Genomic DNA, 123,256 nt, shown 5'->3' with positions numbered 1-123,256 from the left:
ATTCTTCCTCCATATGTGCCCGTCATGGCCTAATCCAATGCAAAGTCCTTCACAAAGTCCACTACACAAATGCAAGATTATCTAGAATTTACCCCGCTGTTAGGGACACCTGCAACAGATGTAATCAATCTCCTGCCAACCATAGCCATATGTTTTGGTCTTGCCCTAAGCTAGCAGCCTTTTGGAGGAGTGCTTTCGACTTGATAAACAGAGCCTACAGCCAGACTGTTCCTCCAAACCCACTGTCAGCCATTTTCGGTACCCCTCCCAACACCAACCTCTGTTGCGGTGAAACGGGTTCTAGCTTTTACAACCTTATTAGCCTGAAGACTGATCTTGCTTAACAGGAGGCTCACCTGTACCCCGACACACACCCGCTGGATTAAGGAGGTGCTTTACAATTTAAAGCTTGAAAAACTTAGGTTCTCTCTCAAAGGCTGTACCAAGACATTCCTAGATACATGGAACCCTTTCTTGGAACTTGTTAACTCTCTCAACTTATCCCTGGACTCGGAAGAGGACTGAGTGCTCTCCACCATTGTTCTGCTCTACTGCAGCTGCTCTCCCCTTAATCCCCCCCGCCCTCCACACTTATTTCTTTAATTACTTACTTATTTACTGTTATTAGTGACCCCCTTTTTTAAAATTCTTTTTCTTTAGTACTTTTTGTTTCGTTTATCTTACCATATTTGTGTGGATGTGTATGTATGTGAGTGTTGTTTGTCCCCGTTTGGTTCCGACCTGATTCGGGTGGGTTGAAGGGGGTAAGGGTAAGGGCTTTGAGGGTCGCTTACATACTGTTGCACAATTATGCCTTGACTGTCACTGTCTGTTATCATTGTATGTATGCAAATTGCTGTGAAATTCAAATAAAAAGATTTAAATCAAAGAGGAGATTAATGCAATAGCAAGGAGAGACATTAGCTTGGATGCTATGGGTAGAACTGCAAAATAGCCAACGGCAGAAAACGCTTGTTGGAGTTGTATGCAGACCACCAAACAGCAGTAGGGAGGTTGGGGATAACATCAAGCAGGAAATAAGGGATGCAAGTAGCAAAGGTACAGGTAAATTGAAGTGTAGGCAAGACCTGCCATTGCTGGTTTAAATCGAAGGTGGACACAAAATGCTGGAGTAACTGAGTGGGGCATAGAAAAATAGAAATTAGGTGCAGAAGTAGGCTATTCGGCCCTTCGAGCCTGCACCGCCATTCAATATGATCATGGCTGATATCCAACTCAGATAAGGACAGGCAGCACCTCCATCGCAGGTGATAGACTTCTGACCAACATCCACTGTAAACCCACTGACTCCCATGGCTATCTAGACTACTCTTCTTCCCACCCTGCTTCCTGTAAGGGTCCATCCCCTACTCCCAATTCCTCTGTCTACACTGCATCTGCTCCCAGGATGAGGTGTTCCACACCAGGGCATCGAAAATGTTCTCATTCTTCAGGGAACAGGGGTTCCCTCCCTTACTATAGATGAGGCTCGCACCAGGGTCTCTTCCATAACCTGTAACACTGCTCTCTCCCCATCCCCCCCACTCGTAACAAGGGCAGTGTCCTCCTAGTCCTCACCTTTCACCCCACTAGCCGTCACATACAACAAATAGTCCTCCGTCATTTTCGCCACCTCCAACGTGACCCCACCACCCGCCACATCTTCCCATCTCCCCCCGTCTGCTTTCCGCAAAGACCACTCCCTCTGTAATTTCCTTGTCAATTCTTCCCTTCCCTCCCGCACCACCCCCTCCCCGGGCACTTTCCCTTGCAACCGCAAGAGATGCTACACTTGTGGCTTTACCTCCCCCCTAGACTCCATTCAACGATCCAAGCAGTCATTCCATGTGCGACAGAGGTTCACCTGCATCTCCTCCAACCTCATCTATTGCATCTGCTGCTCTAGATGTCAGCTGATCTACATCGATGAGGACAAGGGTAGGCTTGGCAATCGTTTCGTCGAACACCTCCGCTCTGTCCGCATTAGCCAACCTGACCTCCCAGTGGTGCAGCACTTCAACTCCCCCTCCCATTCCGAATCAGACCTCTCTGTCCTGGGCCTCCTCCATGGCCAGAGTGAGCATCACCGGAAATTGTAGGAGCAGCACCTCATATTCCGCTTGGGCGGTCTGCACCCTAGCGGCATAAACATTGAATTCTCCAATTTCCGGTAGCCCTTGCTGTCTCCTCCCCCTCTCAGCTATCCCTCAGCCCTCGTGCTCCTCCTCTTCCTTTTTTCCTTTCTTGTCCCCGCCCCCCACACCACCCTCCATCAGTCTGAAGAATGGTTTCGGCTCGAAACGTTGCCTATTTCCTTCGCTCCATAAATGCTGCTGCACCCGCTGAGTTTCTCCAGCACTTTTGTCTACCTTTGATTTTCCAGCATCTGCAGTTCCTTCTTAAACGGCATCTCTGTCTGAAGAAGGGTCTCGACCCGAAACGTCACCCATTCCTTCGCTCCAGAGATGCTGCCAGACCTGATGGGTAACTCTAATCTACATATAGATTGTGCCAACCAGATACATCATTGTCTATTTCTCTCATTTCCCTTTCCCATGACTTTCAGTCGGAAGGATCTTGACCTCAAATAAGCTCTGAACTAGACTATTATTATTTTGCACTATTATTGTTTGTTTTGTGTGTATTTATATATTATATGATTTATATATATATGTGTGTATTTATGAGTATACACACACATAATATACACACATACACATATATATATATATATACACATAATAATAATAATATATTTTATTGTCATTGCACATCAGTGCAACGAGATTTAGTATGCAGCTTCCAACCGATGTAAAAGAAAAGTAAAATAAATAAATAAGCTGTGTGACGTGACCATCCGAGGGAGACAGTCCAGGAGGGATGGGGGGCACTCAGCAGTGTTACATACACACACACACTTAACTTTTTAAAATCTCGTTATTATATTGTTTACAGTGTACTATGTTTACATATTCTGTTGTGCTGTTGCAAGTAAGAATTTCATTGTTCTAACTGGGACATTTGACAATAAAATACTTTTGACCAAAATGTTACCTATTCCTTCTCTCCAGAGATGCTGCCTGTCCTGCTGAGTCACTCCAGCTCTTTATGTCGATGTTCAGTTCATACCAACATCTGCAGTTCCTTCCTACACAGTTAAAATACTATTCCCCTCACAACCACTTTTCTCACAGTGACATGGTGACTATATCCCAATTTCTGTCCTTGGCATTCTGTGAGCAACATTCAAATTCAAGTCTGTTTATTCGTATTCTTAGCTATGGCACAAACAACATTCTGGTTACATATTACAGGTGCACAACCTTTTATCCGAAAGCCTTGGGACCAGACACTTTTCGTAATTCAGAATTTTTCGGCTTTCGGAATGGAAGATTTTTTGCGTAGATTTTAACGGCTGGCTCAGTGGTAGAGTGCTCGGCTCGTATCCGCAAGGTCGCGAGTTTGCGCCTCGATCCCGGCAGTTACTCGATCACGAGTTTGAGTCTTCAATGTAGTTTTTTCTTGCAGAATAGGAGAGAATAGGGAGGGTTAGGCTGGGATCATTCTCTGCGAGATGATCTTAGTGCGGGAGACAAGTGTAGGAGAGGTGTACTGACTGTGTGGGCAGAACTTTGGAAGTGATTGCCCACCATTCTCAAAAGCCGCTGTGTCTCCCTGTCCCTCCAACTCCAGAGAAATCCGCTCCCCGATGGGCCGCTACGGCGACAAGTGGCAGTTCGCCCACAGCCCAAGCTGCGCCCCCTCATCCGCAACCCGGGTTCCTCTGGAGTTGGAGCGGGGCTGGGCTAGAGTTGCTGCTGGCTGTGAGTCTATGGGATCTCCGTGCTTGCAGTCGGTGTCCCGTTGGTCCTGACGTCTCCGGTCACCCCCCTGGAATGGAGCTGAGACTGGGAACTGTACCGCCCTTACCCCCTCCCTCTGCAACTGCAAACAACCCCACAGTTCCCAGTCTCAGCTCCTGTACAGGGGGGTGGCCGGAGAGGCCACAGCCCGAGCCATCAGCTTCTGTCCCTACGGGGACAGCGGAGAGCGTGTTCCTCTGGAATTGGAACGGGGCTGGGCTGCTGCTGGCTGTGGGTCTCTGGGTTCTCCGTGCTTGCAGTGGGCCTGGGGGTCGGTGTCCCGTTGGTCCTGATGTCTCCGGTGACTGGCACTGGCTCCAACGTGAAGACAGTGCAAAGCCCCCGCGCCGGTGCAATGCGCGGGGAGCTGGAGAGGGGAGGGAAGGGGTCACACACATGGCCGGGAAGCAGAGGGGTGTAGGTGGGGTGAAACTGAAGGGAGCGACAATTTGCTGCTACCTGCCCGCTGAGTTAAAAAGTTCCCATGCAAGACTCACGATACACTGTGTATCGTGAGTCTACCGTGGGAACTTTTTAACTCAGCGGGCAGGCAGCAGCAGATTGTCAATTATTAACCCTCCCGCGCAATATACCCTCACCTTCTCTTTTATGAATGGGGATTTAGTTCCCCTTTCTTCGAGGACCGACCGGAGGTTCCGCTGTCACCTCTGCGGGCCGCCCTCGGTGAACGTTTTCAAGGACTGAAAAAATGTCCGCTATTCGGAGGTTTTCGTTATTTGGATCTTCGGATAAAAGGTTGTGCACCTGTACTATTAAGTAATTCAAAAATTGAAGAAATTTGATGACTCAGGCAGTGCAGTTCTGCTGTTTATTCAGTGTTGCAGTATAGACAGACCTCTGATAATGGAGCAGAGACATTCAAAACTTAAAATTACATGAACAAATTACAAAATAATTCATCTAAAATGATATAAAATGTTACATCCTTTGAAACTTAATTTTAGCCCATAATTTTAATAAGAACATTAAAGTTGATTGCAAGTTACACAAATTACACCTTGCTTGTTCCATACAACAGAACAACAGCATGCCCTCCCTCCACCCTTGTTCTCCTAAAAATAAAATCTATGGGCACAACAATATGCAGGAGTCCAACCCCACTGATTATCTGCAGCAATAACATTGGAGAATGTTCGGATCAGAATATGCAACAATCTAAATGACTTGAGGGTCAGTTATCACCAATGCCATCAGAGAACCTGTTAGGGTCAAAGGAAGAGAGTTGTGGTGCTGCATCATAATCTGATTCGGATTGGGAAGTGGAAACAGAGGCAGGAGTTTGTTGCTGATTTGGCCAAGAGATCCAGTTGTCAGCTGGCTGGAGATTAGAGTTGCAGGGACAAGGCTGGGAGATGGGGGTGTGGGGAGTGGAAGAGTTTGGAGATCTAGCTGATTGAAGGACGTTGGGAGAGGTAGTGAGAATCAGATGTAGATGCCAAAGAATGCAGGGAGTCAGGAGATTTGGGAAATCAATGGGGTGGTAGCATAGTGCGATGGGGTCCTGAAGAATGGGGCTATGTATTGGAAATGAATGTCATGGAGTCCCAGTCCAGCAAAGCTTTGTCCTAAGAATTTGCAATGACTCTCCTGGAAAAATTGACCAATTTTTCCCGCAATGTTCCAAAAAGATCACTGCATGAGAAATCGCAGCATTTACAATTCAAAAAATACGTCAGACACCCAAAGGCAAGTTGTGCCAGGAAGTGCCCTATTGAATTTTCAGTCATACAGGACAACTGAGCAATTGTTGTTATCATGACCACCTTGGGAAAACTCAAGTTACAGTTATGCAGCATTGATCAAATTTCCAAATTTATAGTTTTTTTTACACAGCCCATTCACAAAAAAGCACTGCATCAGTGTTAGTAAAAAACAGCTAAATGAAGAAGTGACCTGGTCACCAATGATCATCTCATAAACATGAGTAACTCTCAGGATGTGCAGCGATGGAGCAAGAAGATTGTTCCTGAAAAGGATAGCAAAACAGGTTGAATGATCCTGCAGCCATGAAGTATGCGATAGGATACATCACATCTGCACTACCGTGCTGTGCGAGTATGACATCGACAGAATACAGACACCAGAAGTAGCTAAATGGCTGTCAAAAGTCTATGTTGTATGGAGGTTTGCAAATCTATATATTTTGTGCAACTATATTACAAGCACCTCCAAAATGATATTGTATATACTACCTGGGAGATTTTTTTCCTCAAAGAGCAATTAAAGCGAGTTCTAAGACAGTTTCCTCCACTTCAGGATAACAAATGCTGGAGGTATTTATTGGTGGGTCAGTACATGGAAAATAAAGAAGTACATTATTTCACAGACAGAATAAAATCAAACCACATGTACCCCGATAATCTAATGTGCTTTTGGGTTCAGTATAAATGTTTACATACACTGCCTCAAAATGATCAGCCTGTCTAGAACTATACCCTAACATTACAACATATAGACATGCTTCATATTTAATCTATTGCCAATGAATGTGCAATTCATTATGCCATTTGTTTAACTGGTACTATCATCTCCTAAGATCAATTATCCAACATATCATAAGAAAACAGGAGTGAACCATTCAATTTGAAGAGCTGGTCCCCTCGGCATTGCATTAAGAATTCCTATTACAGATCCGACAGTGAAGAAAGCATTTCAATTCAATTATTCGTCATCTTTATTACTTATCAAAATCACTGATCTTTGAAACCATTATTGTTTCAGCATTGATTGGAACACAAACACAGCAGACGCTGACAAGACCTGAATCTCCAATAATGCCAGTTACATGTACTCCTCCGATAAGTAATCAGTCCTATTCCAAGCACAGTTCAAAGCACAATCACTCCAAGTTATTACATTCCCAAATGCACAAATCACTCCTGGTATAACCATCCCCAGTTACACAATCACACCAATACATAATGACTCAATTTACATGTAGGGCCTGGATACACAAACATTGCTGCTGTAGTCTCATCCCAGTGTGCAATCACTTCCAGATTCTACTACATGCAACCAAATATTCACTCTAGATACTGTCATTCACTGACATATAGTTGCTGGAGATACTGACACTATTCAGTTATGTAATAGGAAAGATTTTGGCAGTGTCAGGATACTTAATCAAAAGCAGAATCCAAGCACTGGTTATGGGACAACTAACTATATGGTTTATTAACAGCAAGCAACATAACCTGCTGGTATAGAGTTTGCCAAATATTTGAGTCAGATTATGTTGATCTTAAACATTTTGATGTTTGCTTTATGCATAAAATCTAATATATTAGGTAGATTTCAATTGCCAATTGGCAGATTAAGTTATTATAATACAGCTTTTCATTTACTGTGCTATTCTGTTCACGTAATCCTAGGAAAAATAAATTGAAGCAGCAACAAACATTGATCTTCATGGTACATAATGAAGCTTTTACCACATATAATTGCAGATAGCATGAGTTTAGTAACTGCATTGGAGGGGGGGAGGGATAGTACTGAAACAAAAAGGACCACTTGATGAACTTCTAGGCACAATCATTAGTTTAAAATCTTCAAAGCTCGCAGGAATGTTGCTGCATAATCTGCACCCGAGCTTTGATCTGAAAACAGTTTAGGGATTCACTGGCAATTATGCTTTGCATGACCTACACCCAGTAACATGTTCATTGCCAGTTTAAAAAGTACTGCATTTTTCTGTCCTCAAAGCATTAAAAACCCACAATAAATGTTCTCGAACAGAACCTACAGTGCCAATGTTTGGGACAAAGACCCATCATTTATTTATTTGCCTCAGTACGCCACAATTTGAGATATATAATAGAAAAAAAAAAATCACATGTGGGTAAAGTGCACATTGTCAGATTTTATTAAAGGGTATTTTTATACATTTTGGTTTCACCATGTAAAAATTACAGCTGTGTTTATAGAATGTTAAAGATGGCTGCAATACAGGCCTGGCAGAGCATCACCAGAGAAGACACCCAGCAACTGGTGATGTCCACAAAACTTCAAGCAGTCATTTCATTCAAAGGATATGCACTAAAATACTAAACACGACTACTCTCATTTACATGACATTGCTGTGTCATAAACTTTATAGTGCCCTGACAAGAGGGGACTATGTATAAACAGTGCTGTAATTTCTACACGGTGAAACCAAAATGTATAAAAATGGCCTTTATTAAAATTTGACAATGTGCATTTTAAACACATGTGATTTTTTTTCTATTACAAATCTTAGATTGTGAAGTACAGAGGCAAATAAGTGAATGATGGGTATTTGTCCCAAACATTATGGAGGGCTCTGTAAAAACCTCCTGACAGCTCGTGATGGTGTTCAGCAAAAACTGGTGCGAGATATTTAAGACTCTGCATTAAAGTTGTAAAATTCTTCACATGATGGCAGGCAGAGTCCCTTGGCTTCATTCCTTTGTCTCTCACGATCTCCAAAATTGTCCCAAGGATTCGCAAAGCTCCAAGCTCTTTGTCTTCGAGGGGACCGCTCTCTATGACTGTGCCTGGAATTTAGCTTTCCCAGAAGTGCTCTAGTTTGTGGTGAGCTGTAGGTGCTGATACTGAGTTACAGTGATGTGGATGGCAGTTTTTTAAGTTCTCTTCGTTGAGCTAAGGTTGATGCCTTCACAGATTCCAGTTTTGGTGCTGGCGGAGAGCTGCTCAAGGCTGAGAATGTGGCAGCCATGGCACCCTGGGCAGAAGAAAACATTATTTCAAAACCCAACCAGGAAACAATTTGCAGCACGGAACACATGATGTACCTTACCTCCATTTATAATCATTGATTCTGGGTTTATGAACATAATTTAGTTGAATATTATGCCATTTTTGTTCCCCCAAAACTGTCAAACCAGGAATTGAAAAGGATTCACACCAGACTTGCATTGTTGAAAAATCACTGCATCTGCTTGGTATACCTAACAGAACAGTTCACATGTTTTAATTTGCTTGAGAAATACACATGAGCCTGGTATTGTGCAGGATCATGCCCAAAGAAGAGGATTCTGGTACACATGCTCAAGACTATGCCACAACTGGAGATGTATGGAATTCCGCTCCAGATCACACTGACGGCATCCGGATGGAAGGGGATTCAAAAAGATAATAGAGGGATAGTAGAGTTTGGAAGCTGAGAGTTACCTGTACTTGCAACGTGAACGATTTGGATGTGGATGTTGGAGATTTGCAGGTCCACAGATGACACAAAGATTGATGGAGTTGATGCCAGCGTGGAAGATAGCCACATACTACAGGGTGATATCAATATGTGAGTGAAGTGGGCTAAGAAATGGAAGGGGGAGTTTAATTGTTGAAGGGGGCGCAGAGGAAATTCACTAACTGGATGTTACCTGGTGTGGAGTGTTTCAGTAATGAGGAGAGACTGGAAAAGCCAGTTGTTTTCAATTGAGAAGAGGAATTTAAGAGGGAATATAAACCTATAAGGGCTATAAATAGGATAGACTGCAGGAAGCTTCTCCCCTCATCAGAGGTCAATAAGATTAGAAGACAGGTTTAGAGTCAGAGGTAAGTAATCTAAAAGGAATCCGAGAAGGACCTTCTTCATGCCGATTCTGGTACCTGGAATGAAATGCCAGGGAGAATAGTGGAGCATATCTCGTGCCTAGGCACAGAAGGATATGGGCAAAGATAGGATTAATATAGATGGGTGCAGACTGGTTGGTGTTGATGTGGTGGGCCGAATAGCCCATTTCCATGCTGTATCTTCTATATTACTAAAAGTCTGATCTTGACCGCTATTGGCGCACTGTGCTGCGATTTCCGAGAGAACGCCGCCACCTACGGCCGTCATTTTTGGCCACCTTGCTCAGAGCCCCTCTCCGCCTTCCTGGACCGGAGGATTTTTCCCATCGATGACAAATCAGAGATATATTAATGTTTTAAAAAAATTCACCATGCTCTCTGCTGCCCCTGCTGGAGGGAGAGGGACTATGAAACCAGGAAGTGGTGTGCCTCACTCAGTCTCTGCAAATGAAGCCAAAGGGTCGCGTCTCTCTGAGCTCTGAATAACACTGAACAAATGTCTACTCAACTGTGAGTCCCCTTAATGTGGTTTGAAAATGTAAATATGGTTTGTTTGAAGTAAAAAGGCACTGCCTGCAAATGGTTGTTTGGGTGCTTTGGCTTGAAGTTAAAAGGCACTACTTACTGCAAATGGTGGCTTGAAGTTGAAAGGCACTACTTATGCAAATGGTGGCGTGGGTGCTTTGGCTTGAAGTTGAAAGGCGCTACTTACTGCAAATGGTGGCTTGGGTGCTTTGGCTTGAAGTTGAAAGGCACTACTTACTGCAAATGGTGGCTTGGGTGCTTTGGCTTGAAGTTGAAAGGCACTACTTGAAATGCACTTACTTCCTGTTTGCATTGTATATTGATTTTAGATAAAACGCTACCACTTACGGCTGTGATTTTTGGCCATCTTACTCAGTCCCCCTCCACTGAGCAGGTGCAGAGAATTCTTCCCATCAATGAAAAATAAAAGTGTTATTAGTGTTTAAAAAATGTTGAGAATCTCTCTCCTGTCAATCACGCCATGAAGGCCACACCTTTTCTGGTGGGAGGGGGAGGGGTTATAAAACCTGGAAGTGTGGGTGTGGCTCAGTCTCTGCATTATGGGGGATGGAGAGGTCACGACTCTGTCTGAGCTCTGAATCAACTGAACACACTGAATGTCTACTGAACTGTGAGTTTGGTGTTTTGTGTGGTTTTATGGTGGTTTCACCCTGCATGAAATGGTATGACGCTGCATTTGAATTTGGTGGCCTTGCACCCGGCTTGAAATGGAATGAAATTGCACTTGAATTTGGTGGCCTTGCACCGTGCTTGAAGTGGAATGAAACTGCACTTGAATTCGGTGGCCTTGCACCCTGCTTGAAGTGGTTGGAAACTGCACTTGAATTTGGTGGCCTTGCACCCTGCTTGAAATAGAATTTCAAGGAATAGTCATGAGTCAACTGCCAGCCCACCAGCCGTGAGTGAGCTGCCAGCAGATCAGGCTTGAGGGACTGAGCTGCCACCCCAAGAACCTATACCAGCGCTCCAGAAAGCCCCCCCACTGGCCGCCAATATTGGAATTGGTGGAGAGGTGGAATATTGCGTCGGGGGACCAACCGTCCCGTGTGAACATGGGTCCCACTTAGTCTAGTATATAACTATAAATCTAACTAATTAGGTCATGGGCCAAACACAGGCAGGTGGGGTCAGTGGCATCTAGCTTGGCATAGGCAAGTTGAGCCAAAGGGCTTGTGTCCGTGCTGTATGACTACTTGTCTGCTGCAATGACAACCTACTTTAACAAGCTTAACATCGTGTCGGGCTAGCTGGCTCTGTGGTAGCTGATCTCGGTTCACAATCCATGGGTGCTTCAGGACCTGTTTTGCTGTCAGGCGTCGGTGTGGATCAACATGCAACATCTTGGATACAAGGTCCTGTCAATAAGGAATATTGCAATTTAGGCATGTGTTTCATCAGCATTCATTAACCAAAAGACACAATAACATTGTTCAATACTAAATAAATTGAATTTGATGCTTAATGCAGAAACTTACATTCATATGGTACTGATTAATTGTTACATATCCACATATCAGAGGAGGTGCTGGTGGTCTGAAGGCATATTTTGATGGATAAATCCTTGGACCTGTAAGGGCCGCGGGACAATCGCCATCGCCAGCCGGGGGCTTTGACTTTGACATCGGGGGGGGGGGGGGGGGAAAGAGTGCAGTGGGAGATAAGTTTATTTGGCCTTCCATCACAGCAATGTGATGGATGTTTATGTAAATTATGTTGTGTCTTGGGTCTATTTGTTTGTAATGTATGGCTGCAGAAACGGCATTTCGTTTGGACCTCAAGGGGTCCAAATGACAATTAAGTGTATCTTGTATCCAAGGCAATGTGCAAAGCTAGGAAAGAAAATGCAGGCCCCCTGGTAGAAATATTTGCACCATCTTTTGCCACAGGTACTGGAAGACTGGAGTGTGATTAATGTCAAGAAGGGCAGCAAGGGCAAGCCAGGGAACTACAAGCCAATAAGCCTCACATTAGGGTAGATACAAAATGCTCGAGTAACTCATCGGGACAGACAGGCATTTAGACAGATGCATGAAGAGGCAGAGAATAGAGGCATACAGACCACATTCAGGCAGATGAGACGAGTTAGATTTTCGTGGGCCAAGGGGCATGATTTTATGTGTACTATTCTCTGCTATTGGTACCATGAGCGTAGATGTGACGTGCGAACAGTGATTGGGGAAACTAGAATACTGGCAGTTGAAAGTTTGGAATACATTTTCTCTCTCTCACCTTCAAGTGTTGTGAAGTCAGCTTCAATGTAGTAAACTCATTTAAAAAAAACCTTCTTATTAATAGCTTTCATTTAAAACAAATGAATCTGACCTTTGCAGCAGAAGAAGCTTTGTCCCAGTTTCCACCCTGCAAACTGTAGTGGCCACCTCCAATCCTAGCCAGGATCTCATTTGGTGTGTCATCTGGGCCATTAGCAAATGGGGTAAACCTGGTTTAAAATAGCCATACGTGGGACATCAGTTATGAGAGCAGTATTCTGTACCAACAAGATTTGAACTGACTTTAACAGCCTATATTACACTATACAAAATAATATGGTGACTAAAATAGCGGATGACGGTAGTTTCAGCCATGGCTGACATGTGATAGCATTTCACAGAGCAACTGCTCAGTTATCACCTTGTGTAAGCAACATTGGATACACAATCAGCATTTCACCCAGAGGGAGAATGGGGTTGAGAGGGAAAGATATATCAGCCATGCAGACAGGCAGAGTAGGCTTGATGGGCCGAATGGCCTAATTCTACTCGCATCACTTATGAAGGTGATTCAATCTTTTACGTTCTCTCTCTTGGGACACTTGCACAAAAGTACTGAAAAAAGGTCAAAAGAAACTGGGAAAAACTTGCCTTGTTGAATATGGAGCCCATCTTTTGTTCAATGTTAATTTTGGTTGAACACCCCACAACCAAACTACTGCCTTACAGATAATAATGGCAGTATGCGAAGTGAAGTCAATGCTATGCTTAGGTTGAAAGATATGCTTTATCGCCCATTTCTCTAATTTACATTTTTCTTTCAGAATGCAAAAACCTCAACTCATTCCTACACAGTAATCAACCATGAATACAAATTTGCAGGCAGTAGTGTAATGTTTCTTTATGATGACCCCATCTTTGGGATGTAACAGTTTGCCAGCTGCCTTTGTCACATAGAGATGGAAAGTTTTGCCCTTTAAACATCAGAACCAAACACAGATTAAAATAGAAATGTTTTGTGAATCTTCAAATGCACTTTGTGTTGCAGAGCTATTAAATATCAGCAAGAGAAAAGTAATATATTCAGTCCTATAGTCAGGGTTGTTTTCAAAAAGCAAATGAATAAAAACGTTGATATTTTGATCATTTCTAAATAACTAAAACAAATTACTCACGAGAAAGTAATGTAGGAAGTTAGTCCACTGCAAAATTGCAGGGCAAAGTGATTAGTGATTCAATGATCTATTCTGTCATGTATTTCATAACAGAATATTGGTCAGACAGTTGCCTTGGTTTTTCACTAATGTTATAGCTCCTCAATTGCTCAAATTCAGATTGGTTTCAATTTCACATCTCACTCAAACAATGAAACCTACAACTCGGACCTCAACTGAACTGTCACATTGGATGTAGTGCTCAGGAATAAATGATATTTAGAACAAATAAAACATCTGCCTGAAAGGGCAAAGTATTATTAACTGAATCAGGCTGACACATGGTAGAGGATGAAATAAAGCTGTAGTCCGCTCAATAACTAGTACAAAGTATGCCAGGGTATTTTTATTCAGATTTACATACCTGCAATTTGCCAGAAAATAACTGGAATGATCTTGCTAATGCTTGCAGTGAAAGTGTATTTGTACAGTATACATAACCAGATACATTCTTGATATAACACTGGCCAAAAATAAAGGAAAATAGTCACTCACCCAGCCAACATGGTGTAAAGTAAAATGCCCAGACTCCAAATATCACAACCTTCGTCGTATCCTTGGCGTTTGAGAACCTGGACACAGATCCGCTGTATAAATTTCTATTCATAATGTGATGACATGTATCACCTCAAAACAATGCTCTTTAAATTGTCAACAGGGAATATTAAGTGCAATAACAAGATAAAATATAATCCCTATGTTCCATTTACAAATATCACAGGAATTCTGTTTGCCACATTTTGCAATAAATCCCACATTATTGTAGAAATAATTTACAAAGCACAAAAATGGCCCCTTCCAAGCTCAGTTCAGTAATTCTAAACAAACTCGTTACAAGCTTAAATCTTTCTACCCAGTCAAAGGATTATAAACCATATATTGTTATATTTCTATTTTGATGACTTTATTCTTGCTTCTTATAGATGAGGATCAATTGATAGCATACATTTGTCAGAAGAATGTACTCTTAATCCAGAAGTTTCACAAAATTTGGCCTCAGATGGATCATTCACAACAGTTATCAGCCTTTCAAGATTCTAAGTTCAGACTGAAACACCAAGGGCAGCCAGCTGGGGGCAGTCACTCTAAGAGCAGTTGAGGGAGGCATAGACAGGACAAAAAGAATATTTCTAATCAGGCAAGATCAGAGCTGCCATGTTGATCAGCTATTGATAAAGTTAGATAGACAAAATGCTGGAGTAACTCAGCGGGTCAGACAGCATCTCTTGAAATAATGGATAGGTGACGATTCAGGTCAGGACCCTTCTACAGACATTGATATTGATTAAGTAAGTAAGTTTATTGGCCAAGTATTCACATACAAGGAATTTGCCTTGGTGCTCCGCCCACAAGTAGCAACATGACATACAGTTACGAGTGACTCAGAAAACAGTAAACATTAATAATGATAAAACATTAATGATAAAACACCATTGATCAAGCATGTGAACCAACAAAATACCAGGTCAAAGGGAGGCTACAGATTTTTGGCTGTTGAGTAGAGCAACCACTCGAGGGTAAAAACTGTTTTTATGTCTGGCTGTGGCGGCTTTGATAGTCCGGAGTCGCCTTCCAGAGGGAAGTGATTCAAAGAGTTTGTGGCCAGGGTGGGAGGGGTCAGAGATGATCTTGCCCGCTCGCTTCCTGGCCTGGTTACCTGGTTAACGAGGGCAGTTAGAGACAAAAAACACAAACAAAAGAATGTAAAAGTTGTGGACTGCAGATCTGTTGGAAATTAATCCATATTTCCCATATGATCATTAAAATTGTTTAAGTAGTTCTTACCTCTGGGGCCACAAAGTTGGCCGTGTAGCATGGAGTCATGAGTAGACCATTGTCAGCCCTCAGCTGCTTAGCAAAACCAAAATCACAGATTCGAATAGATTCAGGATTACCTGAATCATCTACATACAGGATATTACTTGGCTTCAGGTCTCTGTGAACCACCTGGGAGAGAGAATAAGTCATCAATAACAATATGAAGATCTCAGTACATTACAACAGACCTCATATGTATTATGACAAATACCTATGAAGAATACATTTCTCAGAAGTGAAAACTAAAAGGCGACAACATTCAGAATTGGAACAACTTCAGTCATCCGACATCTATCTAACATGAATTTAGAGTCTGATTTAAATGCTGTTTAAAATTCCTTCCTTACCTGCCATATTGAACAGCAATCCCCACCTATGGTGCTAAAGATTTGTGCTTCTTAACAAGCCATGCCTCAAAACAACTTGTTTAAGTTCAGACCTTTACTTGTCACTGGGGAAAATTTCACTATTAAGTCCTATTCACAGAAAGCAAATTAAATCCTATATGGCAGGTTATTGAAAACCTGTTTGTGGATCACTCAGTCCAAGGAATGACCACAAGCTTCCAGTGCACTCCACTATTTCATCATCTCACTCTGATCTTTCTGCCCGTGGCCTCCACAGTACAAGCTCATGGAACAACATCACATCTTCCTTCTGTGCAAGATGCAGCCTTTCGGATTTGATATCAAACTTTAGATAAAATGCTCTTTCTTGTTGTCCACATGTGAACAATTTCTGTTACCATTTCTATTTCTCCTCTCTGTGCATCATCTGACCCGCTGAATACATCCAAGAACCAGAAACGCATCAGCCACAAATGACACAGACATAGCAGCTTCACCTTATTCCACTCGCTCAGAGTCTTTCTTGAGGAGTGCAGGGTGTTCACTTCTACCAGGTAGAGAGGCATTGTCTTGTACCTAATTGCCCCACCCCACATCCCCTAGTCATGACAAACCTCAGCTGAGTTGAGCCATGCCGACGCAGTGAGGCTGCTGGTGAGTGCTCAGTGAGATTCTGTCAGTCCTGACTCATTCTCCTGTCACAGCTCTGATCCTCTTACTTATGAACAGTTCTCAGGAATGGAACACTGTTGTAACCTAAGATCTGCCCATAACTTCTGCTGATAAAAGCAACCGTTTTTAAAATTCCACATTTATTTTTAATAATCAGCCAAATTTAAATTTCCACCTAGCTCAATGGATTATGAACTCATACCTTGAGATCATTCGTCCTGGCCTCTGGATTATTACCATTGTGATTCAACTATTTTTGCTACCATTCTGTACGATGAGATTCAGGGCGCAAATCTATTTATTTATTTAATTTGCGTTATTTATTTAATTTATTTAATTTACATTAACCTGGGCTGGATCCAAACTAGTTTGAGAGAATATTTGTCATATTGATCAACACTGAAAAGTCAATTTCGTTCAGTTCAGAGATACAGCATGGAAATGGCCCTTTGGCCCACTGGGTCCATGCTCACCATCAATCACATGTTCATGCTTTTTATATGATATCTGACTTTTGCAAACACTCCTCACCAGGAGCAATTTACAGAGGCCAATTAACCTGCAAACCCAGTCTTTGGGATGTGTGAGGAAACCGGTGGACGGTGTGCACATTCCGCACCGACACAACACCCGAGGTCAGGATTGAACCCGGGTCCCTGGCACTGACTTAGCAGCTGTGCTATTGTGCTGCTCCACAACTATTTAAAACAAAGAACAATTAAAACGTAGTTTCTTTGAAATTTCTTATTCTTGTTCTCAATTTGAACTACATGCATTTCTGGACCAACACTTCCTGCAAGTCTGGGAGGGCTGCATCCTCCCAGCAGAGAGTTGCAAATCACTTCACTTCCTGATCTGCGTTAGGAAAAGTCTTTGAGATTTCTCTCACTGGAGAAGAGGCCGAGGAGAGAACATTTGATAAATACTTAATTTCATTGTACAGGATTTCAAACCAGGGCACAATTTAAGCAGTTGTTGGACGAGAAGATTTTCCATACTATCGCATGTCATTTTTATTAATATTCTAACAACTTCAAATTCACAATTTTATAAGATGTTACACAGTGACATTCCAGTGAACCTGCTCGGTTTAAAGGAAATGTGGGAACCGGTGTCCCAGTAAGCATAATGCAAGCACAGTAAACACCATCAAAGAGCCAGATGCAGAATCATTGGGATTTCCAAATGCTCGGACAGTGGATTATCCAAGTTTTACCGAACCAAATATATAGCTGGATGATTATTAAAAACATCATTGGTCACTAATGAGAAGAGAAGGTAATTCATCACCTTTACTCTGTCTGGTCTACATACATCTCCAGTCATGTGTTGATACCTCATTACCCTCTAAATTGGCCAGAACGTTCAGGAGCATTAGGAGTGGACAATAAATGCAGCGATACACAAATACCAGTAATGAATAGTCAGAAAAGCAAATCAGCTTTTTAAAAAAGCGTCAGTGTAGCAATATATAACTGGGAACAATAATCACTTACCCCCTGGGAATGCAGGTATTCCACCGTCTTGGCAATAGTGTGAAGAAGAGCATTCGCCTCCCTCTCAGAAAAGCCTTTCTCCTGCATTATTTTATCCAACAGTTCCCCTCCTCTCATCAACTCCGTCACGAGGTAGATGTACTTATTGTCATTGTAGACCTAGACGAGCATAACCAAGTCAGAACAAATGATTGTCAGAGAAGCCCATTCGCATTAATGTTCTCGAACTTGTTTCCATTTAACTCTTTAGTTGTTGGTTCTGATTTGATAATTTTCTCCCTTTTCCAATCACATAATTCTTTGCCAAAGAAACTTAATGGAACTCGATTAATCAGATTTATGACTGGATATTCCTGTAAGCCCCAGACAACTGATAGATGGGCCATGCCTAGTTTATTACCTAGTGCACAGGTAATGGGTCAACACAAGCCCCCTACCACCTCACCTGTGTCAACCTATTACCTGCCATGTTTTGACCCGCTTCTCCTCAGGGATGTAATGCTGAGGCTCTATAAGGCGCTGGTCAGGCAACAATTGGAACATTGTGATCAATTTTGGGCACCAAATCCGAGGAAGGATGTGCTGGCTCTGGAGTGGGTCCAGAGGTTTACAAGAATTATCCCAGGAATGAGTAGGTTAACATATGATGAGCGTTTGGTGGCACTGAGCCTATATTCGCTGAAATTTAGAAGAATGAGGCGGGGGGGGGCTGCTCATTGAAACATACAGAATAGTGAAAGGCTTGGATAGAGTGGATGTGGAGAGGATGTTTCCACTAGTGGGAGAGTCTAGGACTGGAGGTCATGGCCTCAGAATTAAAGGATGCTCTTTTAGGAAGGAGATGCAGAGAAATGTCTTTATTCAGAGGGTGGTGAATCTGTGGAATTCTTTGTCACAGAAAGATGTAGAGGCAAAGTAACTGGATATATTTGTGGCAGAAATAGATATAGATTCTTGATAAGTACGGGTGTCAGAGGTTACGTGGATAAAGCAGGAGAATGGGGTTAGGAGGGAGAGATAGATCAGCCATGATTGAATGGCAGAGTGGTTGATGGGCCAAATGGCCTAATTCTACTCCTCTCTTATAATCCCCTCTTCCAGCTTTCTTCTCCCCCCCTACAATCAGTCTGACCAATTATCCCAACCAGAAATGTCGCCTATCATGTCAATAAAAAGGACTGAATTAATAATCCAATAAAATGAAAGTTAAAAAGTCATCTGGACACTTTTGAAAAATTGCAAATAAAAGACTGGTTTCAGTTAAAGTGGCTATGAAGGATTCCATAAATATCTTTGTGTCTTCTAGCAGAAATGACCCTGGCAACTTTCCTCATCTGGTTTATTTGCAACTCCAATCGTTCATTAAAAAAGTTGACTCTTAGCGAACTGGATCAAAAACCATACAAACTATTCACAAAACTTGGGATGGTCAAAATGTGTCACTCTTCCCATAATAGGCACACTGCAAGAATGAATTTAAATATATTAAGAGGATGAAATAGAAAATCCGGAAATTAAGCCCAACATTATCTTGGTGTAAACATGTTAACTCCCTTTATATTCATAAGTGTTGCTGTATAGATTCCATAGTGCAGTTTCTTTTCTTGCCCTGTTCAAGAATTCATTTGCTGCACTTGCTGACTTTTAAAACCTGGAACAATATTGTACAGCACATCATCTTTACAGTTTAATTGCTATGTGAAGCCATCCGTGTTTTCTTTCATTTATGAAAAAAAGATTAATTTGAAGCATTAACACAATTGCAAACATTTAGTGAAATGCTTTGAGAAATTGACAGGTTCAATATTTACACAGGTTATGACTCATGCATTCCTTCCTGTTGTTAATGCCTCAGACCCAGTCACACAGTACATGTATCTTGAAACTCACATCTTTCAGTGTAATGATGTTTGGGTGTTGTCCATACCGCAGCAGAATTTCAACTTCCTCTGAAGGATCTCTCTTGCTCTTCTCAATAATCTAAAATGAACAAATGCTTCATTTTAATTGTTAAAAGATAAGAGTCAAATTAAAGTAAACCATGGGTGAATTGTCATGTACTGTAGGGATGAAGTGTGGGGACAATTAAATTAAGCTCTATTTTTGTTGTAAGGTCTTGCCACTGTTACTGAGCCCTGACTGCACTTATCAGACAATCTGCCAAAGGAAATGTGGAGTTATATTACCCAACCTATCATAACGAAAACAATTTTTAAGAGTCTTAAAGTCATGCATAGAACATAGAAAATGATTGGGCGCTTCAGCCCACTATGTTTGTGCTGAACATGATATCTAGTTAAACTGATCTCATCTGCCTGTACACGATCCATATCCTTCTATTCCTTGTCCCTATTTAAAAGCCTCTTAAATGCCATTATCGTATCTACCTCCACCACCACCACCACCACAATGCGTTCCAGGCCCCCACTACTCTACGTAATTTTTTTTTTTTTTGTATTTTTTTTTTTTTTTTTTATAACTTGCCCCACACTTTCTGGTAAACCTCCTCTGCACCCTCTCCAAAGCCTCCACATCTTTCCTGCATTTGGGCGGCCAGAACTGCATGCAAATCTCCAAATGCATTTGGTTTAGCATTTGGTTTAGCTGCATTATGATTTCCTGAATTTCATATAGCAGAGACAGGCCATTCAGCCCAATTAGTCCACGCAAACTAAAATGCTCCATCTGCCTGCATGTGGCAAATTTAAAACACAAAATACAAATAATGTGCTGCAGTACTAGCTGGGTGTTGAAGTGTTGCAACGTGATTGCACTGGAGGCAAAATTTACCTTTAATTAACACTAGCTGACTTATTGGTGAAATTTATGGCAATGTAAATTTTAAACTGTGCATAAAAGAGAAATTTCCACCACTCACAAGCAAATTTACAGTACAGTTTCAAAATGTTAATATTTCCTTATGACATAGGAGGCAATTCAGCCCATCAAGGCTTCATTGCTCACACCATAATGCTACTACTCCGCTAATTTATTCCTGTAAACTATTGACCCTACATTCTCATTAAATAGCCTCAGATTTTAGCACTCACCTACGTATTAAGGGTAATTTACAGCAGCTAATTAACCTTACAGCCCACATATCTTTATAAAGTGGCTGGGAAAAAGAATCACCCAGGGGAAAATCTGTGGTCAGAGGGAAAATGTGCAAACTCCTCCACGGTCAAGAATGAATCTGAATTAGTGACGCAGTGAAGCAGCAACTCTACTAGTTACGGAACTGTGCCATTACTGTCAGAAGACTCCACCAGGAAATAGAATTTCCCCATTTAGACCCAGGCGACAAAGATCTCAGGCACTGCTTTTGGCTGCTTAATTAACGTCCCAGGTGTCTCATAATTGATAAAGCAAAGGGAAGTTCATCAAGATGCTGCATTGATAAGCAGTTTCATATCAGCAACACAGCTGCATACACTTAACCAACCATAACTACATTATACATTGTCATGTGGATTTTGGTGCAAGGGAAGTGTATGTGTAATTGATAAACAGAAATTTGCCATGTGTAAATTTCTCTCATTTTGGCCTGGAGTCTAAGTAGCGATTTTTGAATACCAGGGAGATAGCAAACCAAAGGGGTTCAGAGCCTCATTTGTAGAGGAGAACAGACTATGCCTGGCCTTCCCATCGTTCTCTCCAAAAAAAAACTTTTTAGTGTAGAAATCCTTTTAATTCAAACTTTAATATATTTTAAAGTTATGGGGTAGGACCACACAGGGTGTGCTTGCCTCATCAGTTCTCAGAGTGCAACTCAACAGTAAGAACAAATAGGCACGTTCTTTTGAATGAATCTTACCTTGACAGCATACTCCATATTTGTGGTCTTGTGAATGCAACGTTTACAGACAGAGTATGAACCTGCACCAATATCCTCCTTCAGCTCGTAACCATCAGTAAAATTCATGTTGTTTCCATGTAGTTGCTGCAAAAACATAACACTACTTCAAAAAGGAGTCCCTCCACGTCATTACATTGCACCCCAATTAAATTAACAATCTACATTTATCAAGCGATTTTCATAGACAAATTCTCCAAATTACGATAAAGCCGCCGAAGAATAGACTAGATGTAGTGACCCAGAGGTGGATTTTTAAAGAGGATGCTAAAGGAGGAGGGTGAGGTACCAAGGCTGAAGAGATGATGCTTTCAAAGTTGGGTAACCAGAGGCCAAAATAGTTTGCAGGAAGAGGTGGTTTTCAAGGCCTGAGCCAAAGAAGAAAAGAGGAAAAGTAGAGAACTGAAGAAAAGTGCCGGAGAAATAAGGGTGGATAATGAAATGGCAGGATTAGATGTGATTTTTTGTGCAGAATGGGAACGTTAAATTAGAAGCAGCATGGAATTGAGAGCGAAAGCAAAAAGATGCGTGCATGGTTCCATGAAAGTAGCGAGTCAGGTAGACAGCGTGGTGAAGGCGGCATTTGGTACACGCCTTCAATGGGAAGGGTTTTGAATGCATCATGTTACTGATGTACAAGTCGTTGTTGGAGACATTTTTTGGATAAACTAGGATATTTTTCCTTAGAGCAGAGACGACCTAGGTTAGATAGCTTATTGAGGTGCATAAGATCATGAGGACCATGGTCTTTTTTTTGAAGATAAACACAAAATGCTGGAGTAACTCAACGGAACAGAGTTGGGATTGGTGACGTTTCGGGTCGAGACACTTCTTCAGACCCTTAGTTTTTTCCCCTGGCCAGAAGATTCTAAAACTAGGGGGCATAGGGGAGAGATTTGAGAAGGACTTCACAGGAAAATCTTTCACTCAGAGGGTATCAGAACCCATCTGAAATGAGCTGCCAGATCAAACAATAGATGGCGTATACAATTACGACTTTCAAAATACATTTACACAGATATTGGATAGGAAGGGTTTAGAGGGATATGGGGCAAATGCGACTAGCCCAGAATGCCAACTTGGTTGGAACAGATAACATGGGCTGACTGTCACATTTCTGTGCAGTTTAGGTCTGATTCTAGTCATTAGAAGTACATGCCAAGCTTTGTACTGGTTTTCTTTCCATATCACAGTAACAGCTTCGCAGCGAGGAAAATAAATATTTATTCCTTTGCTCAAGCCACCCCAACTTTCCCCACACAGGGTTACTCTGTTTGAAGCGGTTATGGTAGTCTTACCTGCAACACCGGGTGAATGACCACATTTGAATTGACACTCTTTACTTCTTCCTCTTCCACTCCCGTTGCCACAAAACTAAAGCCTCGGAATAACTTGTGGGCACTGGCACTTGGAGGAACACCAGGAGAATCTGGGATCCAGTAAAAGGAATTTGAGATTTATTTGGTTTTTTCCCCCAGAGTTACAGCATGGAAACAGGCCCTTCGGCCCATCAAGTCCACGTCAACCATCAATCACCCATTCACACTATTTTTATGTTATCTCATTTATTTTATCCTCTTCCTACGCATTAGCAGAAATTTTACAGAGGCCGATTAACCTACAAACATGCACATCTTTGGGACTTCGGAGCAAACCAGAGTACCCAGAGAAAGCCCACATGGTCACAGGGAGAATGTGCAAACTCCACACAGACAGCTCCCAAAGTCAAATTCAAACCCAGCTCTCCAGCGCAGTGAGGGTGCAGCTTTTTGATCAGGAACAAATGTTGCTTATGTGGAGAAGTGTACAACAAGGTAATTACAATGGATCTTAAAGCTTTGTAAACTTAGGTAAACTAACAATGCCATTCTTCCTAAAGGGGTAGCAGGTATATGTTGTACTAGTAAGAAATGTAAAATATAATGACTGAAGATTTTAGGGTAATTTCCTAGAATGTGCAGTGTCATGACATCACATTTGGCTTTGCTCTAGTTTTTCCAAGAGGTTTAAGGAACAGAAGTAAAATTGAGCAAAAAACAAAGAATTGGAGGAACTCCAGGAGTCTCGTGTCTCCATGGAAGTATGCAACATAATTGTTCTTGAGAAGTCCTAGTAGATATTTGTTAAATAGAATTGGATCCAATCATAATGTCACCTACAGCTAACCTGCCTGGGAAGCTCACATTAGGCATACTAAACTTAAGTTGGAGGGTTCTTGTTACACACAGAACATTAACCATAGAGTGGGGAGATAACCTGGCTATAAACAAAATAATGTCATGTGCATTATGATCTCAAAACGCTGCATTGCGTGGGAGGATTGTAAGAATATTTGTGCAACATAGACAAGAACAGTCAAAACTTAACACAGCTAATTAAGAAGCCGGGAATGGAAGGAAATCTCAACAAATTCGAACTCCATGTTTGAAAAAGACAAAAACAAGAAACACGAGAAAGCTAGTACCTTGCACAAGATCAAGAATAATACACCATGACATAGAAGATTAAGCATTAATATGTATTCCAGGCAAAATGATACTCATCATAATTAATTAATTAGTTTTCTACTCAAGCACAGGAAATACTGTAGAAGAAAATGCAATATATAGTATTGTATATATTGTATTGTATATTGTTTATATATAGTATAGCAATATACAGTAGAAAGAGCCTAATAAGGAGAATAAAGCATCATGACATTAAGGATCCATGTTATTTTAGATCTAATCTCAATCTTACAGGGTGCATAATATGGGATACCTCTTTGGACAGGCATAGAGCAAAAGTCATTGTTTTCTCCGGGAAAGACCCCTCAACTCACATTGCATCTGGGGGAGGAGGTGAAACAGCAACATAAACTTTAAAAAACAATTGTTTCTGAAATTACTTAGCTCAAATTAGAATGCTGGTGTTGCCACTCGTTGGAAGTTACCACCCTGTCTAAGCCTCAAAGATCTTGATGTGGCCACTTAAATACTATAATTAATTAAGTCAGTTAAACATCACACATGAACACACTCAGTACAAACCTTTGGGCGTTCGTTCCGTAAACTCAGGATCAAAATAAAAGGTATCATCTGGCCTGGCCACAGCAGGTCTGAATGGCGGCTTCAGTTCCCTTCGGTAAAGTTTCTAAATGCATTAAAAATAAACAAGAAACTTACAGAAACTCTTTCCGCTCCACTATTTTATTTCTATTAAATATTTAACGCCATTTATACTCATCTATACCAAATGTGTAATGAATTTACTTCCGCTTTTGCCAACGTCTCATGACAGTGTCAAGCAAGTGGAGGATAGGAGGAATGGTCACCTTCCCTGGGCTATAGAATGAAGGTTGGTGAGTTTGGGCATGTCCCAGAACTCTCCAGATTAAATTCTAAAACAGTGATTGTAACACTGGGCTTCTGGAGTAAACGCTAACAGTTTCATTCTCAACATGGGAAGCAAGTTATGTCAATGAGTAAATTACAATTGTTGAGGATATCAATGTCAAATTCAATGCCCTCTCAAAAGTTCAAATTGTGAACTTCACTCGGTTCTTTTAATTCCCGTTAATTTATGTTGAGTAAATCGCATTCTATATTCCTGCATGAAGCATTCCCACAAAATGCTTACTTATGGCATCAGAGGAAATCATTCTACCTTGTTCATGTTGACCATGACGGCTAATCAGACTTAGTTTTTTATCTATAGCCGTGAGCATTATAGCAAAGATGATTTTTAATAGTAAATTTGTACCTATTTGATTGTAGCGAGTGTAGTTACAACACCCAGGGTAATATTTCAAAACGTTTATGTCTCCACAAACTTTTCAAGAAGCAAGTTTCAACCCTTCACTACTATTTGAGTGACTTTTTAATCCTCAAATAGATTTGATTTTTATGTCCATCTAAATGTTGTCCATTCCCAGTGCTCCCCAGGTTTCATTCCCTAGAACCGTTCGTAACACAAACGGTTTGCAAGTCAGAAAAGCAGCTGCAAACCCCGTTCTTATCTGATAGAAAATACCTGTAGCCTTCCCAGCTGCCAGCAAGTCCCTCTGGTCTCCCAAACACTTATTCATATGCAAGGCTTTACATAAGTCAGGTGTTCATAAACTAGCTTTCTTTGTTAAATGACCTCTGCCAGGGGAAAATTAAAGGGTCCCGACCCGAAGCATCATCGCTCCATTTTCCTCCACAGATGTTGCCTGACCTGCTGAGTCTCTCCAGCAGTTTCTTTTTGCTCAATATTCCAACATCTGTAATCTCTTGTGTGCCCATATAAAATATTGATGCTTGTTATAACTGGATGACAGTCAGTCTTGAGGGCACATGTGTGATAGATGGAGTGATAATTTCTACCTTCCCTGGCTTAAAAACCACAAGGCAACAGGATTGGAAGCTTGTCCACCTGTGTAGAAGCTTAATCCTAATAATTCCTTCATTCAGTTACACTGAAATAGCTACAGGTGCACAACCTTTTATCCGAAAGCCTTGGGACCAGACACTTGTCGGATTTCGGACATTTTCGGATTTCAGAATGGAAGATTTTTAGCGTAGATTAGGTAGGTAGCGCGGGCGGCTTGAAAAGTCTGGAGCAGCTGCCTCCTCCCCGGAGACCGGGAGAATCATTGCATAAATGTTAGTCAGTTAGTTTGGAGGGATTTTATGTGGTGGTGGTGGTGTAGGGGTGAAGGGGGAAACTTTAATTCTTAGTCCCCTACCTACCTGGTCGGCGACTCCCAACCTCGCGGAGCTGGGGGCTCCGTCCGGCCGCGGGCGGCGCTGGTTGTAGCTCCGACCCCGGCAACTCTACCCCTGGCTGCGAGGCGCTCCAAATCCAGCGCGGCCCGCGGCCGGACGTCCCAGCTCCGAGAATGTCGGGAGTCGGCGGCGTCGCAGCGCTGGGATACCAGCGGGGAGCGAGCAATGCCTTACCGGGTCGCCGTGCGGTAAGCTCCGGACCGCTGTGGCCGCCTTCTTCCAACATTCGCGGAGCGTCGCTGGATTTGGAGCCGCGGAGCTGGGGGCTCCGTCCGGCCGCGGGCGGCGCCGGTTGGAGCTCCGACCCCGGCAACTCTACCCCTGGCTGCGCGGCTCCAAATCCAGCGACGCTCCGCGATGTTGTGTGTCGGCGGCCACAGCGCTCCAGAGCTTGCCGCACGGCGACCCGGTAAGGCATTGCCCGCACCCCGCTGGTGTCCCAGCGCTGCGACGCCGCCGACTCCCGACATTCGCGGAGCTGGGGCGTCCGGCCGCGGGCCGCGCTGGATTTGGAGCGCCTCGCAGCCAGGGGTAGAGTTGCCGGGGTCGGAGCTACAACCGGCGACGCCCGCGGCCCCACCGGCCACAGCACTGCGGAGCTTACTGCACAGCGACCCGGTAAGGCATTGACCGCTCCCCGCCTCTCCGACCAGGTAGGGGACTAAGAATTAAAGTTTACCCCTTCACCCCCCTTCACGTAAAAGCCCTCCAAACTAACTGACTAACATTTAAGCAATGATTTACAGATGTTTAAGCGTCTCCCGGTCTCCAGGGAGGAGGCAGCCGCTACAGTAGTACAGACCTGGGTTGACCGTGGGTCGTTTTGGGTCAAGTTTGGCGCCAAACGCGAGCTTTGGTGCGCAGACGACATCTGGAAAAAATGGCCGGTTTTCGGAGCTTTTCGGTTTCTGGAACACCGGATAAAAGGTTGTGCACCTGTACTAGAATATTACACAATGGTAATTTCTTCTAGTTTGCTTTTTGTGGGTTTTTAACTGGGTTTTTGGTTGCTGAACAAGAAAGTTACTGACAAATTGAGGCAGTATCTTTGTTATGTCCATCTGGAGCTATGGAATTATAGATGATATTTTGACAGAATATAGCCAAAACATATTTGTTTTAACACTTACATTCCAATCTATATTTGCAAAGAAGGTCTGTCGTTTGAGTTCTTCAACACCATCCACGCCAGCTCCTAAGAGTTAAATCATAAAGATAATGAAGTTACAATAATCAACACTTCTTCAATTAGTTAACATTGTAGATTACTGAATTTTCTAAATGTCTGTCATTAACATAAATCATCAACTTTGTTTCTCTCTGTTGAAACTGATCTGCAGTTTCAGTGCTTCAGACTGCCAGCATTCTTGTGATTTTGTCTCTGCTTCTTTAAAACATATTTAATTGCCAGTCATAAATCCTTATAGAGCAAAACTAAATCCCAAGTTCATATAGTGAATTTTAATTTTTTGTGAAAGGCATAATGAAATATTTGACTAAATAGTTCCAGAAGGCATGAAGGAAACCCAAGCAGTGATATTGTCATATTCACACATTTACCTAATCTGTTGAAATACCACATCTCATTCATACTTTACTCAGATACTGTATTCCTAAATATCAGCCTAAATCTATGCATTTGATTAGCATTTAAAAACATAAATATCATCCAAGCACCTGTCATCTTCAAAGTGAGAACAGTATAGCCTAACGCTTGGCTCTGGAAAAATTACAATCTGATCTGGAAGGAAAGTCCATCAATTTCAGTACCTAGAAGACTTGGTGCCAAAGTAAAGCATATCAAGAACAAGTGAATGTTCTCAATTTGTGTTCTATTCTTTTTGTTTTACATTATTAAAAGAGGGTAGGGATTTGGAACATTTCTGGTATATTTTATATTGGTTTATACTGCACCTCTAAGAATTATTTGTGATTAACTAATCTCCTTACAACAATGTTTAGAATGCAAAGTGCCAGCAGCTGGCTGTCTACACGGAGAAAGTCAGTACAAATTTCTGCTCTGATACTAAGATTTTACTTCATTTAATAAATTACTCTTGTGGATAATTTTTATTTATGAACATTTCCAAGAAATGGTGTTACAATAATGTACTTTTTACTTTTTGTTTTACTACTTAAAGACATTATATAAATGTGTGAGCCACTGTAAGAGGAAAAGAGCTGTCTGCACATGATGGGAAGTGGAATAGTATGTTATATCAAGGAGGGCAGGAAGTTACAAACAGATTAAATAGTTGTCTAAAATATTGTTTAGCCAAATGTGCAAAAATGTACAAATTCACCTGCCAGCTTTCAACAATTAATTATGATAAACTATTTTATTAGTCCAAGTTTAACATATCAAAAAGTATGTTCATTTTAAAGAATTATTTGATCTTATACTTTAGGGAAATAGGAAATTCCGCATACAATATTAAATTTAATGATGTAAGCATCTGAACCAACAGTGCTCAGCTCAATATTTACCTAATCTGTTGGCAGGATTTCTCTTGAAAAGTGCCCGCAGCAAACTTTGGGCTTCAGAACTCAGGAACTGAGGCATCCCCAATTTCGCTCTATAGAAAAAAGTTCACAATTTAAAAGCCCTTTTCAAAACATTTCATCCACATTAACCACAAAAAATTCAGAAGAAACAATATTAGTGTTGAATTTGCAACATGAATTTAGTCACCATTTTCATCTTATATTTTGCACTGCTCCAGACATCATTCTTTAAATGTATAAAACTTGCACCTTAACACGCAACAATCCAAAACACCATCATATACATGTGTAGGAAGGAACTGCAGATGCTGGTTTAAACCGAAGATAGACACAAAAAGCTGGAGTAACTCAGCGGGACATGCAGCATCTCTGGAGAGAAGGAATGGGTGATGTTTCGGGTCGAGACTCTTCTTCAGACTGGTTCTTCTTCTGAAGAAGGGCCTTGACCCGAAACATGCACCCATTCCTTCTCTTCAGAGATGCTGCCTGTCTCGCTGTTTTACTCCAGCTTTTTGTATCTAACGCCATCATATACAGATCACTAAATACATTTATAGAAATAAACAGTTTCCAAATTCTCAACAGTTTAAATTGTTGATAACTTGAGCCATCTCAAACGACTGCAAAAAACATTGATTCAGAACAAAAAGATTATGTGAACTTTCAAAAACTGATATCCGAGTAATTTGATTCCAGACTACTTCAAAAACTTTAATGCCCAGTCAATTGTCAGAAATTGTAATGAATCATACAAACTAATGCCGAGATTGCTTACTATCTCCACATTTATGTAGGAAATACAGCCAAATCAGAGGTTAAAATCTGAAGTCGAAAGGATTGGTGAGTTTTTTGCTGAAAGGTACATTTTATTTTTCAATTAATCATGGATTGTGGACAAGGCCATTATATGACATCAATTATTTGTCAAAATGATGGTGAGGCACCCAAATCAACCACTCCTGTCTATAAACACCCACGCCATTCCCTCACAGATTTATCTCAAGGAGGAACATTCATTGTAGCAGAATCACTAGAAAGTTTCATTAGCAAAATAACATAATTTTACTTCAGAATGAGTGTCATGGTTTCCTTTCTGTCTTTTCCTTGGAAGGGCAGGGAACCAGTAAGCATTTCAAACTGCAAAAAATAGTAGAGAAATATAATTAATAAGTGGATTAGAAATCAAAGCAAACTAAAACACTTCGGTAAAACTGCTCAACAACATAGTGCTGGGCAGCTCTTATATTCCTTGAAATAAAACCTACCATTGAAGTATGATGTAACTTTAAATACTAGCAAGAAGTGATGGAATTGGGGTCACAACTGCAATGTTCCCAGTTTCACTTACATTATGTCTCTTCTGTCATATGAACACAGTTAATAATAACAAGAGCAAGCTTTAAGGCCTTCTTGAGCCGGTTCCACCATTCACTAAGATCAAACCAATATACACTTCACCTCAATTCCATTTTTCTGCTTTGTTACTTTAACATTCAATTCATCTTTAGTCCAAAAATATCACTTTTTCCTCGTGACAATTAATGTTTTTTCCCTCCCTTTCACAAAATTTTCTGCCATAATTAGGATTATTTTAATGCTCATCCTTACATCAGAGAACAACCTATCTGTTCAAAATCTGAGTTATTTCCAAGTTTCCTTTGATTAATTTCCCAGTGTCATCCTCCAAAAGACAAATAATGACTTTAAACACTTGCTTCCTTTCTAGATTCATGTAGCGTCTCTTCATGTAAGTTTTCTTGTTTCTTGTCAACTTACTCTATGATCTATTTGCTACACTTCAATCCCCATCTCCAGAAGTCCCATCACCTCCTACATAATGTATGGGACTTGTTTAAAAAAAATAATAATAATTTAAAAAAATTAAAAATTCACACTGACCCATAACAGTTCCTGGCCCAAAGCTGCTCAAATAGGTGGAGAAGCATTTGGAAAGACAATGAATGCTTTGAATGTCTCAACTGCCGTAATGAAGAAGCCAAATGGAGCAGACAGAACATAGAATAATCCTCACCACCCACCCCATTAGTGGCAGACTGTAGATCCTACATTGTAGTTCGATCACTCCAGAACCCAAAGATATGTACCCTGAGACCTTGCCCCAAGAAATACTGATGATATAATGAAAAACAGTGGTGGCCGTAGCAAATTGCCAAAGCTTGGCACTCACTGTTTACCTGGAGTATGCTTGTGGATTGGAGACACCGGTTGAAAAATGGTCTTTTAAAAAAGGGATAGCTGGGAATAAAATTGCATAGGAGTAATGATAAAGTACCATTAAAACACCATAGGACCACCAGTCAGCACTGTGTGTATGGCCACGCCGGTTAACCACTTCAGGAGCCATGTACTCAACAGTTCCACAAAACGAATACGCCTTCTTCTCATGGTCAACAGCTTCCTTACTCAGGCCAAAGTCTTAAAAACATGAACATAAAACTCTGTCAGACTTATAACAATCAGTTCAGTCACCAGCTTGACCCAGTTGCTCTATTTCAACATTACTGTTTTTATTTAACAGCTACCACCACCACCAAGCACCAGTTTACTACATTCACCTCTCTGAATATTTTCAGAGAACCACTGAACTGACCAATGATGGTAAAAATTAGAGAGGTAATACTCTCTTTGAGAGGTTGGAGTTTGACAATGATACAATAATTTGGAAAGAATAAACAGGGAGTTATGGAGCAAGAGCAAAAAGAGAGTAAATACCAAAAGGTACACGATGGAGATGATATGTACGTACAAGTGAAGTGGTTGAAGTATAAAAATTATGACTGGATAAAAAAAATCAAATTACTTAAATGCATGAAAATGTAAGATACCTAAAACAACTGGTGTTCTTCTAGCATGCTAAAAGTATTCACACATTTCAGGGTACGTTTGGGACAATTTTGGTCCTTGTCTTGGCAGTTCATTGAAGATTGGGCTAGCCCCGAGTGCTATGCTGGTCAATTTCATCAGCAGCAAATTTAAAACTTTTGTCTTAAAGATATTTAGTGTGCAGCTCAATTTCTCATACACTTCAGAGTCAACAGTGACTTGGAGCTAAGGCGCCAATTGTACACAGAAACAAGCATCGTCTGTGGAAGAGGTCGATGACCAAGATTCACGTGTTCAGACATCAGGGGACCCCATTCATCCAATAACCCCACTGGCATTAGACGCTTTAGGGAGACGAGGTGCAGTATTGTAGAGAGAAAAATAATTAAGGAAATCAGTGTGACTTATTGGGATTGGATTTGTGACAAATTTGTCATTTGGGATCAGAACTTGCATGCCATGTATAATAATATTTCTCATCCAGCATATGCCAAGCTTGGCAGGTGACAATTAACATAATGTTGGCCCAAGTGGCTGCTCCAGCCAGGCCGATGGCAGTCCAAGCTTTCATTATGGACTGAATTTCCCAAGACAGCCAAATGTGAGAAGATTCTCCATTATTCTCCTTGATCAACATTGAAGACCTTTGAGAGATTGAAAACGGCCACATGCATTCATTAGTGACAAATCTGCATTTTATTTTTGCATTTACTGCATGATAAACATCATATCCATGTTACGTTTTCAAGGAGTCCACTTTGCAACTTCGATAGCAGCTCTTCAGCCAATGGAAGAGGAGAATTAATTACCTTCCCTGTGGCAGGCAGCAGATGTAGCATCTAGTAATTACTACAATGTGTCTGGGATCCTTTCCTGAAAATTATCACAATAATGGTGTCTCTGAACTCTCGCCCATTCTCCACTTCCAGAGGAGGGAAATTAGGTCATGAAGCTGCACCAGAATTATTTCTTTTTTTTCCCCCAAATACTTCAGGAGATATTTTATTTGGTACAGAGGCCTTGCTGTTTTACAGTTGCTGCATTGCCTATTTAACTTCTGTCTGGGCTGGGTTTGTGGCAAGACCGCTGCCAAAAGTATGCTGAGGGTTGAAGTTGTCGACAAGTCCTGTTAAACATAATGACTCAGTTTGCTCTTTCATTGCAGGTTCTCAGTTCTTGGGTCTGAGGAGAAGGAAACATGGAACAGTCCAGCAGAGGAACAGGCCCTTTATCTCATGAAGTCTGTGCCAAAATTACACCAAAGTGAACTAATCCCTTTAGCCTGCATGATCTATATCCTGTCATTCCCTTTCAAGTTAATGCTCTTCCCTCCAGGATTTGACATTTCCAACAGTGAAAAAGACTCTGAACATCTCCCCTATTTATGCCTCTCAAACTTCAATCTAGTCTCCCCTCAGCATCTGACGCTACAGAGAACACAATCTGTTTTTCTATTCTCTCCTTACAACCAATACCCACTAATTTAGACAGTGTTCTAAAGCCTCCACATTCTTTGTGTGATAAGGTGACCAGAACTGCACATAATACTGCAAATGCAATTTCACCAACATTTTATAAAATGTGCCTTCCTGACTTGTACTTCATGTTCAACTGATGAATGCAAGCATGTCATATGGCTTCATTACCACTCTATCCACTTGTACTCCTACTTTCCAGGGGCTATGGACTTGAGCCTCAAGATTCCTCTGTGTATCAATGCTCTTAAGCGTCCAGCACGTGTGCATTTAAAAAAAAAGAATTGTGCATCAGAGCCTGATCCTTAATTTTATTCTTCCATGTTGGATATTGTCTCAGGGTGTGCTGTTGGGACCACATGTGGAACAATCCAAAATTAGGGTCCAGCTTTTAAGTTTAGGCATAATTTCTACAGAAACAATGTGTTGCAATCAAATACAGAAATAAATTGCGACTCGAGTACTTGCCCAATTAAAAGTTGCGCAATAGCATTAAAGTAATTACGAGCATGCAAGAAACGTGGGAAAATCCACACCAAATGAATAGCTTGTAACATCTGTTGCGCGCAGAGCAATCTATTTCTAACAGTCAAAGATGAGTTATCATTAGATTTCCAGTTCTTTTACAGCTCACCCGTTAGCTTAATATGTCCTTCTTCATCCAGTAGAATACTGTGAGAAGAAAAAAATAAAATATAAATTTAGAAGTCAACATGATCTCAGCATTTACATGAAGATGCAAATTGTGATAACTTTACACTGAATGATATTGTGCAAGAGATTTTATCATTAAAGTTTCATCTCTAATTTTCAGATAGAGGCAGACTTTAAATGCACAAGTTGCAAATCCACCATGTCACTGAAGCTGGAATAGAATTTTAGTGTTCTGGCAAAAAAAATCCATGCTGCACACAGCACTCCTAAACATGAATAGAGAGACAGAAAATACAGAGTATTATAATTCTCAGTCATTTAGTCTAACCAAATCACATTTAACACACTTAATCTCCGTGACTTCCAATTGTATCTAACGCTCCCACAACTGCCTGTGGTACATGTAAAGGGGCTGTCCCACTTGGGCGACCTAATATGCGAGTTTAGAAGAGTGTCTTATATACATAAACATCAGTATACTGGTACCTCACTTAGCACTCATGATACATTCCCAGTGCTAAAATGGGTTGGTTGCTTTACCTTTACTTCAAGGTGTGTTATTATAAAGTATCAATATACAAGGAACGTGGCATGAACACGTGCTGTCCACCCTGTTGCACTGGCCACCCAACATGAATCTAACAATGAATTCCCCACCTCTGGAAGTGAGAGGGGGGGCTGACTGTAAGGTCTTGTGTTGGGGCATGAAATGCAAGCGCACAGCACTGAGATGTGGGCCATTGCTGGAGTTTGGCAGCAACAGCTCTATATGTTTAACAGGCTACCCAGACTATTGAAAGGCCACTGTCATCACCATCAGCTGGATGTGACAGAAGCTGCAGTTCTTTACTCTCTGTTTGATTACTCAGCTGTCCTCTGCTCAATTATTTCTTTCCAGTAACAAGCACGACAGTGGTTACTGGCCTCCAAACCAAGATTAAGATATATACATTGGGCAAGCCAACTGCAACTGAATCAAAATCATAAATTGTAATTAAATTGATGTTTAATTATTTTAAGTTAACAAACTTTCAGATTATTCCATAGCTGAAAGCCAGTAATATTTTTTCTGAATACTATCCTCCACTCACCCACCATTCTATTCTAATTATGAAAATTGAATGAAATAAAAAGAGGCAAGTCAGCCCTCCGAGCCAGCACCGCCATTCAATATCATCATGGCTAATCCTCCAAAATCAGTGCCCCGTTCCTGCTATTTACCCATATCCCTTGATTCCGTTAGTCCTAAGAGTTATGTCTAACTTTCTCTTGAAAACATTCAGTGAATTGGCCTCCACTGCTTTCTGTGGCAGAGAATTCCACAAATTCACAACTCTCTGGGTGAAAAGGTTTTTCCTTATTTCAGTCTTAACTAGCCTACCCCTTATTCTTAAACTGTGACACCTGGTTCTGGACTATCCAACATTGGGAACATTTTCCTGCATCTAGCCTGTCCATTCCCTTAAGAATTGTATATGTTTCTATAAGATCCTCTCTTATCCTCCTAAATTCCAGTGAATATAAGCCCAGCCGACCCATTCTTTCTGCACTCATCCCCCAGCAATGTCTTGCATTCACTGTTTGGGACAGGTTGTGGCCCTAAACCCCACACTGGAGCAATGAGCTGAAAAAATGCTCGTCCTGGCAGCCTGTCCATTGGTTCCCAACATAACTGCATGCCACCTGAGCAACTGTCTACACATTTTTTTTAAAGTAGAAAGAAAATGCAAGGTAATATCTATGAGTAATCAGAAGGAAAGACAAAGCCGCACAACAAATTAATTTCCTGAGTGGCAGAGCTAAGCAGGGCTCCTGTGTACAAATAGTCTAAGCATGTAACACTTACTTTTCTGGTTTGAGGTCTCGGTAGATAATTCCAAGACCGTGAAGGTGGTCCAAGGCTAAAGCCAATTCTGCCAGATATATCTTAACATCTTCTTCTGTGAACATCACCTAAAAGAAAGCAGGAGATGTTGACCAATCAGCCCTTCAAGCCTGCTCTGCTATTCGATAAGATCATTGCCAATCCAATCTTGGACTCAAAATCACTTTCCCCTTGTCTCTCTGCATACTCCTATGACTCCCTTGTGGTTCAAATATCTTTTAATCTCCACCATTATTATATTCATTGACTCTGCTTCCACAGGTCTGTGCAGTAGAACATTGGAATAATAATGACCTTCAAGGAGAAAAAGCCTTCATCACCCTGGACTAAATAGGCTGAGCCCTTATTCTGAAATGATGCCCAATAATTCTCTATATTTCCTAAAGGCGAAACATCCTCCGAAACATCTACCTTGTGAAGACCCCTCAATCATATCTTTCAAAACTGTTGTATCTCATTCTTCTAAACGCTAATGAGTATGGAATCAACTTGCTCAACCTCTCTTTATACATTAACCATTTCATCCCTGGAACAAAAATATTGAATCTTCTCTTTGTCTTCAATAAAGGTACATTGTCCCTTAAGTGTGGAGACCAAAACAGTTCACTGTACTCCAGGCATGATCCAAGTCATCCTCCTTTATTATGGCAGTGAAAATCACTTTAATCAAAACTGCAGTGCCTTCTCCTTTTAAAAAAACAGCATCACATCTTAAACCTTTGTATCCTGGAATGTTGCCAGTCCTGCCTTTCTTTCAACCATGTCTCAGCGGTTGCAGCATTATCATACTCTCATGCACTAATCAATACTCAAGTTCTTCTGCCATATTAAGGCTCCTTACATTATTACATTAATGCTTCCTACATTAATACAGATGCAATTTAGCCTTTCAAAACTTTTATCATGCTCATGCCTGCTCTGTTCTCTGGACTGATCTAATTTTTTTTGTAGATTTGACTGAACCTCACCCAAATTGACCATCCTTCTGCAAATTTGCAGCAAAGGGTGCAATGTTTAGAGAAAAGAAAGGGAGAGAAAACATCATACCTCTTTCGAAAGCCGGGTAAATAGATCACCTCCTCTGAGGAAGTCCAGGATGAGGTAAAGCTTGCCTTCTGTTTGAAAAGCTGGCAAAAGGTGAACAGCTTTTAACATTTGCACAACATCTTTTGAAATCCTGATTGTGAAATGCTCTTTTGACAATCCTTTCAATTACTTTTCATTTGCTCTAAAGTGCTCTAAGTGTTTTAGATTTGCTGCATTGCTTTCAAAGAACCAAAACAAAAGCTCACCATAATGCAGCTTCACAATGAATGGGTGATTAACATCCACCAAGATATCTCGCTCTAATTTTGTCCGCACTCGATCTCGCACTGAAAAAGGCAAAATTGTTGTTGATGCAATGTTGGTGAAATTATTCTTTCCAGCATTCAGTGCAGTATACATTGTCTAATTGTTTTGTCACTATCCCACCCTCCATTGTCAAGTCTGCTTTAATAGGAATCTACCTTTTAGTGTCGCTTTCTTCAATACCTTCATGGCATACAGCTGACCTGCATCTGGCATTTTGATCTTTCTGACAAGAAACACCTGCAAAAAAACACAATTTAAACTTGAACCACAGATCCTTGTTAGCCCACTTAGACATAGACATAGACATAGAAAATAGGTGCAGGAGTAGGCCATTCGGCCCTTCGAGCCTGCACCGCCATTCAATATGATCATGGCTGATCATCCAACTTAGTATCCTGTACCTGTCTTCTCTCCATACCCCCTGATCCCTTTAGCCACAAGGGCCACATCTAACTCCCTCTTAAATATAGCCAATGAACTGGCCTCAACTACCTTCTGTGGCAGAGAATTCCAGAGATTCACCACTGTGTGAAAAATGTTTTTCTCATCTCGGTCCTAAAAGATTTCCCCCTTATCCTTAAACTGTGACCCCTTGTTCTGGACTTCCCCAACATTGGGAACAATCTTCCTGCATCTAGCCTGTCCAACCGCTTAAGAATTTTGTACGTTTCTATAAAATCCCCCCTCAATCTTCTAAATTCTAGTGAGTACAAGCCGAGTCTATCCAGTCTTTCATCATATGAAAGTCCTGACATCCCAGGAATCAGTCTGGTGAACCTTCTCTGTACTCCCTCTACGGCAAGAATGTCTTTCCTCAGATTAGGAGACCAAAACTGTACGCAATACTCCAGGTGTGGTACAACTGCAGTAGAACCTCTCTGCTCCTATACTCAAATCCTTTTGCTATGAATGCTAACATACCATTCGCTTTCTTCACTGCCTGCTGCACCTGCATGCCTACTTTCAATGACTGGTGTACCATGACACCCAGGTCTCGTTGCATCTCCCCTTTTCCTAATCTTTCCTACTTTCCTGAAAACTTTAACTTAAAATGAAGGGCAGCCTTGTGGAGCTCTAAGGACATACACTGGCAAAAAATAAATTCTAATTAATCTACCCATGTTGGATTGGTTAGAGGGAAGAGAAGCCACACCACTGGCTGCCTGGCAGGTGATCAAGAGTGACCATCCATGCAAAAAACATTTTCCACAGTATGGGATCTTGTGGTGTTATTCAAAAGAGTTACAAGGAAGACAACTCTCGTGCTCTGAGCAACTTTTAGTCGTGAAACATCGTTACTAAAATAGATAATCTGGTATTTATGTTTGAGAGATCTGTGTGTAAACTTACCGTCTAATTTCCAATATTACAAAAGTACTTTATTTATTGTAAAGAGCATTAGTGGTGTCTTGAGGGCACAAAAGATATATGAATGCAGTCTGTTCTTCCTTTAAATGGTCGTGTTCCTGTAGAATCTTTGAAAAGTCTTTGATTTAATTGTATTTCATTAATGATTAACATCTCATCGAATGCCAAAGGAAGAAATGTGCTCACTGCTTATTCCCATAGTCATTGCAAGCTTGTTTAAAATCAAACACAATATCTAATCCAAGGACAGCAACGTTGCAGCTTTTTAATCATTGCAGTAATTAGTTCATTTATAGAAAACCACTGTGAAGAGGGAAATTAAAGCTTGCATTTATATTCTGTTGCTTTCAAAACTCAACCTACTGAAATAGATGTTAGGTTAGTCTGATCCAGAAGATGACGAGAAACACAACGAACTGCAGGTGTTGGAATTTTCAGCAAAACGCAATATACTGGAGGAACTCACCAGGTCAGGCAGTAACTGTGTATGGAATGGACTGATGACATTCTGGTTCGGGAACTTCTTCATTTTTGAAGGATCCCAACCTCAAATGTCTGCCTATTCCCTCCACAGATCTTGCCTGACCCAATGAATTTCTCAACTACTGTGTTTTCCACAAGGTTTAATATCTAAGTGATCCACAGTGACTGGGTAGTTTGGATTCAAAACAGGTCAACACCCACAGAAGAAAGGCAGTCGTGGTAGAAGCACGTTTTTCTGGCGGTTGGTCTGTGACCAGTGGTGTTCTTCAGGGATCAGTGCTAGGACCTCTGCTGTTTGTGACATATATATATATCGATGTTCAGAGGAATCTTAGGGTCCAAGTCCTTAGCTCCCTGAAAGTAGCATTACTGCAGAAAACGTAATAAAGGTGACATTTGGTACTCTTGTCTTCAAAGATTGGGGCATTGAGTACAAGAGTCAGGGGGCCATGTTGCAGATTTATAAAACTTGAGGTATTGTCTATAATTCTGGTTGTCCCATTACAGGAAGAATGTGAAAGGTCTGGACAGGGTGTACAGAAAATGTTTACCAAAATGCTGCCGAGATTGGAGGGTATTAGCAAAATGGAGAGTGTAGATTGGCTATAGCATGCTACCCAATCATAGTGCTTGTTAGTTGTAGCCCCGCCTAGTACATGCTTTAAAATATTAAGAACTCGCCTACATCAGGTAGTAGATGTAGCAGCTCGGACATGTAACACACTGCATATCTAATGCTGTAAGTGTTAGAGGCATAGATCATGTAAGCAGTTAGAAGCTTTTCCCCTGGGTGTAACTGTTGAATACAACAGGGCATAGCTTTAAGGTGCGACTGGGAAAGTTTAACAGAGATATGTGAGGCAAGTGTTTTTTTTTACACTGAGAATGGTGGGTGCTGGAAAACACTGCCATGGGTGGTGGTGGAAGCAGATACCATTGTGGCATTTAAGAGGCTTTTAGATAGGCACATGGATGTGCAGGGAATGGAAGGATATGGATTACATGCAGGCAGAGAAGTAGGTTTAATTTGAGATCATGTTCCACACAGACATTGTGGGCTAAAGGATCTTTTATCTTGTACTGTACTGTTCACTGTTCCATATAAACTGTAATAACTGTTTCAGTTAAATAATTTATCAGATCTAAAGTTCTCATTTTAGTTACCTGGAAATAAAATAGAATGGATAAAGAAATATTTCAGTGAAAAATCAATGCATCATGGTAAAAATTCTAACAAACTATTGTTCAAAATAATAGTACAAGTCAGACTGACCTTTCCAAAGGATCCCTGGCCTAGTACCTTCAACAGCTCAAAGTGGGATGTATCTGCTTTCTCAGATCCTTCTTTAACATGATGTGTTATGTTGATCTCTTTCACATTTTCTTCATCCTGAAAACAAGAGTAGTCCCGTTAATTTCTTAGGTAGTAGTCCCATTAATTTCAAGACAGCAGAAATTGCTAGTCAATGCCTATTTGTGTTAACTTTAATGCCAGGTCTCGTCAACTTCCTTTCAAAACGACCTTAATCACCCCCTTCTGAAAAGACACAACTTTGACTGCAGTCCTCGCAAACTGAAGCATCCTCTTCAATTACCCCTACTCTCTCCAAAGTCCTTCTGTATTCTCCCTTCATTTTTTTCCTCTCAAGTCTCTTGCACAGATTTGAGAGATGAGCTGTGGTTGATCTACTATAAGATTTATCATGATTTCCTTGCTTTTGTACACAAGGCTTTTTCCCCCCAGAAAGTGTTTTCATTTTAAACCCAGTCCTGAAAAGATTTCCGCGACCTAGCTGAGGCCGAGAGTAGGCGGGAACTTCCCTCGAGCATGAAGGAGAGTTCCAGTGACCTCATAGGACCTCCTATCGACCATGCTGCGAGTTTGAGTCCAGGGCAAACTCTTCTAAACTCGCAGATTAGGTCGCCCAAGTGGGACAGGCCCTTTACTTGCTGCAGCACAATAGAATATGTAAACAAAGTACACTGTAAACAATATGATAAAGTTCAGTGGGTTAGTAAATCTGCAGATGACACCAAGATTACTGGATTTGCGGATAGCTGGATATAGATCGGCTACAGAAATGGCAGATGGAGTTTAATCCAAGTAAAGTCTGTATTTTTGGATGTCAAATGGAAGTGGAAATTATACTGCTAATGACAAGATCCTGAATAGCATTGATGGACAGAGGGAACTTGTGATCCCAGTCCATAACTCCCTGAAAGTGACAACACAAGTAGATAGTGGTAAAAAAAAGGCATATGGTGTATTTGCCTTCATTGGTCAGGCTTTTAAATGTCAGGAAGCTCTATAAGACTTAGTTTGGGCTCCATATGGAGTATTGCATGCAGATATTGCCGCCCTGTTACAAGAAGGATGTGGAGGCTTTGGAAGGGATGCAGAAGAGTTTATCAGAATCACCTGGAATAGGAGGTATTAGCTACAAGTAAAGGTTGGACAGACTAAGATTATTTTCACTGGAGCCCTGGAGGTTGAGAGATAACCTGATAGAAGTACAGAAAATTATAGATACGGTGGAGAGTCAGGATCTTTTTTCCAGGGGAGAAATGGCAAAAAAATGGAGAGCACAACTTTAAGGTGAGAGGGCCAAAGTTTAAAAGACAAGTGCTGGGTATGTTTTTTAAAATACACAGAACATATATGTGGAACGAGGTGCCTGTTCCTCTGCTGTACATGTTCCATGTATATGGATTTTAAGAAAGCATTTGACAAAGTATCACATCAAAGACTGGTTAGCAAAACTGATTTCCAAAAAAAGTCACATCAGCCAAATTAAAAGGGAAAGCACTGAGCTGTGGTAATTGGTTATTTTCATACTGTATTATATTCGACTGTTATGTTCACCAAGGTTGCTGTCGAACCACTCGCCTTTTGTTTTGTGGTCTCATATCTACAATATCCAATTAATGTAACGTTGTTACAAAACCTACCATCAGCGGCGCTCCAGCTCTGCCACTGCTTGTGCGTGCGGTTCCAGAGGCTTTGGGGGGGGATTAAAATGCAGGTTTGTATTGGTTGTCGGAGAGGGATTTCCTCAGGCTGCTAGCTGATGAAGAAAAATCGTACGCGCTTCCCTTCCCGGGTTAAAAAAAAAATTTGCTGGACCATCGCGTCGCTGGATTGAACTTAAACACGACTAAGAACGGCTTCAACGCCTTCAACTTCATGGATCGCAATATCAGGACAAAACAAAAGGTATGCCGTTTATTTAACATATTATGTTGCTTTTTGGTGTGGCTTCATTTAATCTTATGATGCGAGAAATCTTATTTAGGCCCACATACGAATCGGCCGTGTCTTGCCTGCCAATATGGGCTTAAAATTTATGGCAACGGCAATATTCCAATCGATCACATTACAGAAACATCCACTCTCAAGATAATCAAAATCATTATTTTTTTTGCACAATCATATCATAAGAATATCTAGATCATCTATATTTTGTGTTATTGTCTATGCATGGTCAATATATTCATACTAAATATCCACAGTACAGTTTTGGTCTGAAGTATTGTGCAAAAAATAATGATTTTGATTATCTTGAGAGTGAATGTTTCTGGATTAATTTATGGGAATTAAACATTCCTTCCATTTGGCATATAAATTCATGACAAAGTGAGATTTAAAAATCATGTTATATTGTAAATTCTTGTGTGAATGGGATCAGTTTGTTATTTGGATACTTCGGCTATTTAATTTTTTTAGCCTTTTCTTAAGAAATGGATAGATGTTTAGATCTAGTAATTGAATTTAGATTAATTTAATTGATTAGATGAATTTAATTGATTTGTTGAAACTGATGAATATTAATTATTTTTTTTATTTTTTTTATTTTTATTTTATTAGAAGTACAGTCATATGGCACCAAATTGCCTAATATATATTTTCATAATACATTTTATGTACAACTTTTTTTTTTGTTACATTGAAAAAAGATTAGAATAAGAAAAAGAAGTTAGATAGTAAAGGATAGAAAGATGTGAAATATATAGTGTGTGAATCTTGACCAACCCTCGTCCAGTCCTGAAACAGTTCATTTACAATTGTGTTGCACCATATGATTCCAAAAAAACGACGAATGGAGACCAACTCGTTATGAATTGGTTTGATTTATCCATTAGGAGGAATCGCATTTCCTCAAGATGAGCGGTGTCCAACATACTTGCAATCCACATTTTAAGCGTTGGTATTGATGTACCCGTCCAAAATTTAAGTATTAATTTTTTTGCTATTATTAAACCATAGTTAACGAATAGATTTTGAGATGTGTTCAATTTATTCCCATCTTCCATTACGCCAAATATAATCATAAATTTTTTTTTCTTTTTTCTCTTTTTTGTTTTGTATGGATTTATTGACATTTGATCTGTTCAATTAATTGAATCAATCTCTGTAAAGCACTTTGGTTCAAATATTGGTTTTGTTGAAAAGTGCTATATAAATAAACATTATTATTATTATTATTATTATTATTTCAGTATTAGGTTCCATTCTTGTCTTGAATAATTTTGTAAATATTTCAAAAATATCATTCCAAAATCTATAAAGTTTTATGCAGGAAACTAAGGAGTGTGTTATAGTTGCATTTTGGGCTAGACATTTATCACAAGTGGCAGATATATTTGGATAAAATTTGTTCAATCTTGTTTTTGAATAATATAATCTATGTACAATTTTAAATTGAATTAGATTATGTCTTACATTAATTGAACATTTGTGAATATATATCAAGTATTTTTCCCATGTAACCTTCGTGATTTTTATCATTAGTTCCCGTTCCCACTCTTCTCTAAGTACCTCTGTCGATGGTAGGTCTATATTTAGAATACTATTATATAAATATGATATTAATTTTTGTGAGTCAGCTTCAATATTCATTGCTTCTTCCAATACTTCAGATGTTATTTTTTGATATCCTTGTATATATTTTTTCATGAAATCGCAAATCTGAAGATATTTAAAATATTGGTTGTTTTTCAATTTAAATTTTAATTGTAATTGTTAGAATGATAGTAGGTTTCCCATTTCGTACATATCCCCGATCCTTCTAATTCCGAGACTTTCCCATTGGTTATATGTCTTATCAATAAGAGATGGTTTAAATAAAGGGTTATTCGCTATTGGCATTAACAATGATAGATTTCTTAATTTTAAATATAATTTTATTTGTTTCCAAATTCTTATTGTACCATATATAATTGGGTTCTTCTTATATATTGTGTTATTCAGTTTTTTGGGGGAGAAGAGGATCGTTCCTATATTACAAGAATGGCAATCCTCCTTCTCCATTTTTATCCATTCTGTCTGTTGGGTAGACCTATCCAACCAATAAATCATATTCTTAATATGCACTGCCCAGTAATAATACATAAAATTCGGAAATGAAAGTCCCCCGACCTGTTTTGGTTTACATAAGTGTTTTTTTGTGATTCTATGTGATCTATAGTCCCAAATATAATTAGTAATATTAGAGTCTAATTTAAAAAAAAAAATATTTTGGTATATATACACACCGGTATAGACTGAAATAGGTATAGTAATTATGGTAGGAAGATCATTTTTATTGCATTTATTCTACCTAATAATAAGGGAAGTGTTTTCCAAAATTTAATCAGCGTATTAAGTTTATTTAATAAAGGTATGAAATTAGCGTTGAATAATGCTTTATATTTTCTAGTAATCTGAATACCCAAATATTTAAATTTTTCTGTTGCGATTTTAAAGGGGAACTTCAATAAGTGTGTAGGTTCTTGAGGTTTTAATGTCATGATTTCACTTTTATTCCAGTTTATTCTATATCCAGAAAAAGACCCAAATTCCTCTATTAAGTTTAATAAATTTGGTATGCTCGTTTGTGACTTTGTAATATATAAAAGTATATAATCTGCATATAATGAGATTTTATTCTTTGAGTCCCTGGTATTTTAGCCCTGACTATTCGGATGAATTCTTACACTTTCAGCCAGGGGTTCTATCATAAGGGCAAATAGCAGGGGTGATAATGCACATCCCTGCCTATTACCCCTTGATAGTTGAAATATTTGAGATAACATGTAACTAGTTAAAATTCTTGCCATCGGTTTATCATATAATTTTACCCATGTTATAAAATTCTCTCCCATATTAAATTTCTGCAGTACTTTATATATTGCCACTCTACCTGATCAAATGCTTTCTCTGCATCCAAAGAAATAATTGATATATCTTCTTCCTCTACTTTATGCGAGTACATTATATTAAACAGGCGTCTCAGATTATTAAATGAGTATCTTTTGGGTATAAACCCCGTTTGATCAGGGTTTATCAATTTACTAATATATTTGCTTAATCTTCTTGCTAAAATCTTTGCTAAAATTTTCTGATCTGTAATTAAAAGTGATATAGCTCTGTACGAGCCCGGATCTTCTAAATCTTTATCTTTTTTTGGAATAAGCGTAATTGTTGATTCTGTTAGTGTTTCAGGTAGTTTGTTTTCTTTAAAAGCATGGGAGTATAAATTAAATGAATAAGGGACCGTTATCTCATGAAATTTTTTATAAAATTCATTATTAAAACCATCTGGTCCCGGTGTCTTACCATTTTTCAGCGATTTTATTGTTTCACCAATTTCTTTGATTGTAATTTGAGCTCCTAGTTCCTCTTGTTCCAAAAGGTCCAGTATTGGAAGATTACAGTTATCTAGCAATTTTTTTATTTTACTATCTTCTATTTTAATTTTAGATGTATATAAGTTTTGGTAAAATTGAACAAATCTATTATTAATATCTTTAGGTAGTATTAGTATATCACCTTTCTCTGATTTAATTTTGGTTATAGTATTTTCCTTTTCTTGTTTTTTCAATTGGCGAGCTAAAAGCTTATGTGGTTTGTCACCAAACTCAAAATGTTCCTGTTTTGTAATTTGGAATAGTCTTATTACTCTTGCCGATAAAATTCGATTAAGTTTAAATTTCAGTAATATTATCTTATTGTGTTTATCTGTCGTGGAATCTTTGGCATTATCTAACTAACTCCCTGATTTCTTGTTCTAACAACATTTGTTCTGTCTTATTCTTTTTATTTTGAAAACTTTGATATGAAATTATAATTCCTCTCATAAATGCCTTAAAAGTTTCCCATAATAAAGACGGCCAAGTACCTGGTATATCATTTGTATCGAAAAAAAGTTTCATTTGTTGTTTTAAATATTGATAGCCTTGCACATCATTTAAAATATGTGTATTAAACCTCCAAAAATTTTTTTTACCCGGCATTCCCTCAAATTTTACTGCAAATGTCAACGGAGAGTGATCTGAGATACTACTAATGTGGTATGTTGGATTGTCTGTATATGGCATTAATTTCATATCCACTAAAAAATAATAAATTCTTGAATAAGTTTTATGTACCGAAGAGTAAAACGAGTATTCCCTTCCAACTGGATTAGCAGATCTCCATACATCTATTATATTAGTATTTTTAATATATGTATTTAGAAGTTCGCTAGTCTTAGATTTTAAATTACTCTTCTTTTGTTTTGCTGATTTATCTAGATATGAATCTAAAACACAGTTAAAATCCCCCCCCTATTATCACATTTTGGTAATTAAACTCTGATATTATGTCTATAATTTTATCAAAAAATTGGGGGTTATCAAAATTCGGAGCATAAATATTTATCAAAGTTAGTGGGGTTGCACAAATTTCTCCCGAAACTATAATATACCTTCCCTCTTTATCTGATATAGTATTCTTTAATTTAAAAGGAATACCTTTTCTAATAAGAATAGCTGTACCCCTAGATTTAGAAGTAAATGAGGAGTAGTAATTTTTTGTTGGGTATTTACTATTTATTTTAGCGTTTAACTTTATCATTGCTACCTTTTTTTCTAAAACTGCAAATAATAACTTGTTTCTGTTAATGCTGTTCAGTGTTTTTTTTTCTTTACATTTTAAACAGATGTCTCTGAAGAAGAAATGCAAAATTGTCAATCCAAATGCCCAAGAAAAGAAACTGATTTAGACAGCATTCGTAGAGACTACTACAAATGTGATGATGTACAGGACATTCTTAATGGGAAAGTAGTGAGCAGAAAGGCATGTCATGCATGGTTTGAAGACCAAAATCTTGTAGTTTACAATGCCAAAATTGAAAAGTTGAGGAAAAACAAGGTGTACAGAGTTGTTTACTGGTTACAATCTGTGGAGTATGATGATGCTACTGAATATGATATGCCAATGTACCAGCTAGCAACTGATCTTCTCCATAAAGACTTGGTCTTTTGCTAGAAATTGTGATTTCTTTACCTATCTGTTACGGACTTACAGCGTATAATACAATAATATTAAAGTTCTGATCTTGAGAATATCACATTTTTGAATTTTCAAGGCAGTCTGGGTGTTTATTTCCGTCACAACGGTCAATTTTGTAATTAGCTACAATTAGGTAACTAACTAATTATATGCTTTAATGCAGGTCATCCAAGAAAGATAGTTCATATTTGTTTTTCAGAATGCTTCAATCTATAATAACTGAAAATTTCATTCAGAATTCTTAATTTTTAAGAAAGTTGGGCTTTTGACTGTCCTCGATCACAGCTTTTGTGTTGTCAATGGAAAAGCAATAGGGAACAAAATGCTAATTTCCAAGTATGAAAACGACCATAACTTTTTTTAATACTGAAGATATGAAAGTGAATTAGGTATCAAATTAAAGTTATTTTTATGTTTTATCCGATGAGATAAATTACAGACTTGATTTTAAAAATCTCAAAATGTTATAACATTCCTAATTAATGTATACAAATCACAGCACAACTTCAGATTCTGCCGATTATATCAAATTTGGAGGCGTTGGAAACAATGAGGACAAGATCAATAAGCTGCAACACCACAGATTAGTTTGCAAAGTGGCAGATGGTATTTAATTCCAAGAAGGGCGAGGGTCTTCTTAGCAGAAGGGTCAGGAGAGGCAACACAAAGTAAATTATACAATTCTAAAGAGCATGCTGGCCAAGAGGGAACTGCATGTTCACATGCATGGATATTTGAAGAGTGTGAGAGCAGTCAGAGAAACATAGAATCCCGTGCTTCATAAATAAGGATTTTGAGTACAAAATCAATGCAAAATTGAGAACTAAATCTAAATAAAGTTCTAATTGGGCCACAGCAAAAGTTGTGCATCCAGTTTTGGTCACCGCACGTGAGGAAGGATGTGAAGAATGTGAAGACCCTGGAGCAGATGCAGAGGGGATTAACCAGAATCATTCTAAGGATGAAGGATCTTAGCAGAGGTTAAATCAGAGGGGCGAGATTGTTCTCCGGGGAGCAAAGGAGGATTTAAAGGAGATTTTATGGGGATTATACCAGACATAGATAAGAAAAATCTATTCCCATTCATTGAGCATTGCAAACCACAGATTTAAGGTTTTCGGCAAGAAGAACAAGAGGCTGTGAGGAAGAACTTTTTTTTTAATGCAGCAAGTGGAAATGATTAGAAACTTGCTTCCTAGGAGAGTGGAATTGAAGGAGCACCCTAGCCTCAGACGAGTACTTGGATTTCATTTTATTTTATAATTTCTGCCCTCCAATTGGTGATGATTAGTGTCTTTAATTTTGATACCAGATATATTTCAGTCTCCACCATAACATGCTTAATACTATTAAAGACAAATATTTTTATTCTAATGCTGAATTAAGACTTTGTGTCAATACTTCCCTTAACTTATTTCCCAAATTCCAATGTGGCTTCGTAATTTCCTACTTACACTCCGTCTTATTTTGTTTCATCCATAATTTAAGCAATGGAAATTGTGAAATTGTACCACCGAATTTGGTGGGAGCTCCACATATCTCAACACAATCAACTCTCATGGTAAAAAAATTGCCTTTGTTCCCCCATAACTCCACGATTCGAGCATCTGCAGTTTCTTGCGTCTCCATTGATGAACTTATTTTGTGATTGCATCAATGTGCTGGACCCACAAATCTTCTGAAACGTGAATGCCAACGAACTTGAAGCTGTTGATTATCTTTACAGCAGCCCTGCCAATGAAAACAGGTGCATAATCCCTTGGTTTTCAAATCCTGGTCAATAGTCAGCCCTTTGGTCTTGATAATGTTGAGAACCAGATTCATGGCATCACTCAACTAGATTATTAATCTCCTTCCATACTTCTTTGTTACACGTTATTTATCCATGACACTGGTATCGTGGTGAATTTAAAAATGGCATTGGAGCCGTCTCTGACTACACAATCATTGGTACAGAGAGAAAATAGAGCAAGGGACTGACCACCCAGCCTTGAAGTGCCCGTGCTGATGGTCAGCAAGGAGGTGGTGTTGTTGCCAATTTATACTGATTGTTATCTGCCAATGAGGAAGTCGAAGAATCAGTTGCATAGGAAGGAGCAAAGACTAAGTCCTCAGTTTGACGATGTTGGAAAAGATGGTGGTGCTAAACATAGATCTGTAGTTGATGAACAGCATCTTGACGTATGTTTTTCCTGTTGCCCAACTGGTCCATGGCAGAGTGGAGAGCTAGCGAGATTGCATCCACTGTCGATCAGTTGTGGCAGTAGGTGAACTGAAGTCGGTCCAGATCATTACTGAGGTAGGAGTTGATTTGCGTCATAACTAACCGCACAAAGCACTTCATCACAAGACATGAATGCCACCGATCGGTAGTCATTAAAGCAAGTTATTACCGACGGCTTTTAAAGCAAATTGGGACCTAGCACCGTTGGAGTAAGAGATTGAAGATGTCTAGATGTTTTTTAGAGTAATATATTGAGGAATGAACTGAGAAGCAAGCTAGTTCTACATCACAATTGATTGCTGATCTCTTAAAAAACTGCGATCACAGCAAGGTATAATATCTAATTCAGTTTGAAATGGGAAATTTGTTGCTAAAACTGATCATCCACTTAATGATCATTAACTTTTTACCCAGTGGATAATATCCAAAACTCAACACCACATAGTGTACTTGAATCAATTAGCATTGGCCAACTTCAGAAAAAGTGAGAAACAGCTAAAGAAGAAAGGGATAAGAGACAATGTTGATGTGTTAGATGAAGCAGCATGGACGGTGAATCATCCTGAATGTAAACATTGGCTGCCATGTCCAGCCATGCAACAAGAGGCAAAATACAATGGTGGGACTTGGATGTCTGTTCTCAAACAATAATATAATTGTAGCACATAACATAAAGCAGGAAATTAGAGGTGCATATAACAAGTTTAGCTGTGATACAAACATACCTGGGAATCCAAATTAGCAATAATAGCATCAATAATGTGGATTCAGGGAGGGAAGATAGAACTGATCTAAATTCAGTATGTTGGGGTACCCATGAGGGAATCTGTTACTGTGGATCTAGCATTGTATATTGAGGAAGAATTTATTGAGACTCTGGTAATTAATGGGCTATTAGAGAAAAATTATAATTATGTGATTTAGTTTCAGATAAAACCTCCAGCAATTTAGCTGAATTAAGAAACCATGAAGCCATAAGGTGTGATGTGATTATAGAAGACTGAGAAACTCTATCAAAAAATACAGCAGTAAGCCAAGCTAACGTTTAAGAGCACTTAAGAAAATAGTAGACACCTGATTCATCAAGCCTGCCCTTACATTCAATATCATAGCAGATCATTCCCACCCCTAGCTCCTCGTTTGTACCAGTTTCACTTTGCCCTCAATTTCCCAATTTTTCAATATTAGACTATGTTCTCTTTTAATAATTCCAGCAACTTACCTGCCACAACCCTCTGGGATTCACCAATCTATAACTCCTAGACTATGGAACAGCATCCCTCTTCCCATCAGAACTGCCACCTCCATCGACTCTTTTATGTCTAGACTTAAAACTTATTTCTACTCTCAAGCCTTTCTTGAGGTCCTCTGAGAAAGCACTGTATGTATGTATCTATGTATGTACTGTTGATCTATGTACCACTGTTTGTAGCATGTTAGTACCTGCACCAATGTTAAGCACTTTGGTCAACGAGAGTTGTTTTTAAATGTGCTATAGAAATAAAATTGACTTGACAAGAGAAATTCTGACACATGTCAGTGTTAATTGACCAACCCTTATCTCATAACTATGTCACCTATGTGGACATGTTTCAACATCTACCTCATCATTCCTTCTTTGGACCTTACCTAGATTAATAAAAAATCACCCAGAATTCTTCTAAACTGGCAAGACTACAATTTATTTTTAGTTTGTGATAGGATGGTGTCTCATCCTGGAAATATCCTAGTGCATTGCTTCTGGACTGCCTCTAATTTTAGCAAATCCTTTCCTAAATACGAGGACCAAAATTGCACACATTTCTAATTTTTCACCAACATCTTGTACAATTGTAACAATATACTTTTTTTTAATCCAATGCCTTAGCAGCAGAAGCCAATATGTTCAAGAAACAAACTGCTGGAGGAACTCAGCAGGTCAGGCAATATCTGCAGAGGTAAACGGACACATGACTTTTCAGATTCAGACATTCGTCAGATTGAAGGAGTAGAGGGGAAATACCTGGTAGAAAGTGAGGGGAAGTGGAGGAATCAGTACATTCATTGTCCGTACCATTGGGCTGCAGGCTACCCAGGCAGAATACGAGGTGTTGCTCTTCCAATTTTCAAGTGACCTCACTCTGGCAGTAGAGGAGACCAAGGACAGGTCAATACAGGTCTGAAGGGCCCAGACCTAAAACATCATCTGTTCATTTTCCTCCATGTTGCCTGACCCGATGAAGAGTTACTTCAGCATCTCAAGATTCCAGCATTAGCAGTCTCGCGTGAAGCCAACATATTTACCTTTTAATTACTTGCTGTGCCTACGTGCTAACTTGTGATTCATGCACAGGAACACCTAGATCTCGCTGTACTTCCCTCATTTGCAGCCTTTCTACGTTTGGAAAAGAGTTCCCCTTTTGATTTGTCTTACAAAAATGCAACACCTCAGTTTTCTACCTCAATTTCCACGGCCAAGTTTTAATGCACTCACTCAACCCATCTCTATCCTCTCGCAAAGTCCAAATATTTTAATTGCAGTATGTCTTCTCGTTTATTGTTGCACCATCAACAAATACCGATAAGTTACACTCTTCTGGTATTCCAACAACACCAAATAAAGATTGCCAAATACCACTCCAAAAGGAGGCATCACTTTGCCTGCACAACACTCCTGAAACATCTCTTTCAAACCTTTGCATCCAATCAGTTATAATGAATTCACAAATACTCACGCAAATACCTGAGCACAGCTTGATGAGTCCACTTTGCACATTTGGTCCTGGCCCTTTTTACGCCGATTAATTAAGAATTTTTTTAGGAGTTTGAAACTTCTTGGCTCCTTTTCCATAATTTTGCCATTTATTCTACTGGGCCGAACAGCTTAGTACACATACACAGACAAACATTTTCATTAAATATTTAAAGATGTTACAGCTTCAGGAGAAATCAAAATGAAACATCAAACTATCTCTTGGCACAGGAAGGAAGTTGCCTGTGTAATAACCCCTGATCCAGATAACATCAGAAATTCGTAAGAGTCTATTGGCCAGACAGAAAACAAACTACACTGAATTTGCTCTTTTAACTACATGCACAAGTACTTTCATGGTGTATCAGGGCAGAGCAAATGCACAAGATAACTTGCTGCTACCCGGAAAGAATATGCATCTGAATATTTGCTGCAAAAATAAAGACCGCATACAACACCCTAAAAGCAAAACATGAACATTTCTTTAACCTCCACTGCGTCCAGCCTACCCACTTCCTCACTCATTGGTTCCTCCTAACAGTTTGTTGGGGACATGTCAATTAAAATATTTTAGGCAAAGATTAAATTTCTTTCTAAAATTGTCAAATTGACAATGCAGAAAAACACTTCCTGAATCTCAATACCAACATATTTAAAACAAGATTTTTCTTTCCTACTCATCTCAACAGTGAAAAGGGTAACACTACACAGGGTAATGCTCCAAACAAAATGAGTAAATTACACATCTGAAAATGTTTTAATAGAGAATTTTTAATTTTCATTATTTCCTGACTTTTACTAATGGCAATTGGTCAATCTTGCTGTTAGCAGCAAATCTTAAAACCTATAGCTTGCACAAACCACACCCCAATTTCCACAATTTATTCTAATTTAAGCATCAGCTGCAATTTTCAAACCAATATGATTAATAGTACAATGCTACATTCAACACGTGATTTGTAAAAAAACAAGAAACAAAAAATAAAGAAATGTATAAACGGTGAAATTGTGTCAAAATGTAGAACATTGATCAGAATAGCACAGAAACAGACCCTTCTGTTCATGATGTCTGTGCCGAACATGATGACAAATTATACTAATATTTTCTTGCTGTTCACATTCCATACCGCTCCATATTCATGTGCCTATCTAAATGTCTCTTAAAACACCATCATATCCAAAGATCCTAGAGGAGCAAGATAGACCACTCCTCCGAAATACAATGGGCTGGCGTGTAGTACGTGACGGGTATTGAGTAATGAGGAAGGGTTAGTTAGCAATCTTGTTGTACGTGCCCCCTTGGGCAAGAGTGACCATAATATGGTTGAGTTCTTCATTAGGCAGGCAGTGACTAGTGGGGTACCGCAAGGCTCAGTGCTGGGACCCCAGCTATTTACAATATATATTAATGATCTGGATGAGGGAATTGAAGGCAATATCTCCAAGTTTGCGGATGACACTAAGCTGGGGGGCAGTGTTAGCTGTGAGGAGGATGCTAGGAGACTGCAAGGTGACTTGGATAGGCTGGGTGAGTGGGCAAATGTTTGGCAGATGCAGTATAATGTGGATAAATGTGAGGTTATCCATTTTGGTGGCAAAAACAGGAAAGCAGACTATTATCTAAATGGCGGCCGACTAGGAAAAGGGGAGATGCAGCGAGACCTGGGTGTCATGGTACACCAGTCATTGAAAGTAGGCATGCAGGTGCAGCAGGCAGTGAAGAAAGCGAATGGTATGTTAGCTTTCATAGCGAAAGGATTTGAGTATAGGAGCAGGGAGGTTCTACTGCAGTTGTACAGGGTCTTGGTGAGACCACACCTGGAGTATTGCGTACAGTTTTGGTCTCCAAATCTGAGGAAGGACATTATTGCCATAGAGGGAGTGCAGAGAAGGTTCACCAGACTGATTCCTGGGATGTCACGACTGTCTTATGAAGAAAGACTGGATACACTTGGTTTATACTCTCTAGAATTTAGGAGAATGAGAGGGGATCTTATAGAAACTTACAAAATTCTTAAGGGGTTGGACAGACTAGATGCAGGAAGATTGCTCCCGATGTTGGGGAAGTCCAGGACAAGGGGTCACAGCTTAAGGATAAGGGGGAAATCCTTTAAAACCGAGATGAGAAGAACCTTTTTCACACAGAGAGTGGTGAATCTCTGGAACTCTCTGCCACAGAGGGTAGTCGAGGCCAGTTCATTGGCTATATTTAAGAGGGAGTTAGATGTGGCCCTTGTGGCTAAGGGGATCAGAGGGTATGGAGAGAAGGCAGGTACGGGATACTGAGTTGGATGATCAGCCATGATCATATTGAATGGCGGTGCAGGCTCGAAGGGCCGAATGGCCTACTCCTGCACCTAATTTCTATGTTTCTATGTTTCTATTATTTTCCAACGATCAATGGATTTACGATCAGTTCCTGTGGATTGGAGGATAGCTAATGCTATCCCACTTTTCAAGAAGAGTGAGAGAGAAAACGGAGAATTACAGACCAGTTAGCCTGACTTTGGTGGTGTGAAAGATGCTGTAGTCAATTATTAAAGATGTAATAATGGGGCATTTGGATAGCAGTAAAAGGATTAGTCCAAGTCAACATGGATTTATGATTTTACAATGCATTTAAGCCTCTCCCATTTTTATGAGATGAATTCCTGGAATATGTAGGAAGTTTATTGTAACCTAGTGCTACTTGCCTGAACAATGGATGATATATCACTTAAATGCAATTGTTTTCAGTTGTGTGGAGAGACCTGTATATTGAAAATGCGTTTTGCCTCTAATATGTCAATTTACCTTAAATGTAGAAGAGCTTATTAAAATCTTCTTACAAAGACCATTAAGTATTTTCTATCTATCCTCTTTTGGACCCAAGGCATAGCAGAGCTGCCAACTCTCACGAAGAGGTAAGGGAGGGAGAGATGGAAGGTAGGGAGAGAGGGAAGGGAGGGAGATCGCGAAGAGAGGGGAAGAGAGAGAGAGAGAGAGAGAGAGAGAGGGGGGGAGAGAGAGGGAGAGAGAGAGAGAGAGAGGGGAGGAGGGGGAGAAGGGGGAAGGGGAGGGAGAAGGGGGGAGGGGAGAAGGGGAAAGGGGGAATGGGGACAGGGAGAAGGGGGACAGGGACAAGGGGGACAGGGACAAGGGGGACAGGGACAAGGGGGACAGGGACAAAGGGGGACAGGGACAAGGGGGACAGGGACAAGGGGGACAGGGACAAGGGGGACAGGGACAAGGGGGACAGGGACAAGGGGGACAGGGACAAGGGGGACAGGGAGAGTGGAACGATAGCACATTATAACGCGCAGCCGTCCCATTCCGACCAAAGATTATAGAGCAGAGCTCCACTAGTATCTTTGATTGCGGCCGCCGCCACCGAACCCCCCGACCCACCATTGCACCCAAAGATGATAGAGCAGAGTTACATAATATTTGATTGCACCCTTCTTGACGGCGGGCTTGTGATCTTTGCTTGTGATGTCTTGTATGTATGTGAGTGTTGTTTGCTATGTCCCTATGTTCGAGGAATATAATGGGTAACAGCCGCCCATTCTCGGACTTGAATCTGAGCTCGAAAAATCTCCTGGTCACTGGACCTAATGTGTCCGCGGGCCATATTGTGGAGACCAATCCCTTACAAAACCAAAATCGTACAGAAGTGTTAAAATTGTCTTTATTATTGTGGTGAGTAAAGAACTATTAAAAATAAGTCTAATAACTTTAATGTACCGACAAACCCAGTTTCCCAATGGCCGTTGATGGGAGAACAGAAAATAACATTTTCACGACAGAATATCGACTGAAAATAATAAAAATATTTTCTCACCTTTCTTTTTTATTGGGGAACCTAAAGAATGACAGGTCGGGTCGTTTAGATTTACGATTAGAATACTTGATAGCAGAGCAGTGAGATGAAATTTAGATAAGGGCGCCATGACAGTGTGGGGGAAGCCCAATAAATGCCTCGAAAAATGGCGTCGACGATCACACACGTCATACTACGCGTTTTTCGAGGAGTGGTCTATCTTGCTCCTCTAGGATCTTTGATCATATCTGCCTCCACCACCACCTCCATCCCTGGCATCACGTTCCAGGAACCTAACAATACCTGTAAAAGACTTGCCCTGCACATCTCCTTAAAACTTTCCCTCTCTCACCTTAAAGCTATGCTGTACAATATTTGAAATTTCCATCCTAGGATAAATGCTCTGATTGTCGACCCTAGACAAGCTATAAAGTTCTGTCTGATCTTCCCTCAGCACAGAGTAAACAATCTATGTTGCGTTAAGGGCCTGTCCCACTTGGCCGTCATTCGCGCGCCATCTACGCGCCCTACTAGCTCGTGGGTAGTGCGGGACGGGCGCATGGAGTGGTGTGGAGGAGTGTGGAGTGGCGTGGAGGAGTGTGGACTTCGCCCTGCACTAAATCTTCGCGCGCCACGGGCCTGTAGCGTAACTGACGGCCAAAGTGGGACAAGCCCAAGACCCTGGTGCAGCGCAACGTCTCACGTCCAATAGGATCAGAAGCAGGCAAACGATCGCCGAGCTTGGCCTGGGGCTCACGGCCATTGCGGATCTGGATCCGCCCCCACTCCTACTCCCAGAGCGGGGTCAAGATGATTGGAGATAGACACAAAATGCTGAAGTAACTCAGCGGGACCGGCAGCATCACTGGAGAGAAGCAATGGGTAACGTTTCGGGTTGAGACCCTTCTTCAGACTGAAGAGAGTCTCTTTCCGAAACATCATCCATTCCTTCTCTCCAGAGATGCTGCCGGTCCCACTGAGTTACTCCTGCATTTTGTGTCTATCTTCAAATGATGTCACACGTTCCAGGAGGGTGTGCGAATGCATGATGATGCACGCGACCGTCACGAATCAGTCACTACCAGCCTGTTGCGTAAATGACGGCCCAAGTGGGACAGGCCCTTTAAGTTTTTTTGTTTTTTTTTTAAAACGTAGTATTTGCTACAGAATGAAAATAATTTAGAAAAAAGATTGAAGCTGTCATAAAGTCAGACAGTCAGAGTTATAGAGCACAGAAACAGGCTCTTCTGCTCACCCTATCAATGCCGATCATCTTGCCGATTCATACTAATCCCACTTGCCTGCATTAATCACTTATACCTCTGTGCTCTGGTGACTCATGTAACTGTCCAGATGACTCCTAAATATTGGTGTTTTTGCCTCCATCACCACTTCTGGCAGCTCATTCCAGATACCAAACACTGAAATATTTACTCCTCGGGCCCCCTGTAAATCTCCTTCCTCTCATCTCAAATATAAACCCTCTAATTTTAAACACGAGAAGCAGATTCTATCCTTGTATTTCGAGAAGTCCAATCCAGGAAATATGCTTGTGGGACAATTTTGGTCCCCTCCGAGCTTAGTCATATTATTCCTGTAATGTGACTGTCAGCATTGCACACAATACCCCATGTGCGGCCTAACCAACATTTTGTACAACTGTAACAAGATAAACTTTCTTTTGTACACACTGCTTTCAGATGATGCAGGCAAGCATACCATACTCCTTTTTCATCAAGTTGTCTACCAGTATTACCACTCTCAAGATTCTACAGAGCCCTCCATAATGTTTGAGACAAAGACCCACCATTTATTTAGTTACTCCACAATTTGAGATTTGCAATTGAAAAATAAATCACATGTGGTTAAAGTGCACATTGTCCATGACACTGGTATCGTGCACATTACCAGTTGCTGGGTGTATTCTCTGGTGATGCTCTGTCAGGCCTGTATTGCAGCCATCTTTAGCTTATGCTCGTTTTGGGGGCTAGTCCCCTTCAGTTTTCTCTTCAGCATATAAAAGGCATGCTCAATTGGGTTCAGATCGAGTGATTGACTTGGCCACTCAAGAATTGACAATTTTTTAGCTTTGAAAAACTCCATTGTTGCTTTAGCAGTATGTTTGGGGTCATTATCTTGTTGCAGAATGAACTGCCCATTCAATGAGTTTTGAGGCATTTGTTTGAACCTGAGCAGATAAGATGTGCCTAAACACTTCAGAATTCATTATGCTTCTACCATCAGCAGTTGGATCATCAATGAGCCAGTACCAGCAGCAGCCATACATGCACACGTCGTAACACGCCACCACGTGTTTCACAGATGAGGTGGTACGCTTTGGATCTTGGGCATTTCCTGCTTTCCTCTACACTTTGCTCTTGCCACCACTCTGATATAAGTTAAGCTTCATCTCATCTGTCCACAAGACCTTTTTCCAGAAATGTGATTGCTCTTTAAATACTTCTTGGCAAATTGTAACCCGGCCATCCTATTTACGCGGCTAACCAATGGTTTGCATCTTGCCGTATAGCCTCTGTATTTCTGTTCATGAAGTCTTCTGCAGACAATGGTCATTGACAAATCCACACACGATTCCTGTAGAGTGTTTCTGATCTGTCAGAAAGATGTTTTGGGGTTTTCTTTTATTATAGAGAGAATTTTTCTGTCATCAGCTGTGGATGACTTTCTTGGCCTGCCAGTCCCTCTGCAATTAGTAAGCTCACCAGTGCTCTCTTTCTTCTTAATGATGTTCCAAATAGTTGATTTTGGGAAGCCAAAGGTTTGGCTGATGTCTCTAACATTTGTATTCTTGTTTCTCAGTCTCATAATGGCGTCTTTGACTTTCATTGGCACAACTTTGGTCCTCATGTGGATATACAGCAATAAAAGTTTCCAAAGGTGAGAGAAAGACTGGAGGAAAGGCAAGGTGCTGAGAGCTTTCTTATACCTGCATTAAGGAGGCAATTAAACACACCTGAGCAATTACAAACACCTGTGAAGCCATGTGTCCTAAACATTATGGTGCCCTGATATGGGGGGGGAACGGACACGCCACTATGTATAAACATGCACTGATCTACAAGCTGTAAATAAATGATGGGTCTTTGTCCCAAATGTTATGGAGGGCACTGTATGTACTTGTACCCCAAGGTCTCTCTGTTCTCCAATACATCCTGGTTTAAATTCCAGTTGCAATCCCCTGACCACTTCCCATTTGATCTAGATCCTACAGTAACCTTATGACAACCACCTTCACTGTGCACTCTACCATCAGTTTTGGTGTCTTCTGCGTACCTACTAACCATGCCACCTTAATGCTCATCCAAATCATAAATATTTAAATGAGATACAAAGGATGTAGTATCAACCCCAGTGGTCAACTGGTTAGAGGCCTCCACAAGATCTTGTCAAAGGTCTTGATGAAGTCCTTGTAGATGTCTAACACTGTCTCATCAATCCACTTAGTCACCTCTTCAAAAGGCTCAGATGTGAGATACATGATTTCCATGCACCAATCCCAAATCGGTCCATGCCTTTCCAAATGCAAATAAACCCCGTTTTTCATATTCTCTTTTCTACCGCTGATTTAAACCTCACCAGTCTGTGGTTTCCTGGCTTCCCTTCATCAGGTATCCTACAGTCTTCAGGAAACCTCAACAGCAGTTAATGAAGATGGAATAATCTCTGCCAGGGATGCTGCAAACTCCCCTTACTTCTCACAATATTCTAGGATATAGCTGGTCAACGTGAGGGAATTCATCCAACCTTTTACATTTCATGACCACCAGCGCCTTTTCTTTTGTAATATTAATGTTTCAGGGTGTCACCAGTCCCTTCCTGAACTCACTAACTTCCATGATCTTATTCATGGTAAATACAAACTAGAAATAATAATTTAAGTCTTCATCCATTTTTTGTGGTTCCACACATAAATATTTCTGTTCCGTAAGGACCTTCTCTCCCAAGCTACCATGTTGAGTCTCAACATAGTTAAAGAATCTTTCAGGATTCTCCTTTATCTTGGTTGCCAGAGATCTCAATTTTCTTCTTATGTGTACTCCTACATCCCCAATGCTCCTCAAAAGACTCATTTGATCCCGGCTGCCTATACCAGACATATGCCTTCTCCTTTTTCCTGAAAGATCCACAATATCCTTCTTCAGAGGTTCCCTAATCTTATAATTCTTGTCCTTCATTCTAACAAGAACATGCTGGCCTTGAACTCCTCCCATCTCACTTTTAAAAGCCTCCCGCTTGCCAGATGTTGCTTTACCTGCAAACAGCCACTCTTAATCAACTTTTGAGAGTTCTTGTCTGATGCCATCGAAACTAAACTTACTCCAATTTAGAACTTTAACTCAAGGACTCTATCTTTTTCAATGACCTCAAAAACGAACATTCCAAAAGTGCTTCCCCACTGACATACTAACCACTTGCCCAGCCTCATTTCCTAAGAGAGGTCATATACAGCCCTCTCTCTTGTAGATCCATCTACACATTGCATCAGAAAACCTTTGTGGACACACTTAAATTCTAATCCGTGAGCACAAGGTCAGTGCCAGTCAATACTTGGAAAGATTGTTAGTGAAAAATGCATGCCTCTATTTTATGTGATCATCAACTTTCATAGAGAAACACCTGTTAATCTTTCCACTTGCCTTCAATAATACATATTTGCTTCTAGGAAAGTTTACCTTCTCCAAATTGTCCAATTTAAATTCAGCCATTTTACTCCTTTCAATTCATTTCATTTCTCCAACCATTAGTCAGACTTTTGGCTTGGTTCCTTTTTTGACAATGTCAAGTCAACATAAGTGGAAGTGAGTACTAGTCAACTCCTTTCTGGTAATTCTACCTGTTGCAAAACCTTTCCTGTATTTTACAAATTCATGAGATGCAGTGCAAGCAATGTACTTCTCTAGCTGATCACAGAAATGTTTAGCAAATAATTCTACCCCATGAAACTAAAGAATAATAAACAAATTGTAATTAAAAGCTATATCATTACATTAATCAGGCTAAAATGGCAGAAACTAATTCTCGTTGGTTAAAATTAACAGCAAACAACAACATTCAGGGTGATTTGGATGTCAAAACTTAACTAACATTCCAATAAGATAATAGTGTGCGGGAGAAGTGTGCAGATGAAGTTCATGAAAAATCAAGATCTATTCTGAATTAAGACCTTTCACATGATCTGTCTTGCAAATAAATCTTGCCACGTCAGCTTTCATTTTTAGACATACCCTTGGTGTGTTGATCATAGAGATCCAGTTGTGAACAGCATTGCCTTCAAAAGCAGCCAAATTACAAAACGAACCATGGAGATTTAGAGAAAAGTGTTCTAAATACATCCCATGGTATTGTTCATTAGGACAAAAATATTACACTATGATATATACCAAATACAATTTTAAAGGTGAATAAAAATTAGGACCAGACATGGGGACATTAAGAAAATAAGTCTATGCCATAATGTTCTATTCAGAATAATCAATGCACAATCTGCCAAGCAAGGCAATGCATTTTGGTAACAGTGGAAGTATGTGCATGACATGTGTCTTCATCTTACCTTGCAATTTAAAGAGGCAAAGTCCTTTTCTATCCATGTGATTTCTGACTTTTCCTAGATTAGAGATTGCAAAATAAAACACATGGTATTTAGATTAATTGGCTACTCTAAATCACCCTTTGAATAGGCTAAAGGCAAAATAAAAATCAAAGGAGTTGATGGGCATAGGTCAGAGAGACCAGGACATAAGGGTATAGGATAATAATGAAATTTGAGAATGGGACGAAAGGGATAGCTCTCCTGGAAGGCAGCAATGATCCAATGGGTCAAATGGCAGCCTCCTGTTTTGTTGGAAATGGAAGTCAACATATTTGCGAGACATATTTTTTGTTGACACCCATCTTGGAGTAATGATAGTTCAGCTGTATTGTTTTGTCAATTCCACCCGCTTCTCCCTTTCCTCATGGACAGTAACAGAATCTTGCTTGATGCACCAAAATATGCAAATGTTACTTCAAGCACATGGAGCATAACATGATAATTATCAAACAGCATGCCACAAAATTAAGGGAACCATTGGAAGCATTATCTCCTTTTTCGTGTAAAATAAATGCTGACCAGCTACCGTATAAATTGAGATGTGGAAACATGGAACTGCTGGTTTACACAAAAAGACACAAGGTGCTGGAGTAATTTACCAGGTCACACAGCATATCTGGAGAACATGGATATGTGATGTTCTGGTTCGAAGAAGGATCCCAACCTGAAACATTACCTCTAGAGTTGCTGCCCGACCCACTGATTTACTCCAAAATGTTGCGTCCTTTTATATCAATTGTTTTGATCTTCAGGAATGAAGCTCTAACACAGAATGTGCTTTGATGTAATCTGTAAATTATGGAGGCAATCACAGCTAAAGCAGGTTGTCAGGTATTTTTTAATCCACAATCACTTTTCTTGGAAGCTGAATTTGTGGTGCCCTATGGAACCATGGACATCAATTGCTGTCCATGACTTGCACTACAAGGCAATTCTACATGAATGAGCACAAGATGTTTGGGCAGATTCTCAAATTAACTGCATCTGCCTATTATTAAGGCCCATCTTGGTTATGATGGTTTTGCTGTATTGTTCCCCGACAACTCCACATGCTTCTCCCTTTGCTTGCAGATCATCTCAACATGATAATCTGAATATTACAGGGGTCACTTGATCATAATCAAATGTAGGAATCTGAAATTACATTCCTAAATCCATCCAGGACTACCAAAGGTAACTGCAACCGCAACTAAAAGAGCCATGGAGCTATACAGCATGAAAATAGGTCCCTCGGGGATATCTTTGAAGATCCATAATTACACTTGCCTCTACCACTTCCTCTACCAGTTCATTCTATGCGTGCACAATACCCGCACCATTATGTGTATAAAACGTTAGCCCTCAGGCTCCATCTAAAGCCTTCCCCTCGTAACATAAACCTACGCCCGTTAGTTCTGGACACTCTACCCTGGAAAAAGGACTATGACTAGTTACCTTACCTACTTCCCAGCACAGTTCAGCTTATGATACAAGCTGGAGATGAAGCTTAGCATTTGGATATATGCAAGTTTGGGTTAACTCTGGGCAAGGCTTTTATCATTCAGGAAGACTACAAAAAAACATTTTAAAAGTGCCTGTATGTGACTGGTGGATGATTTGGACCGGACAGGATGCATCAACTAAAAAGACGTTACTTATTAAGACCACCTACTTTTTCCAGCTTCTCGTAACTCCATTCATAGAATAGTGAAATGAAACTATGTAAAGTCACTTCCAGCAAACAGCAAACTTCTATCCCAGATGAGAAAAGTCTTCCACGAAGTAACAAAACAAAACCTACAACGGCAACGGAAATAACCACTCCAAATAGAAGCCCAAATTCTTAACAAAATGAAGAATAAAGACTTACTTCTTGTAACCTGGATTTAATGCCGAACAGTGTCTTCAGCATACTGTTTCAGTACTTAGTAACAGCCATTCATGCCGCAATGTAACCACATTAGAACTGTACAAGTTATATTTCAGTTTTTACTCAGGGTCTTGTGCAATTTCCTTTCGAAAAACCACAATGGTCACTCATTGTGCATCACAAAGCGCCCAATACCGATACCAAATTGTAATTCCTCCAATGAAATTGTTCCTGAAGCTGCCTATATAAGCTCAACCTTTGCCTTTCCGTAAAAAAAATATCACCACCAATTATAAACCCAGTGTTTTTTTAGTAGACAAAAAGTGACTGTATGGATATACATCTTTGCTGTGGCTGTCTATGGTAGTTTGTCGTCCAATAAGTTGCTTAAGCAGTTTTAAGACACTAACTGCCTAAATTAATTAATAATTTATTTTTTCTTTTCACTATATTAAAATTTTGAAAATTTAGTTTGACTTTGACTGCAAGTGCACATATACTGTCAACAAAAATAGCACTGATTAAACTCCCACTATGGAACCTGAAGTTATCCAGTTAAGACTAATTTTAACAAAATCTGTCCCTATTTCAATGAACGAGCAGTGAGGAAAAAATATTTTTACAATAATCATTTTAATGTGGCTGAAGCAAAGTTTTGCACAGCTGCAACTTTTATACTCAATGGCGCAGACCAGTAAAGACAAGTATGCCACAAACCACTTTTACCTTCCTATCTAATAGTGTTGTGCTCTTATGGAAGCTGCATTTTATTCCTTCCACTGTCTGCGTGCGCTCCTCTTCACTGAGTTCCTTTGAATGCAATCACATTGGCCCTTTTGCCTCTACATGTTCCACTATCCTCAGACCCAAAATATCCCACATTCCAAATCAAGGCATCTTGAGAGAGCAAAGTAGGAATAAACCAGTTCATCGGGCAAGTCAATTGCTAATCGGAGGTAAGAGATTTGATATCGTGGGCCAACAAAATAAACAACTAATGAAGATAAACTTCTTCACTGAACATGACCACAGTCTAGCACACACTACATGAAATAATGGCATGATCAGATGCTAGAAAACGTATGAAAGGTAGTGGACAAATAAAGGAAAACTAATTTGCAGAATTATGGAATAAAGTCTAGGAATGTTAGCTAAATTGAATGAACTTTCCAAACAGCTGGCACAGCCATGGTAGGCAAAGTAGCCATTTTCTGTGCTACTAAAGCATGGTTTGATCAATTAACTTTTGAGACATTGTATCGTTGATCCATTAGCATAAATAGCTGTATATTTAGTATGCAATAGTATATTTAGTATGGTTGTTCAGGAGTGAAGTTTTATTCCAGTATTTGTGAACAATTCCAAACTCTGTCATGGAAAGATATTACCAGATAAGACTAAAAAAGATTCAATGATATGCACAAATATCCACTGAAAAAGGCAACATTTTCAGAGGGCCTCTGGCCTATAACCACTCAAAGTTGGCCATGGAACTTTTGAGGTTCTGTGTCAGAAGCAGAAAGAACTCGTGCAAATGGTGAGAGGAACCAACAAGCTATCCTCCGGCCCAACACCCTGCCTCCCAACTCCATCAGCCTCCTCCATCTCAATCAGTGGATGTCTGTACTTCCTATATTTCCTCATGAGCAACCTCAGAACCCACGAAACTGGAATGGAACTAAATGTCCTCAATCAAGACAGACTGCTTAACATACGCAGCTCAAGACCAACACATTTTCATTTCAAAATGTTGTGCCATCTATAGGCTCAACAGCAATCGCCATCAGCAACATGTAAGAATAAAAACTGCAGTGCTATTAGGATTTCACAACAGGAAGTCAGAAGAAAATAAGTCACCAAGAGAACAGTGAAGCAAAAATACTAAAGAGAAGTGGGGAGGTAAAAAGCAGAAACATCAAGGTTTCAAGGTCAGTTTATTGTCACATATACCAATTAAGGTACAGTGAAACCATACAGCCATACTAAAAACAAGCAACAAGACACACAACTACATAAAAGTTAACATAAATATCCACCACAGCGGATTCCCCATGTCCCTCACTATGATGGAAGGCAATAAAGTCCAAACTTCTTCCTCTTTTATTCTTCTGCTGTCGGGGCAATCGAAGCTCCCACATCCGGCATTCAAAGCTTCCGCGCCAGAGCGATCGAAGCTCCCTCGTCGGGGCAATCGAAGCTCCCACGGTTTGTAGTTCCCGAAGTCGGTCTCTAACCAGAGACTGCGAGTTCTGCGATGTTAAAGTCCTGCAGACTCCTGCGGTGGAGCTCTCAAAGTCGGTCTCCAGTAAAGGCCGCCAACTGCTCGATGTTAGGCCGCAGTGTGGACGGAGATATGATATGGAGAAAAAAAGGGGGGGGAAAATGGCAGCTTCGTCGAGGTAAGAGATTCAAGAAAGTTTCTCCCCCCCCCCCACATAAAACAAGCTAAAGAACACTAAAAACATATTTAACATATATAAACAAACCACAAAAGAAGGGAGAGACAGACTGTTGGCGAGGCAGCCATTGCTGGTGCCACCCATGCCATGAAATTATTTTAACTTTAATTACACTGTGAACAGATGCTTTGTTCTACTTAAATTGACTGGTTTGTTCCTAATGATTCTTCCATCAATTGTGATAAGAAGAGGCACAGTAGAGTGGGAAGGAAAGGATATGAAATCGAGTAATACCATATCTCGCAATTTAGGTCTGACTGTGATCTGGTGGTCATCAACCCTGATCTATTCACAGTAAATTGTTTCACTGGTCTGGGCATACAATTGCCCCAATCAATCTCATCCTTTATGCACCTTTCCCCATAATTCGTGGTTGATTTATTTTGGTCGTTTAGTTCAAGGGTTAATTAGTTTTCATTTATGTTGCCAAAATCTATTAACAAAAACCTTCAGCTAAAGATCCATCAGTTTTAATTACATCAAACTCTGTTGAAACTTGTCCAAATGTTGCATTCTTGCACAATTTCCATGTCCGCTCTTAATATTCTTCCTGTTTTTGTTCTTCTGTTAAAAATGTAAAGGAAGGCACAATGAGAAACAGCTGGAGGGGAGGGGTGGGAAAGCTGGATGAAGTAAGATTATGGCAGTGGGGCTGAAAGAATTAAGGAAAACGGGGAGGATAGAGAGTGAGGCTATGGGTGGGGCACCTTGGGGAAGGCCAGGGCAGTACAAAAAAAATCAGAATGCTCCATGGGTAAAAGGTATATGACAACGTTTCAATGCATCAGAACAGAGGTAGGGGAAGAGGATAGATTGCCTGAATTTAGCAGCACATGAGAGGTGTGGGGCTGAAAGCTGGAACCACATGAATGAGGGGATTAGAGATGAGGGTTCAATGACAGGAGGAACCAGGGGGAGGGGGAGTGAGAGAAGGGATGGAAAGGGAAAGATAACAAAGGGGGAAGAAACCTAGGTGATCAAGTGGGGAGAACACTGGGTTGTGGGTAATCTGAAATTCTGCATAGCACTAGTTTGTAAACTACCTAAATGGAATATGAGATGTTGTACTTCCAATTTACATTTGGCCTCACCATAGTAATTTTTTGGTATGGTCATCTCATTACTTTTTGGGAGATGCACCTTTGCCTGAAAATAAACAGCAGGATAAACTTTGTTTTTATTAAGCAATAGGGGCAGGAGGTTTCAAATTTGAATGCATCGCAATATTTCTCTTCTCCATTATTTAAATTACATACAAGTACAGAGCACAATTCTTTCTTTCCATGTGCTTTTAAAGAGTACTTTTCAACCACTGCAAAAGAGGTGATTACAACACTCCCACGCAAATGCATTACTTGATTGTCGTGCTCAAAAACAGTTATTTCAAGTGCCAATTCAGGTGCTGAAATCAATCATAATGACTCGAGCATCATTATTCATTCAATTTAGGCTTTTGAGAAATGAAGTCACAAAAGCATTTAAATGTTGGAAATGATTCAGTAGACAACAGCCTAGTAACAGCATTCATTGCTAACCTTCAACAAAAATACTCAAAGTTCCAGCATTCTCAATTACATGAATCTCTCCTTTGTGGTTATTGATTATTAGTACATGTCAATTCAATAGAATTTCAGGCAACCAATGTCATTATGTTGACTGGTCAGCAAAGGCAATTAAATCACACAGACAGCAAACCAGCAAGGATACGGCACAAGTAATGCCAATGATGAAAACTGAAATATTATAGAGCGCATAAAATTAAGGTTGGATTAATGGGAAACGGGATTATTGATAAATAGATAATTACGCAGTTATGAGTTTGTGCATTAGATATGATGGATTTCAAAAACAGAGTAAAATAATTAGCAATGGCCAAAGACAAACATTTCAAGAAATATTTCAAACCTGTCAAGAAATAATCCAAAATTCTCTATTAAAATATACAATGAGAAATAACATTTTGTTGAGAAAAGCGACGCATTGTTTGCTAACAAAGATTGATAATCTGAAAACCTTTCGGAAGCAGAAATGAATGAGTGGAAAACAGAGAGAGAGAAGATAATTTATAAGAGAGCAACACAAAAAGGATTTTAAGAGTCTTCAAAAAAAAACTAAGCATAAGCACCATTGAGACAAAGTCATGAGAAATTTGAATGCGGAAAGCTGATAAAAAACATTGACTAGAAACTCAGTGGGTGCAGCAGCATCTATGGAGCGAAGGAAAGAGGCAATGTTTCAGGCCGAAACCCTTCTTCAGACACTAAGCTTTTCGGGCCGCAAACAATGCCTATTTCCTTCGCTCCATAGATGCTGTCACACCCGCTGACTTTCTCCAGCAATTTTATCTACCTTCGATTTTCCAGCATCTGCAGTTCCTTCTTGAACAAAAGCATTGACTACATTTTTCTGTGACCTGTAAACATCAAATGACAGAGGAACCTGAAAATCATTGATATCATTAAAGTAAAACCAAGAAAAAAGTAATCAAAATCAGGCAAATCTTTTTATTTAATGAACAGTGGCCCATTATTGCTGCAGACCATCAGTAAAGGTCTTTTAACATTCCCAAGATTCTTGAGCAATACCAGATTGGAAAATAGCAAGGATAGTGTCAATCAGTCAGCAATGATAGATAGGGGGAAAAAAAGGTAAATATAAATCCATTAAGGGGCTGTCTCACTTGGAGATTTTTTCGGCGACTTCCGGCGTTATCAGTGTCGCCAAAAGATTTTGAACATTTCAAAATCCAGAGGCGACCAAAAAAATGTTGCGACACTTGAAAAAACACTGCGTGTCATACGTCATCACGCCGCATCATACCGCAAATGTTTTGGTAACCTGATACGTCAGTCAATGATGCCGGCAGTCGCCGGGTGTGACAGGCCCTTTCATCTTCATCTTGTTGTTGGCAAAATGCTGGAATCCATCATTTAGCAGATAGAAGAAATGCAAGCAGACTTTGTCAACAGTTATTTGGTCGATAAATCTAATCTAGATTTTGGGAAATAAAATCATAGGAAATAAAGGAAATTGGCTTACCTCCAGCACTGAAAGCGTGTTAATTGTTGCATAGGGCATCCCTAAAAATGAAGTGCCAATCTGGCAAAGCTGCAGCATGCAAAAAAACACAGCTGAGCAATCCTAAAGCCAATGTTTCAAATTAAAGTACTGTATTGTTATCACATTTAATTGTGTATGGTGGCAGACAAAAAGCTTCACGAGAAGGAGCAAAAGAAATTTCCACCTCAACTGCAGTGGGGTGCAGTTCTTAAATGCTGAAGACATGGTTGAGTTATTGCATACATCTTCAGCCAGAAATGCCCCATCTCAACTTCTCATTTGAGCTCCCAATCATCGTAGAAGCTTCAGTAAATTTGATTCAATCGATATGACATATCAGCACAAAACACTGGTTTTCGCAATTTTTATGGAAACAGCCAACATTTTACCTTTCCTGTCTACTTATCTGATACCCTTTCATCTCCTTTTCACCTCTTGCCACTTCACCCATCTGCCAATTACCAGCACCCCCCCCTCACCCATTTCCATCTGTAAATTGTCACACTTTATCGGGTCCCACCTCTTTTGCAGCTATCTCCCCACTACTACAATCAGTCTAAAGAAGGGAACCGATCCGAAACGTCGTCTGCTCATTCCCCGGGGAAGACCACAGTCTAGAGTACTTCCTCTGCTGTACATTGGGGGCAGTGTCTGGTGGAGATGCCCCTCAAACGAGGGAAGGGATATCACCCCAAGGGGCCACAAGTGGCAAGGGTGCCTGGTACAATATTCTTTGAACACTACCAAATACAACGCTAATGAATTTATGTACAGCTGCTGAGAATGTCGGAAGAGTTTTTGCACCGTTCTTATTTAGTATACATTTTTTATTCTGAATGAAGTTTATTTTTAGAAATAAAGGTCTGCCCATTCACTCCCCAGATGCTGCCTGTCCCGCCGAGTTCTTTCAGCCCTTAATGTCTTGTTCAAATGTTTTGCAACATTGAAGTCTTCTGCTCCAGAACTTAGGTACTACTTCAACTTCTCCCCAACAAGATTAAAAACAGGCTAACAGGACAAAACAAAACCCAATCCAGTCAATTATTGTCCCATAGCTTATTTTTGAAATGCAGCATGGAAACAGGCCCTTCGGCCCACCGAATTCACGCCGACCAACGATCACAGGTTTACTATTCTATCCTACATATTAGGGACAATTTACAGAAGCCAATTAACCTATAAATCTGCACTTCTTTGAAATGTGGGAAGAAATGGAGCCCTGGAGAAATTCCACACTGCCACAGGAAGAACGTATAAACTCCATAAGATAGAAAAGTTGACAGGATCCAACCTGTTTGTCTGGCTCCGTAAAGCGGCAACACTATCACTTCGCCGCCCTTCAATCCTGAACAAAATATTGGAAGGTATGACCGGCAGTTATATCAAACTGCTTTATGCACCATTAACTTGTTTTAGCTTTAAACTCCAGTTTGGGTTTTGTCAGATCCATTCATTCCTGTACCTCAGTACAGCCTCAGTCCACATTTAGGAAAAGAAAACTAAATTTCAGAAGCAAGCCAAAAGTGAACACCTTTGATATCAAGGTAGCATTTAACTGTGCGGATCAGAAAGCTCTGATATAACTGCACAAAGAGAATGAAGGGGAAATTACTCCCATTTGTTGGAATTATGCTTTGTACAATATTTGTAGTTGTTGAAGGGCAAACATCACAACTTGAGGATATTACTCAAAAATCGCAATCCGCATGGTCAGATACAACCTTTCTTTGACTGATATGATGTGCGATTTAGATTTAAATGTAGAGAGCACAATTTAAAAATTCAGATGATACAAAAATTGGCAGTGTGGTTGACAGTGATGAAGAAAGTCTTGTATTATAGGCAAGATTGAAGGTAACTGCTCGACTAGATAAAATCGTGGCAAATGGAAATCAGTCTTGTGAGAAGTAATGCATCTGGGAGATGAAAGAAGGGAACAATGGAATGAGAGGTCTGAAGCAACATAAAGACATTAAAATGTACATCCATTCAGCCAGGCAAAGATTTAAAAAAAAACAGCTTAATCAATTGGTTGTATATCATGCTAGATATTTATCTTTGATAGATGAGGCATAGAATATCTGAGCAGGGTTAGCCAGAATTTGAAAAATGATACCAATGCATAGACTGGGGTTGTTTTCCCTGGAACAGAGAAGTTGAATAAAAGTTAATTGATGTAAATTGAAGCAAAATTATGAGAGCAAAGACGGAGTTTATAAAAAAGTTATAACAAGGAACTGCAGCTGCTGATTTTTACCAAAGATAGACACAAAGTGCTAGACTAATGCAACAACATCTTTGCAGAAAATGAATAGGCGATGTTTTGGGCGAGAACTTTGTCAGACTGATTGCAGGAGGAGCAGGAATATAATAATAAATGAAAACAATAGTAAAAAAAAATAAAAATGACTTATTTCCCCTCAACATAGGGATCAAAAACCAGGGATTGTTGATTTTTAAACCAACTAATAGGACAATTAGACAGATAAGAATGAAAACATCCGGATGGAAGTAGGAGTCAGATCTTGTGGCCTCAAAAGGAAGCAAAGGCAGACACCCTATTCACATTTCACAAGTATCTGAAGAATAGTGAACTGTAAAGCTCCAGAGCTGTTGCTGGAAGGTGGAGCAAGACTGGGTCATACTTTCATGACCATCAAATAAAATGGGTTCAAATCTCCCTTAGCAATACATTTTCTATAATACTACTACATGGAAAATAAAGATACAAGAACAGTAAACAAATATACGGGCAGGTGGTATGTTGAGCTTTACTGGAAATCCAAAGGATTTCATGAAACCTTATTTGGAGTATTGTGCAGAGTTTTGTTCTGCCCCTAAAGGAAGATATGCTACACTTGCGTTGGAATCACTACAACATTGATTCTCTCGGTTAATTCCAAGGATGAGAGGCAGCCCAATAAGGAAAGATTAACTAAATTTGACCAACAACCAAAGTTTAAAGCAATGTTAGATTTGCAGTGCAGATTGCTGGCAGTAAAATCTGGAAAGACAATCAAGACTTAGAACAGTCTTGCGTATAGATAAGAGATCAACCTCTGAGGAAAGAGACAAGACATTTATTTTAAGCTATTAATTTAAATTATTTGTAGATCCCCACCACATGACTGCTATAGTTGAGTCATTCAAGAAAGGATCAATAGATTTTTGGACCTTAATGGAATCAGGTTAAATGGTGATCGCATTGGACTGGAAACAGGATCATTCCTGATCTTAAGAAATGGAAACATGAATTCAGGATTAAATGGCCTGCACATTTCATGTTAGAAAATAGAAACTTAACTATCACACTTTAAGCAATGAAAATAGAACTTACCAAAATTATAATCAACAAATCAATCTTTTTTGAACCTTACACGTAATGCAAGCCTAAAATGTCATTAAAAATTTACAGCTAATAAATCAATGCAACATGGTTTCAGCGCGAGTAGAAAATACCTTGACACATTTGTCAGATCATTCATTTACTTTGATTCACTGCAGAAGCCAACAAAACGGCACAGCATGTGAAACAGCAGGAAATTTAGTAACTTCGGAATTCCCTGATGTAACAACAAACATTAATAGTTTCCACTGTCATTTCAATTTCCATGACAGGAATAGGCAACTCAAGCGAAAAAACCAGCAACAAAAAGGCTGTTAAAAAAATAATGCGATTATTTTGCATCAGAGCTTTTAAAATATACAGCTAGGTGGCAGTGTGTGCTGTTGAAGAACAAGCCTATGGGTTTTGGGGGATAGAGAAAGGCTGAGTGAAGATGCAAGGACACAATAGGTGGAAAACAGAGTTCAATCTGTGGTGTGAGTGCTGGATACTAATTTAATGGCGAGAGATTAATGAACTATTGCTCAGGGGCATGCAGGATGTCCCGGCACAATTAATGCTTGTACGCCAACAATCAGGAAAGAAAACATTATAATGCCCTTTATTGCACCAAGATTTTAGCACAGTGTAGAAACAGCTTGCTCCAACTCCATGTGGTCACTGTGTGGCTATAATGTGGAATAGTGGGTTCACATCTATTATCATTGCAGGATAAACTCTAAAACACTAACACAATCTGCACTTAGGAGGCTTCTGGACAAAATATTATTTCTATTAATAGCTCTTAACTTTTAAAATTAATTCTTTCATTGAAGAGGTTACACAGTGTGATAATAAATGGGGTGGCAAATCAGATACTGGTGATGGGGAAATGGGAACTGGGGCCCTAGTTTGTCAAAGCGAGAGCTGCAAACATTACTTGGTGAACCAGATACCAAATCATCAGGATTTTCGGAACAGTGGACTATCAGACTTTCACTGTACTTGCAATGAGGGACGCAGTGAAGGTTTACTAGATTGATTCCTGGGACGGAAAGTTAGTGATATGAGAGTTGGGCCTGTATTCTCCTGAATTTAGAATGATCACTCATTTCAAAGTACAAAATTCTCACTGGTTTGACCAGGTGTACTGTTCCCTGGTTAGGCTGTGAGGAACCAACGGTTACAATCTCCGAACGTTTAGTGGCCATTCAGGAAAGTGATGAAGTTCAATTTAAATACTCAGATGAAAGTGAATCTACCCTCCATTCATAAAAAAAAAAGGAGGGTCTGACATGGCCAATACAACATGACTAATTACCACTAATTCAATCTATGCTCCAAGTAATGGAAAGCAACATCAGCAGCACTTACTCACAATAAACCTATCCACCAATGCCCAGTATGGGTTTTAACAGGACTCCTTAGCTTCATATCTCAAAGTCTTGTAAAAGCAAGACCAAAGAGCCGAGTTCCAGAGATCAGGATAGTGACTATTCTTGATATCAAAGTAGCCATCTAACTGCATGATGTCCTGGTAAAATTAAAGTGGATGGGCAGAAAGAGAAAATGCTTCAATGATTGGTATTGTATCGCACACAAGAGAAGATGATTGAAGTATTGGGATTCAATTTTCTCAGCCCCAGGATATCACCGTAAGTGTTCCTCAGGGCTGTTTCATCAATGGCTTTCCTTCCAGCACACGTTCAGAAGTGGAGATGTCCACTGATAATTACAATTCCATTTCCAGCTCGTCAGTAAATGAAACAATCCATGGCTCCATCCTGCCTGACCCAGACAGCATTCAGGCATGTGCTGAAATACAGCGAGTAGACCGTACAAGTGCCACACAAGGACAATCTCCAGTAAAAGTGAATCACCTTGCCTGCCCTTGATAAACATGCGCCCATCCATCAATTTTCTGGGAATCACCATGGGCCTGAAACTCAACTGGACCTAAAGAAATCATTACAAAAATGACACGGCACATAAAATGCAGCTCGGATTCACCTCCTGACTCCAGAAAACCTCTCCATCATCTACAATGCAATGGTTAAGACTGTGATGGAAAACTCTCCACATATCTGAATGGGTGCAATTCCAATAATTCTAAAATGGGACACCATCGGGTCTACTACAGTTTACTACACCCTATCAATTAACATAGATATCTATTTACTCCACCAGTGGAATATACAGGTGGCAGTGTCAAACATCAAAACTGATCCAATCCAATTGTAATCTCGACTATGTATTCCACCATCAAAGGGATTTTTCAGTGGCATTGCCTCAAAATGGGAATCCAGCGTCATGAAGAACCTCATTATCCTGGCCACGCTCTCATTTCATTCCTGCCATCGGGAAGGTGGTATTGGTGTCTGAAAACTGGGATCCCAGATCCAGGAACAGCTTGTCCCCAACAACCATCAGGTTCTTAAACACTACAAATACCACTAAACCAGGAAATATTTGGGTTGCACTAGAGACTTTGGGCTTTGGTTTTGCACGAATATTTTTGTTGAATTTTGTTGAATATTTATTGTGTTATCTATGAGTACCATGCTTACAGACCAGTAATGCTGTTTTGACAATTAAACATTCTTCATTTATATCCAATGCAACCTTTCACTCTTACTTATCTACTTACTACCTCCACCTTAAAATATTAAAAGATTCAGCTTTTATCATGCTATAAGAGGGTTCCAAAGACTCAGAAAATAATTCACCTTGCATCTGTCCAAAGTGGATAACATTTTTAAAAGCAGTGAGACACTAGACTTTCAAAAATATAATTTCCACACTCATACCATCAGAACCGCAGGATCTTACAGAACAGAGAGTAAAGGTGAAAATATTTACGATGTCAGGCAGCAATTGTGAGGAGATCAATTTCAGATCGGGTGAATTATATTATTTATAGATCGACTTCTGTAAAAATTATTATAAATGCTTCAGCCTTATTTTTAGCATTCACCTGCTGGGCCTTGCTGTTTTTTTTAAATAAAGTATTCTCCCGTTAGCTTAGCTAGTCATTATCATTCATTGTTCCTTGTAGCAGGACTGTAGCAGTGATTGTGGGATGACTTGGCACGACCCATTGCAGACTGTTTAGCACATATACAGTCCTCTGTTGCTCCTACACCAATGTGACAAATTATGTTCAGACACACCTCGTGCTGCTCCCAACATACTCTTCTGCACTTGTCAACAAAATTATTGCCCTCACCAGCAGAAATGGTTAATCCCTATCTTTAATGGAACAGGAGAGTAAGTCTATGCCAAACCCTGAGGTTAGAGTGCGACGATGAACGTTTCTGCTGCCATAAATAGTCCAAAGAGCCTCAAGGTTGTTTCAAGCTGCTCAATCCCTTATGTCACTCCCATTCAACAGGAGTACAGCAAAAACGCAATGGAGAAACTCCTTACTGTGAAGGTGGGAACTTTGTGGCCACAAGGGCTGCAATGGTAATGCTGGCATGGACACATGCATCTGCACTGGGTTTAACTGGAATGTACTACCATCTCCAGTTGATTTACACTGTTGGTGGGACAGGATGCACCAGAGTTTGTGTTGTAGAAGTTTTGTACTTTGTCTCTAGAATATGATTTATTTTTGTATGACTTCCCATCTTTGGGACGATCTCCTCTGTTCCAAAGAAAGCAATTACAGCCTATCAAATCATTCCTTTGGCTACATTTTTCAGACAATATTAATCGCTTCTGAAACCTCCCACTGCTTTCAGATCTTCCCTATAATGTGGCGACAAGATCTCTGCCACAACAAGTGTTATGTTTATCTGCAGGGTAACCTGACTTATTTTGAAATCTTAACTATTAAAAGAAAATATCCCTTTATCGACCCATCTTACTACATTTACAAATCAGTTGACATTCACTCCAAGGTCCCTCTGTTTCATGATCTCAGTATTATGCAATTCAGCATGTATTGCCATCCTATCATGTCCTCAAATGCACATCATTCTGTAACAGAACATTTGTCAGTGTAAACAGTGTATATTTTCTTATTTCATTGACAGAAATTGTGTGCCAAATGTGAAATGTCATACAAGATGTCATTAGATGTCATATCCCTATTCAGAATTTACTGTGAACAGCTAGATTTAACACATTGAAGCACTTTGGCCTCTATGACCAGTGGAATGCCACAGGGACCAGTGCCGAGTCCACTCTTGTTTGTTATATTTGGATGGCAATACTAACATTGTTAATACATTTGCAGATTGCATCAAAATTGGTGGTGTAGTGTGCAGTAAGGAAGGATATTTAAATTTGCAAAACAATCTAGATCAGTTGAGAAGGTGGGCTATACTCCGATTATTCAAAACGGAGGTAAGCAAATCACAGAAACCAGATGTGGTACATTTCTGATCCTGATGGAAGTGTGGAAGGAAATAATTAAAGTGCTGAAAATAATTTTCTAAGATTCTATGCATAGAAAAATAACAGAAAGTGACAAATGTGAACCCCGCTCTATTGGATAAAAAATAGAAAATGCTTAACATTACCAACTTCACAGCATAGCACATCATTAACATTGCCTGGCCTTTCTTTACAAGAGCCTCAGTTTTTAAGTATAACATTTTTTAAATTATGAAAATGTTTTGAGCAGTTAAATAATACTAATGCAAGACCGCTCGATCAGTGTGAAATTTCATGACAAATTATTACAGTACGATTATTGATGCAGAAGCTGTACAAACACAATAAGATAAGTCACGGAATTAGAATTGACACATTTATTATGTTTGACTTGATTAGCGTACATCTTTGCAGTAATCCATTTGATCCAATTTTAATTTTGTTTGTATTTTTTTTTCTGAAGACCCTGATTGTCACCAGGAAATGGGAAGCATAATGTTCCTGAATAAATGATCTCTATTAAAATGCCAAATTAAAAACTCGTGTTGACCTGACTTGAAAGTTAATACTAAATGGGATAACTATAAATGTATGCATATGCCATCCACACCATGACTTGGAGCACTTCTACCGTCGCCTCCGCCTCACAGCGCACTTCCATGGGAAGGAGTCCTCGCCCCCCAATGATGACTCTTTTTCCCGTCTCCAATGCACCGCCTCCTCGTGGAACCCCTCTCGTAAAGTCCCGGCTCTGGAACTCTTTATCTAGAACTGCCGCCGCGACGTCAACCGCCTCAACTTCTCCACTCCCCTGTCTCACTCCAATCTCTCCCCCCTGAACACACTGCCATTGAATCACTCCGCAAAAACCCAGATTGGGTTATCAAACCAGCCGACAAGGGAGGTGCCGTGGAAGTCTGGCACGTCGATCTCTACAAAGCCGAGGCCACGCGCCAACTCTCGGACACCTCCTCCTACTTACCCTTCGACCATGACCCCACTGACAAGCACCAGGCCACCATATCTAGCACCATCACCGACTTCATCAATTCCCACGCCCTCCCCGACCAAGCTTCCAACCTCATCGTTCCCCGGCCCGTTTTTACCTTCTCCCCAAAATCCACAAACCCGGCTCTCCCGGCAGACCCATTGTCTCTGCTTGTTCGTGCCCCACCGAACCCATCTCCACATACCTTGACTCCATACTATCCCCCTTGATCAAATCCCTTCCCACTTATGTTCTAGACACCTCAGACACTCTCCACCGCCTCCGCACATTCCACTCTCTAGGCCCTCGCCCCCTCATCTTCACCATGTCCAGTCACTCTACACCTCCATCCCCTACCAGGGTGGCCTCAAAGTTCTTCCTCGACCAGAGGAGCAACCTATACCCAGCCACTGACACCCTCCTCCGCCTAGCGGAGTTGGTCCTCACCCTCAACAACTTTACGTTTGACTCCTCCCATTTCCTCCAAACACAAGGCACTCCTTGATCCTTGTTCAATACGTACCAGGGCCCCATCCTCGACCTCTACCTCCGTTACATTGACGACTGCTTTGGGGCCATCTCCTGCACCCACACACAACTGACTGACTTCATTCACTTCACCACCAACTTCCATCCGGCACTCCAATACACCTGGACCATTTCCGACACTTCCCTACCATTCCTTGACCTCACCATCTCCATCGCAGGGGACAGACTTCTGACCGACATACACTACAAACCAACTGACTCACATGGCTATCTGGACTACACGTCTTCCCACCCTGCCCCCTGTAAAGACTCCATCCCCTACTCCCAATTCCTCCGCCTACGCCGCATCTGCTCCCAGGATGAGACGTTCCACACCAGGGCATCGGAAATGTCCTCGTTCTTCAGGGAACGGGGATTCCCCTCCGCCACCATAGATGAGGCTCGCACCAGGGTCTCATCCATACCCCGCAACACTGCTCTCTCTCCCCATCCCCGCACTCGCAACAAGGGCAGAGTCCCCCTAGTCCTCACCTTTCACCCCACCAGCCGGCAAATACAACAAATAATCCTCCGCCATTTCCGCCACCTCCAACGTGACCCCACCACTCGCCACATCTTCCCATCTCCCCCTATGTCTGCCTTCCGCAAAGACCACTCCCTCCGCAACTCCCTTGTCAATTCTTCCCTTCCTTCCCGTACCACCCCCTCCCCGGGCACTTTCCATTGCAACCGCAAGAAATGCAACACCTGTCCCTTCACCTCCCCCCTCGACTCCATTCAAGGACCCAAGCAGTCGTTCCAGGTGCGACAAAGGTTCACCTGTATCTCCTCCAACCTCGTCTACTGCATCCGCTGCTCTAGATGTCAGCTGATTTACATCGGGGAGACTAAGCTGAGGTTGGGTGATCGTTTCACCGAACACCTCCGCTCAGTCCGCAATAACCTACCTGAACTCCCGGTGGCTCAGCACTTCAACTCCCCCTCCCACTCCCAATCCTACCTCTCTGTCCTGGGTCTCCTCCATTGCCAGAGGGAGCAACACCGGAAATTGGAGGAACAGCACCTCATATTCCGCCTGGGTTGCTTGCGTCCGGATGGCATGAACGTTGAATTCTCCCAGTTTTGCTAGCCCTTGCTGTCTCCTCCCCTTCCTTAACCCTCGAGCTGTCTCCTCCCATCTCCCCGCCCTCGGGCTCCTCCTCCTTCCTTTTTCCTTCCTTCTCCCGCCCACCCCCCATCAGTCTGAAGAAGGGTTTCGGCCCGAAACGTCGCCTATTTCCTTCGCTCCATAGATGCTGCTGCACCCGCTGAGTTTCTCCAGCATTTTTGTGTACCAATGTATGCATATAAGAAGCTTTTTAAATCAGTTGTGATATGCCAGAATATGATCATGCACTGTGAACTTAGATTTATTTTTGAGGTAATTAAGAGAAGAGAAGAAATGAGAAATGCTTTGCCCAAGAGGGGTCTGTAACTCACTGACTGAAGAGTGCAAAAATGTCCTCTTTAGAAAAAAAACATTTGCATTTGAAATGCTATAACCAATAAAGGTCTAGACCAAGAGCTGAGACATTGGCTCTTTCTCTTAGGGCACAGACATAAGCAGAATGCCTCCATCTATGCCTCTAATTTCTTCAATTTCATGAAACCAAGGGATAAACACATATGCATTAGATTTACATTACTCAGAGGGAATGCATGTATTTCAGATCCTCACATGCAGCTGCCTGATCTCTGTATGAGAAAGCAGAAAATACGCAAACATCAAGACCTTTTCTTCAATTACACGGGATCAAAAGCATATTTTAAAATGTGTTTGTATTGCTTGTCCTGCTAATGCGCTGAAGGTCTGGTACACTGAATACATTTGAAGTATGGCCTGCACAAGGTCGAATTCACATTTCAATATATTCACTATCTTAGTACCTGTATACCAAATATCTTCTGCTTCTCATTCGATAGTTGTACACGTCTCCTTTCAAACCAGTTAATTCAGACTATAAAAATTCAAATTAAGCAACTGGACATCATCCCCTGGACATTTCACGAAAATTCCCACTAAGCGGTTCAGGGACATTCTGAATAGAATTTATTCACCTCAGTTATCACAGTCAGTTCCTTTTTTCTCTTCCACCTTCTAGGAGAAGAGCTCAAAACCCAGATGTCCAGACTTAAGAACAGCCTCTTCCCCACAGCTATCATTCTCCTGAATCAATCACCACTTTCACACTCCCTTCCCAGAAGTGCTGCACATATTCCAACACATAATTGCACTATAGTATGTGTAGTACTTCAGACTGCATCACAACTTTGCTCCAATCTGTTACATTAGTTGCATTTATTATTGTATCTATCGTTATTATCATATACTATGAAATGAAAATGAAATGAAATGAAATGAAATGATTCAATTTATTGTCATTGTCAGTGTACAGTACAGAGACAACGAAATGCATTTTTAGCATCTCCCTTGAAAGGGAGACACAGGGCGTCGCGGTGTGCCCGCGCCAGCCGCCGTAACATTCCATTACAGGCAAAGGTGGGTGAAGTGTCTTGCCCAAGGACACAACGACAGTATGCACTCCAAGCGGGATTTGAACCGGCTACCCTCCGGTCGCCAGCCGAACTCTTAGCCCATTGTGCTATCTGTCGTCCTATATACTATATACTCCGAGCTGCGCGTGATTAAGGAAATTAATTGTACCCTGGTATAAAAGACAATAAACTAATTGCATTTGTTTTGATACCAGTGATTTTTCATCTCTATTTCAGAAGATCAGAGTTCATGACCTGGCCATCTTTATTTATCCGACTTATAAATGTCTTCCTTTCTAACAGCAATTTGGAGAATTGTTTTCCAAGACAGAACTAGATCCCCAAGCTAAAATTATGTGCTGGGATAATTATGAGATAATACAGCATGTGGTTAAATACAGGATAGTGGCACAGCACTTTCCCGCCAAATATTTAAAACAATTCCTTGCCGTAACATTGATTGTTTTTTGCAGATAGCAAGAGGTACTGTCAGCATTACAGTTTCACAAACTTTGATGACAATCCGGTTCTGTTTCCAATTCTGTATATTTTCATTATCTTTGTTGCAAATTTCCACTCTCCTCTCACTTTCAAATAGCTCATCTTCAACTCGTCCCCTTTCTCAACTTCCCTCTTTCCACTTTAGGGGGCAAGCTACCAACCAGAATCCATTACAAGCTCCTAGGCTCCCACAGCTAATTTGCCAACATTTTTCCTACCCTCCGGCTTAGTGCTCCATTCTCCAAGTTTCACAATTGAATCTGTTCTAACACCTCCACATTCCACATTAGTGGTAATGAACATTCCTTTATGATCAAGCCTTTTCTCTTCAAATGTTATTTCCCTCCATCATAGTCAATGGGCTCTCAACTGTATATGTGTCATTCTCTGCTCTCAACTTGCTGCCTCACAGCCAGAAAGCTGCAACTTGCTCACTATTTTCAGACACCTTCAATGTATTACCACTTCCAGGCCAATCATTCCTGTCTATTCCATTTCAGCATCTCAAAAAGTTTGCACCATCCTGTTTCCTCTTCTATTTCCACCAATACCAAGTCCACATTTGATGACCACTTTTAAAAATGCAGGACGTGCAACACCTCCTGCCCTATTATCTCCTGCCTTTCATTGTTCAAGGCCTCAAACTCTTGAAAGATCAAAATACTTCAGATGCTGGCAATTTTATTGTTCCATGTGGTATTCATAAACATAGAAAGGGATAAGAAATATGTGTACTTACTGTGCTAACACCACACAACAACCGTTACACAAAATGTATTTGTGTATTCTGATGCCATTTTCAGAAACTTGCCACCAATATGCTATCTTTTCTTATATTTGTTGTTAGAAACATAGAAAATAGGTGCAGGAGTAGGCCATTCGGCCCTTCGAGCCTACACCGCCATTCGATATGATCATGGCTGATCATCCAACTCAGTATCCCATCCCTGCCTTGTCTCCATACCCCGATCCCTTTAACCACAAGGGCCACAACTAACTCCCTCTTAAATATAGCCAATGAACTGGCCTCAAATACCTTCTGTGGCCTAAAAGACTTCCCTCTTATCCTTAAACTGTGACCCCTAGTTCTGGACTTCCCCAACATCGGGAATAATCGTCCTGCATCTAGCCTGTCCAACCCCTTAAGAATGTGGTACGTTTCTATAAGATCCCCCCTCAATCTTCTAAATTCTAGCATTACAAGCCGAGTCTATCCAGTCTTTCTTCATATGAAAGTCCTGCCATCCCAGGAATCAGTCTGGTGAACCTTCTCTATACTCCCTCTATGACAAGAATGTCTTTCCTCAGATTAGGAGACCAAAACTGTATGCAATACTCCAGGTGTGGTCTCACCAAGACCCTGTACAACTGCAGTGGACATAGTTGTTGATACTATGTTAGTCATGAACCCAATAAAGTGCTTGTCAACTATTTTGAAAGAATTTGAAATTTGACCTCATTTGTCACATTTGTGTGTGCAGTATTGTAAAAAGACACATATACTATGGAGTCATGCAAATCAGAGCGCTGGTAAGTTGCAGGAATGATTTTGTTGATTTTAGCAAAATGATACTGGCTAAAAATAAAATTTTAAAAAGTTTTGACTTATCAAAGACATTTAAATAAATTAGAAAAACTGACAACAATCATATCCACCCACGACAAAGCATTCTTGTAATCAGAAAATAACTGCTCATCTCAGGGTGGGATTTGATTAAGGGATGCATGAATTCCCTCACCCCAAACTGGTCAAAAATGCATTGACACTTCACCGTGCGGGTGAAATGCCAGGATTTGCAAACCTCATTACAATGCCACATTAATCCTTTCATTTTTTGGTGGGACGTAATCTTCCCAGTAAAACATCTGTTGCAGTTATCTTAATCTACGTCTCTATATTACTTTGACTCCTGATATTTAAAAACAACCAATCAAAAGATGGGTCTAATTACAAAGAGATAAAGATCCAGTTTACTGTGATTTTGATGTTGCTTCGTCAGTTTCACTGGGTCACACATAAGCAGTCCACAATTCTTCACAAATACTTATAGAAAATGGTCAGTATTCTAATCCATTCCACTAGCTACTCTGACAATCTAGCATTAAGAAAGCTTGAAAAGAATTAAAACATCTGCACAGATATAAAAATGAATTATATGAAAGCATGACATTGAGTTTGAAACAAGTCCATTCCTCAGTAATACCAATTGGTTTCAACCTTTCCGAACAACATATATCTTCATGCAACTGGTCTTTGAATACGGATTCCAACCAAACTGTAGATTTTAAAGATGGATACACATAATTCAACATGAAGGTCAGTGGAATTAGATCTCAGGCCATTATTAGCCAGTGGCTTGCAAGAGACAGCGGTTTGCTAAGCACAAGACCATAGAACTAATTTCAAGAACTGTTATAATGGAATCTTGGACATATATTTCCAAGAGGAATCCCTGTTTGTTGATCATTCCATAATATTCTTCAAACTTTCACAAGTTCTTAACCACCCCAAGTGATTCTGAGCCACAAGCAGGTTTCCAAGTTGCATTTTGTGTTAGATCTCATCTGGTCCTGGTGATTTCCCCCCCCCCCCCCCCCCCCCCCCAAAACTTATTATCTTCAAAATCTTCAATAAACTAAATCTTGCCACATCTCCTGGCACCACACATGGGTTATCCTTTGGACCCTAAGGAGACCCACTTTCTCCCTGGCTATTCTTACTCCTGACATTCTTATAATATGTCTCCCTAATCTTATTTGACAACGATATTTCATGGCCTCGCTCCTTCACCCTCTATATTTCTCTGGCAACGTATTCAATTCCAGTCGTCTACACTTGTCAGACACTCTTGATCAAACCTTTAATAACCTTTTTTCCCAAGGTTCCCTAATCATCTTTGCCTTTCACACTTATAGGAAGAAGCTATCACTTTGCTAGGCCCAATCGGTATAAATATTGGGTCATCACCCTTCAGTTATATAAAACATTGGTGACACAATAATTAAAAAATGTACAGTGCTGGTCAATATACTGGAAGTATTTCAAAATCAATTACTAAACCAAGATTGTGTTAAGAGGAAAGTATGGACAGGCTAGATTTGTACACCCTCAAATCAAGTCGAGTTTGTCAGATGCGAGGTATGGCGAGGTGCAGGTACAATGAAAAGTCTTACTTGAAAAAATTCTGGAGTTTATAATAATTAGAGGGAACTTGAAGAAAACGTTCAAGATCCTGAGGGTCATGACAAGGATGTTTCGAGGTGGGAATTCCTCAAACTATGGGTCCGTTTCAAAATAAGGGTAACCCATCCAAGATGGAGATGAGGCAAATTTTCTTTTCTCCCATGGTTACAAATCTTTGGAACTCTCTTCCTCAAAGAGCAGTGTAAACCGAGGTTAACAGGGGTGGAATTTTGAGTCAGAGCTGGACAAGTACAGGTGCACAACCTTTTATCCGAAAGCCTCGGGACGAGACACTTTTCGTAATTCAGAATTTGTCGGTCTTCGGAATGGAATTTTTTTAGCGTAGATTTTAATGGCTGGCTCAGTGGTAGAGTGCTCGGCTCATATCCGCAAGGTTGCGAGTTTGCGCCTACATCCCGGCAGTTACTCCGTCGCGAGTTTGAGTCTTCAATGTCGTTTTTTCTTGCAGAATAAATGTCTGTATGAAATGCAGTGTGTTGAATGAATTCCTGAATTTGTAAATGTGCCCGCAGCATTGAATCACCTCTCGCACTCATGTCACCCTAGCGGGGCTACATGCCCTTAGGCGGCCTAGCTCGGGGATTCTTGAATCCCCGAGCTAGGTCGCGAGTTTGCGCCTCGATCCTGGCAGATACTCAGTCGCGAGTTTAAGTCTTCAATGTAGTTTTTTCTTGCAGAATAAATGTTTGTATGAAATGCAGTGTAGGAGAGGTGTACTGACTGTGTGGGCAGAACTTTGGAAGTGATTGCCCACCAGTCTAAAAAGCCGCTGTGTCTCCCTGTGCCTGGGATAGCAGGGGGATAGCAGGGGGCGATCAAACAGCACAATACCCCCCTCCCCCTCCAACTCCAGAGGAATCCTCTCCCCGATGGGCCGCTACGGCGACAAGTGGCAGTTCGCCCACAGCCCGAGCTGCGCCACCCCAAGAACAAGACGTACCTTGCACACCATCAGCTTCTGCCCCTACGTGTTCCTCTGGAGTTGGAGCGGGGCTGGGCTGGAGTTGCTGCTGGCTGTGGGTCTCTGGGATCTCCGTGCTTGCAGTGGGCCTGGGGGTCGCTGTCCCTTTGGTCCTGACGTCTCCGGCCATCCCCCTGGACTGGAGCTGAGACTGGGAACTGTACCGCCCTTGCCCCCTCCCTCTGCAACTGCAAACAACCCCACTCTCCTGCAAGGGCGGTACAGTTCCCAGAGGATAGCAGGTGGCCGGAGACGTCAGGACCAACAGGAACCCGATCCCCGAAGGGCTCCTACGACGCCCCGAGCTGCGCCCCGTCATCCGCAACCCAGGTTCCTCTGTAGTTGGAGCGGGGCTGGGCTGCTGTTGGCTGTGGGTCTCTGGGTTCTCCGTGCTTGCGGTGTGCCTGGTGGTCGACGTCCAATTGGTCCTGACGTCTCCGGTGCCTGCACTGACCTGCTGCCATCGCTGACGTGAAGATAGTACAAAGCCCCCGCGCCGGTGCAATGAGCGGGGAGCTGGAGAGGGGAGGGATGGGGTCACACACATGGCCGGGAAGCAGAGGGGTATCGAACACTGTGTATCGTGAGTCTACCGTGGGAACTTTTTAACTCAGCGGGCAGGCAGCAGCATATTGTCAATTATTAACCCTCCCGCGCAATATACCCTCACCTTCTCTTTATGAATGGGGATTTAGTTCCCCTTTCTTCGAGGACTGACCGGAGGTTCCGCTGTCACCTCTGCGGGCCGCCCTCGGTGAACGTCCTGTCTCCCTGTCTCTGGGATAGTAGGGGGCGATCAAACAGCACAATACTCCCCTCCCCCTCCAACTCCAGAGGAATCCGCTCCCTGATGGGCCACTACGGCGACAAGTGGCAGTTCGCCCACAGCCCGAGCTGCGCGACGCCAAGAACAAGACGTCCCTTGCACACCATCAGCTTCTGCCCATACGGGGAGCGCTAATTTTTTTAGCGTAGATTTTAATGGCTGGCTCAGTGGTAGAGTGCTCGGCTCATATCCCCAAGGTCGCGAGTTTGCGCCTTCATCCCGGCAATTACTCCGTCGCGAGTTTGAGTCTTCAATGTCGTTTTTTCTTGCAGAATAAATGTCTGTATGAAATGCAGTGTGTTGAATGAATTCCTGAATTTGTAAATGTGCCCGCAGCATTGAATCATCTCTCGCACTCATGTCACCCTAGCGGGGCTACATGCCCTTAGGCGGCCTAGCTCGGGGATTCTTGAATCCCCGAGCTAGGTCGCGAGTTTGCGCCTCGATCCTGGCAGATACTCAGTCGCGAGTTTAAGTCTTCAATGTAGTTTTTTCTTGCAGAATAAATGTTTGTATGAAATGCAGTGTAGGAGAGGTGTACTGACTGTGTGGGCAGAACTTTGGAAGTGATTGCCCACCAGTCTAAAAAGCCGCTGTGTCTCCCTGTGCCTGGGATAGCAGGGGGATAGCAGGGGGCGATCAAACAGCACAATACCCCCCTCCCCCTCCAACTCCAGAGGAATCCTCTCCCCGATGGGCCGCTACAGCGACAAGTGGCAGTTCGCCCACAGCCCGAGCTGCGCGACCCCAAGAACAAGACGTCCCTTGCACACCATCAGCTTCTGCCCATACGGGGAGCGTGTTCTTCTGGAGTTGGAACAGGGCTGGGCTGTAGTTGCTGATCTGGGATCTCCGTGCTTGCAGTGGGCCTGGGGGTCGGTGTCCCGATGAGGGGGCGCAGCTCGGGGAACGGCTTCTGGTGGTCCTGACGTCTCCGGCCAGTTTGCAGTTTTCCTCTGGAGTTGGAACGGGGCTGGGCTGCTGCTGGCTGTTGGTCTCTGGGATCTCCGTGCTTGCAGTGGGCCTCGGGGTCGGTGTCCCGTTGGTCCTGACGTCTCTGGTGACTAGCACTATGCTGCTAGCATCGCTGACGTGAAGACAGTGCAAAGCCCCCGCGCCGGTGCAATGAGCGGGGAGCTGGAGAGGGGAGGGAAGGGGTCACACAGATGGCCGGGAAGCAGAGGGGTGTAGGTGGGGTGAAACTGAAGGGAGCGACAACCTGCTGCTGCCTGCACGCCGAGTTAAAAAGTTCCCACGCAAGACTCACGATACACTGTGTATCTACCGTGGGAACATTTTAACTCAGTGGGCAGGTAGCAGCATATTGTCAATTATTAACCCTCCCGCGCAATATACCCTCACCTTCTCTTTTATGAATGGGGATTTAGTTCCCCTTTCTTCGAGGACTGACCGGAGGTTCCGCTGTCACCTCTGCGGGCCGCCCACGGTGAAAGTTTTCAAGGACCTTTCTTCAAGGACCGAAAAAAATGTCCGCTATTCGGAGGTTTTCGTTATTTGGATATTCGGATAAAAGGTTGTGCACCTGTACTTGAAATCAAGGGAGCAAATGATTACCACAGTGCACAGGAATGTATTGAGGTTACATTCAGATCAGCCACAAGTTAATTGAACAGTGGTGTTTTCTCTATAGCCCTGGTATCATACTCTTGCTTTCGATTTGCTTTCCCACCAGAGCTCCCAGCAACCAATTCCCAGACTGCAGTCTCTGTGCCACACTGAGCAAGTCATAGAGTCATACAATGTGGAAACTGGCCCTTCGGCCAAACTTACCCACACCAACTAATATGTCCCATCTACACTTGTCCCACCTGCCTGAATTTGGCCAATATCCCTCTAAACTCTAAAATAGAGAGAGTACTGAGGAGATTTACTAGAATGTTGCCTGGGTTTCAACAACTAAGTTACAGAGATAGGTTGAATAAGTTAGGTCTTTATTCTCTGGAGCGCAGAAGGTTAAGGGGGGACTTGATAGAGGTCTTTAAAATGATGAGAGGGATAGACAGAGTTGATGTGGACAAGCTTTTCCCTTTGAGAATAGGGAAGATTCAAACAAGAGGACATGACTTCAGAATTAAGGGACAGAAGTTTAGGGGTAATATGAGGGGGAACTTCTTTACTCAGAGAGTGGTAGCGGTGTGGAATGAGCTTCCAGTGGAAGTGGTGGAGGCAGGTTCATTGGTATCATTTAAAAATAAATTGGATAGGCATATGGATGAGAAGGGAATGGAGGGTTATGGTATGAGTGCAGGCAGGTGGGACTAAGGGGAAAAAAAGTTGTTCGGCACGGACTTGTAGGGCCAAGATGGCCTGTTTCCGTGCTGTAATTGTTATATGGTTATATGGTTAACCTGTCCGATCTATATACCTGCACAAATGTTTCTTAAACTTTGAAGACTACCTGTCTGAACTACCTCCTCCGACAGCTTGTTCCATACATCCACCACCATCCCTCTGTGTGGAAAAAGTTACCCCTTTGGTTCCTATTAAATCTTTCCCCCTTCACCTTAAACCTGTCCTCTGGTTCTTAATTCCTACGCTGTGCGTCTACCCGATCTATTCCTCGCATGATTTTGTACAGGATAGGCTTATTGCTTCTTGTTGCGGGGAAAGCCAAACAAACATTTTTTTTTTAAATGTACATTACAGCAGCAAATTAGTCACCACACCAATCAACAAGCACAAACGCTGTCAAAGGTAAAATCTCCAAAGATTTCACAGAATATAATGGATGCCCAGATGTGAAAATAGAAGGCAATGTCAAAACTCACTTATCTTCTCAAATTATGGCCATCCAAACTTGTGTTAAATGTGCAGGTCAGACAAAAATAGATTAATAACCATGCAAAGTAGTGCTTCAACACAAAATATTAAATCAACCTTCTGACAGATTTGCTGTTCATGCCTAGCATTTTGATGCCCATTTAGTTAAACATTATTACCAGCAAATCTGCCAAAGCTTTGCAACTCAAAATAATTCTTATCTTTTTTAAATGCATTTTACAGGCTAACTGCCAACTTTCTTTCACCATGAACTAACCTTTGATCAATTACCAGATCCAGAAAGTGGCCTCACCCAGTTTAACAGATCATTAAGACTATATATTAGTCATACAAAACTGAAACATGGATACCTTTCATAGTTAACTTGTTCATCACTCACTGAAAATAAGCATGCAGGTAGGTACAGCAGGCAGTGAAGAAAGCTAATGGCCTTCATAACCAGAGTAGTTGAGTATAGCAGCAAAAAGGTTGTACATGGCCCTCGTGAGACCACACCTGGAATACAGAGTACTGTGTGCAGTTTTGGTCCCCAAATTTGAGGAAGGACATTCTTGCTATTGAGGGAGTGCAGCGTAGGTTCACCAGGTTAATTCCCAGAATGGTGGGACTGTCATATGTTGATAGAATGGAGCGGCTGGGCTTGTATACTCTGGAATTTAGAAGGATGAAAGGGTATAACATAAGATTATTAAGGGATTGGACTCGCTAGAGGCAGGAAACAGGTTCCCAATGTTGGGGGAGTCCAGAACCAGGGGCCACAGTTTAAGAATAAGGGGTAGGTAGGCCATTTAGAACAGAGATGAGGAAAAACTTTTTTTTAACCCAGAGTTGTGAATTTGTGGAATTCCTCAGAAGGCAGTGGAGGCCAATTCTCTGGATTCAAGAGAGTTAGATAGAGCTCTTAAAGATAGCAGAGTCAAAGAGTATGGTGAGAAGGCAGGAACGGGGTAGTGTATGTGGATGAACAGCCATGATCACAGTGAATGCCACTGCTGGCTCAAAGGGGTACTCCTGCACCTATTGTCTATTATCTGTTCATTATAAATTAATCTTTTCAAATACCAAACCTAGAAACAAAATATAGAACATGCTTTTAAAAGTTACGCCAGTGGATACAACAAACAAAATATCAATCAAATACTTTTAACAGAAATTAGACCACCTGGAACCAGTTGGGCCCCGTCTCCCAACGCCGTGATGATGCGTTGTGATTCACTATGTGATGACTTCTGATGCATGGTTGCATCATGCCTGTTCTTGAAGTACCATTTGCCATGTCTCGCATTTTGTAAACATTTCTTACAACACAAACCATTTGGCTTCAGAGCATTCCCAATCTCCCATTTAATTGCCTTTAATCTTTTATCTCCTCAACTTTCCTCAAATGCACTTGCCACCCATCACTTGTAACAAATTGCAGTAGCCACTTCATCTATAAACAGGTATGTGGTATGCAGGAGGAAATCAGAGAACCCAAGGGAAACCGATGTAGTCACAGGAGAAAGTGCACATTCCACATAGATAACACCCAAGGTCAGAGCAAGTCTGGAATTCATCAGGCTGTAACATTCGTACAATTTGCTACACCACTGTGCCTTCTTAAAAGGATAGAAACAAGAAATTGCAGATACTGGTTTACAAAAAAAGACGTGTGCAATAACTCGGGTCAAGCAGAGATCCATCACTTTGCATCTTTTTTTTATTAAAAGACGTTTGGTTAGAAGCTCCATCCTTGCTGTCGGTCTTAAACAGTTATATCGAAAGTAGTGGGGTATCATTCGCGTATGGAAATCAGAGGGTAAAGGAGTCGGGTATTATAATGGAATTTACTGTGCACCTGCAAATGGAGTTAACAATAGGGGGGTTGCAAGTAAGGTCATCAGGGGCGTGACGCACGGAGCAGCTCAATCCATGTGGAGGACATGGCGGCCTCGGTATACACTGTTAACACACTAAACGCATACTTTCTTTCCCGTTAAAAAACGCCAAAATTATAATTTTTTGCGCTGTAAATAATTGTGGGTGCCGTCATTGAAAGCAGAAAGGTACCATGTTTAAACTGGTGTTATCTCATGGTGTAGCGACTTTTACAATCCGCGACTAATAGCCGCATTCATTGTCGTGTCCAGAGAGACAGCACCATCTCAATGAGCCTTAGCTAAATAAAGCAAAGTCAGAGCAATTTGATTGCAATATTGTGGGGTTATTTTTTTGGGTGACTGAGCCCTCAGAACCAAATGCTCTAGTAACTTTGCTCTGAACCTGAGCACCAAGGTGTAAGCGGCCGAAGTAGCGCATCCCTCGGGACAGCCCCCACTCTCCCCCCTGGGGTCAGCGCTGTCCTGCCACGGCCGCACTGTCAGTGGCTGTGGGTCGGCAGCGCCCACGCACGGGGCCGGGTGGAGCGGGGGCCGGGTGGAGCGGGGGCCGGGCACTGAGCAACTTCAGCCGCAGCAAAGTTGGGGACCGTTTGCTCCCTCCGCCCACCCACGAGTCACTGACCGCGCTGCACCGACACCCCGACCCTCTTTCTTCCCCCCCCCCCCCCACCAACCCCGGCCTCGGGGATAGACGGCCCGGGGTCTGCGAATGTGCAACCAGTCCGGATGCTGGGCCAGAAGCAGGGCCGACTGTGCTGGCAGCCATAGTAAATGCCTACCTGCAGTTCATTGCGTGTATTCCAGTTGGCGTTGCATGGCAACAGTACGGGTCACGGGTCGTGACCTCGACTACATGCAACCTCCCTATATTAATAATACCCACCTCAACTGAAGACATAATGGGCACCAGAGACATTTGTATCACTCACTGCAAGCCACTCAGTTCTATCTTTCCACAAAGGCAAAGTAAACTACTGTCAAAACAGGAATCTCTCTCTCTCCAACTTGTGGGAAGAGTTTAGAATACCTACCATGGGCTAGAAGTATTTACCTGCAATAATGGGCATCAACTGGATTAAGTCATTTATGTGTAAGATAGGTTTGAAAAAGATTGAAGTATTTGGTGATGACATGATCCTCCTGCATGCAAGCTTTAGGGTATAGTAACTATGTCTATACCTACCTATATACCTACTGTCATGAAATATCCTTATTCTTGCTCTCAAATCCTTAGAAAATAAAGACCTTTCTAATTGTTTGCTATACCTTTGTGTTAACTCTCAATAATTAATGTGCAAGCTTATAATCTTTCATAAAACCACATTGATTCTGGCTAATCCTATAAAAAAAAATTCTCAATGCCCTGTTACCCATTTCCTTAATAATGTTTCCTTACATTTGAAGCGAGGTTAACCATGTAGTTCCATACTTTCTCTTTGTTCTTAAATATGGGGTTATATTTGTTACCTTGAGACAACCACTTTAAATATCCAATTTTGGAAACAGTGTATCCATCATTTCCAGAGCCACCTCTGCAAATACAGATCATCAGATCCTGAAGATTTTGGAATCCTCGTCTACACTGATTTCTGCAATGTTATTTTGAACTTACTGAGTTATTTCAATTTCATTCTTTCAAGGTCTATTGCTCTGTCTCTCACCTTCTCTCTTGAAGTTGTACAAAAACATTTCTTTCATTTCTCTGTAGTTCCTTGTTCTTCAGTACAATTTCTCTCATCTTGGTCTGAAAGGAACCACTTCCATCTATTATTGATTCATTTCTCGTATCCGTATAAGCTTTGACTTTAAATAAAATGTTTCTTGATGTTTCATTCTCCTTTTCCTTATCGATTCAATGGCCATCCTTTGCCAAATTTTGACATTTACCTCAAGATAATGTTTGGTGCTTTTGGCAACGTTATAATCCTTGAGCTTTGTTCTGACAGTATCCTTAATTACTCTCATTAGCCATAATACATGATGCATAAATGGCAACATCAACAATGACCTCAACGTACCAAAACTAAATTAATAACTTAATGAATGGATTAATTAGAGCACACAGATGCTGAGAGGAAGACTGCAGAGAAGCAAGAGATCACTGAGTAAGTGGATACTAAACTAATTTACAATAAAAAATCTTAAATAACCAACTGAAAAATGCAATTGATATTAAATGAATTCAATTATAGCAAGCTGGCCAGGTGATGCATCATGTCAGATATGGGAATTGATGGATGCTGGATAATGGTGAATGTCACATAAGCAGCAGGATTTTACAACTCGAAGAACGACTACCTCCTTACAAATAACTTAAAATAATTAACATTGAAGAAAAAGTACTTGGAAAACTAATGGAACCTAATCCTGACAAATCTCTTGGATTTGGAGCCTACACTCCAGTGTTTTCTAAAATGTGGTTGCAGGATTAGTGAAAGCATTGGGTGTACTTTCCTAAATTCTGGATAGGTCTCAGTGGACTGGAAAATTACAAAAAGAGTGGCAATATTGAAGAAATAAGAGAACTATAAATTAGTCAAGCCAACAATCGTCACTGGAAAAATGCTGGAATCTATTCTTAAGTAGTGGCTTAATATTTTAGAACATCTTAACACAGTTAAGCTGAGTCAGCATGCTTGTGTAAAATTGAAAACATGTTTGACATTTAGTAGAGTTCTTTGAGTTTGTTACCAGCAAAGTGAAGAAAGGAGAATTTCCAAATGGCACTCAATAAAATGAGATACAAGGCTATTGCACAAGTTAAGAGCTCAAGGCGTTTAGGGTAATTTAAGACGAGAGGAAAAAGCTTTAAACTATCCAGGGAGGTAATTTCTTATGGCAGAAGGTGGTGTGTATGTGGAACAAGCTGCCAGAGGTAGCTGTTCAGGCAGATACAATAGTGATATTTTAAAAACATTTAGAAACAATGCCCAATTTGAGATTTGTTATAGCAAAAATCACATGTGGTTAAAGTGCACATTGTCAGATTTTAATAAAGGTCATTTATATATATTTTGGATTGGCCATGTGGAAATTACAGCAGTGTTTATACATAGCTCCCCCCATTTCAGGGCACCATAATGTTTGGGACACAGCAATGACATGTAAAAGAAAGTAGTCATGTTTAGCATTTTGTTGCCAGTCCTTTGCCTGCAATGACTGCTTGAAGTCTGCGGTTCATGGACAGCACCAGTTGCTGGTTGTCTTCTCTGGTGATGCTCTGCCAGGTCTGTATTGCAGCCATCTTTAGCTTATGCTTGTTTCGAGGGCTAGTCCCCGTCAGTTTTCTCTTCAGCATAGAAAAGGCATGCTCAATTGGGTTCGGATCGGGTGATTGACTTGGCCACTCAAGAATTGACCATTTTTTAAGCTTTGAAAAGCTCATTTGTTGCTTTAGTAGTATGTTTGGGATCATTGTCTTGCTGTAGAATGAGGCGAGGCATTTGTTTGAACTTGAGCAGACTGGATCTGTCTGTACACTTCAGAATTCGTTATGCTAGTACCATCAACTGTTGTATTATCAATGAAGATAAGTGAGCCAGTACCTTCTGCACCCATAAATGCCCAGACCATAAAACGCCCACCACCGTGTATCAGATGAAGTGGTATGCTTTGGATCTTGGACAGTTCCTACTCTCCTCTGTACTTTGCTCTTTTCATCGCTCTGATATAAATTAATCTTCATCTTCATCTCATTACAAGACCTTTTTCCAGAACTGTGGTTGCTTTTTTAAGTACTTCTTGGCAAACTGTAAACCAGCCATCCTATTTTTGAGGCTAACCAATGGTTTGCATCTTGCAGTGCAGCCTCTGTATTTCTGTTCATGAAGTCTTCTGCGGACAGTGGTCATTGACAAATCCACACCAGCTCCTGAAGAGTGTTTCTGATCTGTCGGACAGGTGTTTGGCCGTTTTTCTTTATTATAGAGAGAATTCTTCGGTCATCAGCTGTGGAGGTCTTCCTTGGCCTGCCAGTCCCTTTCAGATTAGTAAGCTCACCAGTGCTCTCTTTCTTCTTAATGATTTTCCAAACAGTTGATTTTGGGAAGCCTAAGGTTTGGCTGAAGTCTCTAACAGTTTTATTCTTGTTTCTCAGTCTCATAATGGCTTCTTTGGCTATATTTAAGAGGGAGTTAGATGTGGCCCTTGGGGCTAAAAGGATCAAGGGGTATGGAGAGAAGGCAGGTACAGGATACCGAGTTGGATGATCAGCCATGATCATATTGAATGGTGGTGCAGGGTCGAAGGGCCGAATGGCCTACTCATGCACCTATTTTCTATGTTTCTATGAATCTTTGACTTCCATTGGCACAACTTTGGTCCTCATGTTGATAAGCAGCAATAAAAGTTTCCTAAGGTGATGGAAAGACTACGTGCTGAGGGCTTTCTTATACCTGCATTAAGGAGGCAATTAAACACACCTGAGCAATTACAAACGCTTGTGAAGCCATGTACCAAACATCATGGTGCCCTGAAATGGGGGCGGGAGGGATGACTATGTATAAACACAGCAGTAATTTCCACATGGTGAAACCAAAAATTTATAAAAAATACCCTTTAATAAAATCTGACAATGTGCACTTTAACCACAGGTGATTTTTTTCTATTACAAATCTCAAATTATGGAGTACGGAGGAAAATAAATAAATGATGGGTCTTTGTCCCAAACATTATGGAGGGCACTGTAGGTATATGGATAGGATGGGTTTAGAGGGATGGGCCAAATGCAGGCAAATGAGACTAGCTCAGCTAGAAAACCTAGTCAGCATGGACGTGTTGTGCCAAAGGACCTGCTACCATGCTGTCTGACTCTAATGACATTCACAAAGGATTATCTAAATTACGGAATATGTCATCAGAATAGAGGACATGTGAGGTTGACATGCTATAATTAGTGGGGTGACAAAATGATCACTGCCGGGGCCTCAAATGTTTCCATTACATAGACAAATACATAATCAAAAAAAACAGTTAGGAAGCAGTGACGGAAATCGCTATCAAAATATGGAGGGGACAGGGGGCAGGGGGGACACAATTTCTTGGTGGCCGCGCGCGCATGAGCTCACTCGCACACACACACACACACACACACACACACAAGGCTTTGGAGGCCTCAACCTTGGGCCCTGTGAACGGTAATTTCAGCTCAATCCAGCGCTAAATGCAGCTCAACTCTGCCTGTCTCGCCGGATTAACCTACAGCCCTGCCTGGACTGATGGAATACCAGTCAGGAGCCATGGTCAGGAGTCACTGCTTCTCCGTACTGGGCAATATTTCCCACAAGTCCAGGCAGGGCTGTAGGTTTCCGCCTCTGACCGACACCTCCCTCCTCCAATCATCGTACTGAATCATCATGTCCCGTCCCCATTGCCTGCTGACTGATGTCTCTTTAGTCCAATCGGCGCCCTCGATCAGCAGTCCCCCCCCCCCCCCCCCCCCCCCCCCCCACTGTCTTGCGGAAAGCAATACACCGGGTCTTAAATTCCGGATTACTAAAAATGGGGGCAGGAACGTCCGCCACCTCTCAAAGCAGAGTGGGGACGTGTCTCCCCTGGCCCCCCTAGGATTTCCGCCACTGTTTGGAAGGCAAGTTCTGAGGTAGAGACACCACGTCTACATGGGAATGGAAAGGGGTTACGTGAGTCTTTGGGGAGAAAAAAAAAATTGGCAGATGAAGAATACTCAGGAGTTATCCACTTCTATACCTTGGAGTTATCGAGTTTGATTAGATCAACAGAAAGAATATTGGTTTCAGGAGACATTATTCACCTTCCTTCAAATCCAGCTCTTGAATGTCTCAGTTAATAAAGGAAAGCATTCTATTTTCCGTTCAACCACCTTGTTAACAACATTCTGTGGACGTGCACTTCATGGAACCTCCTCCTCCATTCCATTCAAAATCCTCCCTCTTTGACTGGACTATGAACAAGCAAGGTGACCACCTCCTGAAAGATGCTGGCCACAAAACTCTTAGCCTCGCATGTGATGTCAGCTGCTACCCAAGCTCCAAAATCTGGAGCAGTAATTGCCTCAACTGACAAGAGTTCTTTTGACCATATGGAGGTCCAGGACACAGGAGTGCACTAGTGTGCTTCATAGATCTCCACTGCCCTGCGCTGCCTCCTTCAGCTTAAATTAAGCTCACAAAAAGGATACATTTATTTAGACATTTGAACAAATTGAAGTTTTACAATTAGCGGCTTATATCCCTTCCTCGCCGAAGTCCACATTCCATGGGCACTACACATGGGACAGCACAATATTATTGCTCTATTTCCTCTTTGTTGCCCACTCTGCCAGCTGGTAGCATATACATGTAGCAATACTCTGCCTATAAACATATATATTAAAAGATGACCCAAGTATTAGACCTGGTCAAAGAGAGGGATTTAAGTACACTCATGACTGGATCTATAGAAGCCAATTGAGACCACCATAAATATGGGGGAATATTAGGATGTTTGTGAAGAAAAATCCTATTGTTTACAACAGAATAAAATGGAAATGCAGATGAACGAAACGGAAAATCTATCTCCAACAAACACCATTGCACAATTCTAACTGCTAACTATGGTGCAAGAATGTTTTAACCAGATTCCACAGTGTGACATATATGCTATTGCATGCATAAAGACAGTCTGAATTTTTTTACAAAGTTGAAATAAGCAAGGAACAAATCAAAAATGGCTATTTGTCCACATCCATTTCCATGATTAACTTCACGAAGATCTCCATTGTACATTAAAAAAAAAACTCTACCCAAATGAAATGGAGTGCCTTGTCTACAGTTTGCAGGTTTATTCTTCATTCTCTTGTTAAACACAAGTTTACATGGTGTACTCTCCAGTCTTACCATGAATAAAATCATGGTTTCCCTGCTGACTTCTTTAGACTGTAATATGCCATGAGGGTGACATAAGAGTTGCACTAATTACCTCGTATTAATGGATTTTATGCTGCATTAAAACATATCGCAAGTCAAGACATATTATTTTGCAAAATGCTTTAAAAATGTTGGAGAGAATTTGTTAAAATTGGATTTCTGCATGTCAGGTCATCCGTAATCCATGGAACCTCTGTATTCAAATGAAATAATGGAGCATAAATTCAAAATCCATTTAATCCCCACTTCTTTTGATGTCCAAAATCAGTTGATTTCAGCCACAAATCCAGTAATTGACTGAGCATCCACAACACTGAAGTAGCAAATTTACAACACTCACATCAAATAAACATTTCTCCATTCTTACCTAATGGCTAATCCCTTACCTTGAGACCATATGCCCTTTTCCTAAGGCTTCTCTGGCTGTAGAAAAAACTCTTCTCTCTGATTAACTCTGAACCTTCCAGGTCGCTTTTCTTCCGTCCTTCCATTACCCTTGCAAATATGTCATCCGCCAACCATGCAAACCCCTATTTTACATGCATTAATCGTGGCAAATCAAATACCATTTTAAAATTCAGTAATATTATATCCACTCTTTCCCCTCATCATTTCTGCTAATTATATCCTCAACAGAAAGATCGGCCAAACATATTTTTCAATTCCAACAAGCCAGCTGGGTTCTGCCAGAATTCTAACACCCTTCTGACGCCCTTAATAACTTATGGCCAACAACAGTGATCAGACTTGTTCCTATAGTTTTTTCCCTCCTTTCCTCAATAGCCATTTTATGTCTTAATATGTGCTGAGGCTATCCCAGAGAATTCTGGAAGATCATTAATGGATCTGCCATCTCTGTAGCTATCAGATTCAGGAAAGTGTTTATTTTAGTCCATTAATTTGTCAGTACTTTCTCATCTGTGATGCAAATTCTTGACTGCTCAGACTTGCTTCACCAGTTCTGCTACAAAGACAGTTGTAAAATATTTGTTTAGTAATTTGGCCAGTAGATACTTGTATATCTTTTTTCATACTTCCATTTTCTTACGTGCATGTTAATCTTTGCTGCTTCCTTTCTCTTCACAAATTTGATGAAGATGAAGCCACCACTGTCTTAAACTCTTTGCTTATATGAATAATTGGTTCCTATCACTCCACCAATCATCAGACTTACTTTTCCTGGTAAGCATAAAAGCTTCTTCCTTTAATCTAATACTCTCCTTAATTTATTCAGTTCACTATGAAAAAATCACTTTTCTCAAAGTTTATATTATTAATGGAATGCACATTTGAAAATTTTGATGTACATGTTTAATAACTTCTTATTGTATATTTAAAGCAAAATTCTAATGTCCCCAAACCATTTTAATCAAACATGACTTTTACTTACCAACAATTTGTAATACTTTTGCACTTACATAAAAAAATTCTATCACATTATTATTTCCTTCCTCATCTATTTACAATAGAATTGATTCCTTGCAATAGAGTGAAAGATCAAAACGAAAGCACTTAATTAAGCATTCTGTTTTTTCCCATATTATTCATTAGACGTCAATGACTCTCATGACCCACTTGAATTAAAAGCTCACAACACCATATGATGCTAGTAGGAAAGGTTACTGTCAATAAGGACGATGCTATTATAAATGACTGTGTATGAAAACAAAAAATAGAATTTGCATTTCCGTATGGAACGCAATCACTCCAGTGTAAGAGTGTTGCGGTATCCATTTATCACCCACTCAAAATACCTATTTTGCAAAATGAGAGGATGGCAGCAGCCAAGCTTGTATCAATATTCATCTGAACAAGCCACAAGTACAAGGACACATTAATTTTATGGAAACAAAACTTTCTACTTAAATTATCATATCAAAATGTAAACAAAATGGTAGAAGTACTCAGTTGGTCAGGCAGCATCTGTAGATACACAAGCAAACATTTCATTCCCACCACAGATGCTGCCTAACCTGCTTAGACATTCCAGCACTTTGTGTTTTACACACTTATCAAGTTCTATAAGCTTTTATCAAGCCCTTACGCAAGGTTAAACACCCAAAATATTTATCTCAAATATTTTCAGGATGTTTCAGTTCTCATTACTGATTTCCAAAGTCAGCTGTATTTTTCTTTCAATTAATTTCTGCATCTGTATTTTAAACAGTTACAATCTTTGGAAATTCCAAACCAGCAAAACAAAACAAGGTTGGTATGAAACGTATCAGATCAATGGCGCTCCATACCTAGACAAATGAGTTTGAGAGCACATTTGAGCTTAATGTTCAACTTTCTGCTAGGAAATAAATTTCTTAAACCACAGTACATTGGTCCAACTTACCTTTAAAGATATTTATATATAGCTTTTTATTGATCTGAATTGCTGGAGAACAATATGTGTAATAATTTCTGAGAATTGCTTCATAATTCATGGCCGATATACTTTTTAAAAAATAAAAGTGTGCTATAATCCGAAATAGTATTTGTGAAGATATGTGGACATCAATAAGGTCAACTGCTGGCACCAGGATTTCTAGTTTAAAATTACTCAGAAACATTCTCCAATAATAATGTTGTTACATTAGCGATAATGGACACTCCAAGCACTACAGGTGCACAAGCTTTTATCAGAAATTCCAAATAACGAAAAGCTCCGAATAGCGAACATTTTTTCGATCCTTGAAGAAAGGTCCTTGAAGACGCTCACCGAGGGCGGCCCGCAGAGGTGACTGCGGAACCTCCAGTCGGTCCTCGAAGAAAGGGGAACTAAATCCCCATTCATAAAAGAGAAGGTGAGGGTATATTGCGCGGGAGGGTTAATAATTGACAATCTGCTGCTGCCTGCCCGCTGAGTTAAAAAGTTCCCACGGTAGACTCACGATACACAGTGTATCGTGAGTCTTGCGTGGGAACTTTTTAACTCAGCGGGCAGGCAGCAGCAGATTGTCCCTCCCTTCAGTTTCACCCCACCTACACCCCTCCGCTTCCCGGCCATGTGTGTGACCCCCTTCCCTCCCCTCTCCAGCTCCCCGCCCATTGCACCGGCGCGGGGGCTTTGCACTGTCTTCACGTCGGCGATGCCAGCAGGTCAGTGCCAGTCACCGGAGACTTCAGGACCAACGGGACACCGACCCCCAGGCCCACTGCAAGCACGGAGATCCCAGAGACCCACAGCCAGCAGCAGCCCAGCCCCGTTCCAACTACAGAGGAAAACTGCAAACTGGCCGGAGACGTCAGGACCACCAGAAGCCGCACCCCGATGGGCTGCTACGGCGACACGTGGCAGTTCACCCACAGCTCGAGCTGCGCCCCCTCATCGGGACACCGACCCCCAGGCCCACTGCAAGCACGGAGATCCCAGATCAGCAACCCCAGCCCAGCCCCGCTCCAACTCCAGAGGAACACACTCCCCGTAGGGGCAGAAGCTGATGGTGTGCAAGGTACTTCTTGTTCTTGGGGTGGCGCAGCTTGGGCTGTGGGCGAACTGCCACTTGTCGCCGTAGCAGCCCATCGGGGAGCGGGTTCCTCTGGAGTTGGAGGGGGAGGGGGGCATTGTGCTGTTTGATCTCCCCCTGCTATCCCAGGGACAGGGAGACACAGCGGCTTTTGAGAATGGTGGGCAATCACTTCCAAAGTTCTGCCCACACAGTCAGTACACCTCTCCTACACTTGCCTCCCACACTAAGATCATCTCGCAGAGAATGATCCCAGCCTAACCCTCCCTATTCTCTCCTATTCTGCAAGAAAAAACTACATTGAAGACTCAAACTCGCAATCGAGTAACTGCCGGGATCGAGGCGCAAACTCGCGACCTTGCGGATATGTGCCGAGCACTCTACCACTGAGCCAGCCGTTAAAATCTACGCTAAAAATCTTCCATTCCGAAAGCTGAAAAATTCCGAATTACGAAAAGTGTCTGGTCCCAAGGCTTTCGGATAAAAGGTTGTGCACCTGTATAAAGTTCCCAGCTGTCAATTGTAGAAACTGAACCAGCATTAGATCATATCTACGTATTTAGTTTAATTCACAAGTGAATTATTCGCTCAGAGGTTGCCTATTGGAATTGAAAAGGGAACACATTATGTATCATGTAACAGTAATTGTATGACACGCAAATCTGGGTATAAAGAAGTTCATCACATAACAAAAGGCCTTTGTCCATTCTATAATGTTTACTTTCCCTGCCTCAGATCGAGACATAATTAAAAATAAATCATTCATTACAGTGCAAGTAAGCACACAATGTAAAAAAAATTCACAAGTGAAGCAATCATTTATTTTGCACAATTATCACAAAAAGGTCATAAAGTCATACGGCAGATCATACGTCCATCACATCCATAGTATCGTTGCGTCGCAACTTCATTCCCACCTTGCGTATAACCTACTTGAACCCCTCCAATCTGGCTTTCGCCCCCTCCATAGCACAGAAACTGCTCTCCTCAAAGTCCTCAACGACCTCCTCACCTCTGCTGACACTGATTCCCTCAACATCCTCATCCTCCTCGACCTGAGCGCAGCCTTCGATACAGTGAACCATAACATCCTGCTCACCAGACTTAAAGACCTCGGCATTGAAGGCTCTGCACTCAGCTGGCTCCGTTCCTACCTTTCCAACAGATCCCACTTCATCTCTCTCCACAACCACACCTCTGCTACAGCCACAGTCACTCAAGGCGTTCCCCAAGGCTCCGTACTCGGCCCCCTCCTCTTCATCATCTACATCCTCCCCCTTGGTCAGATACTCCGCCACATCAACCTGGACTTCCACTGTTACGCCGATGACACCCAGATCTACCTCGGCACCAAGTCCCCCAACAACCCCCCCCCCCATCTCCCATATCAACTCCTGTTTGTCAGCTATAAAAACTTGGATGCAACATAATTTCCTCAAACTCAACAGCGATAAGGCAGAATTCCTCCTCATAGGCTCCAAAGCCACACTCAGCAAAATCAATAACCCCACTCTCACCATCGACGGCACCACTGTCTCCCCATCTCCCCAGGCGCGCAACCTTGGCGTGATCTTTGATTCCACCCTCTCCCTTGAGCCTCACATCCGCCATGTCATTAAAACCTCCTTCTTGCATCTCCACAACATCGCCAAACTCAGACCCTCTCTCACACCTCCCGCTGCTGAAAGACTCATCCATGCCTTCATCTCCTCCTGACTGGACTATTGCAACTCACTTCTCCTTGGCATCAGCTCCACCTACATCAACCGACTCCAACTATTCCAGAACGCAGCCGCCCGACTCATCACCCACACCAAATCCTGGCATCACATCACTCCAGTCCTCAAACAACTTCACTGGCTTCCCATCTCCCACCGGATCGCCTACAAAATCCTTATCCTCACCTACAAAGCCCTCACCATCTGCCCCCCCCCCCCCATCCCCCCCCCCCCCCCCCCCCCCCCCCCCCTCCCTATCTCACTGACCTCCTCCCCCCTACCAACCCTCACGGTCCCTCAGATCCACATCAGCCGGTCTCCTCTCCATCCACAAGTCCAACCTCCGCAGTTTTGGGGACAGAGCCTTCTCCAGGGCAGCTCCCAGGCTCTGGAACTCCCTCCCCCAACTGATCCGCAATTCCGTGTCCCTCACCATCTTCCAGTCCCGCCTCAAGACCCATCTCTTCACCTCTGCCTATCCTTAGCCCCACGTCCCCCTCCCTTTTCATCTGTGCATTAATTGCCTCATTGTGTTTTGAATTGAATTCTGTCTTTACTTTGTGTACTAGTCATGTCTCTACTATTTATTTCATTCCCTTACATGTTTTTCCTCTACCTGCTAAATTTTTGTAAGGTGTCCTTGAGACGCTTGAAAGGCACCCATAAATAAAATTTATTATTATTATAGTCTTCTATACCTCAGTGATTCAAGAGCCAGTCTAGAAGCTTAAATGTTGAGAATATCTGCCTTGATCACATCCCCAGACAGAAGATAAATTTTACTCCAATCCCTTCTATAGCTCACCTTAAACCCATGCCGCCTCATCTTAGACACCCCCACCATTTCTTGGCTGAAATGTTCCAAGCCAGGCAACATCCTGGCGAATTTCCTCTGTGTCCTTTCCAGTGCAATTATGTCCATTACATAGCGTGGCAATTAGAACTGCACAAAAAACTCCAAGATTGACCTAAACAGAGTTTAATAAACTCGTTTCAGAACATCTCAGCTGTGTGCCAAGAGCAATGAAAGTAAATCTTCCAAATGCCTTCCTCTAGGATCTATAACTTGTTACACCAAGGTCCTCATTAAAAGTCTCTTGGGCCCCACAATTTTCTGCAAATGGTCTATCCCCTCCCAAATACATCACCTCACACTTATCAGGGCTAAATATCATCAGCCAAAGCTCTACCTTTTTCCAACTTTCCATTCGTTATCTTCCTACTTTCCAACTAATCTTCATTGCACTGCTGCCTTACACTGCCCTCCTTTGTACCTACAACACCACCAACTTTCACATCATCTGTAAATTTACTAATCATATCTTCCACATACTTGCTCACTGCTCACAAATGCTTGGTTAAGTAAACCCCTGACCACCTCTTCATGAATGCACTGCCTTTCTAACACACATCGTGGTCATCATTCTTCCAAATATCATTTTATGACTTGAAGTTGCGCAACAGTATATGGTGTTGGTTTTAAAATAAAGTTACAACAGACTTAAATGAAAACATATTCAGTAAACAAATTAGCAAACTGTAATTTTTGCAAGAATGCTTTATCACACTGGCATTTAAAATGTGTATGATATACTCCACCACAATCTTTGTAAATCAACTAGAGAACAGTGACTAGGTTTCCATTGAAAATAATCAACATGAGAAAAGGATTCCACTAGCCAGATATTCTAAAATAAATTAACTTCAGAGTATAACATTAAATAAATATGCGATTTACCAAATTCCATAATGACGCGAATATATAATACAACAAACTAAAAGATTGCCAAAGTACTATCTCTTCCATCACAAACCAACAAGTTATATTTCAAAGTAAACATAAATATATATTTAGACAATATATTTCAAACGTTCTTTTCATCAGGATTAGGCTAAATTCATGTATTAAACATTTAGCACTGATGGACATACATTCTATTAAAACGATATGTCGCAACAATAAAATAAAATATTTAAAATCCTCAGGAAGCATCTGTGGACAAGTAAGTTATATTACACGTTGATAACCTTTGATTGGAATTGGGAAAGCTGTACAATCAACAGGTTTAAGGCTCAGAGGAAATGAATAGGGGAAGAATAGAATGAACTGGCAAGAACTGTGAGAGATCGGAAACCAGGCGAGATAAAATTACTCATGGCAAGATATTCTCATATTCTAAAAAGGAGACTTTTTTCGATCCACAATGGAAACACTTTTGCTAACAACACAACTTTTTTTTCGAAGTGTCAATCCATGAAGTTCCCCCTCCACAAACCTCCACTGTCACGAGGGACTAAGGGTACAACCCACCATTCATGTGAGAAATAAAATCGGAAAAGGCTGGATATATTCCGTATCTTAACTGCTAAGTCTGGAAGATGCTGCACTATTCTAATGGGCCTGTCCCACTATACATGTTTACCCAAGAGCTCTCCCGAGTTAAAAAAAAAAAAATCAAGCTCGTGGTAAGCACGTAGAATGTACGTAGCGGGTACGTCGGAGCTCGGGACGTCGCTTATCGGTTTGGAACGCTAACGGCAGGTATTTTGGAAACGCGGTAAGCTCGTGAAGACTTTTCAATATGTTGAAAAATGTCCACGAGAGTCCCAAGTACCCACGAGCGGTTATTACGGTAATTCTCCGAGTTCGAATCAGGGGAAACTCGGGAGAACTCTTGAATTAGCTCGTACAGTGGGACAGCCCCATTAAGCATCAAGGGGAAGGAGGTGGGGTTGTCAAGTAAAAGATCAGAGAGGGAATGGAACCAAGGATTTAAGTCACAGGGAGCCAGAAGCTCAGGATTGTTTGCATTTGGTCCCAACAATGCTAAGGAACCCACATTGTGAGCAGGGAACTGAAAGATGTAAACAAACAACTTTCTCCTGGAAAATTTGTTTACAAAGTTGAAAGCGAGGAAATTTGAGACAATGCATCTCCGATGATGCATGGGAAGAGGAATGAGTATTGATGGAGATGTTGCATCTGAACACTGAAGGGCAAGGGATGGGGAAGATGTGGACGATAGCAGTGTCATTTTGGAAGTATCAGAAATGGCAGAAAATGATGCCATGAAAATGGGAGATTCATTAAATCCTTTTCTGGTTTTGGAAGGGTACAAAGAAGTTAAAATAGTACAGTGATAGGAATAAACATAATTGTCAAGATTTCACATCTGCAGTGTTTCCTGCTGTAGTTTCAGATGCCAGCTCTCCCATTACCTCTTCAACATTTAATTATTTGCTTACTTATTCTATTGACGCCTTCTTTCATCTTACATTTGCCTTTCTTTTTTGAACACAGAAATCTGTTTATCCAAGACATTTTCCAATTTCAATGAAATATCATTATGGTGAATGTTAACTCTGTTTCTCTCCCTAAAGATGCACTCCCAAATTAGTATTTTTATTTCTGATTTCCCGCTTACAGTGCTTTTCTTTCCTAAACAGTATCATTAACAGATTTTTAAACTAGTGAGACACCTGGCAATAAAGTATTGCTCCCCTCATTACTTTAATCTGGAAACTGAATTTTTAATTCTGCAGCATTCTAAACGTATACTGAATTTTCACATCTCCAATTATTTTCACATACTTCCACTTATAACATACTGTACATCAATACCTGCGATGGAATATCTGCCGTTTCCTCTGACACTCCATGTCCATTCTGTAAAATAAAGAGAATAAATTATCATCTAAAGGTACAAATATTATTACATCATTAAGCAAAAAAATGCAATAAAACATTTTCTAACAATCTGCATAGTTACAAAATTCTGAAATAAATTTTATTTTTCAATAGTACCATGCAAGGATTTAGTGTATACAGATTTGGAGAAACACCCAGCCATTGCAAAGCTTCCGATGGAAAGATTGAAGAATCTATTTTTAAAAAAAAATGCTGAACTTCAAACAACATTCATCTGTATTACTCTGGTTTTTATATGCAAAATACACGATTGCACAATGAATGGGAAAACCTGTTCAGATCTCCTACCATCGAGGGATGTAAAATGTCAGTTGCCCCTGCAGAATACGTCAGTACAGCACAGCAGAGGATTCCAATCTGGCTGGGCCATGGGAGAAGCACACACTCATCAAAATCAATGCTGTGAACATTGTTTTTCATTAAGATATGACTTTACCCAGGATAAATTTACGTGAAAACATCCAGCTTTAGCTCTCTGCCTCTCATTGACAAGGAGGTGTTTGACAGCTTAGATTTCATGGAGTCCTAGTTGTAATGTTCCCTTTAACATCAATTATTAAGACAACACCAATATATTCAATTCCCTTTTAAAAACTTTTCCTATGGCACAGGGGCTACTCACATTCTCAGGCATTTTTTTGGACTGAGCCAATAGCCTCTTTGTGTGTTTCCAACACATCCTAACCACCATGGTAATCATCAAATTTCAATTCAAAAATATGCAACTTACAGACCATTCTGTACTTCCATCGCTGCAAAAAGTCATGGTTCTCCATGGCTTTTCAGATCACTCCAACTCTTTCCATGTGCTTTTTTAGAAGGATCTGAGCATTGCTGGCAAAGCCAGCATTTATCATTCACTCCTTAATGCTTCTGGTGAAGATATCCCTACTGTCGGAAAGGGAGTTCCAAAATTTGAATGCAACAATATATTTCCAAATCTGGATGAAATGTAATCAGGAAAGGACCTGTAGGTGGTGGCATTCCCATTCACCTGCTACCTTTGTCCTCTGTCCTGGTGGTGGAGCTGGGAAGTCCAAATGGACCTGGCGAGTCTATGTACTGCTGTCAGAATAGCCAAGACAGGTGCCGGCATTGCATTTTGTAGCTGGGATACATTGCAGCCACTATGTGTCAGATTTGGAGGGAGTCAATGCTTTGGAGCAATGAGCCAATGAAAATGCCCGGTCAGCAAAGGCGATTAACTAAAACTACCTACAACTACCTTGACTACCCATAACTACATGCCGACCCCACTACAACTGCACCTGCGACTACAGGATTATCGATTTTCTCCATGGCGACCAACACGTTGAAAAATTTGCCGCGACCATACTGAGGCCGCGACTAGTTCCCAGAATGCGGGAACTCCTCGCGACCATGAAGGAGACTCACTAGAGACCACCAGCGAATATGTGGCGATCATGAAACGACCACAGTCTCCTGCACTTGCCTAAAAAATCACCTAAGTGGGACAGGCCCTTTAGTGACACCAAACCACATGTCAAAGACCTTACCATTTCTACTGAAACCAATACAATTTGTTAAATAAATATTGAAGCTATTCTTTATAATTTTTTTCCAATTTGGCCCAACAATTAACATTTCATGTGGGAGGAGGATTAATTTGTCAAAACCTGGTTGATGAATCTTAAAGGGAAATACGATACAGAACAAGGCCAATGTTTAGCAAAAATTTAAGGCACCTTAAACAGTTTACACTAAAAAGTTTTGGCCTAAAATTTAAATGTAACTTAAAACGTCCTTGTTGCTTTTTATTTTGCCCCAAAGATCAACTGAAAGAATAACATTTTCATAATTTGATTTTTTTTTTTTAATTAAACTGCTTATTATATCTTGTTACAAGCTTACTCTCACTCTCCCTCATCTGTGCTGCAGCTCCATACATAGGGTTAAAAAACAGTTAAAAAACAGTAAAAAATAATTTTCTGATCTTGTATTCCTCGCAGTCCTGGGTTCAGACCTGCATCAACATTTGGAAAATAGCAGATCATATGTGATTGGGCTGGGTGAAGTAAGTAAAAGTATGAAAAGCCAAAACGACTAAACCATGTTCTTCACCAGATTCTTGTGTAGGTGAAGAGGTTTCAAAAATAATCTGCAAATATTAAATATTAAACCCATAACTCCAAAAGCTTAAATGGTATTAAAAACACTGATGATCTCACTAGGTAAATTTTCTGATAGACTTTTCATTGGCACGATTCCATGCAAAAACGCAGCAGTCTTCACTTTCATTATTTGCTGTACTATCTGCTTGCATCACTGCTTTATTCAACAATGTTACAAATCAGATTATCGTAAAAGTATAGCTTCCCAGTGTATCCATAAATCTACCTAAGCTAGATTAGGCAACAAGTAGAAAAGATCAAATGTCCCACTTAAAAAAGAGATGCAATGTGGATTTCTTCTTTGTATCATTTTTGGGACCAATTATGGTGCCATTTCAGTGAATTTGACAACTGACAGCATAACTGGATAGACAAACTGCTGCAGTGACTCAGCGGGTCAGGCAGCATCTCTGGAGAAAATGGATCGGTGATATTTCAGTCTCGAAGAAGGGTCCTGACCCAAATCATCACCTATACATTTTCTCCAGACATGCTGCCTGACCACAGTCTTGATCTCAGTCTCCATCACAGGAAATAGACTAGTGTCTGACGTCTATTACAAACCCACTGACTCCCACGACTATCTCGAATACACTTCTTCCCACCCTGCTTCCTGCAATGAATATTCCCTACTCCCAATTTCTCAGTCCACGCTGCATCTGAGCCCAAGATGAGGTGTTCCATACAGACATCCGAGATGTCCTCATACTTTAGGGAATGGGGTTCCCTCTCCCATCAGAGACGAGGCCCACACTCGTGTCTCCTCGGTGCCCCACAGCTCCACCCTTGCTCCTTCACCCTCTACTGGCAACAGAGACTGAGTCCCCCTAGTCCTTGCCTTTCACCCCATTAGCCATTGCGTACAACACATAATCCTCTAAAATGTTCACCACCTCCAATGGGATCCGGTTACATCTTCCCTTCTCCACCCCTTTCCGCCTTCCCCGCAGACTGTTCCCTCCGCAACTCCCTGGTTAACTCATACCTTTCCTCCCAAACCACCCCCTGCCCAGGTACCTTCCCTTGCAACCACAGAAGATGCAACACCAGTCCCTATACCTCATCCCTCGACTCTGTCCAAGGACCCCGACAGTCCTTCAGATTAGGCAGAGGATCACTTGCATCTCGTCCAACCTCATCTACTGCATCCATTGTTCAAGATGTGGACTCTTATACATCAGCGAGACCAAACACAGACTGGGCGATCGTTTCGCTGAACACCTTCACTCAGTCTGCCTGAAGCTACCAGATGTCCCAGTTGCTAAACACTTTAATTCTCCTTCCCATTCGCACACAGACCTTTCTGTCCAAGGTCTCCTCCATTGTCTGAGGTAGGCTAAACGCAAATTAGAGGAACAGCATCTCATATTTCTCTTGGGCAGCTTGGTATGAATATTAATTTCTCTGACTTCAAGTAACCCCGGCATTCCCTCTCTCTATCCCTCCCCCACCAAAGTCACACCAGCTTATCGTTTTCGCCCAACAAACAGTTAACAATGGCCCGTTTCGTTTATCATCGTTGCTTTTTGCATATCTTTCATTCATTGTTCTTTATCTCTCTATATCATCGTCTATATCTCTTGTTTCCCTTATCCCTAACTAGTCTGAAGGGTCTTGACCCGAAACGTCACCCATTCCTTCTCTCCAGATATGCTGCCTGTCCCGCTGAGTTACTCCAGCTTTTCGTGTCTATCTTTGCTGCCTGACCTGCTGAGTTACTCCAGTATTTTGTGTCTACCTTTAGTATAAATCAGCATCTGCAACTTCATTTTATTCCAGTGTATCTCTAGAGTCGTGTTCCAAGGGAATTTTGCAATAGTACCAATATTTCAAATCACATAACTGCAGTGTGATACCAAACTGGACAATAAAAACAATCAGTTCTCAAAATATGCAAAATTTACTAAACAGAAACATGCCATTAACACCCATAACCACAACACAGTGATGTTTCTTCCCATACAGGTAGCAGAAACTCCACAAGATCTATTTTTATATACCTAGACTTAGCAAAAGGATCAGTTATAATGACTTCCATTCCCACACCTCACTATTTTCTCTGGTATTCTCCAAGAAGCTTTCTCCTGTCTTGTATTTCTCAATAATATCCTGCTTCGGTAAAAATATCTGAAAGCACAGCATCAGTTTTATTTGTATAGTGTTGACACCGAGCACAACTCGCCATTCGTTTTCGAGGTCTAGTCTCTAAATTGTCATATAGGTTGACTAACATAGTTTTGTTTATTATTATCTGTACCTCGATAATAATTTCACTAATATTATTATCGAGGTACAGTGAAAAGCTTTTGTTTGCTTGCTATACTGTCAAAGAGAACGGTACATGAATACAATCAAGCCGTCCACAGATAAATATGGACAAAATCCCCCATAATCCTCCACCATTTCCGCCACCTCCAACGTGACCCCACCACTCGCCACATCTTCCCATCTCCCCCTATGTCTGCCTTCCGCAAAGACCGCTCCCTCCTCAACTCCCTTGTCAATTCTTCCCTTCCCTCCCGTACCACCCCCTCCCCGGGCACTTTCCATTGCAACCGCAAGAAATGCAACACCTGTCCCTTCACCTCCCTCCTCGACTCCATTCAAGGACCCAAGCAGTCGTTCCAGGTGCGACAAAGGTTCACCTGTATCTCCTCCAACCTCATCTACTGCATCCGCTGCTCTAGATGTCAGCTGATTTACATCGGGGAGACTATGCGGAGGTTGGGCGATTGTTTCGCCGAACACCTCCGCTCAGTCCGCAATAACCTACCTGAACTCCCGGTGGCTCAGCACTTCAACTCCCCCTCCCATTCCCAATCCGACCTCTCTGTCCTGGGTCTCCTCCATTGCCAGAGTGAGCAACACCGGAAATTGGAGGAACAGCACCTCGTATTCCGCCTGGGTAGCTTGCGTCCTGATGGCATGAACGTTGAATTCTCCCAATTTTGCTAGCCCTTGCTGTCTCCTCCCCTTCCTTAACCCTCGAGCTGTCTCCTCCCATCCCCCCGCCCTCGGGCTCCTCCTCCTCCCTTTTTCCTTCCTTCTCCCCCTCACCCCCCATCAGTCTGACGTCGGCTATTTCCTTCGCTCCATAGATGCTGCTGCACCCGCTGAGTTTCTCCAGCAATTTTGTGTACCTTGGACAAAATAGATTGTAGTTTATATCCCACCAGGTACAAACGGGTACCGGGTACAAATGTTTCCTCATCACCAACTCCTTCTCTTCCTTGGATAGAAACTCAGGCCACCGAAAACTGTTCACAGAAATAAAAACAGAAAATACTGGAAACACTGTTGGTCTGGCAGCATCTGTGGAATGACAATGTTTTACATCTGGGACACTTTGTTAGAACTTGGAAAAAGGTAATCTGCTGAAAATCCCATTTGTGCCTTTGTTATCTGATGTCTTGTTATTCCAATGCACTTTTTTTGTCAATCGGCATAAACATCGGCTCACCTAGAATTAACACCCATATCCTAAACCACATAACATATCCGTTCGCCCCTCATTCTAACGTTAACTAACCTGCATTGGCACCCTGGTAAGCAACACCTGCAAAATGTATAGTTTCCTGGGTTCATATCCCACAATTGAAATACTCATTCTCATCTTTAACTTCCATTAGCTCCACAAATGCCCAACCATTTCTAGACTACATTTTGGAATTATCTCATACCTCAGCCTCATTTCCACTCTTTCTACAATAAGCTGCATAAAGTCTCTCTCCCTGCAATTCCCTCGGCATCTCTCCCTGCAATTCCCTTGGCATCTCCGTGGCAAATGCTTTTGCGACGTGCCTTGTGAAAATTTCATTGCTTTAAAAAGCACAATGTAAATGTAAGATGTTAATCCTGTCAACCTAAATTCAAAACCGGATACTTTCCAGCCCCAATCAATTCAGTGCTTGCAGACCAGCGTAAACATTCAAAACATTTATTACCACCGAGTTTGTGAGTAGATTGTAAATTCCACCCACATCCAATGCACTCAATGAAAAGGTAGTCTTAACTATCTTTTCACTGACCAACACAAAACTATATCCAAATATATTTTAGAAAATGCTTTCATATCATTTCGAATGTGCAATTTACAAATATGGGCCTTAAACTTGTACAGCAGTCTCCAACATCGACAAGACATGCAAACTGTGCATTAGTAGACACAAACTCTGCATCCTTGTTGTGCCAGCAGAGACACACCATTAAAGACCCCGCATCAATTTCCCCTAAACCATACCCCAGGACTGACTGGGAAATTGGTTTGCTTGTAAATGCCCAAAGACTCAAATGAAATCAACATCAGCAAGATGGAAATCAGGCACAGTTAATCAAAGTAAAAAAATAAATATCTCAACAAAATCTCTTCAGAGAGGAAGTAAAATATACAAGGCTGTCATTATCAATCCATAGGTTGCAACCCAAATGTGGGTCACCAAAATAAAAAAGTTGCAAACCTACCTTTGAAAAAACATCAGAATATTATTAAAAATACATTGCTCCCCCTAAAAAATGCTTGCCATAATTTCCAAGCAGCACATTCTAAATTATGTACAGAAACTCTAACCCACTTTATGTGACACCCTAAAATAATTTGCCACAGCCCTGGTAAAATGCTAAAGATCCACCCTGCTTTAGGTTGTATGTGGTTTGTGGAGAAACTGCAGGAAGCCAATCCAGCCAGGGGTACTCAGCTAGAAAGATCTTGCCTATTGATAAAAATCAAAACTAACTGATTGCAATCATAATTTGAGAGCGATGTTAATCCAGGTCTGCTTTGCAGCCACGATCTTTTTGGTATATCGGTTGCATTAAAATAAAAAATGTTAGCAATGATTAAGGTAGCTGAAAAATGATGTCCAAATATATGCAGGTTTGTAGGTCAATTGACTTGTCTGTAGTTTGCAAAACTGGGATAACATCACCTGTACATTAATTCTGTTTTGTCGGTGTGGGCTTCGTGGGCCAAAGGGCCTGTTCCCACGCTGCATCTCTAAACTACATCAAAAATGTTTCTGAAAAAGCCAGGCAAAATTCTGAATTTTTAAAAAGCTGTGGATGCTGAAAATCTGAAACAGTCCAAAGTCAGGCAGTATCTGCGGAAAGAAAACAGTCACAATTTTGAGTCCACAACCCTGCAGCAGAATATTCATCAGAAAAAAGTTTTGATAAGCATGGATGCAGAGCAACCAAAATATCACAGCATGAACCAGAATTATGAATGATCAGTTAATTATTCACAAATTGCTATTTTCAAAGAATGTCAGAGATCCCAGGCAGGCGAAGCAGCAGTTCTCGAAAGAACATGAAATTTAACTCAAAATAATGAATTTGTACCTAATGGTTTTAGTTTAAGTTAAATGTGCATACATGCTGAAAAACATAACCTTGCTGACTTACATTTCACCATTAGTCAAAGCAAGAATAGCCCATTCTTAAGCTCGTTTTACAAATCATAATGGCCACATGAATTGAACACATTCAATACACACATGAAACAGCATGTGTAATCCCCAATAACCTCCTCACTTTTAAATCAGTTTGGATTCTTGGATGATCAAATGTATTCATTAATTCATCAGTTTGATGGTACAATTGCACTTCCTAGGGAGAACGTTGTAATGAGTCAAAGTCAAACATTTGATTAAAGATTTGGCACAAAATGCTACTAAGTAATCTCATATACAAATGCAATAAGAGAAACTTGGCAAATGCGCCACTTAATTCCCTGAGATAACAAAAACGAAAAGGCAACTTCTATACTTGTAAATATAAAAATGGTATCAGTCCTGCCCCCATGCTATTACAATTAACAATTTAACATCACATTGGATCGAAATAACACTTTTTCTATCCTTCACTCCAACATTATAATCTACGTAGAGGATCACACATGATTCAATGAGACATACCATGAGCAGCATCAAGTAAGATATGAATGCGTCATTACCCTGGTGAAATCACAACCCAGTACTATTATAAGTGTATTTGATAGAAACAGCATACAATTGGCAGAACCGAGTAATCCCCCTCTGCAAGAACCCCATCAGAAAACCCAGGCTCGATTTGCACTGGATGTACAGTAGAAAATATTACAGGACCAGACAGCATCTTAGCTGCAGTACTGGAGACCTGCACTCTGGAACTCGCTGTGCATCCAGCCAAGATGCTCCAGTCTTGCTACAATACCAGCATCCACTTGACAACATGGAAAACTGTTAAGGTTTGACCCGTTCTTGAAAAGCAGGACAAATCCAATTCAGCTAATTACAGGTAGAGTGTTTGCGACACCAGTGGTCAGGATTTGTTGGCTGCCATGGGGCTGCAAGCATCTTCAGCATGTGGGAACTCAGTTTGTGGCCATATTTCCAACTTGCAGGCTATCCAGGTTACAAACAATTCTCAGGAACAGAACACTGTCGCTACCTGCTGGGGCAGATCTCCACTATTCAGTCAATCTACTCTCAATCAGCAGTAATTGCAACAGAAGACAGTGTCAACAATCCTATCGTCTGATGAATTCAGCAATAACCTGACATTATGACAGTATTTAACCAAATGTGACATCAAAAAACCATAGTAACGCTGAAATCAAAGGGCATCAAGGAGAGAGCACTCCAATGATCGTAAAGTACTCCAAAGGAAGATGGTTGCGATTGTTGGAGGTTAATCCTTCCGCTCCAGGTCTTTGCTGCGGAGCTTACAGGCAGAGTCCTGGACCCAAACTCCATGAGCTACTTCATCAATGCCTTTCCTTCAAACATCAGTTCACAAATAGGTATGGGCGATGAAGAAATAATGCTCAAATCCAATCACAACTCCGCAACAAATGAAGCAGTTGAAGTTTGCATGCAGCAGAGCTACATTACATTCAGGCATGGGCTGATATGATGTGACATTCAGACAAGCGTCAGGCAACAGCATTCTCGAAAAAGAGCACACGAGGAGCAGGTTTATGGGAACATCATCATCTGCAGGCCGTTCCGCAAGTCGCACAGCACCCAGACATGGTTCCGTCATTGCCCGTGGGCCTAAATCCTGGAATTCCCAACCCAACAGTTATTAAAGTCAGTTATTAAAGATGGGATAGCAGCACATTTGGAAAGTGCTGAAATCATTGGACAAAGTCAGCATGGATTTACGAAAGGTAAATCATGTCTGACGAAACTTATAGAATTTTTCGAGGATGTAACTAGTAGCGTGGATAGGGGAGAACCAGTGGATGTGGTGTATCTGGACTTCCAGAAGGCTTTCGACAAGGTCCCACATAAGAGATTAGTATACAAACTTAAAGCACAAGGCATTGGGGGTTCAGTATTGATGTGGATAGAGAACTGGCTGGCAAACAGGAAGCAAAGAGTAGGAGTAAACGGGTCCTTTTCACAATGGCAGGCAGTGACTAGTGGGGTACCCCAAGGCTCAGTACTGGGACCCCAGCTATTTACAATATATATTAATGATCTGGATGAGGGAATTGAAGGCAATATCTCCAAGTTTGCGGATGACACTAAGCTGGGGGGCAGTGTTAGCTGTGAGGAGGCTGTGAGGAGGATGCTAGGAGACTGCAGGGTGACTTGGATAGGCTGGGTGAGTGGGCAAATGTTTGGCAGATGCAGTATAATGTGGATAAATGTGAGGTTATCCATTTTGGTGGGAAAAACAGGAAAGCAGACTATTATCTAAATGGTGGCCGATTGGGAAAGGGGGAGATGCAGCGAGACCTGGGTGTCATGGTACACCAGTCATTGAAGGTAGGCATGCAGGTGCAGCAGGCAGTAAAGAAAGCGAATGGTATGTTAGCTTTCATTGCAAAAGGATTTGAGTATAGGAGCAGAGAGGTTCTACTGCAGTTGTACAGGGTCTTGGTGAGACCACACCTGGAGTATTGCGTACAGTTTTGGTCTCCAAATCTGAGGAAGGACATTATTGCCATAGAGGGAGTGCAGAGACGGTTCACCAGACTGATTCCTGGGATGTCAGGACTGTCTTATGAAGAAAGACTGGATAGACTTGGTTTATACTCTCTAGAATTTAGAAGATTGAGAGGGGATCTTATAGAAACTTACAAAATTCTGTACTCTGTACTTCTGTACTCAATGTCCTTATTGACAAAGGCCAGCAGGCCAAAAGTCTTCTTCATCACGTAAAATACCACTTTCAGGAAAGTATATCCTTGTATTAGGCATCTGTTTGCAATACTCCCACCACAAAATAATTTACCCACATCGTAATGTATTCACTCCACTGATTCTACATAAGATGCTTCTCATGCTGGCTTCCTCAAAATATTTCAAAATTACTATACAGGAGACTATAAGCAGTTACAAAGTTACTTTTATAATATTGGATACCACATTTAGTGTAGCATTGCTTTCTCTTAGCTGTTTACTGTAGCCTTGAAAAGGAGTAATTTTGTGACAAGCAAAATTAAACGACTATTATTTGTCTTAAGTTATCATTCATGGTCTATCAGGAAGCAGTGATTCCTGCCCTCCCAAAAACATTTGAGACCCAGACTACATATAACAGAAATCTTAAGGTCCTTCAAAGAGATCCACACTAACTCTGTGTCTCCACATTCTCTCAAATTCACTGCACGGATATAAATAATATATATGCGTAGGAAAGAACTGCAGATGCTGGTTTAAATCGAAGATAGACACAAAATGCTGGCGTAACTCAGCGGGACAGGCAGAATCTTTGGAGAGAAGGAATGGGAGGCGTTTCGGGTCGACTGATGTCAAGGGAGTGGGTGGGACACAATAGAATGTAGTCAGAGACAGGAAGACTGGTGGGAGAACTGGAATGGGGAGGGGATGGAGAGAGAGTGAAAGCAAGGGCTATTTGAAGTTAGGTTAGAACTTAGAACTTGAAGTTTGAAGTTAGTTTGAAGTCTAACGTCAAATAGTCCTTGCTTTCACTCTCTCTCTCTCCATCCCTCCCCATTCCCAGTTCTCCCACCAGTCTTACTTTCTCCAACTACATTCTATCACTGTCCCGCCTACTCCCCTGACATCAATTTGATGAAGGGTCTCGACCCCAAAACGTCACCCATTCCTTCTCTCCAGAGAAGCTGCCTGTCCCGCTGAGTTACTACAGCATTTTGTGTCTGTCTTCTAAATAATATCAATGTTCTCTCCCAATCCAACATCCCATCTGGAGGTCCTATTTATACTCAATGAGCTGTGGCGGGCAAATCACATTGTTCAAATGCCCAATCCAGACGAGAGGGAAATATTAAAGATGATTTTGAAGTCTCCTTGAAGAGATGCAGCATTGTCACTGATGCTTGGGAATATCTGCTGGTCACAACCACTGAATGTAGAGCATTCTGGATGGTATCGAGAACCTTGAGGCCACATCTCATGAGTATTCTGAGCCCATGCATAAGCAAGGAACCATGTCATCTAACAAGCCACCCACCTGCCCCACTGGTAAGAACCAGCAGTTCCAACAATTGACTCTTTAGCCCCTTCAAACCCCACAAAACCAGAATGGATGTATTCTCAATCTCAAAGGACGTCTAAGTTTATTCATTTAATGTCACAGGATGCCATGTCAGATTATTAGAAATGAGCAAAATAGTATGATATTATTTGCAACTTCATCAAAGACCTTCCACAATACAGACCACAGCTGTTCCTATTCCATGAAATGTCAACTACACAAAAATGCAATGTCAGTTACGTGCCATTTGACTTTCAAATTATCAATGTTGCTGATTAACCACATTTCTCTTTGTGTTGGCTGTTGATTCAATCATAGTAATAATATCAGAACAGTTCTTCAAGAACACACTTAGTATTGCAGGATTTCGAGATCAATGGGTACTAAAACCACATCTCCTCCAGAGAAATAATCGTTAACTAAATAACCTGCCCATAAGATTTGTGCTGCACCTCCCCCTTAACGAACGATTGGACTTGTTTAGAACGATATTTCTGCAGCATTCCATTTGGATCAAAAATAATATATTCATTCACTCAATAGACTTAGCAAAATACAAAACATTGAATTCTGCTACAGTTCAGACAAACTCTGAAAAATACATGAACTGTAATGTTTTACAGCGATACTACACCGGATCATATTTCATCCCCAAGGATGACGTTGATTCAGTTTCAGTCGTTTTACCTAAGCTCAAGATCTCTCTACATTTTCCAACCCTGGCTGCTGATCTCTGGGAAAATGCCATAACATTGTCCAAGTGTATTATGTAGCACTTCTACCCGACATATATATGCACCACCTTTCACTTCTACTCATTGTACTAAAACGTACTTTTTTCAGTACTTCGATTTCAGGTTTAATTCTATATTAAGGGAGCTCCCGTATTACAAAGAAGTAACTATTCTTATTTTGGACTGAACAAAAATGCTTATGGAAGAGGAATCCCCTGGTAGCTGCGGGGTACAAGGTCATTAATCCTTTCAATGAAGGGTTTTATCCGATGCCATTACTAAAGCTACAACCCTTTCTTTCTCGTGCGTCATTTTTTGATGTTGTAATGCGAGATATTCAATGTCATTTTATTTGCCAACGATTGAAAAATAAATCAGGTTATTCAGATAAAATGTTCAAAAAGATGGCGACCCTTAAAGGCGTTATAAATTGTTTATTCGTGCAAAAGTCAACAAATTAACAATAGTGAAGTTCGAAAAATCTAAACGTGATGTTGACAGCGCATAGCAAAATATTGACAGAAACCATGCAAACTACAAGGATCGATTCTTTTTTTTCCTAAATGTTTATAATTATAACCACGGCGTGGCAACATAACCAGCATCTCCAAAGTTAACTTAATTGCTCTTTTATGGGTTCGATTATGCACAAATTCCGACTGGGTGCAATCCAACAGCGCCCGAGCAGTGCTTTTGCACAATTCAACTGGAATTGCAGTGAATCACCGCTGAGAAGTGCGAGCTGGAACACTCCGGCCCTTCAACCGCAACTTCAGTGGAATTCGCTCTCCTTTGCACAAAACATTCAGGCAGAGTTTCTCAGACGGCACCGTTCCCCATTCAATCACCTTATCCGGACACCCCAGCTGGTGTCGTGGCGCTCTCCTTGCCTCACGGTCAATGCCCACCGTCCGCCCTCGCTCGGGCGACTTTAGAGCCCATTCCAAGGCATGTCCCCGCCGGCTGCAATATTTACCTCAGTCTCCAGGTGAACCACGTCCACTTTGGGCCAGGGTCCGGCTAACTGTGCCAACGGCATCCTGCGAGTGGCTCGAGGACGCGGGAACGCTCCCGGGTGAGCTGCTGTCTGTTCGTCAGCGGGTAACAAGTCAGTTCCCGCCGCCAGACGAGGTCCGCCTCAAGTCTCTGTCTTGCCCGAAGATCATAAAGCGGAGCCCGCTCTGCTCCACAGCTCCCTCGATATCCCGCGAAACGCAGCCACCAACTCGCAGCCTCCGCTCGCTCGCTCGCCTGCCCGCCGTCTGCCAGGCTCCGCCCACCTGCGCCAGACACGTCATGACGCCGGGCGTCGTCTGGTTGTCGTCCGTGCGTGCCGCCAAATCCCGCCAAAAGGAGACGGGCGGATCCGGGCCAGGCCAAAGATACTAGAGGAGCGCTTGGGGCTCGGCGGATAGAAGTTTATATAATTAAGTTTTAATTCTCCAGGTATTTACGACATATATTAATGATTTGGACGAGTGAATTGAATGCAACATCTCCAAGTTTGCAGATGACACGAAGCTGGGGGGCATTGTTAGCTGTGAGGAGGATGTTAGGAGGCTGCAAGGTGACTTGGATAGGCTGGGTGAGTGGGCAAATGCATGGCAGATGCAGTATAATGTGGATAAATGTGAGGTTATCCACTTTGGTGGCAAAAAAAGGAAAGTAGATTATTATCTGAATGGTGGCCGATTAGGAAAGGGGGAGATGCAATGAGACCTGGGTGTCATGGTACACCAGTCATTAAAAGTAGGCATGCAGGTGCAGCAGGCAGTGAAGAAGGCGAATGGTATGTTAGCATTCATAGCAAAAGGATTTGAGTATAGGAGCAGGGAGGTTCTACTGCAGTTGTACAGTGTCTTGGTGAGACCACACCTGGAGTATTGCGTACAGTTTTGGTCTCCTAATCTGAGGAAAGACATTCTTGCCATAGAGGTAGTACAGAGAAGGTTCACCAGACTGATTCCTGGGATGTCAGGACTTTCATATGAAGAAAGACTGGATAGACTCGGTTTGTACTCGCTAGAATTTAGAAGATTGAGGGGGGGATCTTATAGAAACTTACCAAATTCTTAAGGGGTTGGACAGGCTAGATGCAGGAAGATTGTTCCCGATGTTGGGGAAGTCCAGAACAAGGGGTCATAGTTTAAGGATAAGGGGGAAATATTTTAGGACCGAGATGAGGAAAACTTTTTTCACACAGAGAGTGGTGAATCTCTGGAATTCTCTGCCGCAGAAGGTAGTTGAGGCCAGTTCATTGGCTATATTTAAGAGGGAGTTAGATGTAGCCCTTGTGGCTAAAGGGATCAGGGGGTATGGAGAGAAGGCAGGAACAGGATACTGAGTTGGATGATCAGCCATGATCATATTGAATGGCGGTGCAGGCTCGAAGGGACGAATGGCCTACTCCTGCACCTATTTTCTATGTTTCTAAGAGCGACAAGAGAGTGAAGAAAATTAGAAACTTTCTCTGTGGGTGGAAATGTCCAACGCACACCTCCAGATTCAGGGTTTAGTGGATACAAAACGACAATCGGTGGTTTTGAAAAGGATTATTCACAATCGCAATTCACTGACTATAGGGGGGGATGCACGTAAGGTCATCGGGGCAGAGGGTGTGACGTGCGGAGCAGCTCAATCCATCGTGAGGACACGGCAGCTTCCGGCGTACACTGTTAACACACAAAACGGGTACTTTCTTACCTGTTAAAAACCGCCAAAATGGTCAATTTTTGTGCTGTAAATAATTGTGGAGGGTGAATGAGCGCTCAGAACCAAATGCTCTAGTATCTGCTCTGAACCAGAGCACCAAGTAAATGGCCGAAGGAGCGCATCCCTCTGGACAGCCCCCACTCTTCTCCCGGGTCAGCACTGACCGGCCACGGCCAACCTTCGCCCTGTGCGGCCGCACTGTCATGGGCTGTGGGTCAGCTGCGCCCACACACGGAACCGGGTTGAGTGGGGCCACGGCTCCTGGCAGCGGACACATGGGGACGAAAACCCGGAAAGGTCCCCGTCATCTGCAGCAGAGTTGAAGACGGTTTGGTCCCTCCACCTACCCAGAATCACTGACGCCCCCCCCAGCCCCCACCGAGCACCCAGCCCCCACCGAGCACCCACCGACTACCGCCCCCATCGACCACCTGGCAACTTCCCCGTCAGCTGCAGCAGAGTTGGGACAGTCTGGTCCCTCCGCCACCCAGTCACTGACCGTGCTGCATCTGCACCCCCCCCCTCCGACCACTTGCCATAGAGGGAGTGCAGAGACGGTTCACCAGACTGATTCCTGGGATGTCAGGACTGTCTTATGAAGAAAGACTGGATAGACTTGGTTTATACTCTCTAGAATTTAGAAGATTGAGAGGGGATCTTATAGAAACTTACAAAATTCTTAAGGGGTTGGACAGGCTAGATGCAGGAAGATTGTTCCCGATGTTAGGGAAGTCCAGGACAAGGGGTCACAGCTTAAGGATAAAGGGGAAATCCTTTAAAACCGAGATGAGAAGAACTTTTTTCACGCAGAGAGTGGTGAATCTCTGGAACTCTGCCACAGAGGGTAGTTGAGGCCACTTCATTGGCTATATTTAAGAGGGAGTTAGATGTGGCCCTTGTGGCTAAGGGGATCAGGGGGTATGGAGAGAAGGCAGGTACGGGATACTGAGTTGGATGATCAGCCATGATCATATTGAATGGCGGTGCAGGCTCGAAGGGCCGAATGGCCTACTCCTGCACCTAATTTCTATGTTTCTATGTTTCACTCTCCCCTCTGATCACCCTCCACCCCCCCCCCGACCACTGACCCACCCGACCACCCCCCAACCATGTCCACCCCCCAACCATGCCCCCCCCCCCCCCCATCAGCTGCAGCAGAGTTGGGGACAGTCTGGTCCCTCCGCCCACCCAGTCACTGACCGTGCTGCATCAGCACCCCACCCCCCCGACCTCCTCCCCCCAGCGCGCCCCAGCGACCACCTCCTCCCCCAACCTGGGGATAGATAGCCCGGGGTCTATGAGTGTGGAATCAGTCACTGTGGAGTCCAGATGCTGGGACAGAAGATGAGCCCGCTACACAGGAATCCATGGTAAGTGCTTACCTGCAGTTCTCCGCGTGTACTCCAGTTGCCGTTGCATGGTAACCGGACTGCCGTGCAACCTCCCTATACGAGTCATACAAAACAACCCACCACAACAGTGGTCCTTGAACGACTGGAGGGCAGAGCCCAGAAACTGCGCGAAAACCTGACCCCAAGGAATAGAGGGATATGGATATATGGATTATGTGCATGTAGATTAGATCAGTTTAGGGGAGTAAGCAGGCACAGACAGTCATTGG

General features: G+C 41.5%; 1 protein-coding gene across 3 annotated transcripts; it reads right to left on the bottom strand.

Annotated features, from left to right (window-relative positions):
- Window positions 1–4,678: 4,678 nt before the first annotated feature.
- rps6ka1 (ribosomal protein S6 kinase a, polypeptide 1) lies at window positions 4,679–120,219 on the bottom strand. 3 transcript variants are annotated; one of them, XM_055656420.1, is made up of 23 exons: window positions 119,900–120,219; window positions 106,524–106,568; window positions 61,546–61,599; window positions 40,182–40,298; window positions 37,213–37,294; window positions 36,997–37,077; window positions 36,752–36,831; window positions 35,666–35,772; window positions 33,800–33,837; window positions 31,140–31,282; window positions 29,913–29,983; window positions 28,829–28,917; window positions 27,472–27,536; window positions 24,623–24,725; window positions 22,892–23,022; window positions 21,555–21,680; window positions 19,631–19,720; window positions 17,741–17,899; window positions 15,193–15,354; window positions 13,903–13,979; window positions 12,306–12,423; window positions 11,201–11,338; window positions 4,679–8,586 (listed from the first exon to the last, which is right to left on the bottom strand). In XM_055656420.1, the coding sequence occupies exons 1-23, from the start codon at window positions 119,960–119,962 to the stop codon at window positions 8,461–8,463; spliced, it is 2,265 nt and encodes a 754-aa protein (XP_055512395.1). In that variant the 5' UTR covers window positions 119,963–120,219; the 3' UTR covers window positions 4,679–8,460. The 3 variants fall into 3 exon arrangements, with proteins under 3 accessions (XP_055512395.1, XP_055512396.1, XP_055512397.1); XM_055656421.1 differs by lacking the exon at window positions 61,546–61,599; XM_055656422.1 differs by lacking the exons at window positions 106,524–106,568; window positions 119,900–120,219 and adding an exon at window positions 63,434–63,535.
- Window positions 120,220–123,256: the final 3,037 nt, after the last annotated feature.

The sequence above is a fragment of the Leucoraja erinacea genome, chromosome 26 (assembly GCF_028641065.1).
Source record: "Leucoraja erinacea ecotype New England chromosome 26, Leri_hhj_1, whole genome shotgun sequence".
In the NCBI taxonomy this organism is placed as follows: Eukaryota; Metazoa; Chordata; class Chondrichthyes; order Rajiformes; family Rajidae; genus Leucoraja; species Leucoraja erinaceus.
This window is presented reverse-complemented; position numbering and strand designations above follow the sequence as displayed.

What these genes read in the sequence shown, in the direction of transcription:
- rps6ka1 (XM_055656420.1), bottom strand. Translation starts at nt 119,962, where the DNA reads ATGCCGTTGGCACAGTTAGCCGGACCCTGGCCCAAAGTGGACGTGGTT. An exon ending in CATTGTGAAGCTGCATTATG is followed by an intron (nt 36,832 to 36,996) that starts GTGAGCTTTTGT and finishes ACCTTTTGCCAG; the next exon opens with CTTTTCAAACAGAAGGCAAG. An exon ending in CTTTACACCATGTTGGCTGG is followed by an intron (nt 12,424 to 13,902) that starts GTGAGTGACTAT and finishes ATTTTAAACCAG; the next exon opens with GTTTACCCCATTTGCTAATG.